This window comes from Amblyomma maculatum, chromosome 8, assembly GCF_055883805.1.
Source record: "Amblyomma maculatum isolate TAMU_Amacu chromosome 8, ASM5588380v1, whole genome shotgun sequence".
Taxonomy (NCBI): domain Eukaryota; kingdom Metazoa; phylum Arthropoda; class Arachnida; order Ixodida; family Ixodidae; genus Amblyomma; species Amblyomma maculatum.
This window is the reverse complement of record NC_139351.1, coordinates 123,330,163-123,436,380: the sequence shown is the minus strand read 5'-3', so window position 1 is coordinate 123,436,380 and position 106,218 is coordinate 123,330,163. Positions and strand designations below refer to the sequence as shown.

Genomic DNA, 106,218 nt, shown 5'->3' with positions numbered 1-106,218 from the left:
CTATCTATTTGTTGAGTCGGGCCAGTCTTCGGCGTACAATCCTGTTCTATCTTTGTTAAAAACTTTTTCTTCTTCTCCAATCGCCTTTCGACCTGCCATAAATGCAGAAGACGGCTTACTCCGGTCCTGCTTCGTCGGATACCTCTGGGTTTGCCTCTTTAACATTTGCACGAAGCGTTTTTAACCACTCTTCTATATTTGTAATTTATCCGCTTTCTGTATGGCTTCTGATTTCCCTGAAGGTTTCTCACTCCACTAGTGTAGCCTTCTTGCCTTTGATTCATCACGGTCCTCCTTCCACCACTATTTCGATAATGTAGTGGTCACTGCCGCCTTGATTTTCGTGAGTGTTGCACCGTGTGTTGTCTTTTACACGGCGGATGAAGGTTAAATCCGGAGAAGAGTCTTCGTCATATTGTCTACGCTTCGGGTTGGATTCTGTGGATCCGTTATCTGCGTTACACCCACCTGTTGCGCGTCTTGCCAGAGGACCGGGCCCTTTGTATCTCGTCGCCTGTAGCTCCTCAGTAATAGAGCCGAAGGGTGGAAGTGCTGCGCCCCATTTCTGTTGGAAATATAAGTTTATTCCTCCTCCTCAGCAACTGCGTTCGAGCTAAGAAGCCTGCATAGGAACTCCGTTCTTGGGGCTCTCACCTACGGGAGCTTTTACAGCGCAGCTCTTTGGCTCCCGTTTCTGCGTTTCGCGTCGCCGTTGTCTCTCGTAGCCAGCTCCGCAGCATGGGCAGCGCGCGCTCCTGCCGCCTCCGTTCGCCGCTGCCCCCTCGTGTTCTCCTGTTGCTGCGCGCACTGCTGCCGCCACCGTTTCTGACGAGGGGTGGCTGCTCCTGGCCCGACGGGGCTGGGACTGGTAGGTCACTGCCGCTTGCGGCGGGGGCCTGCCACAATATTTTTGCCTGTTGTAGGCCGTAATTGCACCCGCTGCCGTTTCGGTGGTGGATGACGGCTGTTGCGACGCACGTCTTCCTCCCCCTTTTCTTTTTTCTCTTCTGTCCGCATGAGGCAGCGGAAGTGGCTCAACTGTAGAGCCAGTGGCGGGCCCGTGCATTTTCTTTTCCTTCTTCTTTCAGTCGCAACTAACCGTTGGCCGCCGCGTGTAGCAGCGTGTAGCTGCGTGTACCTTCCCCTCTCCTTCTTCCGTGGCGGCTACCGCGCGTGCTCTCCGATTGCTGCGCGCGATCCTGCCGCCACCGCTCGCCGATATGTGTACCCCCTCCCCTCTTCCTACGTGGCGGCGACGGTGTTCTCCGTCCTATAAATAAATCAATCTCCGGTTGCCGAAAAAGGTCCGGCTCGGCATCGGCGGATCACGGTGCGTGCATCCCAAGTCGAAGCACAGAGACACGTTGACTTGAATCACTAGCGGCGTCAGCGTCATCAGTCACTTGCTGCTATCTCTTCGCCGCGCAACGTTCCTATGGGCCCACGCGCTGTCTCCCACGACCTCCCGATAACTTAATTGTCTCTCTTTATTTCTCCGACCACAAAGCTTCCTTCATGACAGTCAAGAACTGTTAGTGGAAAGTTGTCTGTAATTATACATACACGTCTTGCTCAAAATATTTGCTTCAATCTATCGAAAAGGTGATGAGCTAATGAACTGCGCTCAAATTTCGCATTAAGAAGTAACGTAATAGTCGGCAATTTTTTCACCTCTTTCTGTCTTCTTTCAATCCCCTGTTCCTACCTTCCTTTGTGTCGTAGTTTAAATGTCCTCCGAGAAGTGTGATTCGTTGACTTCCTTCTAGTGCATGGAATTTACAATTTTAGAGCGCAGCTCTTTGGCGCCCGTTCCTGAGTTTCTAGTCGTCGTCGGCCGCGTCGGCTTCGTAGCCGGCTGCGCCCCCCTTTCATCCCTCCAGTTCGAGCCGGCGTTTCGGCAACCGGAGCCTCGCAGAAAGAGGGGGTGGGGGTACACTCAGAGGCGAACGATGGGGGCAGGAGCGCGCGCAGCAACCGGAGAACACAAGCAAAGGAGGGGGGGGGGGGGGGTCGCCGGAGGCAGCGCTAGCAGCGACTGACTGATGCGGTTTCTAATGGACGTATAGATGTCGCGGCACTTCACTACATTCATCACAGGCTCTGCTCGTATTGACTACAGTCTGAAAGAAATCAATAACATAAACACTGAAACCAGCTTTATGTCATATAAACCAAGTTACATCGCTTGAAATTCCATTTGCCAACGTTGAACCCCTCTAGTAACTTACTGTGGTGTTACCTTCTGGCAGTTACACGAAGGGATGCTCCCTGAATAATTGTCTGTGGTACATACTAAGGACATTTTCAATTTGTGTCCTCTGTGGCATTTATCATAACTATGCGCAATGAAAACAACAAAATGCTGCAGGTTGAAGCCGGGCGCACGGCTGGCACGCTGATATGTATAATTTGCTGGTGGGAATTTCTTCGCTAAAACCTAAGTGCGTTTTATGTAATGACATTTAGGCACCACAATTTTTACGCCGCATATGTTAGTACTGTAGCATGAACTTTTGTTTTCAGGAGCATTTTGTTATTGAAGCTGAAAAGCAGAGCAAATACGAGATGACTTAAGCATGAAACATTAACACAGAAAGAAGATTTATGTCCACCAAACAATTTCCACAAAGGAGCATTTTGTATGTTGATATTAAAGCTGAAAACCAGAGCAATACGAGATGACCTAAGCATGAAACATTAACACAAAAAGAAGCTTTATATCCACCAAACAATTTCCACAAACATACAAAATGCTCCTGAAAACAAAATTTCATGCTATAGTACTAACGTTTGCGGAAATTGTTTGGTGGACATAAAGCTTCTCTTTGTGTTGATGTTTTATGCTTAGGTAGTCTCGTATTTGCTCTGCTTTTCCCCTTCAATATCAAAAGTTAGCTTGTGGTTAAACTTGGAGTTATGCGAGAGCTATCTGCATGGTTACGCTTAAGTTCGGCATGAAAATACAAACATGTATTTTGCTTTTGTACATAGTAGTTTATAGTCTCACCTTTATTTATGCCATAGGGGGCACTTTTGACCTGTAAAGTGCGATGAGACGGAAGCGTCTGTTGGGCGGTGGTATGAAGCCCTCCACTACAGCACCTCTCTGTGTTTTCACTCCCACCTTCATGATGACGCGATAGCTTAAGCTACTAGCCAACATACGAAACATCGCTTTAACCGAGCCATATGAACGTGCGTGCGTGGTCTAGGGATAACGTGAATGTTGTTGTTGTGGCTGTAGGAAGAAGGAAAAGAAAATGCACGGGCCTGCTACTGGCCCTGTAGCTGAGCCACTTCCGCTGCCTCGTGCGGACAGATGAGAAAATAGAGAAGAAAAAAATTACCCACGATTACATTACTTCCTAATGCGAAATTTGAGCGCAGCTCATCATCTGTTTCACATTTTCGATAGATTGAGGCAAAGATTTCGAGCAAGACACGTATGTACAATTACAGACAACTTTTTTTTTTTTTCATTTCTCACACGTATTACTTCAAGAAACACTCCACTAACAGTTCTTGGCTGTCATGAAAGAAGCTTTGTGGTCGGAGAAATGAAGAGAGCAATTGAGTTATCGGAAGGTTGCAGGAAGCAGCGCGTGGGCCCATAGGAACGTTGCGCGACGAACAGATAGCAGCGACTGACTGATGCCGCTGACGCCGCTAGCGAGTGAAGCGAGTGAGAAAGGGATGCACGCACCGTGATCCGCTGATAGCGGACCCCCTCCACCTCCTGTTGGAACATGGGGGAGGGAACATGGGGGAGGGGACAGGAGGGGGTGAAGGGTTGCAGTTCCTGGCCCTACGGGGCTGGGACGGTAGGTCAACGCCGCTTGCGGCGGGGGCTAGCCATCCACCGAATTTTATCTGTTGTAGGCCGTGATTGCACCCGCCACTGTTTCGGTGGTGAACGACGGCTGTTGTTGCGGCGCGTGTCTTTCTCTCCCTCTTCTTTTTCCTTTCTTCTCTATTTTCTCTTCTGTCCGCACGAGGCAGCGGAGGTGGCTCAGCTATAGTGTTCTAGAACATATAGCTCAGCTACAGAGCCAGCAGCAGGCCTGTGCATTTTCTTTTTCTTCTTCCTACAGCCACAACGACAACAAGCGCTGATAGCGAGCCGGCATTTAGGCAACCGAAGAGAACCCTCGCCGCCACGCAGAAAGAGGGGGGGGGGGGGCTCCTCCTCTTTCTGCATGGCGGCGATGGTGTTCTACCCAGTCACGTTGTCTTGACTCGCTAGCGGCGGCAGCGTCATCAATTAGTCGCTGCTAGCGCTGCCTCCGGCGAACCATCCCCCCCACCCGCCTTCCTTTCCTCGTGTTCTCCGCGCTCGTGCCCCCATCGCTCGCCGTTGAGTGTACCCCCTCTTCCTGCGAGGCTCCGGTTGCCGAAGCGCCAGCATGGGAGGGATGAAAGGGACGGAGCTGGTTACGAGGCCGACGCCGACGCGAAACCCAGGGATGGGCGCCAAAGAGCTGCGCTCTAAAAAATTCGAGGACACTGGCGACTAAAGTGATGAAAGATGAAAGCCTGAGTGCTGCATTCTGCTACGCGACTGTTGTGCATGTAGCTATGAACGCTGCTACGAGTAAAGCGAGCGACTACTTCTCACATTCTACGTACGAGTGCATTGAGTGAATTCTGCTTGGCAGCGACGAGTTCGCGCTCCTTGTACCTTCGCAGTTCTACGTTTACTTTTGTGCGGTTGATTTTACCGAGTGCACGGCATTAATTAGTAAGTAATTAATTACACAACTGTCAATAATTAGTAGTTATGAATTAGTTAGTAATGAGCCATAATTATAATAGGCAATTAATTATTAAGCAGTAATTAGTAATCGATTGGTAATTGGGAATTAAGAACTGGTAAATAATTTAATTAGCCATCAATTAGTAATTTATCATTGATTGGCATATGGCCATATATGGCACGCATTCGCGCATACTAGGGTTATGCTATGTGATTTATCGAGACCTCCATGACGTCATCCCGTCTCCACCAATCAGAGCCGCCGCAAAAGCGTGGCACTTTTGCTAACGACAACAATGAGGCGAATCGCGAGGGTTGGTGGTGGCTCCTGGCCCTACGGGGCTGGTACTGGTAGGTCACTGCCGCTTGAGGCGGGGGCTAGCCTGCCACCATTTTTTTATCTGTTGTAGGCCGTCATCGCACCCGCCACCGTTCCGGTGGTGGACACGTGTAGCGTGTGCGAGACTGTGGCACCAAATGGACTTGACACAGTGAGTAATCCAATGTAGGAAACTGCGTTTGGAGACTCTCCCAAATCGAAATACTGCATGTGCAAATTTGAGACCACTGCATGCTACTTCACAGATCATTGGGCACTTTTCGTCTCTGCCAAGAATGAATAAAAGGTGTGTATACCCGATGTATCTCACTGCTAAACATACATGACCAAAACAAGCTCAGCCAGGGATTGATTGATTGATTGATTGATTGATTGATTGATTGATTGATTGATTGATTGATTGATTGATTGATTGATTGATTGAAAACTTTATTGAGTGCATGGGAATTGGGAGTCTGTGAGTACAATAGCATTTGGGTTGGTAGCTGGCGCTAGTGCAATGGCTATCTCCTCTGCGTGAGTGGGGCTGGACGTGCGGACTGATGCGCAGTTGATTAACGTGCCCTCAGGATTCGTTACGGCGATGGTCATACGCCCTTGCAATGGACCGGCTGCATCCACATAGAGCGTGTCCGGGTGGCCATCTCATTTCTTGCGAAGCCTTTTGGCTCTGGCGTTTCTTCGCTCCGCGTTAAATGTCGGATGCATGTTTTGGGGTATCTATGGACATAGATGTTCTTGCGGACTGATAGAGGAAGTTCCGTCCTTTGGTCCACTGTGTAGAATACTTTGAGGTGTATCTTGTTCAGAAGGATTTGGCCTGTTCGAGTGATGGCCAGGCGGTTGAGCTGCGACAGTCGTTGCGCCTCCCAGATTTCTTGGAGTGTGTTGTGGATGCCGAGAGACATGAGGCGCGATGTTGATGTGGTCTTCGGCAGACCCAGTGCCTTTTCACAGGCCGTCCGTATTAGCGACTCTAGCTTTGCCATTTCTTGCGAGGTGAGGTGGAGTTAGGTAGTCCCGCACATTATTCGTAAGACAACAAAAGCTTGTACAAGGCGAATTGCGTTCCTTTCTTTACATATATTCTGGCATAGCTAAGCTAAGCCACCCGCATTTTTTTTTCATCTTGATAGCATTCAGATATCAAATTATTGAATAGGTATGGATAGCTTTGGAGAAATCGCTCTACTGCCAAATGGAATCAATAACGAAGTTTAGTTCATTATTGAACGATCGAGTTCACATGAAGCGCATCGAATTTCTCCGCGTTCCCAGGTGGTGTTCGTCTCTATTCGCCAAAACATAAAGAACAAAAATACTTTCATGCTTAATAATGTGCACCAGACATCCTTAATAATAATAATCAAGAAGTGGATGTAAGCCGCATATTATTACACTGTTGCGCCCTATATTACGATAGAACCACAGAACAAGAAACAAGGATGGAATTATGAAAGAGTTTACAAAAAAAGAGAAGTTAATCGTTTGAAGCGTATTTTTCCAGCAGCTTTGATGAACTTCTGTTGCCTTATATACATGTGGCTCGTTCTTCCGGACATCTATATAAGGCAAGAGAACTATTTGATCCAATGAACTTGTCTATTTAAAAGCTACGTGTCTTCAAAGTGTCGCACAAGAGAGTGATCAGCAGCATCAGCATTTACATGATACGTAGCGCAGAACTGTTAGCCGCAACTTGCGTCACCTATCGTCGTGAAGTCTAACCATCGTTCAACACTGGCATTGTGTGGTCGTCTAGGCAGTGGGTCGGCCACATATTGCAAGCTAATTGAAAACGCTGCCGTGGCGCAATGTGCGGTACGTGTTGGTGTGTAAGGAAGCGCAGCTAGTCCCTATTCTCTCCCACGCTCGCACATAATCAGCAATTACGAATAAAAAACATCAAGCCAAGGAAGCATGAAGGGAGATGCGTGCAAAGGCAATGAGTTGCACTCATGTATTACGGCCGAATCGTCTGACCGAATGCCTGTGAACTTTTTTTCGTTCTAATCATCCCTTTGAAGCAATTTACCAGACAGATGGCACTGTAAACTGCGGTACTTACTGAAATAATTCATCTTGAAGCAACAAACGAGCAACAACTACTCTAGTTTCGACGAACAGCTGTAGTTCTAATACACGTGTGGGCTCCTGCAGCCTGCCAAGCATACCGAAACTCGACCTGTAGCCAGGCTATACAACTTCGCACCCGAAAAAATTTAAGAGTCTCTTAAGGTCTCTCTAAAGAGGTGAACGGCGAAAGCCTAGTGGTGGTAGTAGTCGTTAATAGTTGTTTTAGTCATTACATCTTATTACTAAGCATTTTAGTCATTTCTAATAAATTGTAGGAGGAGGAGGAAGTAGATGAGGAGGAAAGGCAGGGAGGTTAACCGGTAGAAGAAACCGGTTTGCTACCCTGCACTGGGGGTAAGGGGTGAGTGGATATAAAAGTTGTGGGTAAGAGAGGGATGGATGAGGTCAGTACAGTCACATCACATCACGTCACAATCATATCACGTAATATAACACTAAAATCATAGCCTTTCGATCAGGCCTGTGCTTTTGATAAAGCAGAGCAGTGCCTGGGAGGCCTTCACCGCAGACGATCGCCGCGGCCAGGGACCTAGAATCTTAAGTTCAGTCAGTGGGCGTCCATCTAGACAATCGAGCGCGCGGTATAGAAACTAATAAATCGTAGTTGTTACAAGTCGTCGTAAGGCATATTGTTCATTAAAAGTCATCAGCAGTCATTGAAAGTCATTGTAGGTAATGTTGACCATTACTACTCATTGCATTTTGCGTCATTTCTAATCGGTTGTAGCCGTTACAAGTCGTCCTTAGGCATATGGGTCATTACAAGTCATTAGTAGTCTTTGTAACCTCTACCAATCTCTATTATAACATTTATTAATAACTAACTATCCCTATCAATCATTTTTACTTCTTTAATCTGTCTTCATACGGCGGACAATTTCTGATGACGTGTCCGGTGGCCACGCCTGGCGGTCACTTTCTGCTGATGCATCATCAGCCTAGAAAGACTTCCGCCTTAAAGAAGGTGGTCTAGACCTGTCCTCGTCCCGATTTTCTAAAGTGAAACAGTTTATCATGGCCTGATTTCTTCATATCCTTATCCTCTTCTGTCTTTATCAGCAGCGGAGGCTACAGATCATTTGCTTGCCTTAGATAGCTGCGTTTGCGTTTTATCGCGCTTTCAAATCTTGCATTCATGGCTCGCCTCCTCGCAGTATCTTTTAGGCGCAAATTTTAATGCGTGCTGCATTCAACGGATGCCCTCAAATCGCAGCGGTGGCACTATACTTGCGACGAATGCCTTGAAAGCGGCTACTGCAACGCTTCCATTTCAGGTGCGTAGTTTCTATTGCATAACAAGAGTATACTTTAAAGCAATTATTGCCTCCAAGCGAGTTGTGTTCCGTTTCTTAGCCTGAGCCCTGCTTCTGGTGTTCTGCGGTTTTAAACAGGTCCCGTCTCTTTGTTTTATCCATCGCAACGCGAAGCAGCTGTGTTCGTCCTTTCCAATCTTGCGCCTTGTATACATTAGTCATGTGCCAATAGCCGAACAGTCTATTCTTCTCAACTCCCCATGGCACTCTGCTCGACAGCGAGCGAAAAGGATGTTGTGCCTCTGTGATGCGGTCATCTGCCATTGAAGCATTTGCTGCAGAGATTGCGGTTCTGCTTGCAACGGCTGCTTTGAAGGCAGTATTTGCGGGCTGACTGCCCCGGTTTTGAAGCGGTATTTGCAAGCAGGAAGCATATTTCTGAGCATTCGGAAAGTGTGACAGATTTTGTGAAAAGAGAACGCCGGGCACTAACGTGATGTTGCTGCGACACTCTATCGCAAATGTTCGAGTGTCGCTTTCCTTACCAAAGAATACTGCACTTCAAAGAAATCCACAGGCAACCACGTGGCTACCCCGATAAGGCTTAAGCAGAAATGCCGGCTGAGCGCTGAAATTCCGTTTTTATACTTCGCCTAAACAAGCGTGCTTGCAAAACTAGAATGGAAATGTTACATGGCCATAAAAAAAAAAAAAAAAAATCTGTTAGTAAATGAAGTGACCATGATCAAAGTGCAGAGTTCGCTTGTCTCTTATCGCTACTTTGGCAGCTCAAACCGTAGTCCAATCTGTGGTATTGCTACAGGCGTATGATGAAAGCCTCCCGATACTGATTATTAAGTGTGCCGTTCGTTGGTGGTAGCCGTTGTAAAATGAGCGACTCATGAGTCCCTGCGTTGATATTGTATTCCGCATAGTCTGCCACGTGTAATATCGCTCTAGAATCTGAAATGCTGGGATTTGTGATTCACCATGTCTGGAGCAGGCGAGCACCGTATTTACCCCATATTTTAGGCATGCCTGATTTTCATAGTTAGAAAAAGACCTGATCACTAGCTACAGCTATATGCAGTTGATGGACACGTGGCACTTGTCTGAGTGTAAACCATCCAAACCTTTGACCATCGACAATCCGGAGTAGCTTCGCCGTGGTGAAGCAAAGCGGAATTAGGGGAGATGTAACGAGCGTTAGGGTGCAATCCACGCTGCTTTAGCGATTGTCGTCTGCTTATCTGTACTGCTCCGTCGGAAGCAACCCCTCGAATCAAGTTTGTCCGAATTCCCAGAGCACTTGTTCTATCTAGTGTGTGCTTGTGGCTTTGATTGGTGCAAACACGCAACGCTCCAAGTGCTACTCTTGTCTCCGGTTCCATTTGCGGGTACTGTCTCCAGGAGATATGTTTAGAAATTATTGTGCGAATATTTAATGGTTCTCGACGATTATTCGTTCCGAAATAAACGATTGCAATTAATTATTAGACATAAGCTGTTTATTTGCGAATGTGTGTTTGTTAACCACTATCCGCACGATTAGCAGCGGATAAAAACAAGTAATAGCAGTTTCTTGGCGTGCCGATGATTAACAGCCGATTGTGGGAGGGGCTGCTTAGGGCTAATAACAGGAACATTGCAGACGACACTTATACGGTTAAGCAGCAGGAATTGTGGGTATGCCCTTGCCCTCGCTTGCCTTCTCGCATCCTATGTGTGTTCGCGCCGGGAGTCGACAATCGCTCGGTATACTAGATACTTTTAGTTTAGCGCTTCCGCTTACCGTGGCCGTCTACCGCTACCGCGCACCATCACCGCGCTGATTGGTCACCGCGTGCGGCATCCGCCGAAATTTGACAGGAACGTGGCGCCATCTGTCGCCATCGGGGCGATCTGCGCATGCGTACTGAAGCTCGCGCGTTAGTGGTAGGCGGTAGCGGTAGGCAGTAAGCGGTAGCGCTAAACTAGAAGTGTCTATTGTTAAAAACGCGGCCAGGTGTTCCACATATTGTTTATCGTGTTCCACATTATTCCTAGTTCTAACACATTCCCAGTTCTCTTACCGGTTTGCGCGTTTTCTAAGCTTAGCTGTCGCAGCTCGCGAGCAAAGTCCGGTTCCGGTACAAAAGCTGCAAAGCGTCTGCTGGTCTAGGGAGACTTCAGCCGTGAGCAAAAACATAAGCGACCCTTTCACGAGCTGGCTATTTATGTGGCAACCAGAACAAGCAAAAAACATTTAATTTGAACTGCCAACTACGGTCAGCCGTCGCAAACACCTGAAGCATGGTCTTGCGCCCGTCGGCTCACGCTTCATGGCGGTGATGTCAGTCCATGGCGGTGATGTCAGTCCATGGCATGCTGCCGGCAATTTGTTTTAAGTGTGTGGCCAATTTTATTCATACCAAGCGTGAGTCAGGCGTTAGGTGTACGATGGAGCTTGTCAGTAAACGTGGCGAGAGGCGCCGCATGCGCCAAAGTACAGGTCACGATGACCGCAGTCTCCCGGAGCGTTCGTGAGGCCTTTCACAGCCCTTGATGTTCTCCCACCCTTTCTCACGCAAGGCATCAATGTTTAGGGCAAACCCCTCCATGGGGGTGCAGTTGTTAAGCCGCTCGACTGCTGTGCCCAAGGAGGCAACATCGAATTCCGGCCGCGGCGGCTGCTTTTCGATGGAGGCGAAAAGCAAGACGTCCGTGTGCTGTGCGATGTCAGTGCGCGTTAAAAGAACTCCAGATGGTCGAAATTTCTGGAGCCGTCCACTACGACGTCTCTCATATTCTGAGCCGCTTTGGAACGTTAAACACAAAACAAACCTAGGTTAAGAATAAACACGCAGGACCAACCATTAGCGAATGCTCGACGTTTAGCTTCTTTTTCTATTGTGACATCTGCTTTAAAGAAAACTCGAAAATAATTTTTTATCGACTTTGCCTAAAGTAATGACTCATCAGCGTTCTTATTCTTTGCTCATATGATAGTGTAAGGTTACCTTTTCAAACAACAACAAGAAAACTAATTCCTGATTACCATGAATCGATTGTGAAATGTCTGGCCTCTTCCTGCCTGCTTCACTTTCCCTCTTCGGGCTGAGGTGGCTATAGATAGGCAGCGCGATTTTGCTCCGCTTTTCAAACCGCCTAGCAGACGACGCCTTCCCTTCGTGGGCACGCATGCGAGAACTATGTTCGAGTCTGCCGTTCACCCTGCCATAGGCAGCTGTTAAAGCGAAATATTAATGCTGAAACGATATTTTTAAGCGTCGTCATGCGCCCGGTCCGGTCATTCTACTTCATAGTGCAGAAGATTCTTCCGAATATCGTATAGCCTTGGTTCAGAACCCCGGCGGGGTTTTCTAGCACGGACACTTCAGAACCACTTCCCTGGTCAGCGGCTTGCATTGTACGCTGGTATTGCTGGGCGCTTGCATCGGAATCACGTCTCACCGAAACCGCAGTGCTCCACACAACCTGGCAGCCGGAAGTACGTATTACATTCAGATTTCAGTGCTGCCGCGAAGGCTACGGAAGGTATATTGATCTCCCTAACCGCAAGTTTCTTCATGCACTACTTGCCACTCGTCTGAGATGCGACAGCCACCACGAGCGCGCCGGGTAAAGGATCAGTAGTTTGAATAACCAGCTTTAATACCAAGCAAATATTGTTTTACACGGGGCACTCTGTACTGCCTCCTCAAAACTCAACCCCTAAGTTTGCAATGCTTCCTACATTTAAAGAAGTCCGAAGTCCACTTGCAGCGCATTGCACGTGGGTCAGCCTTAACGACCCCTACATGACAACTACATCACCAACGCACAAAGACATAACCGGCGTACTATGACATAGCACAACTTCGTTTTGGCCTCTGGCTGCAAGGCTCATACCACTTCGAGGCTCACTTTTAGAGATAAGAAGTGCGCGTTATAAACAAAAATTAAGGGACGCTTGGTCTTCGCTTGAAGAGTAGACGCACCTTTTCATTTCACAAAATGTTTATTTTAGTCGTTTAAAAATTTTTAATCGTAAAATTATTATTACTGTAACATCAGTATGAATTCCAAACACGTTAGTAAATCATACGCACCACCGCGCTTTCACTACGTGCCACCTCTAACGCGCTTGGTACCAACGACTCTTAGTAGCCTAAGCTGTCAATTGCCTTCTCGAATTCTGTTTCAATTTTGTCTATTTCTGCACCGCCGGGGTGGTGCAGTGGTTAGGGCACTCGACTACTGCGCCTAAGGACGCTGGATCGAATCCCGGCTTCGGCGGTGGCTTTTCGGTAGAGGCGAACAGCTAGGCGCCCGTGTGGTGCGCGATGTCATTGCACACTAAAGAAACCCCAGGTGGTCGAAATTTCCGGAGTCCTCCATTACGGCGTCTCTTCATAGCCTGAGTGGATTTGGGATGTTAAACCCCACAAACCAACCAAACCTTATGTCCACTTATAGTTGCTCTTTCCTTTCGTTTTCCATACGTGTGGGATAAGAGGAAGGTCGATTGTTTGCGACATTCACAAGGTAGGAAGTGTTCTTGAAGAGTGTCGTGTTGACTGAGATGGTCGAGTGGTCATGCTCCAGCGAAACAATCAAATGCTTTTCGAAGTTAACTTCGAAAAGCATTTGATTGTTTCGCTCCCGAAATTTGTTTTCCATTCTGGATCACTTGAATGTCGGTTTAGTTATTTGCAACTACGTGGCCCTGACGTATCGAAACTGTACAACACGCTTGATTCTAAACAAGAGTCCGTGGGCACCCATTAGCGCGCAGCGATCGCTGCGCCAGGGCTGTCCCGTCAGCCCTCTTTTGGTCTTAATTTAAACAGACCCTTTTTACATGCAAATAATGAAAAGCGACAATATATAAGCTACAGGCAGCTGAAGTGAAGTTACTTGCCTACGCAAACGATGTTGCTGTCGGAATTTCTTACTGTACCGGTAGCGGAGTGAACTGAGTGAAGTGCCTTGGGCTCTAGCATGGACGATGGTCATCAGCAAGCTTTGGTACATTATTCAAGCAATGCATTGTTCGCGTATGAACATATACAGAAGTTCCATAGCGTATTTGCCGTCGTCATTTGGACATCAGCTGCAGCAGGACTAACCTCTGCCGACGGGTGAAAGACAGAGGTTTGGGGCTCGCGCACCTTTTTTTTTTATTTTTTTTACACCAGGTGGTAGCTAGCAGAGTTCTTTTTTTTTTTTTTTCGCGACGTATCCGATCCTTTCTTGCGCACCTTCTGTCAGTTAGGTTGCGGTGCCTGTTGCCGCAGTTGTCTCCACCGAAGAACTAGCGCGTGCAATTTTTGGTTATTACAAGGAGGTTGTCGCAAGTTTTAGATTTCTTTCAGTGCGTATTTCTATGGAATATTTGGTCATTGTAAAGCGGATAAAACTGTATCGCAACCTCTGTGATATTGTTTTCTCAGGACTCTTGCACAGGGCTTTATACAGAGGAGGCGCAGGCAGCGACGTCTTAAAAAGGAATAAGAAAATTCAGGTACCGCCAGGAGCTAAGACCTTTTTAGATCATAAATTACATACCGGAACGTTGTCAGTAAATGAGTTTTTGGAGAGAAGAGATTTTTCCTTCTGTGGGGGGAGGCGCACTTTCTAATCTGCAAGAAACCGGAAACAATAGGACATGCTATTTTACATTATTCGGAAGGGTTTTATTTTTGGGATGTATTGCTACGGAGAATAAAGGAGGATTTTCTGCTACACGCATGGCATTTGGTATTTAAGCATATATAATGAGGATGTTGCATTTGATGTAATTATGATTTTGGGCCTCCACTCTGTAGAGCGCTCTGCGATGACAGGCTATCACTGTGACACAGTTCAAAGAGCTGCTGGAGCTCATTTTCGAGAAAGTGTGCACCAGTCGCCATACAAAATGTGGCTGTAGAACCTCCCGACAGACTGTCAAGGGTAGAGCCTTTGTCGTCGTTTCTGGATGTTTATTGTCACGAAGCCAGGCTAACACTGGCTGATCGTGATGTCCTTGTGTACATAGTCATGTGCTCTACATGTTATGATTGTGGTTTCTTTTTGTGAAACATTGTATGAAAAATCCGGGCAATATAGAGAAAAACCTCTTCGTGGCTTACGCGTTGCGTGCCCGTCCGGCATGCAGAGGGCCTAGGTTCGAAGCCGAATAGCGAAATATTTCATAGCGAGTTACTTCCGCGAGTTACTTCCAATGTCTTCCAATACCTCACTTAGAGGAACCTCCTCGCCAATTTTGGCTTCATTTAGTGCTCTATACAATTTGTTATATAGTCTTAGTTTGAACGTTTGAAATCCTTGCGTCGACCAATCACAATTTCTCCGCGCGAGTACTTCCGCCATGCGGCGCCAGCTACTACTATGCCGATGGCTTTTCGACCGATCGAGCGGTATACGCCTGGCGTAAAAGCTGTGTTTAGCGACAATGTTGCTGCAGCGAAGCTGACGGTTTAGTTGCTGGTTTTTTGCATTCCCAACAACACCTCTTGGAGCGAAGAGAACGTTTTTACTATTCGGCTTATTGCACAAAAAAGCAGGCAGATCAAATAAATTAGCATAAATTGAAGAAAATAATGCTTTGATGCGGGATATTCCTCTGATATGTTAACATCACCGCAGTGGTTGGCGGAAATAAAGGGTCTTTGGTGCTGTTCCTATTTTCACCAAAAGTATTATTCTTTCCTGCGATTCACTAAGTATTCGCATAGGAAACCCAGCCATGAGCGAAGATTACCTGCCTTTTGTAGCGAAAGCTACATTGGCCGCGGTGCAGCGATTTCGTCGTGGTACCAGTTTCCACTGTGGTTGCACCGCTCTCACCGCCGCTGCCTAGCGACCAACTCCTCGCATTTCGCCGTGTGTAAGACAGGCCACTGGTGCGCATGCGTGGAAACCGGAGAGGAGCAACAGCTGCGCTGCGCATGACATCAGAGCTCTTAGCAGCAGCAAAGAGAGAATAAGCGTAAGAAGGGGAAGAGAGCAGCGGAGATGCTCGAGAGGAGGAGCCGTGTGGCGCGCCGTTTGGCGTGCAGCCGGGGAGATAGGAGGGGAGATAGCAGCTGGCGCGCGTAGCGGCCCTGTATAAAAAAAACTTGGTTCGTCGGCGCCGCCGTGTTAGTAGCCATGGAAAGCGAGTCTGCCGAAAGGCTTAAACAAGCCGGCTTATGCATTGGAATGAAAACAGGCGAAGGCGACGAGCCGGTGACCTAGCCAGGCAACCACACTAACCGGGACATGCAATCAAGATTAACTAATCCTAACCAAGCTATGCCTGAGTCTCCCCTTGTGCAAAAACCCTGAGTCACAATAACCTCATACAAATTCTCATACTAAACTCGTGCTAAACTCGTACTAATCTCATACGAATCTCATATAATCTCATACTAGACTCATTCATCATATGAGAAATATACGAGAATTAATGAGATTTATATGAGTTTGGTATGAGAAATCTGTATGAGGTTGTTGTGACTCATACGGTTTTTTCACTAGTGTCCGCTACGCATATCTTTACATAGTCGAGCTAAGACACAGCCAATTTTTCTCCTTACATTGATGGATGTCAAACTGAACGCGTTGGGTGAGGCACTTTCTCGGTCCTTAGTTGGGCTTCCGCGTGGGTCCACGTCCGTCCCTGATGGTGAGTGAACACCTAGGCTGATCGTTTACAATAAGCATTTCTATGTTTACGGGGCATTGCGTCTGAATGTGTTTTTTTCTCTTCCAGGTAAAAAGGCCGCGGGACTCGCCGTTCTTACTCGCAGTCATCGCCATGCTCCCAGCACAACCATTCTACTCCTTAGTAAGGACGGTTCTGCTGAATTCCGTCACCTCGGTTGAGAGCCCAGGTGTGGTTTCTTACTTCGGAAACTTCACAACTACCCCGGTCAGCCGCCGCCGTCGGAAACTAGTGCTAGTCCACTTCTCGCCAGAACCGCAAAGCCCCGCTGTCGATGGTGACACGGCTACGGTGATCGTCAACGACATGGTCTATCGCGGCCTCCCGTTCACGATGATCAACATAACCCAGCTCCTCAACTGGCCCCATCCAACTGTTTTCACTTTACGCTTCGAAGATATCCCCGCCCATGTCAGAGTGGAGGTCGGCGAAGTATCCAAAGCTTCGGAGCAGGACTTGTTGAGGGGTATCAACGCCAGTTCACCCTTCGTGCACAAGAAAGAAGACACCAAAGCCCTCATTGAAGCCTTTTTCACAGAAGGACAGGAAGTCCTCATCGAAACCATACAAGTAGGTTTGAGGGGTATCTATGCAGCGGAATATAAAACTTTCGGAAGCATGGCTATGACGGCAAAATGTTTTTATTGTAGTTTATAGATACCCGTAAGAAGTGTATAGATTCTATTGCGCCAGTTTGCCGTGCAGGTTGAGGGACTGAAGTCGCGGCCGGAAAGATGCGGACGAGAGGCTTACAAAAAGGTGTCGGCTTTTTGATGACTGTCAAACGACCGAGTTTATGCAAGCAGCCATGAAAATAATGACAAAGAACTGAATACACATGTGATGTGCAAGACATGAAATTGCTTAAACACTCCATGGTAACAATCACTTCAAGGGAAACCATTGCAGATATGAACAGCGAAGTGAAAAAAAAAATGATTTAAAAAAACAAATGCAGAGTTTAACAAAAATGACAGGAATTGCGCGTGAAATGACGAGCAAAAACCCGAAGAAGTTAAGAGCCCTCGAGAGCTATCAGTTTTTGGTTTGGAAAGCGAGCAAGAAAATAGAACTACCCTGGAGCAAAGCAATGCCAAACAACACGAAACCAAACAGGACTGAGATCATGAAAAAAAAAAAGGGGGGGGGGGGGGGGGGGGAACGCGAAGAAACCTAAAAGGTCTACAGAACACGGCTGAGAGATAAAACCCTCAGTCACCTAATAACAGGCCACCGAACAAAAAGGCATAAAACGTCAGGAGAAACACCGGCAAGAATTGTTTCCGAAATAGAATTAAACAAAAAGAGCAAGCAAAAAGTTATAAAAACTCACTGATAGACACAAGCCCGAGATTTGGCTCGTAAAACCTATAGGACCTTATACCTCAAAATAACAGCTTGAGGGGCAAGTTGGTGCTGCATATTGATTGTGATTGTGTTTGTATTGGTTGCGCCACATTTCTGGGCGCCACATTTCTGGGACCTTATACCTACTTATCACTATTACCCCGACATCGCATTTTTTTTTTCACCTAGAAGTTGTAATTCATTTTTGTTAGGCATATCGAGGCCGCTGTAGCGCACTTCTGGCATGCCCGCTCAATCTTTTGGGCTTCAGCTGGCGGATGAGCTGGTGTGTGTGCTTGTAAATAATAGAATTTCTTGAGCAGCGCTGTACATTTCCAGAACTTGCATTACTGGCCAAAGTGTCTTCGTTTCGTTGCTGCAGATTCCTGACATTTTGTATAAAACTCTTTGCCGCACCTGTTAGTCTGGCCCATGCAGAAACCACCACCCACATGTTAAGGGTACCTTGGTGACAATACCTTCAAATCAGTCATTGAATCTAGTTTGTGTTCGTGCTCCATTCTGATCATTTATCGTGGAACGCAGGTGTCTCTGGTCTGTCCCGTGGAAAAGACAAAGATGCGAGTGCCTTGCCGTGGAATCCGCTGCCCACATGTGCAGTGTTTTGACGCGTTCGCCTACCTTGGCTTCAACGAGAGCACTCTTCAGCCCTCCTGGCGTTGCCCCTTGTGCAGTCATCTAGTCTTCGTCCAGGACATTCGTGTGGACCTGTTCACTCTAGACATCCTTCGTAGAGCCGGCGAACTGTGCTTCGCCGTGCTTATCCGAGCAGACGGACGCTGGAGGCCGGTACCGATAACGGCGCCGTAGACATCCGTGACTATAGGACAGCTTAACGAAAGCCGAGGCCTCTGCACGAAGGCCACGGTAGACGTGTCAGTTTCGCGTACGGCATCAAGCACTAGAAATCAACGCACGTACTAGCGGACCGTGGCTCTAGTCTCATACTTTCAGTGAGGGCCAACGCGAGATGATCCGCTTTTACCACCTTCAATGAGTGATCATGAGGAGCGAGCGTAGACTCTTTGCTTAACATCTCCGGCCGACCGTGCCCATGCTGAGGAGAGCGGACTAAATTCACTGACTTTTTTTGTCCCATGGACAACCTGCTTGTCTGCGGTTTTAAAATTTTTGTATCGCCTCTTTGCAAACTCTGTTCCTGTTGCGACAGAATGTGCGCAGACTTGGCTGGTTTTTATCTGCGCAAAATGATGGTGAAGCCTTTGTTAAAGACGTACAGCATAAAGGATGAGCTTCGAGGCTAATTGTGTGTATAGCTCCCCTTTGTACACCTTAAGCGTTCTACATGAATGGAAGGTTCGAGAAACTTGTTTTTGGTGTAGTGAGGGTTTTTACGCTGATGCACGAGAAGCAAACCCGTTAGGCTGCACATTCATGACAGAAGCAGTGTATAATTAATTGACTGCATGCCATCGTCACACATTTTTTGCGCTTTTAACTTTTGACATTTCCACATTTTGCGCAATTTCGCCATAACTATTCTAAACTGCTCTTAAGTCGCCGCAGGTTGGCGATTTTATTACTTCGTGATTTCTTAGACTCGAGGCTCAAAACCTTCTTAGCACGAGCAAGGATAGCCGCTGGAATTCTGGACTAGGCAACCCGCTCGCACATCCACCCTTCATTGGCTGCCAAATAAAGTTTTTCAGTCTGCCCTGTTCGCCACACGAGTTCGGCCCGTACACATGTGTTCCTTTGACGAACCTGCGAATAAAAGAGATCATACGGATTCCACGATGTTCGAGACTGTTGACTGTGTCAGCACCTGCTGTTCGAAAATTTTCGAGCCATGTGCAAAAAATTTAAGAGCACTGCAGAATCTTCATTGGAGTAATGCGAGAGTACGGATGCTGTTGTTGGTTGCTTCTGGTTGCTTCGAGTTGCTTAATTCCCTTCTTGTTTACCCATTTTAGCCTTTGGTACTTTCAAATTGCGCGCCAATCCCTTCCTATGTCCTTTTTCGGCTCTACATCCGGTTGCGTGACGTCACATCCTCTACGCTACATTCATTCACTTCTTGTTTAATCATTTTAGTCTTTGGTACTTTCAAATTGCGCCCCAATCCCTACCTATGCCCTTTTTCGGCTTTACTTCCGGTTGCGTGACGTCGCAACCTTGATGTCACATTTATTCGCTTCTTGTTTACCCATTTTAGTCTTCGGTACTTCAATATGCCGCGCCAATTCTTCCTATCACGGAGGAAGGAAACAACTTAGGAGAGGCCCTTACCATTCCCAATGCATTGGAGAAAGTGTGGCGGAAGTGACGTCAAAATTTAGGGTTAGCCATGTCGGGCCACTAGCAACAGCGTTGCTAAGGGCCCTAGGTACGTGAGCGTCACGGAGAAAGAGAATGCGGAGGGTAAAGGGGAGGAGAAACGTTGACTCATCCGGTCGCAGCGCGGCCGCGCCGGCTTAAAAAAAAATGACATCAGGGCCTCTCCTAAGTTCTTTCCTTCCTCCATGCTTCCTATGCACTTTTTCGGCTCTACTTCCGGTTGCGTGACGTCACATCCTTGACGTCACCCTAATTCACTGCCTTATGAGGTCAGTGATGAGGTCAGGCAGCCGGAGTGAGCGGCCGCGCGTTCGATGAGCTCCGTCGAACGCAGCCTTTCAAGTCCAAGTTTCGACCTACGGCGTGCATTATACCGCTGGATTCGACTACACACGTGAAGTGGAGTCCGAGGAGACCGCAAGTTCGGAGGTAGGCACACTAATTTGCCTATTTTTCGGTGGCCCACGCGGGACCGCTAGGCCTACCCATAGGCCTAGCAGAAGAAAGACGCTCTCGGCGGCGGGAGCCACAGAAGAGCATGAGCAACGCAATGGAGCTGGTGGAGGGAGAGACTATCGACCCCGCGGAGCTAACTAAGGGTACTTGGTTTATTACGAAAAAGAAAGGCCGCGTAGTGCCCCTCGAAGAGGAAACGCGAACCGCGACCAAAGATGAAGAGCGGCGGACTACAGGTCACAAGGCCGCCATCGGAAGAAAGCTAGCGGCAAAATCGGTAGAGAAGCAGTCCGTGCAGATACCGAAGGACGCCGAAAAAATAATAATACGCCCCCGGGGCGGAGTCAGCCGTCTAATAGAAGGTGGAATGATTGAACTGGCTGAATCGATCGCCCGCGCCGCCGGCATCGAGCTCAGGGACGCCGAGAATGACATCTTCTCGGCAAATATAAAGCAACAGTCCATACTAATCGCCACTACTAGCGAAGAGCGTGGAAGAAGGTACGCGGCTTTGCGCGCAGTTCTTTGCGGCAGCGAGAATATAGAAGTAAAGGCCTATCCCGCTATGCCTGAAGATTGTGGCAAGGGAGTCGTGCACGACGTCCCCCTACGCTATTCCAACGAAGAGCTATTGGAGCGAATACGCAGGAGAAAGGAGAACCCTTCAGTGCTCGGTGTTCGCAGACTGGGAGCAACCTCCAAAACAATACTAATCCTCTTCGAAGATCAGAAGGTTCCGCGCTGGGTGTACCTATCTCCTTTCGCGCAAAGATGCGTCTTGTACAAGAAGAAATATGAAGTTTGCCACGCGTGCGGGCGCATGGGACACCGAGACGACGTCTGTCCGGATCCGACGAATAAAAAGTGCCGCGGATGCGGCATGGAAAACCCGAAAGAAGGTCATCTGTGCGAACCCAGGTGCCAGCTATGCGGAAAGAATCACCTCCTCGGCGATAAGCGATGCCGGGAGATATATAGAACCCCTTACATCACCAAAAAAAGACGTTGGGAGAAAAAACTGGGTCAGCAGGAACAGCTGGCTGATGCAACGCAAAACTGCGAGCGAGCGGGACGCTCAAGAACCAGAAATGGTGAAGAGGACCCCCGGCTACTAAGAAGGAGATCGAGATCAAACAGCAAGGACTGCCACCACTTCACAGCCAAAGAGGGGGACTTCCCAAGGCTGGAGGAAGGAGCCACCGCCAACTCTACGCGACGCCGCTCGAGCTCCGGTACCAGGGACCGTTCCAGCTCTGGACGAAGCCGCTCCAGTTCGAGGACCTTGGCCGACTCATCCACTGCCAGCAGCTCCGGGTGCTTTACACGGGACCCCAAGACGTCGTGGGGACCACCTGCACGCAGACGCAGTCCGAGCGAAGATCGAAAAACGGTAAGCTTCACGGTTAGCAGTTCCCAGGTAAATAGGGAGGCAGACGAGAGAACTAAAAAACTAGAAAAAGAGAATCGAGAGCTCAAGAGCATGCTCAGCATGCTCACTACAGAGATTCAAAATTTAAGAATGGAAAAGAGTACCCCCCCTCCTCCACCGAGGAACCAACTGGTACCCCAAAAACAGGTACAGAAACAGATGCTCTCTTCCCCGCCTACAAAGGTCGTAGTCGCGCGCCCTGAGCAGAAGGATAATGAAGAGGAGGAAATGATTACTGAAACAATCAGGCCACCCCCGCAAAAACGTAAAGGGAACGAGACGGATCCGCTGGTGGCATTAGAAAGGAGACTGGACGCTAAATACGAAGCAAGATTTGAAAGAATCGAGACCCTCCTCACCCAATTAATGGGTGCGGTAAATCAAATGCAGACGCAATTCACCGGGATGCAGAACGCCTTCACCGAGAGGCTAACTACATTAGAAAAGACTGTGACCCCAATTCAACAAAATGGACAGGCGCAGTAAAAATGAAGACTCTCTGGTGTGGCAGTGGAACTGCCGCGGCTTCCAACGAAAGCGAGCGCTCTTGCAACAGCACTTAGAGCAGAGCGCCGAAAAACCTTTAGCTATAGCCCTTCAGGAAACAGGAAAAGGTCTACCAAAATTATCGGGATATCAGGCGTTCCACGGTAATCGGGGAGAAAAATCCCGCGTCTCCACGCTAGTTAAAAGACACATAGCGGTAGTCGAGCATGAGGTCAACTCACGAGACATCGAAGCTGTATTAATAGAAATTATCACTGGTCGCAAGGAAGAGGCTAGTCTCTTCATCTTAAATTTGTACAGCACCCCCCAGCAGAGAAAGGTACGTTTCCGCGCCCTCTTCCGCAAAGCGATCAAAACAGCAGGAAGCAATACTCTTATAATTCTAGGAGACTTCAATGCCGCCCACCAAGAATGGGGCTACAATAGACACGACCCCAAGGGTAGGCAACTGTGGGAGGACATACATGAGCTCGGCCTCACCCTGCTGACGGACCCTAGCTGTCCGTCCAGGATGGGAAACAGCGTCTGTGCAGACACCACCCCGGACCTTACCTTAGGAAAAAACACGGGAGACGCAGTCTGGAAAAACACAGCTCAAAATTTTGGCAGCGACCACTTTGTTCTGGCTCTCACCCTCAGCAAGGGCGTCAAAACGCGTCGCCTCAAAAAACCCAAAATCACCGATTGGGACAGGTTTAGGCAAATCAGAGAAAACTGCGAATCGGGAGATGAAATCCAAAACATAGAGCAATGGGCAGAGACGCTTAAGAAACAAGTAGAGAAAGCAACCACGACCCTACGGGAGGACGATGCGCCGGTGACGGTTGACAGCAAACTCCTTCATATGTGGGAAGCAAAATGCGGCATGGAGAGGCGTCTCCGGTCGCAAAGATGGAACAGGAACCTTAGGCGAAGGATAGCAAGATATAACAAAGAGATTGAAGATTACGCAGTAAAACTTTGCGAACAAAACTGGTGTAGTAGGTGTGACGAGATGGAAGGGAACATGAGCCTTGCTAATACGTGGAGCCTACTCAGACACCTACTTGATCCTGACAATTCGAAAACTCAATCGGGCATAAGACTGACGAAAGCCAGACACGCGTTCGAGGGCACGGACGGGGAACTCATGGCGAAACTAATTAACATGTACGTAGGCGACACGCAAACCTTACCCCTGCCGGATTACGAAGGACCCTTAAACGAGGCCCTAGACGCGCCGATCACGGAGGCGGAGGTTCGCGCCGAAATATTAGGCCTAAAAACAAAATCGGCTCCCGGCCCAGACGGAATCACAAACAAGGTTCTCCGAAATTTGGACGATAATTCCATCCGCGCGCTCACCAAGTACATGAGAATCGTATGGGACAGAGGCCGCCTCCCACAACAGTGGAAGACGGCAAACGTAATTTTGATACCGAAGCCAGGCAAACCCCCTAAACTAGAGAACTTACGACCAATCTCTCTAACATCCTGTATAGGGAAATTGATGGAGCGGGTAGTCCAAACGCGACTAACGCGTTTCATGGAGCTTAACGACCTGTGGCCACACGAAATGGTTGGGTTCCGGCCCGGCCTGTGCACACAGGACGTAATGCTCCGCTTGAGACACGATATCATAGAAAGCGAAACCAGGGACGCGAGGGTACTACTAGGTCTAGACCTGACAAAGGCGTTCGATAACGTAAAACACGCGGCAATTCTTTCTGGTCTCCAAGAATTGGGGGTCGGAAAGAAAACGTACGACTACGTAAAAGACTTCCTGTCGGGTAGAACGATAAAGATAAAGTTTCAGGACATTGAATCCTCCACCGTCAAACTAGGAAGCAGGGGTACGCCACAGGGTTCGGTGCTGTCCCCGTTCCTCTTTAATGTTGCCATGCGAAACCTCCCGGCAGAACTGAGGAAAGTGGAAAACTTGAAATTCAGTATGTACGCGGACGACGTCAACCTGTGGGCTACCCAGGGGAGTGACGCGAGCATCGAGGAGCGCTTGCAAGCGGCGGCGGACACCGTCGTGTCCTACGCGGCCGAAAGGGGCCTCTCGTGCTCTCCACAAAAATCGGAACTGTTTATATACAACCCGAAGGCGCTCAGGTGTAAACGCCAGATAAACATCAGCGTAACAGTAGACGGCCAAATAGTGCCAAAAGTCGAACAAATTAGGATCTTGGGGCTGTTTCTACAAGCAGATGGGTACAACGATACAACGGTAAAGAAACTGAACGCGTACGCCACGCAAGTCACGGGTCTGTTCAGGAGAATCGCACTAAAGGGTCGGGGCCTTAAGGAACGAAGCCTCCTGAAACTAATGCAGGCTTACATCACTAGCCGCATATGTTACGCCACACCATTCCTAAACATTAGATCAGACGAAAGGCAGAGAATAGACGCACTCATCAGACGATGCGCGAAGAGGGCTCTGGGACTACCCATCTCGACCTCGACTGAACGCCTCCTCGAAATGGGGGTGCACAACAACTGGACGGAACTAGCGGAGGCTGTGCGCATGGCGCAACTAGAAAGATTAAGCAGAACCACCACGGGCAGAACCATCCTCGGCTGGGTGGGACTGCAGTCAGATAGAGGAACAAGCCACAAAGTAGACATTCCACGAGAGTGTCGCGAATATATAATAGTGCCCCCCCTACCTAAAAACATGCACCCTACGTACAACAAGGAGAGGAGACAAAAGAGGGCCGAGACGCTCGCAAAGAAAGCGGGGAAAATGAAGCCGGGGGAGGTCGCCTACGTGGACGCGGCTAGCGGGAAGTCGGGGGCGGCGGTGGCTGTGGTCGTCAACGGCCGCGGCGTGCCCGCCGCCGCCGCGTCCGTTAGAAGCCGAAATGTAGACACGGCTGAAGAAGTTGCAATAGCGCTCGCTTGCGTTGGAACGGAAGCCAGCATAGTTATTAGTGACAGCAAAACAGCTGTCTGGAACTTTGGAAAAGGGAGGGTCTCGACGGAGGCAGCCAAAATTTTAGAGAAAAGAAAACTTGAAAGAAAGATTCGAATTATTTGGACCCCCGCGCACGAGTCCGTCCCCGGCAACGAGGCGGCGCACGAGCTAGCCCGAGCTCTCTACTTCCGGGCAGCCGTAGAGCCGCCTGATTGCGATGGGATGGACGAGAGGCTGCAAACTTATAAGGAAATTTTAGAACACTACAGACTTAGCAGAAGGTCCCTGCCACCACCGGACCGAACGCTAACTAACAAGGAGGCCGTCGCTTGGCGGCGCCTGCAAGCTGGGAATTTCCCAAGTCCCGTCTGGCTTTTCCACACGCAAGTGGAGGAAAAGGCGGACGATAGATGCGAAACCTGCGGAGAAAGGGGTACTCTTGATCACATAATCTGGCAATGCCTTGATTCCCCTGGCGCCAAGGAAAACATAAACAGTAGAGAAGCCTGGGAACTGCTACTGCGGAGCGAGTCCCCCGCCAACCAGCAGCAAGCTGTCCGCCTGGCGGCTGAAGCCGCGAAGAAACACTGTCACTTCGCCTGTCTTTAGTCGCGGAGGCCCCGGCCTCCGTCCCATAGGCCTGCGTGCCGGGGGCGGGGAGTAGGGGGCCTCCTACATCGGTGGAAAAATAAAGTTCGTAACAACAACAACAACTGCCTTATCTACTTTAGTCTTTGGTACTTTCAAACTGCGCGCCAATCACTTCATATGCCCTTTTTTGGCTTGGCTTCAGGTTGCACGACGTCACAATTTCATTACCCATTTTAGTATTTGATACATTCAAATGTGGCACCAAGCCATTCGATGATGAGACCATTTTCGCCTTTACTTTTTCATTTTCTGCCTCTAATTACGTAATTAACCTATTAGCCTAATTATTTTTTCTCAAACAACATTACACCACCCTCTATCGATTGACACCACTGCCCTTTTTCGGCTCTACTTCAGATTGCGTGACGTCACATCCTTGACGTCACCCTAATTGACTGCCTTAATTAAATCTACTGCGTTTTTAGAGAAGGTCAGACGCTATTAAGTCCAAACCCCAATCGGGCATCAGGTTGGCTAAAGCCAGACATGCGCACGAAGGCACAGACGGCGAATTCATGGATAAATTAAAGCAAATGTACAGTCTAGAGCAAAAGTGGTATACAACACTCAGTCGGTGACGGTGACAATGCTCGGGAAAACTGCATCAAAAATGTCATCTAGTGACAGAAGCAGGGACAGTGACAGCAACACATGCATGTGGATAAAATGTGACACCGCCTCTGCTGTCTCAATCCCCAATTGCTCATTGGAGACATCACCTCCTGCGCCCTCCGGAGGCTCCCATTACGGAGGCAGAGGTAAGGGCAGAACTTTTCAGCCTAAAAATTAAATCTGCCCCGGGCCCCGATGGTATCACAAGGAGGATCCTAAGGAACTTGGTGACGACTCCATCATCGCCCTTACAGAGTACAAAGTTTGGACCAACGGGAAACTACCCCAGCAATGGAAGCAGACGAACGTTTTACTAATCTCAAAGCCGGGCAAGCCCTCCAAACTTGAAAATCTTAGGCCAATCTCACTAATTTCATGTGTAGGGAAACTCGTGGAGCTAGTTGTGCAGGCTAGGCTCACAAAGTACATAGAACGAAATGACTTGTGGCCTAATGAAATGATCGGCTTTCGGTCTGGACTGAGCACACAGGACGTGATGCTCAGATTAAAACACGATATCTTGGACGCAAAGTCAAAAGATTCTAAAGTGACTTTGGGGCTAGACTTGACAAAGGCGTTCGATAACTTCAAGCACGAGGCTATACTCCAAGGCTTAATCAACATAGGTGTAGGCAAGAAAACTTACAATTACATAAAGGACTTTCTGTCACACAGAAACGTCTGCATAAAGCTCCAATGACATCGAGTCCCCCGCAGTGGAGCTAGGGAGCAAGGGCACGCCGCAAGGCCCTGTCCTATCGCTTTTCCTCTTCAACATGGCCATGAAAGGACTCCCCACGGCCCTCAAGAAAATTGAAGGTCTAAATTTCAGCATATACGCGGATGATGCAAAACCTGTGGATTAACCAGGGGAACGACGCGAGCATAGAAGAGCGTTTGCAGGAGGCAGCGGACACGGTAGATGCCTACGCCGCCGATAGGGGCCTCTCGTGCTCGCCGCAAAAATCGGAACTATTCGTCTACAAACCTCATCACAGGATCCCTTAGGTCCTTAGGAGAAACATAGACTCAAAATTTGAAATTAAAGTCGGAGGTAAAACTGTTCCTAAAGTAGAACAAATCAGAATCCTGGGATTATTTATCCAGGAAAACGGATACAATGCGGCATCATAAAAAAAAGCTAGACGACTACGCGTCGCAAGTTCTCGGCATCTTTAGGAGAATCTCCCTTAGGGGCAGAGGCCTTAAAAAGAGAAGCCTACAGGCTTACATCTTTAGCCGAGTGTCCTACGCTGCACCCTTCCTAAATCGGATGAAAAGAGGAAATTAGACTCTCTCATCCGAAGATGTATCAAGAGAGCCCTAGGACTCCCGATGTGCACCTCTGCGGAGAAACTCCTCTCCATGGAAGTGCATAATAACTGGGAAGAATACGCAGAGGCAATTCGCATGTCTCAGCTAGAAACACTTAGCCCCACTACCACCTGCAGAGACATCTTGCAGAAGACAGGCTTGCAGTCTGACCGCGGGTAGGGAGAAAATAGAGATACCCCCACTCCCGAGGAATATGCATCCGGAGCATAATACCGAGAGGAGGAATAAGAGAGCCGAATCGCTAACAAAACGCTTCGGAAAAATGGATCCAGCCGTCGTCCACCACCGAAGCAGTGGCGGGTGCAATGACGACCTACAATAGATAATTTGGTTGCTGGCTAGCCTCCACCTCAAGCGGCGTTGACCTACCGTACCAGCCCCGTGGGGCTAGGAACTGCCACCCTTCACCACCTCAGCTCCCCCAACTCGTTGCCCCTTTTTGTATTGTGTAAATAATGTACAAAGCTCCCCCTGTCATTTCTTGCTATCGCTCTCATCTGTACTTACTTTCGCTGTCCTCATGCCTATCTTTTTTTTTTTTTATTTATTTCCTGCCGGCCGCGCGAGTGCATCACAATTTAGATAGCAGTTGCCACGGTCGGAAACTCTTTTCCTTCCTACCACCACCACCACTGCCTCCACCACCACCACGAGCTTCATTGTGCAGCGTCCCACTGAGCGGTTATATAATTTTTTCGCCAGCCTCTAAACATAACAGTCCAGACAAAAGCCTGATGAGTTGCGTACTTTCGAAATTTCCGTTCTCTAGAATAAAGTTGGAGCTGTTCCAAAGTATCAGGGCATGGTAGCAAGCGCGTCTGTGCTGTCTGTTCTCTCTGTGGACGTAATTGCACTCATGTTGCCGAAGCCTGAAGCGCAAAAAGGACAGGAACGTGAGAGACGCAGGATAAAGCGCTCTCTCGTGTCGCTCATACGTGCCTGTCTTTTATTTTTGATTTGTTTATTTATTATTATTATTATTTTTTTGCGCTTCAGGTTTCTCCAATTGAGCAAACTCCACCAACTAGCCTAAGAAGCAGCTAGCTTTGGTAATTTTATCGTGCAGTGTATGGCCTCGGCGCCCGCACTGTTCACGTATTGAATGATGAGTTATTCACCCGAATGGCAGCAACTTATTATCCAAAAGTACTTAACTATTTCACGAATGCAGATGAGGCTGCTTTGCAGCGCTTATCGTGGAAGCAGACGACACCCTCAGTCCGCCGCGTTCGCGTCGACCGCCCTGCCGAGTGGTGACGTAGACTCACGTGAAAACAGCGAGCGACCGCCCAAACCTGTGAGGTGTGACCAGTCACGGTGTGACATCTGTCTGTGCATCAGCTGTGTTGTAGGTTGTAACAGTGCACTTGGTTTTAGGTGCTGCGTTGGTGCTCGTGGCACGGTGATACCAGTGGCGACGGAATGGGTGGCGACAACTTTGGTTTGCGAATAGGTGCGTTTGTGAGCAGCTGCAGTCGCCAATGTATGCTAGACATTTCCATTTCTCTCTGCGCGGTCTAATTGTCTCAATCTCTCAGTACATGCATGCAGCAGCATGCTGGTGAAGTGCTTTTCCTTGCGCGGTTCTCGGCGCTCGGTTTGGCGGGTTGCAAGCCCCTTCGCGGTTTTACTAGTCGTAACGTGAAAAGCTCTGCAAATGTCTAGTTACTGACAGTGGCGTCGCGAGGGGGGTGCGGTCCGCACCGGGTGCAGCGCTCAGGGGGGCGAAGTATTATTTAGGCGTGCATTGGTGACGCTGAGAGATTGACTGGTAATTGATCTTCTCGTAGAACGAATTATTTTGTTGTGAGGAGTGCTTGAAAACACCAGAGACTCCTCGCCATTTCAACGTTCGACCTGGCCTGTGTACGTGCGTGTACCCTGGAAACACGAGCATTAACCCGACACCCATCGGAAGCCCCTGCTCAATAGTTAGACGACACCCGTCCGCCGCAAGGCCTTCGATCCTTTGTGTATGTGCAGTTCACTCTCCCTTCCTAAGCGAGGACCGCTGGCAATATCCTCCGGTAGTCGTCTTGTTCGTTATCTCCTGTGCCTTTCTCACCCCTCGGCCCAGTCACACATCCGCCTCACACTTTCAAAACGCCGAAAGGCGCGGAATGCAATTCCTCAGTGGAATGGCAAGTAGATCACCGTGAGCTGACCAGAAAGAAAGAAAGAAAAAAAAAAAGAAAAAACAGGAGGGTACCTTTAGAAAGGCCATGCAATTTAACAGGGGAATTGAGAGCGAATGTACTTACCGAAGGGTGCTCACGTAGTGCATTATGCTGTTATAATTTTTCTCTGAAAAAGGCAAATTCATTGTTAAAATGAGAAACGCAACTGAAAGCTTTAAAAAACATATATTTTCTGTTGGTATGGCATCAATGCGCGTTGGTAACATTGCAGTCTGGATGCAGGAGTCAACTTGCACCTTTTAGAGAAAAGGAGAGGAGATAAGGTAAATCTAGAGAATGCAAAGTAAGAGAAAACCTATGCATATGTGGCATGTGAAGGGCTCTGTGTTTTAGACCTAACTACAATGCATGGCATTGAAAGTTTTGAGGAACGGGTTCGGTTACAGAGTGAGTTGAAATAGTGTTTCTCTGTGAACTCCTTGTTTTTATGGTCTCATACTGGGCAATCGCCTTTCTTAAGCTTCTTGCTCAGTGGATTTCCTCGTAACTTACACATGCTGGTGTTCGTGCCTTTTTCAGAATTATGTACTTTTATGTGATGCTTTGGTAAATTATCAGTCGAGGGGACGAGCGCTGTGGCTAAGTGTTAAAAAGGAAATAAATGCCACTTCACTCGCACTGCGTGGTTGGGTGCAGAGTGAACTTGACTTCAAAGCAAACCATGAGGACAGAGGAGGTAAAAAGTAAGTTGCGATTCGGTTCTTAAAACGAAGAGGGGGGGGGGGAGCTCACCACACCGGGTGCGGGTGTGGTGATACGCAGCCACTGATACGCAGGCAGCCCTTGCACCTTACTTTTGAAGCCTTGTCACCTTGAAAAATCATGAACCTACCTATGAATTGAAGGAAGTATGGGATTGTCCACTTCTCTTTCCACAAGGCTATGGTGATACCATTAGGCTCATAACCTCTACCTGAAAAAAATGTCAGCACACAATAAATGGCAGAAGTGAACATCAATGTTTTTGCCATTCCTTTTCATAGGCAATACAGTAAAACCTCGTTACAAGAGACACTCAAGGGACCCAAAAAAGATGTCTCTTGTAACCAAAAATTCTTACCAATTCGCGTGTGCGGCAGTTTCGATTCCCTTAACTAAATTCTGTTCCATATCAGTGTCCTGCTTTGTTGTACTATGTCAGGAACCAAGAATGAGTGCCTCCTCTTGACTGGGAAGCCAAATGTCCCTGTTGTTTCAGTCGCACAAGAATGTTATGACAGTGGCTGAAATAATAAGGACATTTTGACTGTTGTTATTGTTTCAGCCACTGTCATCATTCCTGTGTGACAAACAACAGGGACATTTTGACTTCCCAGTCAAAAGGCGGCATTCCTTGGTTCCTGAGATATTGCAACAAAAAAGGATGCTGATATGGAACAGAATTTAGTCAAGGGAATCTAAACTGCCGCACATATGAGTTGGTACGAGTCAGCTGCGTTGCATGAGTGTACCTGAGTTAATTGTGTGTCTTATAAATAGTGAATAAGTTACTTTAAGGACCTGCAAAAGTTGCCCTTAGTAACAGAGTGTCTCTTGTAACCATGCCTCTTGTATACAATGTTGTTAACATGGCAAACATGGGAAAACCAACCAAACCATTTTCAAGTCTCTGTTATAGCAGAGTGTTTCTTGTAGCCATGTCTCTTGTAATGAGATTTTGCTGTAATATAATCATGTAACGTGCTGTAGGAAAGTAGCATGCAGCATGAATCTCATTGGTACTACCCCCTTTTACATCCCTGTTAGGCCACACTCCTTCCGTGCCCACCAAGTTCTGAAAGCTGCAATCCAACTGGCTTTCTTTTGCCCCTGAAGGAAGAGCTGAGCCGGCTCTAAATCATTGGGACTTGGGTTTTGGTAGGAGATTCTTCACAGTTTACAGCAGTTATCATAACCATCCAAACAGGGAATTCTGTCGAAGTTTCGCTTTCCTTGTTTTACAAAGATATGCACCATTTTTGTTCCTATTCTATGCTTCAGACATGTTGGTATTCAGAGCAGTGTGATAAGCACATTTCAGGTGAATAGGGGGAACTATGCCATTTTATTCAGCTGAGAGAAACAGAGTTTTGGGGTTAATGTTTTTCTTACTTGAAAAATGGTGCAGTATCCCAGTGGCTGGTTATCTCCAACTGGCAATAGCTGGAGTGTGATGTTTTATTGAGGGTTGTCCTTCGAAACAGTTGCCTTGGTATTCTTGAACACGTGTGGTCTGGTGTTTTTCCCTCATGCTTGTTCTATAACTGGCAGTTCATAATAGGTAGTTTATCATTACGACCACAGGAGATTGCGACCATACTAGACAACTTACGGCAGTTTAAAATATAGGCAGGAGAATATTTGGAACCCCACTTTTCACAGTAAAAAAAAAAAAAGTTTGCAACTAGTGCATCTTGCCAGTACTTGTCTCTGGGGCTTGTGAAGTGTACTAAAAGTAGGAGGCATACAGTATAATGATCAATAGCAGGGAGAGTGATAAGCTTAGAATAGTTTCATAAATTAAACGGGGGATTTCGGAGGGTTCTGGCACATATTACAAGTTCTATAATACACAGAAAGTATATTGACCAGTTGCTTCTTGCATAGAAGATAGACGGCAGCGGAGCTTTTAGTTTTTAGAGGCGCGGATCAAATGACGAGATGGGAAACTTTTAAGGCTTTGGAGAAGGGGGGAAGTTCAGGCTGTTTACATATGTAGCGTCTCCGACTTTTTGTGGGCATGACTTGGGGTATGCATCAGGGATGAGTAATTACCTAAACTAAAACCAACTATCAAAACTTTTTATTCGGGGTGCAAAAGAGAAATTTCAGTGTCTGCAGTCTGCTGCCAATTGAGACAAGGAGCTGAAATGCGGCATACTTCTTTGGTGTCATTGCGGACAAATGAGATATGCAGAATAGTACACATGGTCTAAGCTATACAGAACATGTAAGCTAGTGACATTTCTTTGTACGCCGTGCAAGGGGAGAGCTCTGGTGCCAAAGCAGACTCCATTATTGCCCTGGCCAAGGCTGTATTATATGTTGGTGCCTTTTTGATGGGGCATTGAGTGCTCTCACTTTTGTTCCTTTCAGGCTTATGCTGATTCTGGGAAGCTACCATCGGCAGCATGAGTGATTTTTGTGCCAAGGTGACTCCAAGTGAAGGTTAGTGGGGGGACCACCATCACCTTCTTTTTCGACCTGTAGATGATTGGAGCCTTAGCTCTGTTAGCAGATGCTCATGAACTTATTTGTGCCATATTTTTCAGAGCTTGAGTCTGAGAAAATGTGCAAGCTAGTAATGTGTACTTGCTAAGCATGTGAAGTGGGAAGCTATCACTCTGTTTCCTTGTGTGCTGCCACGGAAGGGAATATTGTGATGACATCTACTTGGTGTAAACAAGGTGGCATTAAAAGAACCAGGAATTAAGTTGAAAGGTTGCAGGCAAATGTGTTTATTGTGTAGAACGAATTCTTTTGAGCATTTGGCTAAGTATAACTCTTTGGAATGGAAGCGGAGATATAAATAATTTGGAAATACTCTTCATCAAGGTATATGTCACAAGTATGGTGATGTCAGGGTTAGTGACAGGTCGCCAGCCACAGTGGCTGCACTTCCAGTTGTTGCAAATGTCGTCTGCTGATGTTGATGCATAAACCCGTTGGGTGTGTGCAATTGGGGCCAATGCTGTCGTGCACATGGTTCCAGTTTTTGGTGCTGCATCTTTCTGTTGATGGCAGCCATACTTCAACCCCCATGTTCATTGCTGCAGACAGCGGAGACAACCGAAATTCAGCATACCTCATGTCAACTCATTATGTGTTTGTTTGTGGGTGGGTCGAGTTTATAAGCTTTCACCTTTTCTTTGCAGATGTTTTTGGACGTGTTATTTGTGGGGAGGGGGGGAGTAGGAATGTCATTTTTAATTACTGATATCTTAATCGCTAATGAAGCTAGCCCCAAAATTCTTATGGCGTATAGGCGAGTGATGGAATATCTTTCGCTTCTTGGCCTTCTCTATATGGTATTTTCTAGACTTCTGAAAGGGCCATTACCCGATAGGCAAAATCAAGTTTTGCTCCAGAATAGGTTTTTCTTGGGACGAGTGCTCTCCCGCTGGCTTTTTTCTCTAGATTAGAGCTCCTTGGTATGCCATATGATTTGCCCATTCCACCAAAAAATGCATGACCTGGAAATGTAGGCTGGGAGAGGTCAATTCTTCACTACTGTTTCAATGCCACTTGAAGCTTTGCAATGCTTGTTTCCGGCAGCATTTTAGTGCACACTATTGTTTTCCAATGCACATCATGCTTTAGTGTGTAATGGCTATGAGATTGCCCTTCACTCTAATCAGCTAATATAAAAGCACGCATTGTTCTGTGTTTGAAAATGATGCCGGCAACAACTTCATGCACTTTTTTCTCTTAATAGTTAGTACACCATAATTGATTCTCTAGATTCTGTCTGGTTGTATTGAAGTTTGTCAGCTAAAAACGCATCTATTGCTAATCAGCTAATATAAAAGCACGCATTGTTCTGTGTTTGAAAATGATGCCGGCAACAACTTCATGACCTTTTTTCTCTTAATAGTTAGTACACCGTAATTGATTCTCTAGATTCTGTCTGGTTGTATTGAAGTTTGTCAGCTAAAAATGCATCTATTTCCTAGAAAATTTTATTTGAATGTATTACTTTTTTCACAATACAAAGCACATAAAAAATCCTGACTATAAAATTTTAAAAAGTAAAAAAAGCAATTCATGATATTCAAAATGCACCACATTGCTGTTTCTCTTAGTTCTGAAAATTTGCAAGCCCAGCTGTAAAATGTTTTTTTATATTGTTCAGAACGGGTGCCCACTGCCCGGTTCACACAGCAGTTGTTAATAGGCTGATGCACCCATTCTCCCAAATATACCAGCAAAATGCAGTAAAGTGCTGAAAGTGACACCGAGATATTTTTATGCGATGTTTTGACGGCCACTTTTTGATTGAGGCAAAAAGCAAGGCGCCCGTGTGCTGTGCGATGTCAGTGCACGTTAAAGAACCCCAGGTGGTCGAAATTACCGGAGTCCTCTACTACGGCGTCTCTCATAGCCTGAGTCGCTTTGGGACGTTAAATCCCACAAACCAAACCTATTCTGATGTTTTTTTGATGCGGTTCTCTTGGAGGGTGAATTCATCATGGGTGTCGTTAGTGTTTATTCACATCCACTCAGTGTTTTCAGTGTTGAACCTGAATTGATCGTCTCATGCTACTCAGGAGCAGATGTCTAGCAGTTGTTGGTCCATCCCTGATTCCGCTAGTACGGTAGCACTATATAATCGGCGAAAGCTAAACATGACATTTTGGTGTACTCTAGTTGCTTGTCTGCAGTTATCGCGTAGATTTGCAGGCCTGGTCCCTCACTGTTCAATGTTTGGAGGAGCTGTGTGATGTAAATATTAAATAGTAGTGTGGGACAATGGGCATCCTTGTTTTAACCCCATCTTTTGCTGGACCCCATTTGGTCTGAGCTCCTGGAGTGTGTACACTGCTGTGCACTCTTGGTATAGGTTCTTGAGCACATCGATGCTTTATTCTTCTAGTCCGATGTCCTGCAGTTTCTGTCAGAGCCTCGAGTGAAGGATGCCGTCATATGCTTTTTCTGTCGAGGAAGGATATATATACTGTAGATTTTGCTTTGTTTTTCTTTTCTAGAGCCTGGGTGAGCGTGAATAAATGATCACTCATCCTGCGGTTTCGTCTGAATCCATTTTGAGATTCTGTGAATGTGTTTTTGTTTTACAGACGTTTTCGTAGCCTATAGTTGAGGATTGAGCTGAGCAGTTTCTGGACATTGCTCAACATTGATATCGACCAATAGGCTTCTAGTTTCTCCAGAGGTTTTCCTTTGTCCTTGTGTATTACAGTTACTTTTGTTTCTTTACACGCAGGTGGGATTTGCTGCTATTCAAGGATGCTGTTGAAGTGGTTTTGTAGTCCTTTTCTTGCGTTTGTCTTTAGTGCTATTAGGAATTAATTCGGGATGTTATCGGTACCTGCTGCCTTTTGGTTTTTAAGGCTTCTGATGCATTGTTTCAGATCTCTTGTGGATATTGGGCTCAGCAGATTATGTTCCCTTTCTGCCCTCTTCTTCATAAAAGAGGTTGCGTTTGGTTCCTCTTGTGAGTTGTCTCGGGGGGCTCAGAAGTATGACGTAAGGTATGTTTCCTTCTCTTCTTTGGTACTTAAGGTGAATCCAGAAGTGGTGTGTATGGCATTTGTTTTAGCAGGAGACTTCTCTGGTTGTAAGGGGGTCAATGTACATCCATAACCTTTGACTGAAATGCTTGCGTTCCTTCAATATATAGACTTCTTGTTGTTTGAAGGTGGTGTCGATTTTTTGGCTACCAATTGTTTCACCACTTGCTTCTTGCTTAGGTACCTTTGCCATGCTCTGGCTTTTGCTGTTGTGTCCTTTTCATTTGTATGTCGATGTAGTTTGGATAGCTTTCAGCATTTGGATATTCCTTCCTTGACTCCCTTGTTGAGCCATGGAGTTCGTTCCATTTGAGGCATCCCTTTCATCTTACCAAGGGTTTTGTTTGCCACTTGTAGGCATTGTTCTATGAATTCTTCATAGGTTTCAGTATTTTCTATATCTTTTCACTGAGTTGTGATGCAAATGCTTCCAGTTTGTCCTTGTCTCTCGTCTTCCAGTGTTTGTCTGGCTATGCTTTTTAACTTGTTTTTTTCTTTTTGAGTTTCATCAATATTTTGAAGTATTTTAATTCTATTATGGTCTCTGCCACAGATGAGCTCTTTGCTGTAGAGAACATAGCGATGGTAGATTTTTTAGTGTGACGTTTCCATGTGTATGTACCGTGGCTGAAATGGTCTAGATTTGCTATTGAGAGGTGGCATTCTTCTGCTAATCTGCCGAAGGCCGTCTCATCTCTTTCTTTTCATTCTCGCTCTGCTATATGGCAGATAAAGTCGTCCATAAGCAAAATTAAGCACCCACTGTATTTTTGCTTAATGTGTTTAGTGATGTATTCACATATTTGCTTATTCCATTAGTTGTCTTCAGATGCTGCAGCCATGTATATCACACATATAAATATTCTGAATTTCTTTATTTCTAGTTTGCCCCTACAGGTGTTCCTGACAGGAGTTTTGGTCTTTGCCGTGCAGATATTGCGGGTTGTTTGTGCTAGAAATCAGACTTCCCCTCCACGTTTGGTGCCTCCTTTTTTATTGTGGCCATAACCACTCTACCCCTTTGCATACGTGAGCCTCTTCGTCATCTCTGAGGTGTGTGTTTCAGTTAGATCGTATAAATCGATATTCTGTTGGTTGATTTTGTGTTGAACTTCTTCCCATTTCAGTTGCTGCCACCATGTTCAGTAAACAGATGCATAAATTCTTCTCTTTGTCTCCTGCTTAATTTTTTTGCATTTTCTTCTTGGAGGTTGAGAAGTTGTTCACAATTCTTTGGGCATTTTGGGTCTTGTGTGCTAACTTTGCTAACTTGGCGAATTTGCTCCTCTTTTGTATGGTTTGCGAATTTGATTATGCACAGCCAAAAAATGCTGTCGTCGTACTTAGTTGCTCCTTGATTTTATTCTGTTCATTTTTCTCCGTGTTTCCTTAGCTGTGATGCTAATGCTGCAATTTTTTGCTGTTTGGCTTCAAAGTGGGAGTTACTCGTTGGGCTTAGTTCGTTTTGATTCCTTGTTTTACGCAGGAAAATGTTGCCACTTCTTCGGAGTGCTTTATCGATGGTTTGTGGGTTCATTAGGGGCCATGGTTTGGCTTAGCCTTGTGTACTTTTTTACCAGTGGTGTCTTGTGAGGCCTAACTGACTGAGTGCAGTCGACACATCTTTCGGCACTCTCCTCACTGCTCGCTGCTCTGTACCTGTAGGGTGTCCTCGGTTTTGCGTAGTGGTTGTGTGCTGGAAGTTTTTCTGTCCTAAAAAAGGTGATTTGTTGGGCTAATTGGGGGCTCACCTGCTCGCCAGCTGATTCTGTGTAGTGGATGTCACTGAAACTGTCCTTGGGGAGGTCTACGGTCGTGGCTAGAAATTCTACATTGGGACCAAGTGAAACACACCTGGTGTTGGTTTAGTGGTTCCTTTTGCGGCAGGCGGCAGCAGATGGCCATGTGAATTTAGCTCCGGTATGGCACTGATGACATGTTGGTGTTGCGGTGCATTTGTACTCCAGGATGTCAGTTTGAGGTACTCCACTGACCCTCCAGCTTCTGTGCCATTTATGACATCGACAACACCTACTTGGATTACTAGTTGTAATCTTGTGTTTGTGGAGCCTGCTCTCAAGACATCTCCTTCTGTTTAGAGGAGTGTTTCTTGTAGAGTTGCTCCCGACTTGATGGTGATGTAGAGCGTTCGGTCGTTGACTTTTTCATATAGGTACTTTTTCAAATGATGAGCATTTGAGTCATCGAGAACTACATCAGGCGGCATTGTTGGGTGGACTGCAGTTGATTTACTGTCCTATCCGGTCACTGGTCGTTTGTTTTCGTCTTTGATTCAAAGAGGGCGCTGCTGAGTTGCCTTTATTTTGTTTCTTTTTGTTCTTTTGATTGCCCATTTTTATCCATGGGCCTACACTTACATCTGGTTAATTTTGTTGTGCATTTTCTTTACTTTGACTGGGTGGTAAGACCTGTGTGACAAGTCATGTGTTGTTTTTTTTTGTCTTCAGCTGGTGGATGGTTCTGCAACTGGTGGGGTGTTTTCTAATGTGCCAATTTTTTCGATCTTGTCTCGAAGCTCCGTCACCTCGGCTCGCAACCGTTCCCGTATTTCGCGTTCGAAGTTTAGTTCCTGCTGTAATTTTTGTTTTTCTGTTTGGCTTTCTATTTCTGATTTATGCCATTGCGTATTAAGTGCCTCGATTTCGAGGCTGATTTCGGTGCTCAGCTTTCTTTCTTGGTGTGTGTTGATCGATTGTAGTGCACTGATATCACGATAGATGGCGCTGCGCACGCGAAAGCAAAAAAAAGCAAACAAAACTAATGATTTTGGCAACAGGTACCGACGTGTGTGTGGTCGAACTTCGAGAATGAATGTCCCCTTTCCCATAGGTCACCAAGCTACACTTGAGAGCTGAGGTAATTCAGGACTTCCTCCTATCTTTTTATCTCATGAATTATTTCCCCTCTTTAGCTAAATAAGTAGCCAATTTCTAATCACTGGAAAATGTCATATTGCACCATGCAAAGTAGATACTTATTCGAAGCTTTTCTAGCCATTTCAGTCATTTTCTGCAGTAGGATACATTTCCAACATGTTCCATTTGTTGCAAATTCTCAAAAAAAAAAAAAAAAAAGTATTACTGTTTAGGCTGCTAACAGAAGTTTCCCATCAAATAGAACGCACTGCACAATTTCAGATTCCGAAACTGAAACGCAGTCACATTTTTAGCGCCGCCTAGTGGCCCATTTGTGCGACGTTGCTGCAATCGTTGAATGAATTGAAATTTAGGGGACGCTTCAGCCATGGAGGCACATTAGGAGGCATCCCCTTCTTCCATGGCCGACGTGATAGCCAACACCTCTGGTTTGAGGATGGGTGCATTTATGGCAAGATACCGGATGCATTTGCCAATTTGTTGTCGATATTTCAGTTTCTGGTTTGCATATGCGCTGCAGATATGACTGGAGGGCTCACTGCATGTGAAGTCTCAGTATGTCCTTCACTCACGAAGTAGTTAGTGCTTTTAGAACTCTACTCATTTGGTGTTGCTGGAACAAGTTCTGCAAATGTGTAGCCTAGCGTGTAGAGCAGTTTGCCATGGTCACAGCTGCCCTTGTATGGAAATTGAGATAAATAACTTTTGTGATGCAGTTTGAAGCCCTGCTATCCGAAATGGTTTATCGTGTGCATCTGTGGACAAGCAAGTGCAACAGTCCTGATTTTGCTCACGCATAACCACAGAAAATAAATGGGCTTTTATTTTCCGCTGTGACAGTCTTGCTGACATAGTTTTCAACGTGCTTTGGAAAGCTCATTAGTGTTTCAGCTCAAAATGTAATCGGGAATTGACGTAGTACTGACAATAACGTCATTGTTTTGTAATTGGGTGCTGTATGCGCTGGACAAGCTTCACTTCACGCGCTGCCTTGGCCTCGGCAGGCGTAACAGGCTGGATATGTGCGGTAATAGTTTCCTTATGGGTTAATTTTGGCAGCTTTGCCAAATTCAACCCCACACTCGGAAGTTTTCACATCAGACTGAGCAACAATGCGTATTGCCAGAATCGTTCAACATTGAAGGACACTGGCATAGCGGTGAATGAGTGATACAGCTTAGATGACTGGTCTTAACTTTTTAATTCGCAAATTTTAACTGTATATGAAAGTGGGGGTCTGCTACTTGGATTAAATCAAACTTTTGACTACCTTGTAGGGTGCGTTTTTGATAGATGGGTGCTCTGCTGAATGCTACCCGGTGCAGCTACTGAAACATAATCAAAATGCTAGCGAAAAGAAATCAAGGCTTGCCTAGGTGCTAGTGTTATCCACTGCTCGGCGCATCTCTAGCCTCAGCGACCAACTCTGTGCCATCCAACAAGTTCTCGAGGCGGCGAAGACACAAGATCTCGACGTTCCCACGTGAGAGATCTAGGCCCAGTCACGCTAAACCAAACCCTGTTAGGCACTAAGTTATCACTCGCTCGCACTCGTATGTGCCGCGTCCGCTGATCACAAGCTATGATCGGGAGTCGAATCGATTAAATGCCCTCGAGTTGGGTGAACTGACGCTTTTTTGTCACTTTTTCAGGCTACATCACGGTTACAAGCTCCCGTTTGGCAAACACGGTGGCATGAATATACAATAAGCTTTAGTATATAGTAATAATTGTTGCCACTGGGTGTGCAGATGAGAATAATGTGAGCGAACTTCCTGAAGTAGTGTGCTGTCGAAGTTATTGCAGGGAGTTTCCAGGTGGTCTTTAACTGCATTCTGGTTTCCCCCATAACCGAATTTATCCATGCCTCAATCCCCAACTTTTTTTTTCATCAGCTTTATTTTAAAACTAATTATGCTGGAACTGCTGATAATGCACCAGTTGCTCATGATGCAGTCGGTCATTGTTAACTGAATCCAAGCTTTTTTTTTTTTTGAAGAAGGTCTTGCGTCTTATGTTGATGTTTTTGCACCCTGTTAGGGAGGAAGAGGTGGAGTTTGGGACACTTGGGGCCTCCAAATCTTTTGAAAATTGCAGTATCAACGAAGCTGAAAGTATTGGCAATACCTGATCTAGCAATTGCTTACCTATCTGGGAAGAGAATATAGAATAAAGAGGGGACTGTAAATTTGTTGCGGCTAGATTTGTGAGTGAGACACACTTAGAGGCCTTTATTTAAAACATGGTCAGGAGACATGACACCACTTAGTGTTCTAGGGCGCTTCAGCGTTGGCAAATAAGTGGTGGTGTACGGTGTTTTCAGTAAGTATGCTGATACCTATCACATCAAATTTGTGAGCACTTTCAAGTGGAAGGAGCTAGTTTTCCACAGCCTGCAGGCCAGGCAAATCACTTGATTGTTAGGGGTTGCTGCAGAAAAGCTTAGAATCGGTTTTAACATTGCCTGGAAGTGCTCAGACTTTGACTTATAATGCTTAGACTTTCACAGTAAAAGTTCCTATACGGCAGCAAACTGACGAGAAGGCTCAAGTTGCATCAAGTTTGCTTTTGGACAACAATGCCATTCAATGTCCGTTATGCAAAACAGGTTCACATGCTGCGCTGTGCATGGCAGTACTGTGCCTATGGTTTAATGTGTTGTACATAGGATGTGATAGACGACACACAGCCGATAGTAGCAGGAAGCAGAAGATGAAGCAGCAGCTCTTGCATGCTCTTATACTTAAGTTCGAGAGAGCCAGCATCAATGCATGGAATGTCCCAATAAGTGCACTGCCTGCTTTGGACCCTGGATAGCGTGTCCGAAAGGCTCACGCTGTGCATGAATGTTGCACTTGCCAATGAGAAACTTATCTAGATGCCCTGGCAGTGCGTGAACTTTCGTTAGCCATTGTCGCTGGGTCGCCTCTGCCTGTCAGGAGAGCAAACCTCGTGGATGCCAAGGCACGTTGCTTTTGCAGAGTTGAGCACATTATGCCAAAGCCTGTCAAGTTTTGGGCTTCCTGCGACGCAACACAAGACATTTTCCTCTAAAAACTAAAGAACTGCTGTATATGGTTCAATAATTATTACGGATACTTTAGTGTTTCAAGTGCAAAGGAAACTTAGGTTTGGACACACCACAAAAACACAAGAAATTCGTCATCTAAATTTGTTTCAAAATATTCTCCAATCAAGAACAGGCATTGACCGGGCTAAATACATATTTAACCCCGACTATGTGTTGTTCCGAAGAGATCATTCATGCAAGGTAAAGAATACAAGTGCAGAAAGAACTGATCTTAAAATGTCTTTCTGAAAACGGTTTTCTGCTGGAACAAGTTGCCAGAAGGGGTGGCAATAATACAGCATAGCCAATGGTGCTATTTCTTCACCATTGTGACAAACATTTATGAATCTGTTATTGTGCCCAATCAAATGTGTTTTTTCTTTCCACCTGCACATGCCATGCTTCTTTCTTTTCTTTAACCCCCTCCCCCACCTACTCTCTGGAATGCCAGATTATTGCGCTTTGGGTACTGTGATAAATAAATATAATTACCAAGTAGTTTTTATTGACGCATTGCAAAGAGAATAGTAAACTATGAGGCATCCCCAGCCAAACCTTTCTATTTGAGTGAGTGACAATGTTTTGGAGCTCATTCGGCTTCTTCAGGGGTCGCAAGGAGCCATCTGGTTTGCAGCTTACCTTAAGTATGTTGCAGGGAGGGATGGTAAGGAGTGTGGCATTCGGGATGTGAAAGGGGCTATAGAGCGAGGGTATTGAGGTTGTGGAGTTCCATTCCTGGGTTATGCATAGACGGCCGCTGCAGTCTTTTCATTTTTGAGCCGTGGAGGGAGGAGCAGTCTTTTTGCATATACACAGGGGCAAGTTTGCCCCTGTGCATCTGACATTGTTTGTGGTCGTTTGGATGTCCAAGGTTATAATAAGACTGAAAAACTCACTCAGGAATAAGCCCGCAGGCAAACTGTTTTTTGAAATCTGCCACTATATGTGCTGGCTTCCTTTCGTCGCATGCTGGACCTGGGCTGAAGTGGCTCTTGTTGTGACCGCAGCTGGTCGATCTTTCAACTTTCTGCCATGTGCCCACTGGTCAGAGGAGGAAGGCAAGGTTGCCAGTGGCTTGTTCAAGCATTCACGAGCGCCTCTTCTCTGCGTTCTGTCACTCCAAGGTGGCTGAGAGGAGAAATATGGCGGTGGAATATATGTGAGGGCCAGAAAGGCGTTTCGCTGCCTCCGGCATTTGCAAGGAAAGGCGGATCCCTACTTGGGTTACGTGTTGATGTACACTTATCTGTAGCCATTTCTTATTCATTCAATTATTGCTGTGTCAGACCATTTCATGGTCAGTTTCTAGTTTAATATATTCAGGTTTGTCAGTATTACTTCACTGTGAGATGTGACATGTCACGTCATCGTCAGGCCACCAGGCAGCAACAACGCAGGGAGTTATCGTGTGACCAGCATGAAGGTGGAACAACCTAGAACAGATTTTATCCTTTCCTGTACTCACGATTATGATAGTGTGGTGACCTCTAGCAGCATTTGATAGTCACTATGAAATTCATGCACCAGGTACTGCAGTTCCACAGCAGGTCCCACAGAAAGGAAGACGCTTTCAAAATTACTGGCTGGTCCTTGCCAGATAAGTTCCACAGTACAATCTCTGCACAAGCTTCCTAAACGCAAATTACTATTATCATTTGTTGTGCCAGTAAATATATTCGAAAAAGAAAAAAAGTTGTGCAAAAATGCCAAGAATAAGCTGTTTAAAACATATCTTAGGGATGAAATCACATTTGGCCACACCCAGTCTAGCCATGTTATTGCAAGTCAGTGTCAGTTTCATTGGCATTACTTTGGTTTGGCTTTGCATGCGTTGTGCAATTGTTCCTGCTCAGCATGACACTGCCTGCAGAGACAGAGCTGCAATGCAAAATTCTGGTTGCATGTTGTTGAGGGGTATGAGCTGGAGAACTAGGAGGTACGAAGGCAGTTTGTCAAGAGCAAAAAAAAAAAAGAAAAAGAAAACTGTTTGCTGCAAAATTTCAAGAGTACCCATTAAAGAACAAAAAGTGCGGTTATGGTACAAGTAATAATTTTATTAATATCATGAAATATATTTGGTTTGGTTTGGTTCATAGGGTTTAGCGTCCCAAAGCGACTCAGGCTATTAGAGATGTCGTAGTGGAGGGCTCCGGGAGCCGGAGGGCTCCGGCTAGGGTTCTTTAACATGCACTGACATCGCACAGCATACGGGTGCGCCGCTGCAGCTGGGATTCCATACCACATCCTTGGGCACAGTAGCTGAGTGACCCTGCACTATCACTGCGGGGCTCAAATATATTTTAATATCGTAAAATGTTTTCTCTGATTATTGTTTTCATTCCTCTGTGTTGTTCATTGTGTACTTTCCGTGCATTTAGTTTGGGCTTTTTTTCTCTAGCCCTTTGCATTTTTCGACCATGCAGTTGGTGCGATTCTTGTCTGTTTCCTAATCTTGTCTTGCGATATACTTCCCAGGAATTCAATGGCTCTATTCTGCATTTAATCCATTTTGACCTAGAAATGTGGTTACTTGCTCCTTATGCGTTTTGACCAACTCAATGTGCAACATTTTCTTCAGCTGTCAGTATGTCTTTGTGATCTCTTGAATGTCATTTTGTTAGATAATGTTTGTCTCCGCTCGTTTTTTCAATGTTTCAGCGATATTATAGGCCTAGTTGCTCAAGCCATTCCTGGCATAGACAGGCCTGGAACTGAAAATGTAATTAAAATCTGGTAGTAAAGATTAATAATATTACTATGGAGGGCTCGCTCACCAGATCTCTTAAGGCAGCAGGCGTGCACATTTATTTTCATTGCAGTCTTCAACAAAAGAATACTGAGAGCTTTTTTGTAAATGATTGAATGAACAGGTATGTCTTATATACTAGTGCAGCTCATGCACCATTTGTTGCAGAAACCTTGCATTTGCAGGGGACGTGACTCGTGACCAGATTTAGTGTGTAAACTCGATGTCTCCTACTCGCGCAGGCCATATTTGGTCATGCTGTTAGTCTGCCTTTAGTGCTTGTTATAACATAGTGTATGCAAAGTATTTTCTGTTCCGGGCTGCCATTCCTCATTCTCCTTTATATCATCCTCGAATTTTCCTGCGCAGGAGGGGAGGATGCAGCCACGCAGTGTGACCTGCTTATGGCCGCCCAGTCCACAATGTGTGCTCTCAGAGTGACGTCGACGTCATCACAGTGTACCATCGAGATGGTGTCCCAAAGTGCACAGACTGTGAAAAGTGCAAAGGCTGTTTACCAGTCAATGCAGCTTTTGACCAAAGGAAGAAGTGCGTACACTTTCCATGCTTGCTTTTTTGGTTGTAGACATGAGATGGGAAAATGACGATCAGCTTAAAAAACTTGCATGCAACAAACTTGAGGAAAAAATCAATTATTTTCTTACATACTGCGCAAAACATCAGGCGTAATGAAAAAGATGATTAAAATGCACTCTCCGACCAATTTTTCGGATGCCCAGTTTTCTGGATATGCCTGATTATTTAGACTCTGCCATGGCACTGTCACGCGCTCCATAGAGTCAATGTATAATGCGGACCAAAATTTTGGCTTTTTGAAACTTGCCCGGTCAATATTCCGGACTTTTTCTCTCAATCGCAGTCAAAAGCTATGAAAAATTGCCGCACTGCCATTTTGTTTTTGTGCAGCCTTGAGCCCGTGTTGGATGCATATTCAATAGCAGGCACTGCTAGCTGCACACTTCTGCAAGTTGTAATTTGCTGCAAGCCATCACACATCCTTCAGGTCTCATTCTCGCAGCCAGTTTTTCCCTCCTCTATCGCCTCTGTCTCTCCTACATCTGACAGAAGTGGGGCAGCGACAGAGCTCCGCCCCACCCAGGACGGGCCATTTAGTGCAGCCGTGCTTCTATCGCGGGACCATACGTCACAGCGTGCATGTAGCTGCGAGCAAGACAGTCAGTGGAGTGGATCGGTACGCAATGAGTCTGCATGCAGACGATGTTCCGTGAGCATGGAAGGAGAAAAAAAAAATTAGACACCTGTCTAGTGCACCATATAGTGCTGCTGCCAACTGACAACAGACGCTGACTTTATTAGGTTTTGCAATACACCGGGTGTGCTAACTAAACAACTATGGCTGGCTCTAGCGGTGGCAGCGCGCTCTTTCAAAAGCGCGTGCCGTTGCTGCTTGAGTCCGGCCATGATGCGACCTCCGAGAGACCTTTGTGTTTCAAATCTAAGACACGTTACTTTTTTTTTTACACCAATGCGTACAGTAGACGACTTTCATCGCTCCTGCGGTGACACCCACTACGGCTGCCGCCGCCACTTTTATTTTATTTAAATGTGGCGGGGTGGCTGTCACCACCATTGCCACAGTTTTCAGGAAATAGACTAATAAAAATACATATCGCAAGCTAGACTTTTTAGTGTTCTTTTCGTGCCAGATGCGCAATATGTCATCAGTTCTGAGAGCAGGAGCAGGAGAGCAGGGTAGCCACTCTGCTGCCCAGTTCTGCCTTGGTCAGAGAACATCAGCATATATTGAGGTGGAAGCGGACCTACATGCTCAAGATTGCACCTCTTTAGAGATTGCCTTTTCTGTGCACTACTGCACTGACTGACCAGCCTTTTAGGCCTAGCTTGAGTCAAACAATCATGAGTCGTATTTAATTAAGCCAAAAATGCTATTTGGAATTGAAATTACCACGTCTGTATGGCGGTTGCTGCGTATGTAGCATATTCATTTGTGGAACTGCTGTGCCAGTTGTATCAAACTGTGCCAGTTGGGCAATCCTGATATTGTTGCTATAAGACTGGGTTCTCACTTGTTTTTGCTTTAAATCTGCGTCAAAGGGTCACTAACACTACTTAACAAAACCAGAACTGAAGGCGACGCATCAACTTGTTTGCTGTGTGCTTTTTCCGCAACTGTTACACAACGTAAGCTGTTCAGTTCAGTTCAGTTATTCAGTCGTGTCCGACTCTTCGTGACCCTATGGACCATGTCACGCCACGCTTTTCGGTCTCTCACTATCTTCCTAACATCACATAACTTCATCTGCAGTGCCTCGAGGATGCCATCTAACCATCGCATTCGCTGCCTACCTCTTCTCCGGCGACCCTCAACCTTTCCCAACATTAAATCTTTCTCCAGCGACTCCTCTCTTCTCATCAGATGACCAGAAGTAATAATTGAAATTTCAAATACAGACATCAGTTGATGGCTGAAATCGAAACTGTGCGAGAAAAAAGGCAATTATAAATTATTTAGTTGGTGTAAGGAATTCCACATCATCATTCATGGGTTCTCAAACTGGTTTCCTGAGCCTCTTCTGTGGATTCTCGAGCTAACTCTGGACTGGCCCCCTCCCCCTCTGCTTCCCCTGTCCCACTTTTTGCTGTCTATGTGGACCAGGTGCAGTACCTTAAAGCTTATCTTAGAGCATTATCTTATTCTGGCTCACTCCTCTGTTCCGTGCGTTCTACTACGTAGGCGCCGTCCGCAGCAGACTTTAGCATTGTGCCAAAATGCCATGGGCTGCCTGCTTGCCGTCCGAAAAATCCATGAACTTGAAAAAAAAAACTTTTTTCTGTGAAAAATCAGCTTTACAAATTATGATCTTCGACGCTTCCAGTGTTTCGTTTATATGTCGATAATAGGGAGTTACAGCATAGCACAATCCGCTACTGTGATAGCCTCCATGTGCCGTTCTTGCCCAGGCGCCTGCGCGATCTGATACGGTGGGCCCGGCTGCCAGTGCAGGTGCACTGGCTGGTGCTGATGCGGTAGGCGTGCACGCTGCCAGGAAGCATGCAACTCACTCAAGGTGGTCACCGGGTGCACAGTGGTGCCCCGCAAAAGAGGACCATGCTAAGCCGCAACCACTATAGCCCTCCACTTAGAATATCCCGGCCAGTCGTGCTTTTGTCATGTCCATGCCACTACACGACGTACTGTGACACGCAGGTCATGCTTATACCACCGAAGAATGCTTGCGCTGCGCGAAGCAATAACATTGAGTTTTTGTTTCCATTGTTAACGACGGTAGCAAAGACCGCGAGATGGAACTCGCAGAAGAAAAAAAACTAGCGGAACGAGAATGCACTGCCCCCTACCTCCAACCTTTGAGCACCATCCGCCTCGGCAGATGGTGCTCACGCTCCATTTTTCCGTCCAATCACACGCTCTAGACTACCTCGATGACAAGGCCAAGCATTCCCTTATTACCATTGCCTGCAATGGCAACAATGCACAAAGAGCCAATTAAGCTAGTTCGTCTGACTGAATCGCTTCACTTTCACGGCTGTGCAAAGCCGGATAGTTTGCGACAACGATGTCCACTCATGTCTATTTCATGACGAAAAAAAAAAACTTTCAGTCTAAAAACGATCTCCACAGTTGAATCCCGGTACAACAAACGCCTTTTCAATGAAATTTTCGCCACAACGAAGTATTTTGCATTTCCCGTGAAACCCCCATAGGACTTAATGTATTAAGATTTCCTCAAAAGCGAAGTACTTTGCGAGCAGATCTTCGCTTTTACAAATTTTTTTGGTAATTCTCGTGGGTGAGTGGCCCTTGTGTCTTGTCTTTCTTCAGAAGGTTGGTGCTGGAGAGCGACTTTCTCGTTCCCGCTGTTTATTTTTTTGCATTGCACACCTAGAAAGAGGGGGGGGGGGGTCGCATTCATACTGCACGTCCTCCTTGCGTGCACCGCTCATTTGCTTTTTTTTTTTTTTTTTCCCTTCAGATGTCCACGTGATTATTGAAGTGACGTCACGCCCCGCTCATTGGCTAACTCCGTTCTCTGTGTAAAAAAAAACCAAGTCCGCCCTTGCCTTTGCTGGGCTTCTTTGATTGATGCAGCTCGCGGTCACGGTGCTCGCGACCACCGTGCTCCTAGGTAGGAAAGCACATCATGATCACGTGCGAGTGGTGTTGGCTGGCAATTGTTCGCGGTCTCCAAGCGAAGATGGGCTGCTCAAAATCGCGTGTAAAATGCTCCAGCTTGTAAATATGATGTAATCTGCTAGCTTCTTTAGGGGCATCATCTGAGGAAACGAGCGCATTTCAGGCAGACTGAGGACTGGTGGGCGGAGCTTCGTGCCCTGTCGGAGAAAAAAAAGAAAGAAAAACGCTGGGCGAGATGAAAAGCGCTGCAAGAGGCCCACTCTGCATCTCCATTTTTCTTCTTTGTGTGTCCTTTTCGTTCGTGAGTGCATCGTTCAGTGTGGTCTTGTCTCGTCTCTGCTAGTCGCTGCTAACTTCCTAGGATGTCACCGCCAGCGAAGAAGCGGAAGTTTCTTTTGCTAGAAGAAAAAGCGCATATTATCGCCAAAGCAGAGAGCGGAAAGAAGGCAAATATTGCCGCACATTTTGGCATCGCGCCGAATTCGTTGTCAACGATACTGAAGAATAAAGAAAGCATCGGCAAGGCACTTGCGTCGGGCACTTCAACTCAACACAAGAAGGTGACGCAGCCAACATACAAGGAGCTTGATAAGGCTGTTTACGCCTGGTTTGTCGAAATGCAAGCCAAGAACATCCTACTTAGCAGAAGCATTGTTCAGCAAAAGGCCCTCAGTTATGCCTGTTTGCTAGGCCTGGATGACTTTAAGGCCAGCACAGGTTGGCTCAATCGCTTCAAAGCGAGGCACAACATCATGGAAAAAGTTTTGTGTAGTGAAGCAAGTTCTGCGGACACTGGCGGCACATCGGAATGGGTGGTAGACAACGTGGCTGATATTATGAGCTGCTACGTGCCATTCGATATTTACAATGCGGACGAGACGGGCCTCTTTTATGAGATGCTGCCGGCGAGGTTGCTAGATTTTAAAGGACAGCGTTGCCAGGGTGGCAAGCACAGCAAGAAAAGGGTGACTGTGCTGCTGTGCACAAACATGCATAGAGCGGACAAGTGCCCCCGTTAGTTTGGCAAAAGGGCCAAACCGTGCTGCTTCAAGGGAAACAGAAGCCTTCCCGTCAAGTATGTTGCTAACGGGCGGTCTGGCAAAAGGGCCAAACCGTGCTGCTTCAAGGGAAACAGAAGCCTTCCCGTCAAGTATGTTGCTAACGGGCGGTCGTGGATGACCCGTGCCATATTTGCGGACTGGCTTACGGCATTTGACCGCGACATGAGCAGGCAGAATTGAAAGGTTTGTTTGCTCTTGAACAATTGTTTGTGCCCACCACATTGACCACGTTAAGCTGTCAAGCGTTGAAGTGAGATTTTTCCCACCGAACCGCACTTCTATCATTCAGTTGCTGGATCAGGCATCATCCGAAGCGCGAAGTGCGCTTCGGGAGAGGCTGATTCAGAGAATTCTCTCGAACCTCGAAACTGGTAGGGAGACAGAGGTGGACCCATTCATGGCTCTTCAGATGATGGCTGCTGCATGGAACATGACCCGATTCACCTTTATCTACAACTGCTTCCAGCACGCCGAGTTTGCTGACCAGGAGGCAACCAGCACAGCTATAGCTGCAGAAGTTGACGCTCTATCATCGTCGACTCCGGGGATCAGTACGGCCTGGAAATCCCTCCAGGCTGCAGGAAACGTCTCTGGTGATATCGAGCTGGACAATTTCCGCAACGCTGATGCGGATGTGCTTGTCTACGAAGAGCTAAGTGATGAGGACATTATTAAAAGTGTTGGCGAGCCGGAAGAGCAGTCATCCGATGCTGAAGACGACTCCGCCCAGGATTCACCCGCCTTGGCAACCTCGTCGCAGGTGATGGATGCCTTCAATGTTATTAGAACGTTCTTGGGCTCTCACGATGACGACGTTGCGATGTCTCTCTTAACAGAGTGTGAGAGTCGCGTGACGCCGCTGCATTGAAACGCAAGCAGACAAAGCTTAAGGAATTCTGGAAATAAATTCTTTTTTTTTTTTTTGCTCAGGTCTCGACAACGAAATGCCGCGACAACGAAATTTTTTGTATGCCCCGCCGATTTCGTTGTAGTGGGATTTTACTGTAGTCATATATAACGCAGTGTCTAGAATGCAGTGCTGCTCGTGCGGTGACAATGCTGGCCTGGCATTCCGAGAATGACTCCATGATTGGCCCGGCCAGCTATGGACAGCAGCGATGTTTGCTTGGTGGGCGTACCTGATGGTGCTCGTTTTCTTTTAAAAACTGCCGTTTTCATTCATTTCGGCCATTTTTAAGCATGATGGTCTTGTTCAGCAGACAAAAAACTGTGAAATGCCGCACTGTACTCATTTTTTAAGAAAAACAGAAGCTATTAGTATTTGTGTACATGAGAACAAACCAATATCATGCAAGGGTCAACATTTATAATGTGTGCAGTACCAGTAGAATTCAGTCAGCATTGCACAATCACTGCTTGTGATATGCTGGCTTCCTTGATTTTTTCTTTCATAATCCAGGGCTCCAGGCTATTGCCACCTGTGAAAGCGGAGTAGTGTTCATCATATCCATGTAGCTCACTGAAAATGAATATTGTCATAGCTCTCACTGCACTGAAATCACTAGCCCATGACATTCCAAAATTATCACACTGTAAAAATTTAAGTGCCTAATGACCTTGGCCTCTGAAGTTCAAGGAACATGAAATGGATACACAGAGCTGTTGCAACAGCTTCAACAGTAAAAACTTCAAAAGGGATAAACGTTTTATACCCTTGCCTTCTCCTATCTGTAGACGATATGTGGGGTTAAGTGAGCTGAGACAGGTGGCTCGTGCTTTCTCCTCCGTGGCTAAATTACGGTCCCTCCAACTGCATGCCAGTTTTAATTGGGAAATTTTGAACATTTTTCTGTAATCAACTTATTGATCTTGACAAAAAAATGTTAAATTTTATTCAAAATTGTCTCTTAATTTTCGTGCCCACTCTACCAAATGAACTGACATGTGTATCCACTTTATATTGAGTACTCTACCTTTCATGATGCAGGCCTGATCATAGCTGACAGGGAGTATGGTGTGCCTCCTGGGGAAAACTTGCAGGATGGCAGCAGCACTCCTTCGCAGTACCCTAAGTCAAGTCTTTGGCCTAGAGTTTCCATCCCACGATGCTCCCAGGGGGAAAATGCCAGTAAAGAGGCGTACCTATCAAGCCACCTAGAGTCGCACCAGAACCGGACTGATCACCTTTGCTACCAGTGCGACCACTGTGGGAGATTCTTCAGATTGAAGAGCGATCTTGCGGCACACCTTCGCGTCCACAGGAGTCAGCGTCCATTCAAGTGTGACCAGTGTGAAAACAGCTTTACATGCAATTCTAGTCTGTTGGTACATCTTTGTACCCACACGGGTGAGCGTCCGTTCAAGTGCGACCACTGCGGAATGAAGTTCGCCGTGAAAAACACTTTAGTAGCACACATTCGTACCCACACGGGTGAGCGTCCATTCAAGTGCTACCAATGCGAAAAGACCTTTTCAGTCAAAGGCACTCTTACGGTGCACCTTCGTACCCACACGGGCGAGCATCCATATAAGTGTGATGACTGCGGGAGTAGCTTTGCTGGAAGGCCCACACTGAAGAGTCACGTTCGTATACATACGGGTGAGCGTCCATATAAGTGTAATGACTGCGGGAAAAGGTTTGCTGACAAAGTCACATTCAGGACACACATTCGTATGCATGCGGGTGAGCAGCATCCATATAAGTGTGATGACTGTGAGAGAAGATTTACTGACCGCACCGCACTCAGGAGGCACCGTCGGTATGCACACAAAGCATCCACATAAATGTCATTGCGGGAAAGGATTTACCAATTACCTTCCAGAATCATCTTCATACCCACATGAATGGGAGCACTAAAAAGCCATCTCATGGTACACTTTTGTTCACACACGAGTGCTCATCCATAGAAGTCTGACTTGTGCTACTAAGCAAGATTGGCTCACATTGAACTTGTGATGTACCTTTGTACTCATATAGATTAAACTTCCAGAAGTGCAACTTGGCCCCACTTGTAAATGCTTCTAAATGCACTACTTTACCTAAATGTACTAATTATGCTATTCCTTTCTGTACACTCATTGTGTTTATTGTACCAATAGCCTTACCTTTGAGAGGCACATGGAATGCATTTTAATTCAAATGGATTTGAGGTCATTAGTGCCAGTTCTGTCCCGTGGCCTTTGCATACTATACGACCCTTGCCAAGCATTTTTCCACAAGAGTGCAAAGCTGCTTCAGTATTAACTGCCAGATGAAGTTAAAATAGCACTTCAGTCATGAAAGATAAAACCATGTTAAAGCTTAGTTGTAATGGAGTCATGTCCATTTTGCAGCAGTGATAGCCACTTCTAGCTAACCATCTTGCCACATCAGCAAAGCAAGCACTCATATGCCTTAAGGTTATGCTGGGGCCAGCATTTTTTCAGTTTCTTTACCTATTCATGAGAAGCATGTTCTTACTTTGCTTCTGTACTTTTTTGAATGGGACTGATCATAATTTGTGCAGATGTCATACTAGCATGCTTTTGACACTGAGTCTTAGATTTTTATATCTAGTGCTGGCATAGTTTACTTCCACCATTAAAAGCAGAGGGACGGAAGCAGGTATTTTGGCATGTGTCTATAAGAAAGGTCATGGCACCACCTTAAATACTCACATACAGCAGAACCACGCTGTAGTAAACTCGGATATAGTAAAGTGAAACTGAAGTCCCAGTTCATGTCCCATAGACAACTGTACATTTTTCCCTCTTTATAGTAAAGACATTTTTGGTAAAAATCGGTTAAAGTAAAGTGCACTTGGCCACGGCAATGACTCCCACCATATGACATCGCCGCCCGTGCACTGCTTAGAGTCACGAGGAAAAGATAATTGTGTATTTGAAAACAGAAAAATAACACCCAGTGTCTTTTTTTAAGTGGCTTTACCACCGGGCCTAGCAGCAAATAGGAGAAGCCTACTTTACGGAGGCCTTGGAGCCTTGAGGGAAAGCATGCAGCGCATAGAGGAAAAAAAAAAAAGTAAAGCCGTCTACGAACATAAAAAGAAGGTGGCGCAGTCTGTTCAAAAAGTAAGCGAAAGTAAAAGTGCAGCAAGAAATAGGGAAGGGGAAGAAATGGGCGAATATTCACAGTACTGTGCAGCACAAAGCCTGAGGCAGTGGAGGCAAGAAGTGGAGGTGCAGCGTATGCAGTCTTGCAGCACTTGACTGCCATGTGCATTTATCATTTACCGTATTTACTCACATAATTTGCGCACTTTTTTCCCATAAATTAAGGCTTCAAAAAGGGGTGCGCAAATTACGCGAAAATTTCGTAAATGCCTTAAAAACCCATTCGCAAAAAGGATATAACGCACAATATATATATAAAAATGTGAGGCGTCATATACAAGCAAAACACTTTCCTTTATTAAGTGCACATACTTTGTCTAGTCGGAGTCGTTGATGGAAAAACTGGATTCTGAGCCATGGCTGACATCGTCGCGGCCGTCACCATTGTCGCTGGCGTCCCAAATAGCGTCATCCTGGTTCCGTCAAGCGCATTTGACAGTCTAGTTTATTTGAAGCTGTGCTCCACAATGTTGGGAGAGACCCTGTCCCACTCTGCCAGTATCCATTCACAGACTTCAAAAGGAGGCCTCTTCATTCTTCCATTCGGAGTGAGACCGTTTTCTCCCCTCACGTGCAATTTCCCTCGCCTGGAACTGCAGCATCTCGCACGACACTGCGATCCCGGAGGCCCAATGCTCGCGAACATAACGCACAAGTTTTTCTTCAACAGTGGGGAATTTACCTTTCTTAGGTCTCCGCAGTGCTTTCCTTCTTGGGCTTGCATTTATTAGCTCTGCCTTCTGCTTTCGCCAGTACCGCACGTGACTTTCATTAAGCTTGTACTGCCTGGCAGCGGCATGATTTCCATTTTATTCGTCAAATTCAATCACCTGAAGTTTAAATTTAAATTGACTGTTTGAGAAGAATCCGCTCAATAAATGTGGCATTCCACCATTGTGCAGCTGACAAAAATGTTTTCAACTCTGAGCCTTTTTTTCTTGCAAAAAAATTTATTACTGGTAATCATATACAGAAAACAAATTACTGCGACCAAGGCACTTTGCAAAGTAATCATTTGATACAGAATTACACAAAAATATAATACAAGTTGTTGATGGCATACAATTAATATTAGAGGTTAGAAGCAAGTCAGATGTGTAGCTGACATATCTAACTCATTTCGTATGAGCCCTGTTGGAGTGGCACAGTGGTTACGGCGCTCGACTACTGTGCCCAAGGATGCGGGATCGCCTGCCCTCGTTGGCCGCTTTTCGATAGGGCTAAGCAAGGTGCCCGTGTGTTGTAGCGTGTCAGGGCACGTTAAAGGACCCCAAGTGGTCGAAATTTCCAGAGCCCTCCACTACGATGTCTCTCATAGCCTGAGTTGCTTTGGGACGTTAAACCCTGCAAACCAATCCAAACCATTTCGTGTGCACTGTCCTCATGCTACATATGCATGACTATGCAGTGCATACTAAAGTCATGCATCAGGTACAGTCATTTCTTGTGTATTGAGTGCATGCAAGAAATGCATGCACAGTATATGCTGAGAGCCCATTCATTTGGACTGCACTATTTCGTTTTGCAAAGCTTCATAAAAGTGAATTGAACAAGAGTCAGTTTTGCCTTGGGTAATTCAAACTACATGCCACCATGTCTGGGCAGCCTGCGACTTGGCACATGAACGAAGAAACACTCTTGTGATAGGGCAGCTTAGTCACGTGGTTATGTCAACTCCAAAATGAGGAGACGATAGATTGAGGTAAAACCATGGAAGAATAAGTAGTCGAACTGGCATCATGACTTGTGCAGTAGCTGTCATCCAGGAGAATAGGGATTGATGAATGTGGCTGCCGCTGCTTACTTTCTGTTCCTCGTCTTCCGCTTGCAATTGCCCTTTATTTCGATCCCCTTAATTTGGAATATTGAGAAATCACTGTTGGCAATCGGCAAACAACCATTCTATGGCACCAGACAGGTGCCATGGGTTTCAGACCAGTTAAGCCATATCCAGTTGTGATTGGTTCTGTAGGCAAACCTCAGAGTAGCTGTAGCTCTAAAAAATAAGAAGTGCAAGTTGCTTAGTTTACAAATGCACCTGTTACAAAGTGTGATGTTACAAGGATGGTCCTATTCCTGGTAATGATTACTTTTGATTTAGCTTTATGAGCTTCACACCAGTTCATAGCAATACCAGCTATTGGTAGCACATTAGCGAGCTAACCAATTGCAGTTGTGCGGTGTTTCGATTATTTACAGTACCGAGTGTTTTCTGTGCTTCCAGCCACATACTTATTCCACTGCTTTAAAAATGTGTGTGCATCAAGTACTGTTCAGCTCACTGTGTGGTGAAACCTCACACGATTCAGGCTGCTTATGAAGGGACATTGCCACTGCTGCATCACACTACACAGGCCTTTAATATTTCGAGCAGTTCTGCTTTGACACTCCCAAGACTGCTTCTAGTAAGCATTGACGAGAATGCAAAAATTGCTCATTTGTACTGTTCCCATTTAAAATACAGGCTACCATTGCATTGCCCAGTTTTTGCCAATTGACCCTGTCAGTTTTTCAAGACCATTTGACATTTCGTTCCTCATATTCAAACTTTACATAATCCCATAAAGTTCGAATTAGCAAGCTTTGCCTCTACCTGGAAAAAGCAGTTAACTGCAAAAGCTGATTAGTGTTTGTGTACAGTGGGAAAAGACCATCATGCAAAAGTCTGCATTTCATGATAAATATGTGACACCAACAGAATTCGTATTTATGCAATTTATGGTGTTTAACATTGCGAAGTGACTAAGGCCATGAGGGATACTGTACTGGAGGGCTCCAGAAATTTTGACCACTGGGGGTTCTTTATTGTGTATTAACGTCACACAGGCACCTTGCTTTTTTGCCTTCATCTTAAAGCCAGTGCAGCAGGGAGTCAATGCTACATCTTCAGGTTTAGCAGTTCAACACATAACCACTGAGCCACTGCAGTAGACTCATGCAGCACAATCCACTTAACAAATTGCAATTGGTTCCTTTGATATGCCAGCTCTTCGTACCAAGCATGATGACTGCCTGGTTGAGAGCACTCCCTACATTATTTTTTATCCATAGTTCCAAACTGCTGGTGGCACAGAAAACAAATGCTAGTACTGGTGCTCATTTTGCCCATGCAGCTCTTGCGGCAAAATGACTATCTCAGATGTTGCTGCTCTGAAATCACCAGCAATATGAAAAACACTACCAAAATGATGCCACAAATTGGTAGTAGCTCCTGATGCAACTTGGCCTTTAACCCATTCGCTGCCGCGTGAAGCGCGCGCGGCCCCTCCTCCCGTACCGCCCATTTTCGGCGCTCCGTGCTGAGGAGCTCTTCTCTCGCATTCCTGCTTCGGTTGCAAGCCGTTAGAGGAAAAACGAAAACTGAGATCATGAAAAAGAAAAGAACTTTATTCGATCTAGAATCCCAAGCTCCGTCTGCATTAGCGTTGAGTTTTACAGGTTTTTCTTTGTGTGAAAAAGCTTGAAGCATTCGGGCATGTGTAGCGCGACTCCACACTTTTCGCACTCCCACCGGCTCTCACTTTTCTTCTTTTTTACTTTGCACACTTGGCATTGCCTTGAGGGGTTTTGTTTCACTGGATTCGGCGGGATCTGTCTTGGAAAATGAGCCCACTCGGCTGCTTCCAGACGCATGGGAGATGGGCCGGCTGTCTGGACCCCTCGTCTGCGGTAGCCGAGAGCTGCGGTTTCCTCAATGATTTCCTCGGCAAGGCGGATTTTCCAGTCAGTGTAGCTTCCTTTTTTCCCGCATTTCTTGGCTTGCAGAACGTAGGCGTTGTAGACAGCTATGTCAAGAATATAAAAAAATATCTTCTTATATCCTTTGGCATACCGCCGCATAATGGGAAATGATGCCAGCTGCTGGTCTTGACGGTCCACGCCTCCCATTCCCTTGTTATATTCCACTATAACTTTAGGTTTTAGCACAGGCTCGTTACCTTTGTGCTGTCTCTTTCCAGTTTCAATGATTTCTGCCGCACTGTGGCAAGTTGAAATCACTGTGACAGGTTTTCGGTCCTGCCACTGAAGCGCCATGATTCCATGAGAAAACATGGTCTCACACTGACCTTTCTTCAGACGCAATCCTTTGAACTGTTTGGGCATGTTTTTTCGGTTCAGTCGCACCGTTCCCACAGCATTGGAGCCACCATTTTTGATCGCCAAGAAAAGTTTGGGTGACGAATACCAGTTGTCCAAGTAAATGGTGTGGCCGTCAGCGAGCCTATCCCCAACGAGGTCAATGACGACAGCTTCACTGCACAACATTGAAGAAGTCGCATCTGACTTCGTGTTTTGCCCGGTGTATATAGAAAAATTCAGGCAATAACCACTGGATGACTCGCACAGCTTATAAAACTTGATCCCAAAACGCGCACGCTTGGAAGGATTGAATTGCACGTATTGCAGGCGTCCGCGGAATTTCATGAGACTTTCATCAACAGCAAGGCCTTCTTCAGCAGAGTACGCACTTTCGAAAGCTTTCAGCAGATACTCAATAACTGGACGAAGCTTACGGAGCCTATCATCAGAGCTTGTGGCTGCCGCACTACAAAAATGAAGATATTTTGACAGCTGCCAAAACCGCTTCCGTGGCATTACTTGTCCAAAAATTGGGGTACTGATCACACTCCTTTCTGACCAGTACGCGTGTATCGAGCTTTTTTTACTTGACTCATCAAGATACATAGCGCAATGTAGAGCTTCACCTCTGCTGTTGTCGGCAACCACGCAGGGTCTGGCTTTGAAAGCTGGGTCTCTCTTGCAAAATCGTTTGTGTACGCGCAAACCGATTCCCAGATCTCATTATTTAGTAGAGCATTTAAGGATTCTAGAGGAGAACTCGCGCTTGTCAGGGCCCCATTCATGCGCCTTTTCAGCCCAGGTGATCCCGTAAATGGAGCTCTTCTTACTTTTTCGGCACTGTCGTTGTCTTTCCAAATCCATTCAACCATTTTTGGACGCTTAGCCGTCGATGCGCGCGGGCTGTCTTCATGGGATTCTGGCTCGGAACCACTGTCCGGGTCGCTGTCATCCTCGGACATGTCCTCGGATGACGGTTCAGACGAGTCATAATCATCGTTAGACATGTCGTCGCCATCACTATCGAAGAGAGCGTCCAGAATTTCCGCGTCAGAAAGGCCGCGTCGAGCTCTGCGGTGCGCCATTTTTTGGAGGGGTCAGCGGTGAACAAAACACAAAAAAACTTGAAAAAAAGCAAGTTCTAGCACTGGGACGTGCTGCCACCTGTTGCACAAACAAACAAGTATTTTTCTTGGATGGATGGATGGATGGATAAGGCTGAACCCTTTGAATCGGGCGGCGGCGCCACAGGCCGCCTAGCCGTGAATAGTAATATATAGTGTGGACCTATTCTTGCCTTCCTTTCAGCCACCAATCAGCTAACCTTCGTTTGGTTATTTCTACCCTTTTAAAGTCTATTTTCCCTTCATTATCCTTAAACCCCAATGTTTTGGCTAAATCTGGCCCGTTGCCTTGAACTATAGGGCGGAGCCCTTTACAGGAAATTATTAAGTGTTCAGGCGTTTCCTCATCCTCCCCACACACCCTGCACAGCGTGTCTATCTCTTGGTACTTGACTCGGTACGTCTTAGTCCGCAATACTCCTGTCCTAGCCTCGAACAACAATGGGCTGCCCCTAGAATTATCGTAAATGTTTTCTTTGGCTATTTCCTGCTTGAACGTTCGGTACATTTCTAATGCTGATTTAGTCTCCATCCCTGTTTTCCACAGACCCCTCTCTGTTTCCTTAACCTTTTTCTTAATTGATAATTCCTGGCTGGTCCCCCTACTGCTGGCCAAATATTTGCTTGCCAATTTTCTTGTCCGCCTTCTCCATCTTGTGTCAACATTCCTCATGTAGAGGTAGCTGAAGACTTTCCTAGCCCACCGCTTTTCTCCCATTTTTCTCAATCGTTGCTCAAACGCTATCTTGCTGCCAGCTTCCCTGCTCTCAAAAGAAGACCATCCCAGGTCACCCTGCACACCTTGGTTTGGCGTATTCCCATGAGCTCCCAAAGCAAGCCTACCCACCCCGCGCTGTTTAATTTCCAACCGTGCTCGGACCTCTGATCTCATACACAGGACTGCGTTGGCAAAAGTCAGACTAGGAACCATCACCCCTTTCCAAATCCCTCGCACCACTTCATACCTATTGTAATTCCAAAGCGCCCTGTTTTTCATGACGGCTGCGTTTCTACTTCCCTTAGCTGCCACATATTTTTCATGCTCCGTTAGGTATTCAGCTCCAGTATTTATCCACACCCCAAGATACTTGTACTTATCCACTACTTCCAGCATGTCCTCCTGTATTATATGTTCGCCGGTCTCATTATCATTAAAAATCATGACTGCCGATTTTTCCTTGCTAAACTGCAGACCTAACTTATCTCCCTCTGTACCGCAGATATCCATCAACTCCTGCAAATCTACCCTGTTGTCAGCCATCAGTACTATATCATCTGCATACATTAGTCCTGGTAATGACTGTGGGATAAATTCTCCTTGCTTGAATAAAGAAAGGTTGAAGCCGAGTCCACTCCCCTCTAGTTTAGCCTCTAATCCTTGCAGGTACAGCATGAACAACAAAGGTGACAGGGGACATCCTTGTCTAAGCCCCTTCTTTACCTCTACAGGCTTCGACACCTTTTTTTCCCATTTTATTAGCACTTGGTTATCCTTATAAATATCTTTTAAAAGATTAGTTACTCCACTTTCCACACCTAACACATCCAGAATACTCCATAAGGCTTCTTGAAGTACACTGTCATAGGCTCCTTTGATATCTAGAAAAGCTAGCCATAGGGGTCTGTGTTCCTTTTCTGCTACCTCGATACACTGTGTCAATGAGAACAGATTGTCCTCTAACCTCCTTTGTTTCCGGAAGCCATTCTGCAGCTCTCCCAGCACCCCCTTGCTCTCTACCCATGCCTGCAGTCTGTCCTTTATAATCTGCATCACCACCCTGTAGACCACTGATGTTACTGTTATGGGACGGTAGTTGCCTATGTCAGCTTTGTCCCCCTTTCCCTTATATATCATGCTCATTCTACTTAGTCTCCATTCATCAGGAACTTTGCCATCCATTAACATTTTGCTCACCACCTCTCTTAACGTTTCCTTAGACTTTGGGCCCAACATCTTTAATAACCTAACAGGAATACCATCTGGGCCTGCTGATGTGCTACTTGGTACTCTCTTCTCAGCCCTTTCCCACTCTCTTTGTCCAATTGGAACAATTGCACTAACCGGTCTATCGTCCTCTACTAAGGCACCTACTACATTTCTTTGTTCTTTAAACTTTTCTGACATCGTTAGTCGTATATGCTCTATTGCCTTTTCCCCTTCTAGCCGAATACCTTGATCTGTAACAATAGACCTCTGCTCTAGGCTAGTCTTATTACTCAGGGAATTCAAGTGTTGCCAGAATTTCTTAGCTGCATTTTTATCCCTTTTGTTTACTTCTGACAGCCACTGGGAACCTTGTCTTCTAATTTTCTCATTGATTAAGTAGGATGCCTCCCTTCTACATTTTATGTATTTATCCCATTTTCTCTCAACGTCTGCTTCTGGGTCTCCCCTATGCTTAGAATATCTGTGTTCCCTGGAGGCTTCCTGGCGTTTCTCTATGGCCTTCTTCACCTCCCCATCCCACCAGCTCTTTGGTTTTCGTCTTGTCCTTTTTTTCCTGACTCGCACCTTAGCCAACTCTAGCCCAAACAGTCCCATTAACTTTGTGTATGTCCACTCTGCTTTCTTATCCTTAGAGATTACTGCTTCAATTTGGGTGCTTGCTGTTTCTATTTGCTGCTCCGAGTAAAAGATCCCATCTGGCTGGTCATCATGTTTCATTCCTGAATTAGTTTTTATTCCAAAACTCATCTTGATACGTTTATGATCACTGCCTAGACTCCTGGCACCATGTTCATCTATGTTCATGACCCTTAGCCTATCGTACATCCTGTGTGACATTATCGCATAATCTATTGTCGAATGCCGACTCCCTACCTCCCACATTATGACCCCGTCACACTTCTCAGTACTGTTACAGACAACTAAGTCGTGTCTTTCACACATATCCAGCAGCATGGTACCTTTCGAGTCTGTGTATCCATCTATATCTTCTATATGAGCATTCATGTCCCCTACTATAATTATTTCGCATCCTTTTCCTAGCTCATTAATGTCACCTGCTATACATTCTACCATTTTTTTGTTTTCCTCTTTGGCAGTTGCTCCTGTCCACAGGTATACAAAGCCAAGGAGTGTTTGCTCCCCTGCCACTTTTCCTTTTAGCCATAAATGTTCCTTACATTCCTGTTTGACTCTTTGCCAATTTGTACTTTTATGGATGAATGCCCCAATTCCCCCTCCCTTTCTGCTTCCCTCTGTTCTGTTGCAGTATTCCCATGCATAATCAGGGTTACAGGGTGGTTGCTCCATGTCCCGAAGATGCGTCTCCACAAATCCATAAACCATTAACTTCTCCTGCCTAAGCTGCTCTTCTATTTCCTCCCATTTTAGCCTATTCCTGCCTCCTTGCATGTTAATATACCCTATGTCTGAATTAATTTGGCTCTTGCGCTTATGCCTGTTGCTTCTCCTATGGCTTCTATGTTTCCCTAGTCTATGTTCGTCCTTTTGGTCGCCTTTGTTTAAACTGGTGGCTTCAGGGCCCTGGGCCCTCCTAAAAAAGCTGTTGCCTGGCGGCCTATCCTGCCTCCTACCCTCCTACCGGTGGCCCGGCTGTAGTGGATGCCTTCTCGTGCAAACGGGTGGAGGCCGGCCTCGTACACATCCCTGTTAACCTCCATTGTGGTGTACCCAAGTCGTCGGCTTAGGCTCCTAATGACCCGGTTGGCTTCGACTACTCTCCCCTCTGTTCTGCTGGACTGCCCTTCTACTTCCGGGATTGTGCATACAGTCACGTGTACTTTCTCAGAGGCCTCCTTTATGTTATTTATACCTACCTCTAACTGCCTCCCGAGATTCCGGCTCGTCCCCTTCAAGACATCATTGAGTCCAGCATGGATGATGACCAGGGTTTCTACATCCCTGTTGTTCCCTACCACCTCCTGGGCTTTGGTCATCGCTTCAACCATACCTTTCCCCGATTGGGCCTCCACCTTCAAACGCCTGTCACCCTTCACTGTTGCTAGGACAGCTTCCTCAAACCTTGCTACATTTGAGTCCCCCACCACCAGAACTCTCCTACGATCCAGCCTTTCATCTCCAGCTTGCGCTAACTGCCGCCCGGTTCGCTCTCGTTGGTTCTCCTGTCGTAGCGGCGTTTCACCTTTCTCGCGCGATTCCGGGCTTGTCGCTAGCCCTCCCGCCAACTGTTTTGCTACTTCGCTGTAGCATCGTGTAGCCGCCTCTTGCGACTCCACCGCCACCGGGTGATCTTCTCTGCCCGCCTCCTTTCCATCTCCGTCATCATGAGGGGTCTTAACGCTGGTCTCATCCACCCCCTGACTTTGCTCCGACCCGGGGTCTTTCGCTGTCCGCGCCATAAGCGCCTTCACCTGACCTTCCAGCTCGGCTCGCTTTTGTTGTTCTTCCCTGAGCTGAGACCCTATCTCCTCTAGCTGGTCGGTCTTTGCCCCTTCCATCCTAACCAGCTCTACTGCCTGTGCCTCCAGCGCCATCCTTTTCTCCCTCTCAACCTTCAGGTCCCTCCCGAGCTCCTGAATCTTTACGGCCCATTCACCCTCCAGCCTCAGAATGGTCTCCTTAAACCTAACGCACAACTTGCACGAGAAACTAGTCTCCCCCGCGTCATCTAAGCTTTCAAAACCAGTTTCATCCATGTAGCACCAGCGCCTGCACTCGTCACATTGCACCAGCTCCTCGCCCCCCATGTCTTCCTTAACTTTACGACCCATAGGCAGCCCGCCCACCTACCTAGGGAAAATCGGTTACCTCCGCTTTCCCTGGTCCTATGATTGAAATTAGTGCTTTAACGCATGCAGGAGAATACGCTTTCAAAGCTAAACAATAAATATAAAAGCGCACTTAGCTTCGGACGACGTCGCTGGCAAATTCCCTCGGAGTCCCCAGAAGTCTGCACGTGGTCCGCACGTGGTCCCTGCGGCCGTGGTAGAATCAAAATTACAAGCAGCGCCATCTACTAACAGCTTTACAAAACACAAAATAAAAAGCGGCCGTCGTTTCGCCGGCTTTGGTCATACCGCCACCGCGCGCAGCCCCGGCGATTCGCCGGCTTTGGCAGCGAATGGGTTAAAGCTCACGAAAATTAAAAGGGCGCACATCGCAATTGCAGTGGCCACGAGAGTAAAAATTCAAAAGGAATGAGCTTCCTTTTGTTGCCTTCTGAACCTACATCTATTCACCAAATGTGGAGAGTTATTGATTGATCTGGTACAGGTGATGATGAAAATCTTTTATTGAGGAGAAAAAGAGAGGGGATTTATGGGAAGGTTGGTCAAATCCTTAAACCAGAATTTTCTTGGCTAAGGCCACCACCCTCACTTTTTCCATGAGGACATAGTCCAAGCTGGACAGAGCTGCCTTCCTTCCCACATTAGCTGTTATAGTGACCAAGGCATTATTAACCTGGCAGGCCCAAACAATATGGTACAAATATGCATTCTGCCCAGGAAATTCACATTCCACTGAGAATGATTCTATGTCGATAGTGTGAATCTAATGGACTGCTATACGACATGGCTTAAATTACACTTATGCCTCTGGCTAGGCATGGAACTTTTGTCTTGATAAGGTGCAAGTACTGTAATGTCTGTATAGTTTAACAATGCCAATGAGGAATCAGACTTTAGGGAGGGAAGGTGGGACCCTGGGGAGAAAAGCTCTGGCAGTAGTGTATGTCCTTCACCCTAGAAAAGCAGCTAAGCCATTATTAGGCAATATCGTGCACGACATAGCAAATGCCAATGCACAAGGACTGAACATAAAACTGTTGGGTACCAAGTCACATAGGAATCAAACTGAATGATAGAGCAGATGCATTACATATACCATTTAAAGATTGCATGAACTTAGCACATTGTGAACAGAAAGATAAATGGTATTGCACTTGGAATAACGCAGTAAATAACAAACTTCATTTGATAAAGCCTGTGTTGGGAAATGGAAATCAAGTACTCACCAGGACTTTTTAAGGAAGTGGTTGTGTGTCGCCTTCGTATAGGCCACACACATCTCACACATAAATTCCTACCTACAAAACAATACAAACCCCTATGCGATGTATGCAATAACGACCTCACTGTAAGCCATGTCTAAATACTCACATAAAAAATTTGAAACACTAAGAAAAAAAAAATTTCACAAAATTCTACAACGAACACTTTCCTTTTCACCCAGCATTGGTTTTAGGTGAAAATGCCCTTGTCAACTTATCCTGCATAATTAGTTTTTTAAAAGAAGCCAACATCATACACACAGTATAACCCAAAACAAATTACAATTCATAGATACACCAAACTGTTTTTTAACCTCGAGCTTGGCGCATGATGGCCTCAGTTGCTTGTGCGCCAATAAACCCAACACAACACAACACAGTAGTGTATGCATGCTCATTTTCCTCTAAACCCTAAGGACCTGGTACTCAAACAAACTCTGCACAACACGCAAACTCCAGACTGTTTCATGATCTTGAAGGCTTTTGCATTTCTGCCTCACATAATTTCTGTACGCAGTCCGCTAATTCGTAATATATTTGGAATTAGAACGCAAAGCTCTCATGGCAATCACCACTTTCAATTCTGCAATTTTCTTGTCCTAAACAAAGACTGCTGCCTGTCGGCCCCTGATGCGCCGATACTGCCAGCACACATCTTACAGGACCGACAGCATCCACAAAAAAAGCTCCACCTAATTTAGAGTAGCTTGTGCCCATCATCTTAGCTTTCACACTCCTTGCTTGATGATATTCCAGGTGCATGTTTTGGGAGGGGTAGTGTCCTAAACTTGTCCTCTCACTATTTTAGAATGTCTTGTTTAGCTTCTGTGAAGCAACGGCAGCTGATTTTCAAGTCATCCAACACCTTGTTACTCCTAGCTTTTGTTCCTGACAACTTGGCATATTGACTTGAGTTGGGCCTGAATTAGCTCGGATGTCGTAATGTGCATCCCCAACTGTGGCAAGTGCACAGATATGTTTAACAAGAATCCCAATGCCTTGTATGCTGTTCTAAATATATCAAAATGATTTGTAGCACTTCCTCATCTAAAGATACACGGTGAAATACATCATTTGGCTAAGTAAAAGGATTAAGCCAACTAAAGTCTTTATCATGTCATTCTTTTTTGTGGTAATATGGCTGATCATGTGTATTACTTGCTTGTATACTGTACACACCCCAGTAATCATTGGTGCATTGGCACCTTTGTGAACAAGTAGCCACAGGATACACTTTGTATTTACCTCAGGAACTGAAGTATTGTGACCCCAATTTTGACAGTGGCTTCATCTTGTGTGTATGATGAGAACTGGCTTGCGCTTCCCCTTCCTGATTAAATTAGTATCTATCCAACTGCGTGCAAAATGTAAATGGAAAATTTCATTTATATAGCTTCTGCAATTAACCTAATGCTTCTGACAAAAATCTTACCTTATATATTCAGAATGCTAGATTCACATTTCCTCATACTATTGAACAAGCTGTGTCATATGTTCCTTATTTTGTTGAGTGCTATACCTTTTTTTTTTATGCAGGCTTGGTGATAGCTGGTCCAGAGCATGGTGTGCTGCCTGGGGAAAACTTGCAGGATAGCAGCAACACTCCTTTGCAGCAATCTAAGTCAAATGTTTGGCTTAGAGTTTCCATCCCACAGGAAAATGCCAGTAAAGAGCTGTGCCCATCTGGACACCAGTGCGACCACTGTGGGAAAAAATTTAAATTCAAGAGTGCACTTGTTGCACATGTTCATACCCACACAGGTTGGCGGCCTTTCAAGTGCGACCACTGTGAAAGGGGCTTTTTACACAATGCCCATTTGTTGGTACATCTTCGTACCCATACGGGTGAGCGTCCATTCAACTGTGACCACTGCGGTATGGGCTTTGTTCGGAAAAGCACATTAGCAGTGCACATTCGTACCCACACTGGAGAGCGTCCATACAGTTGTGACTACTGCGAAAGTAGCTTTGCTCGTAAGTCCTATCTTGAGCAACACCTTCGTACTCATACGGGTGAGCGTCCATTCAAGTGTGATAACTGTGGAAAGAGCTTTTCACATAATAGCCACCTGGTGGACCATCTTCGTACCCACACGGGCGAGCGTCCATACAAGTGCGACCGCTGCGGGATGAGCTTCGCTCGGAAAAGCACTTTGGTAGTACACCTTCGTACTATACACAATTGGCGTGAGAAGCTTTAGTAGCCTGCCGGTACTCTTGAAACATTCTAGCACTTATTCTTTATATTCTGTCAACATGGCACCGAATTTGATGCAAGCCTAAACAAAGCATTGTGGGCCCTGGTACCCACATGCTGTGCTGCCGCTTTAGCAGCACTGCATCAAGGACCCTTCACGGTGTTCTGGTTTCTTGGTGAAAAGCCTCAAAGGCACATAATGGTCAAGCTTTATGCTGAGCATCTCAAAATGTGCAACAAAGCAGGTTACAGAACAATCAGTGAATGCTCCAAATGCCAGAAGCAGAAGTGACCTTTTGTACAGGAAGATATCCACTGATGGCAGCCATACCAGAAGAGCACTGTGCAAGTTTAATTTGTACCTGCTGAAAGCTAAAGGTATTGATTTGCCAGCTCTTTCTCAGACTGCCTCCCCTTGAAGCCCTTTACAGCATGTTGAAGACCTGTTGGGAACAATTGGTACATCCTGCAGCTTGAAAGTTGCCTGCCAAATATGGACATTGACATGGAGGTCCCGACCATTTGCAGCAAGTTCAGTGACCATGATATGAATGTCAGTGGGATAATGCCATGAAGGTGAACAAAATTTTATATTTCAGACATCATCATCTTGTACAGAAACTACAAAATTTTCACCACCTGGTCTTTTAAGTATGACTTTTGTAACATATTTTGATGTCCTGTCATACGAAGTTTGCATGTTGAACAGTGCTTACATGCCAGAACACAACTGCAAGGTGAATCCACCAGTGATATTAGACATGAGCCATTTTATGCATGTCATCCATGCTAGAAGCACAGCAGAACAAACATTTTGGAAAGCATTGAGGCTGATATGTTTCAGATGCTTGTTGGTCAGATCTCTACAATTCCCACTATATTCAAACTGCCAGGTGTACCATGAACTTTGCAAGCAGTGCACTGTGATTCAGCCATCTTGAAGCCTCAGTTACTTCCTAGTCTGGATCTTCAAACACCTGCAGCTCCCTCCTGAACCATATTAAAGATGATGTGCAACAATGTACATAATGGCTGTCTCTTATTAACAGCATTCTGGGACCTCCATCTAATTGGATTTGCCTTTCAGGCAGATTTTTAAAATAGTGCCTAGAATGCTGCTACCTGTTTGTTCACAGGTCCCTGTTCCCATACTGATCATTATTCTGATGCCATCAGAAAATTCTGTCCAACTGTTCTGTCCCAGCAGACACCTTCACCCCCCTGTGGCTGTTTCCTTGTATGGGCTCTTGGCATACCTGATGATCTTCCCATTTGTTGTGTTCTCAGTCACATCTGTTGCCGTGTGCCCATGCATGTTTTGCACCTTCAGTTTGTTTTTGCTCCAGAAGCTCGGAAGGTGAGGCAGTAACGAGCCTGCAGCTTGCCGAGCTTTGGTGGCACGTGATACAAGGATTGCCAAGGGCACAGAAATCGCGACTAGAGCAGAGAAGCGTGAGTCAAGCTGGCGGCAGCAGGCAGCCGAGACCTATCGCACAGGTGCAGTTCGCCAAATATCTGGAAATCAAACCAGTCGATGACTGGTGCCGCACCGCCATTTTCCCCCGCGCACGCCATTTTGGAGCAAGTCTCTCTTTCGATCTCTCTCTCTCTCTCTCTGTTGCATGATTTTTTTTTTTTAATCTAGTCGAAAATTGCGCAACACCGGGATTCGAATCAATGTTTTCGTACACACTAGGCAGATATTCGACCTTTACGCCACTGCGCTGCACCTTTACGGTGTCACTGATGCGCCATGCCGGTGAATTGTGGGTAATTGAGGCGCAGTCGTCCATTTCTGTGTCCACTGAACGAACAGGGCGAAGGTACGTATCAAGTGCTGTCGTGCGGTTCTACAAGCAGTGGCATCCGCAGCTATATCTTGTTTATTAAGCTATCGTAGACTGTAATAGACGCGTGCTCAGTGTAAACAACGGAAGCTGAAGAGCTGCGCGAACGACCTCGGCATTTTAAGGTTCCGGAAATACACACGAACAACTCCACTCGAACGAGACACCTCACCGAGATGCGACGTCACGTGTGGCTGGCACGGCTCAACCGCAAAAGTATGGAATATGAGATATGTATGTTAAAATGGGCTGGACTGGAATCTTCCGGATGTGCCCTAGCAGCCAGTTTTTGTCACTATCTGTACACGACTGTTCTTCACGCACTTGGAAGACTCATTCCCGGTAAAAGAGCAGCGCAGCAATGTATCGCTTCCAGTCATGCGCATGCATGCATCGTGCCGCCAACACCACCTCGTCGTGTTCTGCTGCAATAAAATCTGTCAAAGAGTGCTCGCTAAACTCTGTGTTTGCCGTACTTGCCTCATTCGATCAGAAGTCGGATGTTCACATCGTCTGCTAATCAAAGCAGACCGCATGCAGATTCGGCGAAGGAACGTAGGCGGGCAGAGTTGTTTTGCAGGTGGCTTGAAGAACTTCATAAACTTATTTATCTCTAATAACAAATCACGTTTAGCTTGGACAAAACTACGCTGTATTTCAATAGTTTTCTTGCAAAAAATTATTTCGAGCCCGCAAGTCAACAAGGTGGCGCTACCGGTGTCATCGCTGTAAAACCCCTCAATAAACTAAAAGTAGCGCCATCTCCTCTCTCCTCCTCCGGCGGCGCCGCTCCTCCTCTCGCATTTCGACCGTGGCTCCACCTACGGGGTGCGCGACTAGCGCGCGCTCTCCGGAGCAGGCGCCCTTCACAGCCGTCTCGATCAGCGCCGCGCGCGTGCCGATCGAGGCGGCCGTGCGCCGGGTCTCACCAGAGCCTTGCATTTTGTCGCAATGTGTTCGGGTTAAAATATTACTCACTGCTGAAACATAATTACCGAATGTTGACAGGGATTTCCCGCCAGAATAGTTTCAGCTGTGAGTGTCATACACCACATATACGCGATTTCGGCGTTGGTTCAACTCGCCGTCATCTCCGTGTGTCCGTAGTTCGTCACATTTGGCCACTCAGCGGCATGCTTTAAAAAATTTGTAACTAGGCGGCGGACAGGAACAATTTTGGAACAGTCTGTGTATGGTTTCTTTGCAGCGTTGACTGGATTGCGAGCTGCCGGTAAACTTGAGAAGTGTGGCAGCAGCTGTCTTCCATGTATTTTCAACTTCAGCTGCAGATCAAATTAACTATAGGCGGCGGAAGCTGCAGTCTGTGTGGAGTCTTTGCAGCTTTGATTGACTTGTGAGCTACCGGTAAACTTGGGGAGGGAGGTAGCAGTTATTTTTTTTTTATATATTTGGCGTTGAGACGGTGCCGTGTTCAGCTGCCATGGTGTGTCACCATACGTACACGATTTTGGCGTCGATTTAACTCGCCTTCACCTCCTTGAGTCCGTCAGTCGTTGACAAAAGTGCGCAACATGCTTGAAACAAAATTAACTAGGCTGCGGAAGCTGCAGTCTGTGTGGTTTCTTTGCAGGTTGGACTGAATTGTAAGCTACCGTGAAACTTGAGAAGCGTGGTAGCAGTTTTTTTTTTATATTTTGCGCTGAAACGGTTCCGTTTTCAACTGTCAGTGCGTGACACCATTTGTACGCGATGTCTGCGTTGGTTGAACTCGCCTTCACCACCGTGCTTCTATCAGCCGCCGGCCAAAGAGCGCAACATGCTTGAAAAAAAAATAATAAATAGCCAGCGGGAACGATTTAGTAGCAGTCCGCGTGGCAGCAAAACACACGGCGATATGTGCCGCGCGCGCGCCGCCCGCCCCGCTGGAGAGGAGGAAGCTGCACGCCCAGCAAAAAAAAAAAAAAAAAAAAAGCGCGCGCGCGCACGTGACGGCGCTCGGCCAATGAGAGGGTAGAACGACGAAGGAGAGCGCAGGAGAGGAGGCGGGCGGCAAACTTCACATTTGGCGCTACTTTTAGTTTATTGAGGGGTTTTACATCGCTGTGGCCTAGCTGTGGCAGCGGTTTATTTGGTTCCTTACCGCCACAGACGATGCAAACATCCGACTTCTTCTGGTCGATTGTAAGTACACCAAACAAGTTTTGAATAAAAGATGCTGACTACCAAGCGCCATTTCTATGCAGACTATCAGTTACAAAAACTCAGCGGTTTGGAATTGAACGGCGGCGCAACACGGAAACGGACACAGACAAGAAGGGGACTTCTTGTCTGTGTCCGTTTCCGTGTTGCGCCGCCGTTCAATTCCATCATGCACCAACTCGCCCCCCAGGCAGTTATTCTCAGCGGTTTAGTTGGTATAAACGTTGGACGGCGTCTGCTTGGCTCTTAACCCAGCCGCTTTTAAGTAGTTGCGTTCTTCGAGTGGTCAGTAGGCTTGCGATTGGTTTGTTGTGACGAAGCTCGTCCGTAGGACAAGGAATTCATGAATGTTGCACATATTTATGCGTGGGCACAGGCCAACGCTTACCGTGCAGTGGCGCATATCGGATGCACACGGGTTGATACCAAAGTTTTGTTCCGTACAGGTCTCTGTCCGCATCGCGCACACTTTGCCGATAACTTGAACTGTCACTCATGATACCGATTGAGTTTTCATAACAACGGTGCTGGCACGAGGCAGAGTGACAGAGCAAACGGACGCGTACGAACAGCTAAGCTAACCGCCGCCCCGTACTAGTACTAGTCAGAACAGGACGCAAAGATGGCGTCGGCTGCATACTGACGTCAGCTGTGACGTCACGTGAAGACCAACACCGATCTGTGAGGTAAGCACGATGCGGCGGCGCTTCTGTCGCCAGGCTGGGCCAACTGGGGGTGAAAATAAGTAGGGTTAGCGCCCATATGAATACATAGAACCGAAAGATTTCAAAGCAGTTTTCTCATTTCACGGGGCACCTATGATGTCGTTATTCGGCACAGAGCAACCATGAACATCCTTGAACAGATCGTGAAAGTATGAAATCTCATTACTGAGGCGAAGTATTTTTAAAACACCGCGAAACGCATGGGGTGCGAAATGCGAGGGCGACCCATAGAAACGCATGTAAACAGAACTTGCCGCAACACTTTTCTCGTTTCGCGGAGCACCAGAAGTGGTGGCCAGTCGTTAAACGTTGGCCAGCGCTTTGAAGAAGTGTGTGACAAAGTATGCTGCTTCATTGCGGAAGCAATCTAATTTTAAAACCCGATCGTTGTCAAGAATCCGAGTTAGAAATGCATTGCAGTAGCGTAATCCTAACCTCTTTCGCTGCCGCAAAGATATTTTAATTTGATTTTAAACACAAGCCAGGCAAAGGACCCGTTTTTTTTAAATCCATCAACAGAACTTTGTGATCCCCCGATACAAAGGGGAATGGCCGCATCAGCATGACCAAAGGGCATGACGTCATCAAACAACCATGACGTCGAGTTGCCAGAGCAAAGAACAGTGACGACACACTGACATATCCTGTCCTTTCGTTTGTGCTCGCTCGTGGAGGTACACACATAGTACATTCTAGTTCACTGTAGTACATGCTTGCACCTCATAGTAAATCAATAAATATGTGCGGTGCGTTTCCGGACGAAACCCTAGGAGGCGAGTCACCCAAGCGGCGCGTTCATTCTTTTTTTTTTTTTTCTGCTGAATGTCTTGTGCCACGCCCCGACATCATGTTGCTTGGCGGAAGTAAAAAAAAAAAAATAATAAAAAATAAAAAAAAAACAGAAAAAATTATTCCAAGTGCTGGAGAGGCGCATGATGCCTTCGACACAGTTCATTTTGTAAATTGAGATTAATATAACGCAAAATATAACGGGCACGGCGTCATTTTGTTCTGTAAACCTCGATCGTGACTGAGTAGAGGCGGTATTAAAATGAATGTATATGTAGTTGAGTCGCGATACGGAAATGTGGTGGGTAATTAAGTCATAAGAAATTATTTTAGGCTTTATATTCCGACGGCCGTGCACGCGCTGGATGGCCTGCGCCGCACGGAAAGAAAAAAAAAAGAAAGACGAGGAAGCCGCACAGAAAGCGCAGAACGATATATGAGAACCATCGCGATATCACGCCTCCAGGGACTGTATGCCTGGACGATCTTTGCAGTGAAGCTACTCTTTACAAATACACTACAATGTTTGCCATGCCCAATGGTGGCAGAGCGCCCGCGTCAGTTCAGAGGACTTCCCAATGCGTTTCAGGCTACCAAATTGGTCCGGGTACGCAACGCCGCCAATGTACAGCTTTTCATTGTAGCGCTGTTTAACAGACTCCGACAGGCTTTTCACGCAGTCCGACATTGCTGCAGAGCACAATACATACCCCTGCAAGTACTGCAAGTCTGACAATCTACGAGTCTGTTCACAACACGATAAACTGACCGCGCACAGTTGCAGACGACCATGCACCACCGGCGCCGTCGCTAGCAGACGCTTCGGAGTTGGAGACGGTAAGCCTGCTGCGCCGCGTCGTCTGCTGCAATGCGCAATTCACGTTCGGCGCTTGACATTTGTTTTTTAAACGTAATTCTGACTAGGATGTATCATTTCAGCAACAGTACTATCAAGCTAATTTACTACATGCGGCAGCATAGCAGACTAAATAAAACTGTGCGATTCGCACGAGCCTTTTGGGGGTGTCCGGATTCACAACATAGATTTTTTGAGGAGTTTTAAAAGTGGAGTGCCTCCGAAATGACGCAGCATACTTTGTCACACACTTCTTCAAAGCACTGGCCAACGTTTAACGACCGGCCACCCTCTGGTGCTCTGCGAAAACGAGAAAAATGTTGCGGTAAGTTGTGTTTACTAGTGTTTCTATGGGTCGCCCACCCAACCCGCACCCCCATGTTTCGCGGTGTTTTAAAAATACTTCGCATCGCTAATGAGATTTCATATTTTCACGATCTGTTCCAGGATGTTCATGGTTGCTCTGTGTCGAATAACGTTATCATAGATGCCCCATGAAAAGAGAAAACTGCTTTGAAATATTTCGGTTCCATGTATTCCTATTGCCTGCTGCCGACAGCTTGAATCACGCTTCTGTATACTCTATTCGCGATTTCTGTGCCCCTGGCAATCCTTGTATTACGTGCCACCAAAGCTCGAGAATTGGTACGCAAGCTGGCCTCGTTACCGTCTCACCTTCTGGAGCAAAAATAAATTGGAGGTGGAAAACATGGGCACACGGCAGCAGCAGTGACTGAGAACACTAAATACAACAAATGGGAAGATCACCACAGGTATGCCAAGAGCCCATACAAGGGAACAGCCACATGGGGGTGAAGGTGTCTGCTGGAACAGAACAGTTGGACAAAATTTTCTGATGGCATCAGAATAATGAGCAGTACGGGAACAGGGACTTGTGAACAAACAGGTAGCAGCATTCTAGGCACTAATTTAAAGATCTGCCTGAAAGGCAAATCCAATCAGATGGAGGTCCCAGAATGCTGTTAATAAGAGACAGCCATTATGTATATTGTTGCATATCATCTTTAATATGGTCCAGGAGGGAGCTGCAGGTGTTTGAAGATCCAGACTAGGAAGGAACTGAGGCTTCAAGATGGCTGAATCACAGTGCACCGCTTGCAAAGTTCATGGCACACCTGGCAGTTTTAATATACTGGGAATTGTAGACATCTGACCAACAAGCATCTGAAACATATCAGCCTCAATGCTTTCCAGAATGTTTGTTCTGCTGTGCTTCTAGCATGGATGACATGCATAAAATGGCTCATGTCTAATATCACTGGTGGATTCACCTTGCAGTTGTGTTCTGGCATGCAAGCACTGTTCAACATGCAAACTTCGTATGACAGGACATCAAAATATGTTACAAAAGTCATATTTAAAAGACCAGGTGGTGAAAATTTTGTAGTTTCTGTACAAATTGGTGATGTCTGAAATGTAAAATTTTGTCCGCCTTCGTAACATTATCCCACTGACATTCATATCATGGTCACTGGACTTGCTGCAAATGGTCGGGACCTCTATGTCAATGTCCATATTTGACAGGCAATTTTCAAGCTGCAGGATGTACCAAATGTTCCCAACAGGTTTTCAACATGCTGTAAAGGGCTTCAAGGGGAGGCAGTCTGAGAAAGTCATGGCAGATGAATACCTCTAGCTTTCACTAGGTACACATTAAACTTGCACTGTGCACTCCTGGTATGGCTGGTATCAGTGGATATCTTTCAGTACAAAAGGTCACTTCTGCTTCTGGCATTTGAAGCATTCACTGATAGCTCTGTAACCTGTTTTGTTGCGCATTTGAGATGCTCAGCATAAAGCTTGACCATTATGTGCATTTGAGGTTTTTCACCAAGAAACCAGGATACAGTGAAGGGCCCTTGATGCAGTGATTCTCCAGCGGCACCACAGCATGTGGCCACCAGGGAGCGCCCACAATGCTTTGTTTAGGCTTGCATCACACTCGGTGCCATGTTGGCAGAATATAGAGAATAGGTGCTAGAAGCATGTTTTAAGAGTATCGCCAGGCTATGAAAACTTCTCACGACAATTGTGTATGCTACGACGAAGGTGTACTACCAAAGTGCTTTTTCGAGCGAAGCTCATCCCGCAGGGGTCGCACCTGTATGGACGCTCACCCGTGTGGGTACGAAGATGGCCCACCAGGTGGCTATTATGTGAAAAGCTCTTTCCACAGCGATCACACTTGAATGGACGCTCACCCGTATGGGTATGAAGGTGTTGTTCAAGATAGGACTTACGAGCAAAGCTACGTTTGCAGTAGTCACAACTGTATGGACGCTCGCCAGTGTGGGCACGAAGATGGTCCACCAGGTGGCCACTATTCGAAAAGCTCTTTCCACAGTGATCACACTTGAATGGACGCTCACCCGTATGGGTACGAAGGTGTTGCTCAAGATAGGACTTACGAGCAAATCTACTTTCGCAGTAGTCACAACTGTATGGACGCTCACCAGTGTGAGCACGAATGTGCACTGTTAATAAGCTTTTCTTAACAAAGCCCATACCACATTGGTCACAGGTGAATGGACGCTCACCAGTATGGGTACGAAGATGTACCAACAAATGGGAATTGTGTAAAAAGCCCTTTTCACAATGGTCACACTTGAAAGGCCGCCAACCTGTGTGGGTATGAACATGTTGAACGAGTGAACTCCTGAATTTAAATTTTTTCCCACAGTGGTCGCACTGGTGTCCAGACGGGCACAGCTCTTTACTGGCATTTTCCTTCGGGCTGGAAACTCCAAGCGAAACATTTGACTTAGACTGCTGCAAAGGAGTGCTGCTGCTACCCTGCAAGTTTTCCCCAGGCAGCGCACCATGCTCTGGACCAGCTATGACCAAGCCTGCATAAAAAAAAAAAAAAAAAAAGATATAGCACTTAACAAAATATGGAACATATGGCACAGATCATTCAATAGTATGAGGAAATGTGAATCTAGCATTCTGAATATATAACTTGGTAAGATTTTTGACAGAAGCAATAGGTTAATTGCAGAAGCTTTATATATGAAATTTTCCATTTATATTTGCAGTATTTGCATGCAATTGGATAGATACTAATTAAATCAGGAAGGGGAAGCGCAAGCCAGTTCTCATCATACACACAAGATGAAGCCACTGTCAAAATTGGGGTTACAATTGCTTCAGTTCCTGAGGTAAATACAAAGTGCTCCCTGTGGCTCCTTGTTAGCAAAGGTGCCAATGAACCAATGATTACTGGGGCGTGTACAGTATACAAGCAAGTAATACACATGATCAGCCATATTGCCACAAAAAAGAATGACATGATGAAGACTTTAGTTGGCTTAATCCTTTTAACTTAGCCAAATTGTGTATTTGACCATGTATCTTCATATGAGGAAGTGCTACAAATCATTCTGATATATTTAGATCAGCATACAAGACATTGGGATTCTTGTTAAATACATCTGTGCACTTGCCACAGTTGGGGATGCACAATACGACATCTGAGCTAATTCAGGCCCATCTCAAGCCAATATGCCAAGTTGTCAGGAACAATAGCTAGGAGTAACAAGGTGTTGGATGACTTGAAGATCAGCTGCCGTTGCTTCACAGAAGCTAAACAAGACATTCCGAAAGAGTGAGGGGGCAAGTTTAGGACACTAACCCCCTCAAAACATGCACCTGGAATGTCATCAAGCAAGGAGTGTGAAAGCCAAGATAATGGACATAAGCTACCCTAAATTAGTGGAGCCTTTTTTGTAGATGATGTCGGTCCTGTAAGAGGGGTGCTGGCAGTATTGGTGCATCAGGGGCTAATGGGCAGCAGACTTTGTTTGGGACAAGAAAATTGCAGAATTGGAAGTGGTGATTGCCATGACAGCTTTGCGTTCTAATTCCAAATATATTACGGAGTAGCGGACTGCGTACAGAAATTATGTGAGGCAGAAATGCAAAAGCGTTCAAGATCCTGAAACAATCTGGAGTGTGTGCATCGTGCAGAGCTTGTTTGAGTACCAGGTCATTAGGGTGTAGAGGGAAATGAGCATGCATACACTACTGCCAGAGCTTTTCCCAGGGTCCCACTTTCCCTTCCTAAAGTCTGATTCTGCATTGCCATTGTTAAACTATACAGACATTACAGTACTTGCACTTTATCAAGGCAAAAGTTCCATGCCTAGCCAGAGACAAATTGTAATTTAAGCCAATTAAAAACCATGTCATTTAGCAGTCCATTAGATTCACGCTATCGACATAGAATCATTCTTAGTGAACTTTCTGGGCAGAATGCATATTTGCACCATATGGTATGGGCCTGCCAGGTTAATAATGCTTTAGTCACTATAACAGCTAATGTGGGAAGGATGGCAGCACTGTCCAGCTTGGACGTAGGTCCTCATGAAAAGAGTGAGGGTGGTGGCCTTAGCAAACAGAATCCTGGTCGAAGAATTTGACCAACTTTCCCATAAATCCCCTCCCTTTTTCCCTTCAATAAAAGATTTTCATCATCAAATGTACCAGATCAATCAATAACTCTCCACATTTGGTGAATAGATGTAGGCTCAGAAGGCAACAAAAGGAAGTTCATTCTTTTTGAATTTTTACTCTCGTGGCCATTGCAACAGCCATGTGTGTCCTTTTCATTTTCGTGAGCTTTGAAGGCCAAGTTATCAGGAGCTACTACCAATTTGTGGCATAGTCATTTTGGTAGTGTTTTTCATATTGCTAGTGATTTCAAAGCAGCAACATCTGAGATAGTAATTTTGCAGCAAGAGCTGCATGGACAAAATGAGCAGCAGTACCAACATTTGTTTTTTGTGCCACCAGCAGTTTGGAACTATGGATAAAAAATAATGTAGGGAGTGCTCTCAACCAGGCAGTCATCATGCTTGGTACGAAGAGCTGGCATATCAAAGGAACCAACTGCAATTTGTCAAGTGGATTGTGCTGAGTCTACTGCAGTGGCTCAGTGGTTATGTGTTGAACTGCTAAACCTGAAGATGTAGCATCGACTCCCTGCTGCACTGGCTTTAAGATGAAGGCAAAAAAGCAAGGTGCCTGTGTGACGTTAATACACAATAAAGAACCCCCAGTGGTCAAAATTTCTGGAGCCCTCCAGTACAGTATCCCTCATGGCCTTAGTCACTTCGCAACATTAAACACCATAAATTGCATAAATACGAATTCTGTTGGTCTCACATATTTATCATGAAATTCAGACTTTTGCGTGATGGTCTTTTCTCACTGTACACAAACACTAATCAGCTTTCGCAGTTAACTGCTTTTTCCAGGTTGAGGCAAAGCTTGCTAATTCGAACTTAATGGGATTATGTAAAGTTTGAATATGAGGAACGAAATGTCAAATGGTGTTGAAAAACTGACAGGGTCAATTGGCAAAAATTGGGCAATGCAATGGTAGCCTGTATTTTAAATGGGAACAGTACAAATGAGCAATTTTTGTATTCTCATCAATGCTTACTACAAGCAATCTTGGGAGTGTCAAAGCAGAACTGCTCGAAAATATTAAAGGCCTGTGTAGTGTGATGCAGCAGTGGCAGTGTCCCTCCATAAGCAGCCTGCATCGTGTGAGGTTTCACCACACAGTGAGCTGAACTTGATGCACGCACATTTTTGGAGCAGTGGAATAAGTATGTGGTTGGAAGCGCAGAAAACACTCAGTACTGTAAAAAATCTAAACACCGCACAATCGCAATTGTGAGCCGTGACGTATAGTCACGCGATAGAAACATGGCTGCGCTAAATGGCCTGTCCTATGACACACGTGGGACGGCGACAGACTTTGTCAGATGTAGGCGAGACAGAGGCAATAGAGAAGGGAAAAACTGGCTGTGAGAATGAGACCTGACGGATGTGTGACGGCTTGCACCAAGTTACAACTTGCAGAAGTGTGCAGCTAGCAGTGCCTGCTATTGAATATGCATCCAACACGGGCTCAAGGCTGCGCAAAAACAAAATGGCAGTGCGGCAATTTTTCATAGCTTTTGACCTGTGATCGAGAGAAAAAGTCCGGAAAATCGACTGAGACAAGTTTCAAACGCCTGAAATTTTAGTCGGCGTTATACATTGACTCTATGGAGCGCGTTACAGTGCCATGGCAGGGCCCGAATAATCAGGCTTATCCAGAAAACCGGGCATCCGAAAAATCGGTCAGGGAGTGCATTTTAATTATCTTTTTCATTACGTCTGATGTTTTGCACAGTATTTAAAAAAAAAATTGATGATTTTTCCTCAATTTTGTTATATGAAAGTTTTTTAAGCTGATCGTCATTCTCCCATCTCATGTCTACAACCAAAAGAGCATGCATGGAAAGTGTACGCACTTCTTCCTTTGGTCAGACGCTGCATTGATAGGTAAACAGCCTTTGCACTCTTCACAGTCTGTGCACTTTTGGACACCATCTCGATGGTACACTGTGATGACTTTGACGCCACTCTGAGAGCACACATTGTGGACTGGGCGGCCATAAGCAGGTCACACTGCGTGGCTGCATCCTCCCCTCCTGCGCAGGAAAATTCGAGGATGATATAAAGGAGAATGAGGAATGGCAGCCCGGGACAGAAAATACTTTGCATTACACTATGTTACAACAAGCACTAAAGGCAGACTAACAGCATGACCAAATATGGCCTGCGCGAGTAGGAGACCTCGAGTTTACACACTAAATCTGGTCACGAGTCACGTCCCCTGCAAATGCAAGGTTTCTGCAACAAATGGTGCATGAGCTGCACTAGTATATAAGACATACCTGTTCATTCAATCATTTACAAAAAAGCTCTCAGTATTCTTTTGTTGAAGACTGCAATGAAAATAAATGTGCACGCCTGCTGCCTTAAGAGATCTGGCGAGCGAGCCCTCCATAGTAATATTATTAATCTTTACTACCAGATTTTAATTACATTTTCAGTTCCAGGCCTGTCTATGTCAGGAATGGCTTGAGCAACTAGGCTTGTAATATCGCTGGAACATTGAGAAAACGAGCGGAGACAAATATTACCTAACAAAATGACATTCAAGAGATCACAAAGACATACTGACAGTTGAAGAATAAGTTGCACATTGGGTTGGTCAAAACGCATAAGGAGCAAGTAACTGCATCTCTAGGTCAAAATGGATTGAATGCAGAACAGAGTTATTGAATTCCTAGGAAGTATATTAGAAGACAAGATTAGGAAACAGACAAGAATCGCACCAACTGCATGGTTGAAAAATGGAAAGGGCTAGAAAAAAAAAAGCCCAAACTAAGTGCACAGAAAGTACACAATGAACAAGACTGATGAATGAAAGCAATAATCAGAGAAATAATTTTACTATAATAAAATATATTTGAGCCCCGCAGTGGCAGTGCAGGGTCACTCGGTTACTGTGCCCAAGGATGTGGAATGGAATCCCAGCCGCGGTGGCTTCTTTCTGATGGTGGAGAAAAGCTAGGTGCCCGTGTGCTGTGCGATGTCAGTGCATGCTAAAGAACCTGAGGTCGTCAAAATTTCCAGAGCCCTCTACTACGGCATCTCTTATAACCTGAGTCGCTTTGGGACGGTAAACTCCATGATCCAAACCAAACCAAAATACATTTGATTATCATTAAAATTATTACTTGTACGATGGCCGCCATGTTTGTTCCTTAATGGGTGCTCTTATGGTTTTGCACCAAACCCAGTTTTTTTTTCTTTTTTTGCTCTAGACAAACTGCCTTCGTACATAATCCTCAACAGCGTGCAATCAGAATTTTGAATTGCAGCTCTGTCTCTGCAGGCAGCGTCATGCTGAGCAGGAACAATTGCACAACGCATGCAAAGCCAAACCAAAGTAATGCCAATGAAACTGACGCTGACTTGCAAGAACATGGCTAGACTGGGTGTGGCTAAATGTGAGTTCATCCGTAAGATATGTTTTTAAACAGCTTATTGTTGCCATTTTGCACAACAATTTGTTTTTCTTTTTTGAATATATTTACTGGGCACAACAAATGATAATAGTAATTTGCGTTTAGGAAGCTTGTGCAGATTGTATTGTGGAACTTATCTGGCTAGGACCAGCCAGTAGTTTTGAAAGCATCTTTCTTTCTGTGGTACCTGAATCTGCCTCCACATTACTACGAACTGTTGCACCTGGTGCATGAATTTCACAGTGACTATCAAATGGTGCTACAGGTCACCATACTATCATAATCGTGAGTACAGGAAAGGAGTACAGGAAATGATAAAATCTGTTCTAGGTTGTTCCACCTTCATGCTGGTCACACGTTAACTTCCTGCATTGTTGCTGCCTGGCGGCCTGACGTGACATGTCACATCATGTGAAGTAATACTGACAAACCTGAATATATTAAACTAGAAACGACCATGAAATGGTCTGACACAGCAATAACTGAATGAATAAGAAATGGCTACAGATAAGTGTACATCAACACGTAACCCAAGTAGGGATCCGCCTTTCCTTGCAAATGCCGGAGGCAGCGAAACGCCTTTCTGGCCCTCACATATATTCCACCGCCATATTTCTCCTCTCAGCCACCTTGGAGTGACAGAGAATGTAGAGCAGAGGCGCTCGTGAATGCTTGGACAAGCCACTGGGAACCTTGCCTTCCTCCTCTGACCTGCGGGCACATAGCAGAAAGTTGAAAGATCGACCAGCTGCGGTCACAACAAGAGCCACTTCAGTCCAGGTCCAGCATGCGACGAAAGGAAGCCAGCACATATAGTGGCAGATTTCAAAAAACAGTTTGCCTGTGGGCTTATTCCTGAGTGATTTGTTCACTCTTATTACAACCTTGGACATTCAAACGATCACAAACAATGTCAGATGCACAGGGGCAAACTTGCCCTTGTGCATATGCAAAAAGACTGCTCCTTCCTCCACGGCTCAAAAATGAAAAGATGGCAGCGGCCGTCCATGCATAACCCAGGAATGGAACTCCACAACCTCAAGTCAACACCCTGCTCTATAGCCCCTTTCACATCTTGAATGCCACACTCCTTACCATCCCTCCCTGCAACATACGTAAGGTAAGCTGCAAACCAAATGGCTCCTTGCAACCCCTGAAGAAGCCGAATGAGCTCCAAAACATTGTCACTCACTGAAACCCAAAGGTTTGGCTGGGGATGCCTCATAGTTTACTATTCTCTTTGCAATGCTTCAATAAAAACTACTTGGTAATTATATTTATTTATCACAGTACCCAAAGCGCAATAATCTGGCATTCCAGAGAGTAGGTGGGGGAGGGGGTTAAAGAAAAGAAAGAAGCATGGCATGTGCAGGTGGAAAGAAAAAACACATTTGATTGGGCACAATAACAGATTCATAAATGTTTGCCACAATGGTGAAGAAATAGCATCATTGGCTATACTGTATCATTGCCACCCCTTCTGGCAACTTGTTCCAGCAGAAAACCGTTTTCAGAAAGACATTTTAAGATCAGTTCTTTCTGCACTTGTATTCTTTACCTTGCATGAATGATCTCTTCGGAACAACACATAGTCGGGGTTAAATATGTACTCAGCCCGGTCAATGCCTGTTCTTGAAAGGAGAACATTTTGAAACAATTTTAGATGACGAATTTTCTTGCGTTATTGTAGTGTGTCCAAACCTAAGGTTTCCTTCACGCTTGAAACACTAAAGTATCTGCAATAATTATTAAACATGAAACTGACAGCCAGATTCCGAACTTTCTAAGTTCTGAATGTCACTCGATTTCGGATCCCAGACTGTACAAGCACACTCAAGAACTCTTTGGATGTCAGACATATACCGCAGTTTTTTAGTTTTGGAGGAAAGTGTTTTGTGTTGCGTCGCAGGAAGCCCAAAACTCGACAAGCTTTGGCACAATGTACTCAACTCCGCAAAAGCAATGCGCCTCGGCATCCACGGTTTTTGCCGTCCTGACAGGCAGAGGCGACCCAGCGACAATGGTTGGTGTAGGTCCACTCACTGCCAGGGCATCTAGGTAAGTCTCCCATTGGCAATTACAACATTCATGCACAGCGGCAGCCTTTCAGACACGCTATCCAGAGTTCGACTCAGGCAGTGCAGTCATTGGGACATTCCATACATCGATGCTGGCTCTTTCAAACTCAAGTACAACAGCATGCAAGAGCTGCCGCTTCTTCATCTTCTGCTGCCTGCTATTACCGGCTGTGTGTCGTCTATCACATCCTATGTACAACACTTCAAACCACAGGCACAGTACTGCCATGCACAGTGCAGCATGTGAACCTGTTTTTCATTGCGGACATTGAATGGCATTGTTGTGCGAAAGCAAACTTGGTGAGACTTGAGGCTTCTCATCAGTTTGGTGCCGTATAAGAGCTTTTACTGTGAAAGTTGAAGCATTATAAGTCAAAGTCTGGGTGCTTCCAGGCAATGTTAAAACTGATTCTAAACTTTTCTGCAGCAACCCCCAACAATCAAGTGATTTGCCTGGCCTGCAGGCCGTGGACAACCAGCTAATTCGACTTGAAAGTGCTCACAAATTTGATGTGATACGTGTCAGCATACTTATTGAAAACACCGTACACCACCACTTATTTGCCAACGCTGAAGCGCCCTAGAACACTATGTGTTGTTATGTCTCCTGACCATGTTTTAAATAAAGGCCTCTAAGTGTCTCACTCACAAATCCATTTTTACATTATTCCATTTTCTCTGCCCAGATAGGTAAGCAATTGATAGATCAGGTAATGCCAATACTTTCAGCTTCGGAGATACCGCAACTTTCAAAAGATGTGGAGGCCCCAAGTGTCCCAAATTCCACCTCTTCCTCCCTAACAGGGTGCAAAAACATCAACACATACTCATAGCCCTTCAAAAAAAAAAAAGCTCGGATTCAGCTAATAATGACCGACTGCATCATGAGCAACCGATGCATTATCAGTAGTTCCGGTATAATTAGTTTTCAAATAAAGCTGATGAAAGGAAACGTTGGGGATTGAGGCATGGATATATTCAGTTATTGGGGAAACCAGAATGCAGTTAAAGACGGTCTCGGTACTCCTAGCTATAACTTCGACAGCACACTACTTCAGGAAGTTTGCTCACATTATTCTCATCTGCACTCTGCACACCCAGTGACGACAGTCATTACCGTACGCTAAAACTTATTGTATATGCACGCTACCGTGTTCCCCAAATGGGGGCTTGTATGTGATGTGGCCTGAAAGAGTGACAAAAAAGCGTTAGTTCACCCAACTCGAGGGCATTTAATCGATCCGACTCCCGATCGTAGCTTGTGATCAGCTGATGCGGCGCCTACGAGTGTGAGCGAGTGATAACTTTATTTAGTGCCTGACAGGGTTTGGTTTAGCGTGACTGGGCCTAGGTCTCCCACGTGGGAACATCGAGATCTTGTGCATTCGCCGCCTCGACTTGTTGGACGGCCCAGAGTTGGTCGCTGAGGCTAGAGATGCGCCACGCAGCGGATAACACCAGCACCTAGGCAAGCCATGGTTTCTTTTCACTAGCATTTTGCTAATATTTGAGTAGGTGCACTGAGTAGCACTCTGCAGCGTGCCAATCTGTCAAAACCACACCCTACAAGACAGTCAAAAGTTTGATTTAATCCAAGTAGCAGACCCCCATTTTTATACACAGTTAAAATTTGCGAATTTAAAAATGAAGACTGGTCATACAAGCCATATCAATCGTTCACGGCTATGCCGAGTCTTTCAATGTTGAAGGACTCTGGCTATACGCATCGTTACTCATTCTGACATTAAAAATTCGGAGCGTGTGGTTGAATTTGGCAAAGCTGCCAAAATTAACCAGTAAGGAAACTATCACCGCACATATCCAGCATGTTGCGTCTGCCAAGGTCAAGGCAGCGCACGAAGTGGAGCTTAACATGCACATACAGCGCTCAATTGCAAAACAATGATGTTATTGTCAGTACTACGTAAATTCCCGATTACATTTTGAGCTGAAACAAAACACAAATGAGCTTTCCAAAGCTCGTTGACAACTGTGTCAGCAAGACTGTCAGAGTGAAAAATAGAAACCCGTTTAACTTTCTGCGGTTCTGTGCGAGCAAAATCAGGACTGTTGCACTTGCTTGTCAATGGATGCATGCGAGGAACCATTTCAAATAGCAGGGTTTCAAACTGCATCACAAAAGTTATTTATCTCAATTTTTATATAACGTCAGCTTTGACCATGGCAAACTGATCTACACGCTAGGCTACACATTTGCAGAACTTGTTCCAGCAACACCAAATGAGTCGAGTGCTAAAAGTGCTAACTACTTCGCGACTGAAGGACATACTGAGACTTCACATGCAGTGAGCCCTCCACTCATATCTGCAGCGCATATGCAAACCAGAAACTGAAATATCGACAACAAATTGGCAAATGGATCCGGTATCTTGCCATAAATGCACCCATCCTCAAACCAGAGTTGTTGGCTGTCACGTCGGCCATGGAAGAAGGGGATGCCTCCTAATGTGCCTCCATGGCTGAAGCATCCCCTAAATTTCAATTCATTCAACGATTGCAGAAACGTCGCACAATTGGGCCGCTAGGCGGTGCTAAAAAAGTGACTGAGTTTCAGTTTCGGAATCTGAAATTGTGCAGTGTGTTCTATTTGATGGGGAACTTCTGTTAGCAGCCTGAACAGTAATTTGTTTTTTAGAATTTACAACAAATGGGACATGTTGGAAACATATCCTACAGCAGAAAATGATTGAAATGGCTCGAAAAGCCTCGAATAAGTATCTAAATTGCATAGCGCAATATGGCATATTTTCCAATGATCAGAAAATGGCTACTTATTTAGGTAAAGAGGGGAAATAATCCATGAGATAAAAAAGGTAGGAGGAAGTCCAGAATTACCTCAGCTCTCAAGTGTAGCTTGGTGACCTGTGAGAAAAGGGACATTCTTTCTCGAAGTCCGACCACGCGCACCACATCGGTACGTGTCGCCAAAATCATTGGTTTTGTTTGCTTTTATTTGCTTTTGCGTGTGCAGCATCATCTATGGTGATATCAGTACACTACAAGCGATCATCAAACACCAAGAAAGGAAGCTATGTGCTGAAATCAGCCTCGACATTGAGACACTTAAGAGGCAATGGCACAAATCAGAAATAGAAAGCCAAACAGAAAGACAAAAATTACAACAGGAACTAAACTTCGAAAGCGAAATGCGGGAATGGTTGCAAGCCAAGGTGACGGAGCTTCGGGACAAGATCGAAAAAATTGGCACATTAGAAAACACCACTCCAGTTGCAGAACCATCCACCAGCTGAAGACAGAAAACAACACATGACTTGTCAAGCAAGTCTCACCACCCAGTCAAAGCGAAGAAAATGCGCAACAAAATGAACCGGATGTAAGTGCAGGCCTATGGATAAAAACGGGCAACCAAAAGAACAAAAAGAAACGAAATTAAGGCAACTCACCAGCACCCTCTTTGAATCCAAGACCAAAACAAATGACCAGTGAGCGGCTAGAACAGCAAATCAACTACAGTCCACCCCAACAATGCTGCCTGACATAGTTCTCGATGACTCAAATGCTCATCATTTGAAAACACACCTATATGAAAGAACCAATGACCGAACGCTCTGCATCACCGCCAAGTTGGGAGCAACTCTGCAAGAAACACTCCTCTGAACAGAAGGAGATGTCTCGAGAGCAGGCTCCACAAACACAAGATTACAACAAGTAATTCAGGTAGGTGTTGTCGATGTAATAAATGGCACAGAAGCTGGAGGGTCAGTAGAGTACCTCAAACTGACATCCTGGAGTACAAATGCACTGCAACACCAATATGTTATCAGTGCCATACCGGAGCTAAATTCACGTGGCCATCTGCTGCCGCCTGCCGCAAAAGGAACCACTAAACCAACACCATGTGTGTTTCACTTGGTCCCAATGTAGAATTTCTAGCCACGACCGTAGACCTCCCCAAGGACAGTTTCAATGACATCCACTACACAGAATCAGCTGGCGAGCAGGTGAGCACCCAACTAGCCCAACAGATCACCTTGTTTTTTAGGACAAAAAAACTGCCAGCACACAACCACGATGCAAAACCAAAGACATCCTACGGGTACAGATCAGCGAGCAGTCAGGAAACTGCCGACAGACGTGTCGACTGCACTCAGTCGGTTGGGCCAAACAAGGCACCACTGGTAAAAAAAGTACTCAAGGCTAAGCCAAACCATGACCCCTAATGAACCCACAAACCATCAATAAAGAACTGTGAAGAAAAGGCAACATTTTCTTGCATTGGCCGTGCATAATCATGTCCTCAAACCATACATCATCATCATCATCATCAGCCTGATTATACCCACTGCAGGGCGAAGGCCTCTCCCATATTTCTCCACTTAACCCGGTTCTGTGCTAGCTGCATCCACTTGACCCCTGCGAACTTCTTAATCTCATCCACCCACCTAACTTTCTGCCGCCCCCTGCTACGCTTTCCTTCCCTTGGAATCCAGTTTGTTACCCTCAGCGACCATCGGTTATCCTCTCTTCGCACTACATGTCCTGCCCATGTCCATTTCTTCTTCTTAATTTCCACTAGAATGTCGGTAACTTGAGTTATTTCTCTGACCCACTCTGCACGCTTTCTATCTCTTAATGTTATCCCTACCATTTTTCGTTCCATAGCCCTCTGGGTTGTCCTCAACTTAAGTAGAACTCTCTTGGTTAGCCTCCACGTTTCAGCCCCATAGGTGAGTACAGGCAAGATGCAACTGTTGTATACTTTCCTCTTGAGCGATACCGGTAAGCTGCTAGTCAAAATCTGCGAGTGCTTGCCAAATGCGCTCCATCCCAATCTTATTCTCTTGTTACTTCCTTTTCATGGTCCGGATCTGCGGTTACTACCTGTCCTAAGTAGACATATTCGCCTACTACTTCCAGTATTTCGCTACCTAATGTGAACTGCTGTTCCTTTCCGAGGCTGTTGAACATTACCTTAGTCTTCTGCATATTGATTTTCAAGCCAACCTTTCTACTTTTTGTCTATAGGTCATCAATCATTATTTGCAGTTCATCCCCCGAGTTGCTTAGCAAGGCAATGTCATCAGCAAATCGCAGATTACTCAGGTATTCTCCATCTACCCTTATCCCTAACTGCTCCCATTCCAAGTCTCTGAATACCTCCTCTAAGCAAGCTGTGAATAGTACTGGGGAGATTGTGTCTCCTTACCTAACACCTTTCTTTATGGGAATTTTGTTACTTTCTTTATGCAGAACTATGGTTGCTGTGCAGCCACTATATATATCTTCCAGCACTTTCACGTACGGCTCATCTACCCCCTGATTTCGCAATGCATGCATCACCGCCGAGGTTTCAACTGAGTCAAATGCTTTTTCGTAATCAATGAATGCTATGTATAAGCGCTGGTTATATTCCGAGCATTTTTCTATCACCTGATTGATGGTATCGATATGATCGATAGTAGAGTACCGTTTCCGAAACCCTGCTTGATCCTTTGCTTGATTGCAGTCTAAGGTTGTCCTGATTCTATTAGCGATTACCTTAGTAAATACCTTATACGTAACAGACAGTAAGCTGATTGGTCTGTAATTTTTAAGGTCCTTAGAGTCCCCTTTCTTGTGAATGAGGACAATGTTTGCATTCTTCCATGATTCCGGTACCGTCGATGACACCAGGCACTGCGTATACAGGGTGGCCAGTTTTTCTAGCACGATATCCCCCCCGTCCTTCATCAAATCTGTAGTTATCTGATCCTCTCCAGCTGATTTCCCCCTTTTCATAGTTTCTAGTGCTTTCTTGACCTCGTCCTTCGTCACTGGTGGAACGTCTGACTGTTTTTCCCTACCGCCAATCTCATTACGGTCCTGACTACTTTGGCTACTGTAGAGATCTGTATAGAACTCCTCGGCTATTTTGACTACCTTGTCCATATTAGTGATGACGTTGCCCGCCTTGTCCCTTATCGCATACATCTGGTTTTTGCCTATGCCCAATTTCTTCTTTACCGCTTTAAGGCTTCCCCCGTTCTTTACAGCATGCTCAATTTTCTCCATGTTATACTTCTTTATATCGGCCACCTTGCGCTTATTGATTAGCTTTGATATCTCGGCCAATTCGATCTGGTCTGTTGGATTGGAAGCTTTCATACTCTGGCGTTTCTTAATCAAATCTTTCGTCTCCTTAGACAGCTTACCGGTATCCTCTCTAACTATCCTACCGCCTACTTCTACTGCGCACTCAGTAATGATATCTCTGAAATTATTGTTCCTTGCCTCTAGGGTAATGTCGTCATCCTCAGTTAGAGCTGAAAACCTATTCTGTACCGAGATCCTGAGCTCTTCTGCCCTCCCCCTCACCGCTAATTCGTTGATGGGTTTTTTTCTTACTAATCTGTTGCGTTCCTTCTTCAGATTTAGCCTAATTCGGGACCTCACCATCCTGTGGTCACTGCATCGCACTTTCCCGATTACCTCTACATCCTGCACAATGGCGGGGGTTGAACACATTATGAAGTCGATTTCATTTTTAGTCTCTCCGTTAGGACTTTTCCATGTCCATTTCCGGTTCTTCCGTTTGCTGAAGAAGGTATTCATGATTCGTAAGTTATTGCGCTCTGTAAACTCAACTAGTAACTCCCCCCTGCTATTCCTAGAACCAATGCCATAGTCACCTACTGCCTTGTCTCCTGCCTGTGTTTTCCCTACCTTGGCATTGAAGTCGCCCATTAGTACAGTATACTGCGTCTTTACTTTTCGCATTGCCGATTCTACATCTTCATAGAAGCTTTCAACTGCCTGGTCATCATAACTACATGTAGGTGCATAGGCCTGTACAACCTTCAGTTTATACCTCTTATTAGGCCTAATTACGATGCCTGCCACCCTCTCATTAATACTATAGAATTCATCTATATTACCTGCTATATACTTATTGACAAGGAAACCTACTCCTAGTTGTCGCCTCTCTGGTAAACCTCGATAACACAGTACATGCCCATCCTTCAGTACAGTATATGCCTCATTCGGCCTCCTAACCTCACTAAGCCCTATGACATCCCATTTCATGCCCTCTAGTTCCGATAACAGCACTGCTAAACTAGCTTCACTAGCTAGGGTTCTAGCATTAAACGTTGCCAGGGTCAGTTTCCAATGGCGGCCTGTCCAGCGGAGCCAGGCTTTCTTAGCAGCCCCTGCTGCGTCACAGGTCTGACCGCCGCCGTGGTCAGTTGTTCTGCAGCCGCTGGTGACTGAGGGCCGGGGTATTATGGAGCTTATCATAGGAGGTTGTGGCCAATTACTGCACCAGGGTGGCCAACTCCTGTTCTGGTGAGGGAGTGCGTTGCCGGAGGTGTTCACCGGCTTCCATCGACACGCGGATTTTTTTTTGTTTTATCCGGTAGAGAATTGCACGGCCCCGGGATTTGAACCCCGGTCCTCTTGCATGCGAGGCGGATGTTCTACCGCTACGCCACCGCTGCACCTCCAAACCATACAGAAGAGGAGCAAATTAGCCAAGTTAGCACACAAGACCCGAAATGCCCAAAGAATTGTGAACAACTTCTCAACCTCCAAGAAGTAAATGCAAAAAAAAGAAAGCAGGAGACAAACAGAAGAATTTATGCACCTGTCTACTGAACATGGTTGCAGCAACTGAAATGGGACGAAGTTCAACACTAAATCAACCAACAGAATATTGATTTATACGCTCTAACTGAAGCACACACCTAAGAGATGGTGAAGAGCCTTACATATGTAAAGGGGTAGAGTGGTTATGGCCACAATAGAAAAGAAGGTACCAAACGTGGAGGAGAAGTCGGATTTCTAGCACAAACAACCCACAATATCTGCACGGCGAAGACCAAAACTCCTGTCAGGAACACCTGTAGGGCAAACTAGAAATAAAGAAATTCAGAATATTGTGAAAGAAGGCCAGGTCGAGACGCCAAAGTCGTGACGGCAAGGCAAGGTACGCCGTGTCAGCGCTTTAATCTGATGGAAACCCAGGCGCGTGCTGGAGCCGGTGCCGCGGGACGATGACGATGGTATGTACAAAAGAAAGAAGAAGATTATGGTATGTACAAATGAAAGAAGATCCGTGGAAGGCTCACAATATTTATATGTGTGATATACATGGCTGCAGCATCTGAAGACAAATAATGGAATAAGCAAATATGTGAATGCATCACTAAGGACATTAGGCAAAAATACAGTGGGCGCCTAATTTTGCTTATGGGAGACTTTATCTGCCATATTGTGGGAGCTAGAATGCAAAGAAAGAGATGCAACGGATTTTGTCAGATTAGCAGAAGAATTCCACCTCTCAATAGCAAATCTAGACCATTTCTGCCAGGGCACATACACGTGGACACGCCGCACTCAAAAATCTGCCATCGCTATGTTCTCAACAAGCGCACAAAAATGATTTCAGTGAATATTGATGAAAACAAAGCTGATATCTGTGGCAGCCATCATAATAGAATTAAAATATTTCAAAATCTTGGTAAAACTCGAAAAGAAAAAAGATGAAAAGTATAGTCAAGCAAACACTGGAAGACGAGAGACAAGGACAAACTGGAAGCATTTGCAACACAACTCAGAGAAAAGATATAGAAAATACTGAAACCTATGAAGAATTCATAGAACAATGCCTACAAGTGGCAGACAAAACCCTTGGTAAGATGAAAGGGATGACTCAAATGGAACAAACACCATGATTCAACAAGGAGGTCAAGGAAGAAATATCCAAATGCAGAATGCTATCCAAACTACATCAACATACATATAAAAAGGATTCAACAGCAAAAGCCAGAGAATGGCAAAGGTACCCAAGCAAGAAGCAAGTGGTGAAACAATTGGTAGCCAAAAAATCGACACCACCTTCAAACAACAAGAAGTCTATATATTGAAAGAACGCTAGCATTTCAGTCAAAGGTTATGGATGTGCTTTGACCCCCTTACAACCAGAGAAGTCTCCTGCTAAAACAAATGCTATACACTCCACCTCTGGACTCACCTTAAGTACCAAAGAAGAGAAGGAAACATACCTTACGTCGTAAATCAGAGCCCCCCAAGACAACTCACAAGAGGAATCAAACGCAACCTCTTTTATGAAGAAGAGGGCAGAAAGGGAACATAATCTGCTGAGCCCAATATCCACAAGAGCGGCGAAACAACGCATTAGAAGCCTTAAAAACCAAAAGGCATCAGGTACCGATAAAATCCCGAACGAATTCCTAATATAGCACTAAAGACAATTGCAAGAGAAGGACTACAAAACCACTTCAACAGCATCCTTGAATCGAACAAAATCCCACCTGCGTGTAAGGAAGCAAAAGTAACTGTTATACAAAAGGACAAAGGAAAACCTCTGGAGAAACTAGAAGCCTATTGGCCGATATCCATGTTGAGCAATGTCCAGAAACTGCTCAGCTCAATCCTTAACTACAGGCTACAAAAACTTCTGTAAAACAAAAACATATTCACAGAATCTCAAAATGGATTCAGACAAAACTGCAGGACGAGCGATTATATATTCCCGCTCACCCAGGCTCTAGAAATGAAAAACAAAGCAAAATCTACATTATATCTACCCTTCCTCAACAGAAAAAGCATATGACGGCATCCTTCACTCGAGGCTCTGGCAGAAACTGCGGGACATCGGACTAGAAGAAGAACCTATCGACCTGCTCAAGAACCTATACCAAGCGTGCACAGCAGTGTACACACTCCAGGAGCTCGGATCAAATGGGGTCCAGCAAAAGATGGGATTAAAACAAGGATGCCCATTGTCCCAGACTACTATTTAATATTTATATCACACAGCTCCTCCAAACATTGAGGGACCAGGCCTGCAAATCTAGACGATAACTGCAGACAAACAACTAGAGTACACCAAAATGTGATGTTTACGTTTCGCCGATGATATAGTGCTAATAGCGGAATCGGCGGTAGATCTTCAACAACTGCTAGACATCTGGTCCTGAGTAGCGTGAAGTGACCAGTTCAGGTTCCACACTGAAAAAACTGAGTGGATGTCAATAAACACTAACCACATCCGTGATGAATTCACCCTCCAAGGAAACCCCACCAAAAAAAAACATCGGATTAGGTTTGGTTTGCGGGTTTAACGTCCCAAAGCGACTCAGGCTATGAGAGACGCCGTGGTAGAGGACTCTGGTAATTTCGACCACCTGGGGTTTTTTTAACATGCGCTGACATCGCACAGCACACGGGCGCCTTGCTTTCCACCTCCATCAAAAAGCGGCCGTCAAAGCATTGCATACAAATATATCGGTGTCACTTTCAGCGCTTCACTGCATTTTGCTGGTATATTTGGGTGAACGGGTGCATCAGCCTATTAACAACTGCTGTGGGAACCGGCCAGTGGGCACCCATTCCGGGCAATATAAAAAAATATTTTACTGACTGGCTTGCAAATTTTCAGAACTAAGAAAAACAGCAATATGATGCATTTTGAATATCATGAATTGCTCTTCCTGCTTTTTAAAATTTTATAGTCATGATTTTTTTATATGCTTTGGATTGTGAAAGAAGTAATACATTCAAATAAAATTTTCTAGGCAATAGATGCATTTTTAGCTAACAAACTTCAATACAACCAGACAGAATCTAGAGAATCAATTACGGTGTACTAAGACAAAAAAGTGAATGAAGTTGTTGCCGGCATCATTTTCAAACATAGAAAAATGCGTGCTTTTATATTGGCTGATTAGAGTGAAGGGCAACCTCATAGCCATTACACACTAAAGCACTATGCGCACTGGAAAAAAAAAGGTTAGACTAAAATGGTGCCAGAAACAAGCATTATGATGCTTCATGTGGCATTAAAACGGTAGAAAAGAATAGACCTCTCCCAGCCTACATTACCAGATCATGCATTATTAGTGGAATGGGCAAACCATACGACATACCAAGAAGCTCTAATCTAAAGAAAGCCAGCAGGAGATCACTCGTCACAAGAAAAACCTATTCTAAAGCAAAAATTGAGTCTGCCTAACGGGTAATGGTCCTTTCGGAAGTCTAGGAAATTACTATAGAGAAGGCCAACAATCGAAAGATATTTCATCACTCGCCTATACATCATAAGAATTTTGGGGCTAGCTTCATTAGTGATTAAGATATCAGTGATTAAAAATGACACTCCTACTCCCCCCCTCCCCACAACTAACACGCCCAAAAACATCTGCAAAGAAAAGGTGAAAGCTTATAAACTGGACCCACCCACAAACAAACACATTGTCGATTGGCATGAGGTATGCTGACTTTGGCATGAGGTATGGACGTGGGGGTTGAACCATGGCTGCCACTAACAGAAAGATGCAGCAGCAAAAACTGGAACCATGCGCACGACAGCATTGTCCTCAATCGCACACACCCAACAAGCTTGTGCATCAACACCAGCAGACGACTTTTGCAACTACCGGAAGTGCAGTCATTGTCGCCGGCGGCCTGTCACTAACCCTGACATCACCATACTAGTGACATATACCTTGATGAAGAGTAGTTCCAAATTATTTATATCTCCGCTTCCATTCCAAAGAGTTATGCCTTAGCCGAATGCTAAAAGAATTCGTTCCACACAGTGAACACATTTGCCTGCAACCTTTATACTTAATTCCTGGTTGTTTTAATGCCACCTTGTTTACACCAAGCAGAGGTCAAGACAATATTCCCTCCCTTGACAGCACACAAAGAAAGAGAGTTATAGCTTCCCACTTCACATGCTTAGCAAGTACACATTACTAGCTCACACATTTTCTCAGACTCAAGCTCTGAAAAATACCTCACAAATAAGCCCGTGAGCATCTGCTAACAGAGCCAAGGCTCCAATCTATAGGTCGAAAGAGAGGATGATGGTGGTCCCTTCCACTAACCTGCACTTGGGGCCACCTTGGCACACAAATCACTCATGCTGCCAATGGTAGCTTCCCAGAATCAGCATAAGCCTGAAAGGAACAAAAGGTCAAAGTGAGAGCACTCAATGTCCCACCCAAAAGGCACCAGCATATAATACAGCCTTGGCCAGGGCAATAATGGAGTCTGCTTTGGCACCAGAGCTCTCCCTTTACATGGTGTACAAAGAGATGTCACTTACTTACATGCTCTGTATAGCTTAGACCACGTGTACTATTCTGCATATCTCATTTGTCTGCATAAACACCAAAGAAATATGCCGCATTTCAGCTGCTTCTCTCAATAAGCAGTAGACTACAGACACTGAAACTTCTGTTTTGCACCCCAAATAAAAAGTTATCTGATAGCTGGTTTTATTTTAGGTAATTACTCATCCCTAATGCATACGCCAAGCCATGCCCACAAAAAATCGGAGACGCTGCAAATGCAAGCACTTGCATTTGCAGGGTAGTCGAAATTACCAGAGTCCCTTCTCCAAATCCTGGAAATTTTTCCATCCCGTCATTTGATCCGAGCCTCTAAAAACTAAAAGCTCCGCTGCCGTCCATCTTCTAGGCAAGAAGGAACTGGTCAATATACTTTCTGTGTATTATAGAACTTGTAATATGCGCCAGAACTCTCCGAAATCCCCCATTTAATTTATGAAACTATTCTAAACCTATCACTCTCCCTTCTATTGATCATTATACTGTATGCATCCTACTTTTAGTACACTTCACAAGCCTCCAGAGACAAGTACTGGTAAGATGCACTAGTTGCAAACTTTTTTTTTTTTTTTTTTTTTACTTTGAAAAGTGGGGTTCCAAATATTCTCCTGCCTATATTTAAACTACTGTAAGTTGTCTAGTATGGTCCCAATCTCCTGTGGTCATAATGATAAACTACCTATTATGAACTGCCAGTTACAGAACAAGCATGAGGCAAGAACACCAATCCACACGTGTTCAAGAATACCAAGGCAGCTCTTCCGAAGGACAACCCTCAGCAAAACATCGCACCCCAGTTATTACTGGTTGGAGATAAGCAGCCACTGGGATACTACACTATTCTTCAAGTAAAGAAAAGATTAATCCCGAAACTCCGTTTCTCACAGCTGAAAAAAATGGCATAGTTCCCCCTTTTCACCTGAAATGTGCTTATCACACTGCTCTGAATACGAACATGCCTGAAGCATAGACTAGGAACAAAAATGGTGCATATCTTTGTAAAAGAAGAAAAGCGAAACTTCGACACAATTCCCTGTTTGGATGGTTATGATAACTACTGTAAACTGTGAGGAATCTGCTACCAAAACCCAAGTCCCAATGTTTCAGAGCCGGCTCACCTCTGCCCTCAAGGGCGAAAGAGGGCCGGTTGGATTGCAGCTTTCAGAACTTGGTGGGCAGGGGAGGAGTGTGGCCTAACAGGGATGCAAAAGAAAAAGGGGGCGGGGGATGGTGCTAATGAGATTCATGCTGCATGCTTCACGCTACATGATTATATTACAGTAAAATCTCGTTGCAAGAGGCATGGCTACAAGAGACACTCGAAAATGGTTTGGTTGGTTTTCCTATGTTTACCATGTTAACAACATTGTATACAAGAGGCATGGTTACAAGAGTCACTCTGTTACTAAAGGGAAGTTTTGCAGGTCCTTAAAGTAACATATTCACTATTTATAAGAGACAAAATTAACCCAGGTACACTAATGCAACGCAGCTGACTCATATCAACACGTATGTGCAGCAGTTTAGATTCCCTTGACTAAATTCTATTCCATATCAGCGTCCTTTTTTGTTGTAATATGTCAGGAACCGAGGAGTGTCGCCCTTTGACTGGGAAGTCAAAATGTTCATGTTGTTTCAGATGCACAAGAATGTCATGACAGTGGCTGAAACAATAACGACAGTCAAAATGTCCTTATTGTTTCAGCCACTGTCAGACATTCCTGTCCGACTGAAACAACAGGGACATTTCGATTTCCCAGTCAAGAGGGTCACACGACAATGCCGTGACAGTGGCTGAGACAATAAGGACATTTGGCTTCCCAGTTAAGAGGAGGCACTCGTTCTTGGTTCCTGACATAGTACAACAAAGCAGGACACTGACATGGAACAGAATTTAGTTAAGGGAATCTAAACTGCCGCACACACGATTTGGTAAGAATGTTTGGTTACAAGAGTCCTTGGTTACAAAAGATATTTTTTTGGGGTTCCTTGAGTGTTTCTTGTAACGAGGATTTACTGTATTGTCTATGAAAAAGTATGACAAAAATTGGTGTTCACTATTGCCATTTATTGTGTGCTGACATTTTTTTGGGGCAGAGGTTTTGAGCCCAATGGTATCATCATAGCCCTAGGGAAAGAGAAGTGGACAGTCCCATACTTCCTGCAATTGATAGGCATGCTAGTGATTTTTCAAGGTGACAGGACTTCAAACGTATGGTGCAAGGGTTGCCTGTGTATCAGTGGCGTCGCTAGGGTCACCTGCACCCGGTGCTGAGCTTGGCATTATACTTAGCAACATTTATTCCAGGCTTTTCGGCGTTTTGAAAGTGTGAAGCGGATGTGTGACTGGGCCAAGGAGTGAGAAAGACACAGGAGATAAACGAACAAGACAAAAGACCACCGGAGGATACTGCCAGAGGTCCTCGCTTGGGAAAGGACTGTACACTGCACATACGCACACACACAAAAAAAAGGCCTTGCGGTCTGCGCGGCCGCAAACGAGTGTCGTTAACACGCTCCCGCACAAGGGCTTCCGATGGGTATCGGGTTAATGCTGGTGTTTTCAGGGTACACGCACGTACACAGGCCCGGTCCAACGTTGAAATGGTGTGGTCACTGGCATAAACTAAGGCATGTGTTTTCAAGCACTCCTCACAACAAAATCATTCATTCTACGAGAAGATCATACTTGCCAGTCAGTCTCGCAGTGTCACCAATGCGCGCCTGAGTAATACTTCCCTGCACCCGGTGCGGACCGCACCCCCCTCGCGACGCCACTGATCAGCATCAGTAACTAGACATTTGCAGACTGCTCACAAACGCACCTATTCGCAAACCAAAGTTTTGCGTCGCCACTGGTATCACTGTGCCACAAGCACCAACGGAGCACCTAAACACTGATCAGTAACTAGACATTTGCAGAGTGCTCACAAACGCACCTATTCGCAAACCAAAGTTGTCGCCACCAATTCCGTCGCCAATGGTATCACTGGGCCACGAGCACCAACGGAGCACTTAAACACTGATCAGTAACTAGATATTTGCAGTGCTCACAAACGCACCGCACCTATTGGCAAACTAAAGTTGTCGCCACCAATTCCGTCGCCACTGGTATCACTGTGCCATGAGCACCAACGGAGCACCAAAACACTGATCAGTAACTAGATATTTGCAGTGCTCACAAACACACCTATTCGCAAACCAAAGTTGTCGCCACCAATTCCGTCGCCACTGGTATCACTGTGCCATGAGCACCAACGGAGCACCATAACACTATCAGCAACTAGATATTTGCAGACTGCTCATAAACCCACGTGTTCGCAAACCAAAAAGTGTCGACACCAATGTCGTCGCCACTGGTATCACCAAAGAGGTTATATGGTATCACTGTGCCACGAGCACCAACGGAGAACCTAAACACTGATCAGTAACTAGATATTTGCAAACTGCTCACAAACGCACCTATTCGCAAACATAAGTTGTCGCCACTGCAGACAGCAGAAAGATATCATGTCACAACTCACATCGCCTAAGGTTTGGGCGGTCGCCCGCTGCTCTCACGTGATCCTACGTCACCGATTGACAGGGCGGTCGACGCGAACGCGGCGGTATAGTGCCTAGAATATACTGGCTAGTGTGCCGTGCGGAGGGCTCTCTCAATGGGAGGAGGTGTCCGCGCCGGCGATGCCTTCCAACTTTGGCCGCCAGGGGCGCTGCTCATCGTAAAGGTGCCGTCGACGCTGTCGGCCGCCGGCGCGCCCTTGATTTGCCGCAGCTGCGCGCTGCGCTGGCCGAGCCATCAGTGGGTTCGAGCGCTTTGGACGCGTCTACGCTGTTCTTTTGTTTTAGTCGTTCTGTTTCTTGCATTAATATGAGATAATTAAATTTGCAACGACTAATGATGCTAAAAATAAAGCATCAGGGCAGGGAAAGACATGTTTCGTGTCGCTCTGTCGGAGTGGCTACCGCTCGAATCAGGACTAGGTTCCTATGTTCGGTGTGCCATCGGACCCTGCGCAGCTTGCTGAGTGGAAGCGGCTGATTAAAAGACAGGACCGCAAGTTGACTTCAACGTGTGTTGTCTGCGAAAAATATTTTGAGGAGAGCTACATCGAGAGAACGTTCAAAGTGACAGTAAACGGCATCGTCAACGAGCTCGCTAGAGATAGACCACGAATTAAGCCCGAAACCGTGCCAACGCTATTCGACCATTATCCGAACCATCTTCTGCCTAAGAAGACATCGAAAAGAAAGTTGAGGAACCTCTGAGACCAACCGGCCGCTAAACGACTGCAGACGACACAGCCATGCACGCACCGTCAAGGATGTTTGACAATGCTTCCAAGGAGGAGAGTCGAGCGAGAACTCGTGCCCGCAGCAGCAGACGTGCAGCTTTGAGCCTCGGGATCCGTTTGACTCAATTTACATACCTGCAACTTGGACCAAATTAACCGAAGCACCTGCTGGATCTGTAGCCTAAGCGCGTCATCGAGCCTAAAAAAAGAAAAAGAACTTTGTCACTTTGTACATAGAAAAAGTGATAACTTTTGGAAGCTTGAACGCAGTTATGTGGACACTACAGTGTATATTCTCGGAAAAGAAAAAAAAAAAAGCGCGTACAATACAACAATATCTAAAGCTGAAGATAGAGCTATATAGGTAGAGTGCACTGGAGGGTTTTGTTCCGAATGTGACCTGCAACCAGCTGATTCAGGAAGCACATATCATTCATGGGAATATATTTTGCAGAAAAAGTGTCGCTTGACCGTCAACTCTGAAGGGGTTAGCTGCGCTGAATGCAAATACCAGCGGAGGCTTACACAAGATGCGCAGAAAGAAGGAAAATTAAAGCATGCAACTAGCCAAATAAATGCTGCAACATTTCTCGCGCTCTGAGAAGAGCTAAGAGAAAACTGGCATGGAGCGCAGAACAAGTGGCTCTATTGAAAGCGCAAAACGAGGAGCTAATAAGTGAGTCTGTGGTTAAAGCTTGTTTTTTTTTTTTTTTTTTTTTTTTTTTTTTTGAATCACGCGCGTGACCTAGACAATTGTGACCGTACAACAACCGCTCGGCTGCTGAAACCGCGAAGCCGAAACTGTTGAAGAAAGTAAAATTAATTATAAATTACTTAGCGGTGGTAAGCGAGAAACCACGTGGAGAATTATACAGGAATATCTAGCGCATCATTAGCAAGTGAAAAAAAAAGAATACCACCAAAAATTGGTATCAGACTACTTTAAAATTATTGCGGTGTCATATGTGCGGCCTTTCTCCAAAATCTTTAGCGGTGCATTTCTATATTTTTACTTGTTTATTGTTGCTGCGCCTTTTTGCTCAAATTTTACTATATTGTAGACTTTGTAAAAAAAAAAAAGAATCAGTGATACAATCACCACTTTTGTTTCTTGCCTTTCCTTCTGTTACAAAAGAAAGCACACCGCATAATAATCATTTATGTATGAAGCAACAATTAAGTGACTTCCTAATAAAACAAATGAATAAAGAGAGAACAAAAACTGAAGTCAGGTTCAGACTGCTTGTGTTTATTGTCGCATGCGATCGTTGAAAACATGCGCGCGTGCAATATATGTTACGAAAAAGCAAGATCGCCCTTCTTTTCTGTAGCATATATGTGACGCTATAAAACGTCACTAACCTGATATATATCACCTTAGCAATAAGCATGACTGAATTGCAGAAACGTCGACGTAACCTATCCGAAAGCATGAGGCCCGTATACGTATTGACGTTCGTAGCACTTGACTGCGGCATCGCGATATACCATGGACCATAAGAAAAGACCGAAGAGTAAATAAAATTCAAAGTTGGATTAATGAACAGTGTAAAATATTAAGGGTATTTTCTGATACCTGTGTCACACGGACAATAACAGTCGTCGTTGATCCGTTCCGGGTTAGATCGCGATTAAGAATATAGTTCCCATAATTCGGGACAACCACCTGGGCTGACTGAGCGCTCACTCAGAAGGAAGATGCATACGATACCTTACATCCGCAATCGCGATGCGTGGATCGCAATCGAGTGGCTCTAGATCAAATAAAATCGTCATCGGAATATTTCATAGCAATATATTGAATCCGGCCCGGACTCGATCGTTTAATCAAAGATTAACAAACTATTGCAACCAACGTGTCAACTTTAGGTGGTTTTCTCAAATTTCTTCTCTCGCTGGATATCAGGAAGTCAATATGTGTTCTGCTTAAGACCTTATCCGGTTCAGCTGAATAAATAAAACAGATTTATAGCAGACATGGACCAGACAGTATTTGTTAAACGCTTCCTCGAGCGCTATTTGAGCGTATGATTTTCTCCGCACAGTACTAGGACGGATGAATGTCTTCCACCAAGACTGTTTTTAGACACAAAGTGCGCTTAAACCGTCAAGAGACAGGTTTCGCAGTGAAAAGCGCAGCGCGCTATCCCGACCTATATGCCGCCTATGCTGCCGAGGCCGCGAACGCGGAGCGATAGCACCTTAGCTATTGGTAGCGCCGCCCCGCGGTGGCGGCGGGAAGGCATCACCGCGGCGGACACGCCAGCGCGCGCCCTCGGCACACTAGCCAGTATATTCTAGGCACTATAGCGGCGGTATAGTGCTCTAGAATATTGGGCAGTGTGACGACCGGCGCCGGAGAGCGGGCCGCTTTTGCGATGACAGCAACCGGCTTCCGCGAGAGGGCGCGACGTGCAACAGGGGTGCCAGGATCGCCGCTCGGCGCGAAGCGGCCGCGGGGATAGCGGCGGGTACAGTGGAGGGGCGCGTTTCTCTATGCAGCTATTTTCACACGCTACGCAATTAATGCGATATTTAATAAAGAAGCTAGTTATTCCAGATGCTTAAATAATCACTGAAATTCCTTTACGTCTCTTGGAGACGCCGTGCACTCTTGGGTTTCTCTTCGGTGCAGCGCGCGATGTTTGAATCGCTATTTGAAACTCTTTCAACGTTTCTTCGTCCTGCGGACAGTCATAAATCGTCCAGATGAGACACTTGTACTCAAAGTTTCCAACGGAGCGTGTGTTTCTTATTCGTTCTTTCCGTGAGGGAATAAAGGCTCCTGCCGAGGAGCGCTACTAACACGCGGAGAAAAACAGTATACATGTGAATCAAAGCTTGTGCTTTGTAAGGCCGCTTTAGGAATACCTTATTTTTTACGAACCTTATTTAAGAAGACCTGTTTACATTTCTGTAGCTTGTGCTTATCAATATATAACAACGTTTATCCATAAATTGTCAGTAATCTGTAATATGTATTTATAATCGGTGTTCTTTCTGTGCCCTATATCACCGCTCATAGAAATGACAAATACAATGTGCGAGGAAAACACATTTATTGATAACCGTAGTAATTTAAAGCACTGCGGTATTTACCGCAAAAAAAAAAAGGACGTATACGGGACTCAAGCATTTATTCTTTGTTAGTGATTACAGATACATATATCGCGGACATTTATTTTTTAAGCGCCACTCACCAAATGGTGAACCAGCTGTAGAGATGAAAAAAAAAATAGTCAAGTACAGCTGGGCAATACTTCAGATAAAATATGAAAAATTAATCCTATCACATACGAGAGAATAGTTTCATAGTGGGCACTTGAGTGCGGACGCTTTACTAGCATAAATGGTAGAGCAAAAAAAAAATAAATAAAAGCACTTATAATTGCGCGTCGGCTATGATGCAGTTCTTACCGAGAGAAAATGGAAAAACGCGAAAAAAGATAACGAGCCCCTAATACGGAAGCTATTAATATAAGGCCGAATTTAATAGCGGACACTGATGCGTGTTTATTTTTCGAGTGTGTGGTACGAAATATGAGTAATCGATTAGATATACTTGCCAACTACTGCTTACAGAGCTATAATCGGACAGCTTGCCGGCTACTCTTTGCAGAACTAATCAGGCTATATTTGTTCCCCTAGGAAAACTATAACAAGGTTGATATTACACGTGAAATACTTCCAAGGGAACTTAACTATTTTTCCCTTTGGGAATTCTTGTCGCAGTTCGCTGACTTTGCAAAGAGCGAAGCCTCAAAAGCATATGAAATTTCATTATTTTAAGTGTGAGCTTTCTGGTCCCGCTAAAATTTTTGAACTTCCGCACTTTACAGGAAGGTTGCAAAATCTGAAGTGCGAAGGCTTCGGACCACCCGAGTCAAATTTTTGGGTGAATTGCTACCTGTAGCTTCGAGCCTATGGCCCAGTTTTTGTTCTTGGTGAGAAACCGAGCAACCTCTCAATCGCAGAATGTTAACAGCTGCATATCCCGCCATATATAGTAAACTAAACATTTTGACGTTATAAGGATGATAAGCGCACACTATTGCCTCTGCGTCCTTTATCTTTACTTCGTTCTTTCTTTTTAAAGCTATCCTTTTTTTTTTTTTCATTTTGTATTTGCACCAAAAGAGGACTAGAGTGATTTTCTGGGGGCAATGAATGCATATTACCGGTTGCTCGAATTGAGATTAAATATCTTTAGTATGGCGCACATCTCTGAGTATTTAAAACTATCCGTTGCAAGAACGTTCCAACTTCTCGAAAAAAAAAAGTTTGTTTTTATATTAGTGTACATTTTCACAAAGTTAGCTCTTAAATTTCGACACTGATATCTTTAAACTCGTTCGATTGCACGCCCCGCTTGTAGACTGTTTGTGCACTGCTTTCCACTTTCCAGCTAGGCCTTCATTTGGTTCTTAAGATCGGTTGCTTCCTTTTTTTTTATTGCCTTTCATATATCTCCATTTTCAGCGGCATTGTTCACATTCGCGGTCGCTCTTTTCACGATGCCGCGTGCCTTCCGCCTCTTTATCCCTCCTTGGTAGGTGACGTTTTTTTTTACGTTTTTTTTACCTTCACCTCCCACTTCTTCCACCTTTCCTGACCCACTGTGTTCCGTTATTCAATGGCCAGCTTACCTGGTGTGTCGCTCGTTTTTCATGTCTTTGCTATATCTCTACCTCCATGCGGGGTAGTCCACATTTAATTCATTCGAACTGAATGCCGACTTTTCTTGTGACTTCAGATGACGAACTGTAGTCGGCATGGTTGCATGCGAAAAAACGGAATATACCATTTTGGACTGTTTTAATTAATGGTTTACCGATGACCAGCTCTATTTAGTCAGCGCTCTAACGCGTGTGTTGCACGTTCTGACTTCTTCATACATCCTGTCTCCACACTACCCTCTTTTCAAAATGAGTACATTCCAAAATGGGAATTAGGTGCTTTAGGAATGCTAAAGAAAGCTGTACGGCGACTGAAGCGTGCTGTGCTGTCTGAATTCGTACGCCCCTCTCCAAGCTGTTTCCTTCGGATCACAACTGCTGTCATGTTGCTTCCCCGAGGTGTTGCCGACAGCCAAAATGGATAATAGATTAGATGATTGCTAACAGTACTGAGCCTCGTTAACCGGCATATTTGTAAAATCTTGACGCCAGCAGACCGAGACGAGGGACAAGCAAACGAGAACGTACAGTGTGCGCGGAATCCGCCCCGTCGCACAGCGCGCATACGCGGGCGCCCGGGCGGCTGACACACCAGTTGCTGGTGGCGCCCTCTGCGCTGCGGCGCCTCCGTCATCGCAAAAGCGGCCCCTCGCTCCCATGCATTTCGCGGCGCGGTCGACACACTGCCCAATGTTCTAGAGCACTATAGCGGCGGACCATAGAGTTATAGTACAGTGAACTAGAATATTGGGTAGTGTGCTCACTCCGCGGCGGCTCTACGGGGAGCGGAGGCCCCGCGTGTATAGTGCCTAGAATATACTGGCTAGTGTGCCGAGGGCGCGCGCTGGCGTGTCCGCCGCGGTGATGCCTTCCCGCCGCCACCGCGGGGCGGCGCTACCAATAGCTAAGGTGCTATCGCTCCGCGTTCGCGGCCTCGGCAGCATAGGCGGCATGTAGGTCTGCGGATAGCGTGCTGCGCTTTTCACTGCGAAACCTGTCTCTTGACGGTTTAAGCGCACTTTGTGTCTAAAAACAGTCTTGGTGGAAGACATTCATACCGTCTTAGTACTGTGCGGAGAAAATCATACGCTCAAATAGCGCTCGAGGAAGCGTTTAACAAATACTGTCTGGTCCATGTCTGCTATATATCTGTTTTATTTATTCAGCTGAACCGGATAAGGTCTTAAGCAGAACACATATTGACTTCCTGATATCCAGCGAGAGAAGAAATTTGAGAAAACCACCTAAAGTTGACACGTTGGTTGCAATAGTTTGTTAATCT

At 45.7% G+C, this 106,218-nt stretch overlaps 4 protein-coding genes across 18 annotated transcripts; 2 read left to right on the top strand and 2 right to left on the bottom strand.

Annotated features, from left to right (window-relative positions):
• The first annotated feature begins 8,314 nt into the window (after nucleotides 1–8,314).
• On the top strand, nucleotides 8,315–19,264 carry LOC146182439 (E3 SUMO-protein ligase PIAS1-like). The gene is made up of 3 exons (XM_084577559.1): nucleotides 8,315–8,464; nucleotides 16,185–16,706; nucleotides 18,030–19,264. Exons 1-3 carry the CDS (start codon nucleotides 8,387–8,389, stop codon nucleotides 18,312–18,314), a joined length of 885 nt encoding a protein of 294 aa, XP_084433685.1. The 5' UTR covers nucleotides 8,315–8,386; the 3' UTR covers nucleotides 18,315–19,264.
• Nucleotides 19,265–28,912: 9,648 nt separating this feature from the next.
• On the top strand, nucleotides 28,913–69,817 carry LOC146182437 (uncharacterized). 8 transcript variants are annotated; one of them, XM_084577537.1, is made up of 7 exons: nucleotides 28,913–28,993; nucleotides 29,069–29,144; nucleotides 31,636–31,746; nucleotides 32,965–33,036; nucleotides 45,199–45,378; nucleotides 51,995–52,606; nucleotides 66,839–69,817. In XM_084577537.1, exons 4-7 carry the CDS (start codon nucleotides 33,000–33,002, stop codon nucleotides 67,501–67,503), a joined length of 1,494 nt encoding a protein of 497 aa, XP_084433663.1. In that variant the 5' UTR covers nucleotides 28,913–28,993; nucleotides 29,069–29,144; nucleotides 31,636–31,746; nucleotides 32,965–32,999; the 3' UTR covers nucleotides 67,504–69,817. The 8 variants fall into 8 exon arrangements, with proteins under 8 accessions (XP_084433663.1, XP_084433660.1, XP_084433664.1 ...); XM_084577538.1 differs by lacking the exon at nucleotides 28,913–28,993 and adding an exon at nucleotides 35,958–36,077 and having other exon boundaries at nucleotides 29,000–29,144; XM_084577534.1 differs by lacking the exon at nucleotides 31,636–31,746 and having other exon boundaries at nucleotides 28,916–28,993; nucleotides 66,839–69,816.
• On the bottom strand, nucleotides 62,787–64,468 carry LOC146182438 (uncharacterized). Its single transcript, XM_084577543.1, has one exon. It carries the CDS (start codon nucleotides 64,020–64,022, stop codon nucleotides 62,793–62,795), a length of 1,230 nt encoding a protein of 409 aa, XP_084433669.1. The 5' UTR covers nucleotides 64,023–64,468; the 3' UTR covers nucleotides 62,787–62,792.
• Nucleotides 69,818–74,876: 5,059 nt separating the features above from the next.
• On the bottom strand, nucleotides 74,877–99,561 carry LOC146182436 (uncharacterized). Of its 8 annotated transcripts, XM_084577551.1 has the most exons (6): nucleotides 98,905–99,542; nucleotides 97,084–97,158; nucleotides 95,720–95,791; nucleotides 82,363–82,479; nucleotides 80,203–80,382; nucleotides 74,877–76,743 (listed from the first exon to the last, which is right to left on the bottom strand). In XM_084577551.1, exons 5-6 carry the CDS (start codon nucleotides 80,345–80,347, stop codon nucleotides 75,905–75,907), a joined length of 984 nt encoding a protein of 327 aa, XP_084433677.1. In that variant the 5' UTR covers nucleotides 80,348–80,382; nucleotides 82,363–82,479; nucleotides 95,720–95,791; nucleotides 97,084–97,158; nucleotides 98,905–99,542; the 3' UTR covers nucleotides 74,877–75,904. The 8 variants fall into 8 exon arrangements, with proteins under 8 accessions (XP_084433677.1, XP_084433674.1, XP_084433671.1 ...); XM_084577548.1 differs by lacking the exon at nucleotides 82,363–82,479 and having other exon boundaries at nucleotides 99,490–99,561; XM_084577545.1 differs by lacking the exon at nucleotides 82,363–82,479 and having other exon boundaries at nucleotides 98,791–99,542.
• Nucleotides 99,562–106,218: the final 6,657 nt, after the last annotated feature.

Bases quoted from the DNA above. Each gene is read 5' to 3' on its own strand.
- LOC146182439 (XM_084577559.1), top strand. From the start codon at position 8,387: ATGCCCTCAAATCGCAGCGGTGGCACTATACTTGCGACGAATGCCTTG. The intron at 8,465-16,184 runs GTGCGTAGTTTC...TTTCTCTTCCAG, and splicing joins CTGCAACGCTTCCATTTCAG to GTAAAAAGGCCGCGGGACTC. The intron at 16,707-18,029 runs GTAGGTTTGAGG...CGTGGAACGCAG, and splicing joins TCCTCATCGAAACCATACAA to GTGTCTCTGGTCTGTCCCGT.
- LOC146182437 (XM_084577537.1), top strand. From the start codon at position 33,000: ATGAGTGATTTTTGTGCCAAGGTGACTCCAAGTGAAG. The intron at 33,037-45,198 runs GTTAGTGGGGGG...TTTCCTGCGCAG, and splicing joins CAAGGTGACTCCAAGTGAAG to GAGGGGAGGATGCAGCCACG. The intron at 52,607-66,838 runs GTGAGCGTCCAT...TTTTTTATGCAG, and splicing joins TCACGTTCGTATACATACGG to GCTTGGTGATAGCTGGTCCA.
- LOC146182438 (XM_084577543.1), bottom strand. From the start codon at position 64,022: ATGGGTCGTAAAGTTAAGGAAGACATGGGGGGCGAGGAGCTGGTGCAA.
- LOC146182436 (XM_084577548.1), bottom strand. From the start codon at position 95,756: ATGAGTGATTTGTGTGCCAAGGTGGCCCCAAGTGCAG. The intron at 80,383-95,719 runs GTTAGTGGAAGG...TTTCCTGCGCAG, and splicing joins CAAGGTGGCCCCAAGTGCAG to GAGGGGAGGATGCAGCCACG. The intron at 76,744-80,202 runs GTGCGTACACTT...TTTTTTATGCAG, and splicing joins GCGTCTGACCAAAGGAAGAA to GCTTGGTCATAGCTGGTCCA.